Source organism: Eleutherodactylus coqui, chromosome 12 (genome assembly GCF_035609145.1).
Source record: "Eleutherodactylus coqui strain aEleCoq1 chromosome 12, aEleCoq1.hap1, whole genome shotgun sequence".
NCBI classification, from domain to species: domain Eukaryota; kingdom Metazoa; phylum Chordata; class Amphibia; order Anura; family Eleutherodactylidae; genus Eleutherodactylus; species Eleutherodactylus coqui.
In genome coordinates this window covers 57,991,160-58,135,338 of record NC_089848.1, presented here as the reverse complement: position 1 = coordinate 58,135,338, position 144,179 = coordinate 57,991,160, and the positions used below count along the sequence as shown (strand labels likewise).

The 144,179-nt window shown below is 45.2% G+C and overlaps 2 protein-coding genes across 2 annotated transcripts in view; one reads left to right on the top strand and one right to left on the bottom strand.

Moving 5' to 3' along the window:
* Positions 1 to 9,079, top strand: part of RFTN1 (raftlin, lipid raft linker 1) — a 327,454-nt gene extending 318,375 nt beyond the window's left edge. The window contains exon 10 of the mRNA XM_066585331.1: positions 1,129 to 9,079. Within this exon, the coding sequence (XP_066441428.1) occupies positions 1,129 to 1,581 (453 nt within the window). The 3' untranslated portion in view covers positions 1,582 to 9,079. The remainder of the gene's footprint in view (positions 1 to 1,128) is intronic.
* Positions 9,080 to 42,303: 33,224 nt separating this feature from the next.
* Positions 42,304 to 130,024, bottom strand: OXNAD1 (oxidoreductase NAD binding domain containing 1). Its single transcript, XM_066584816.1, has 9 exons — positions 129,932 to 130,024; positions 125,774 to 125,849; positions 121,018 to 121,170; positions 120,610 to 120,676; positions 110,907 to 111,013; positions 95,362 to 95,503; positions 83,642 to 83,884; positions 46,603 to 46,711; positions 42,304 to 42,686 (listed from the first exon to the last, which is right to left on the bottom strand). Exons 3-9 carry the CDS (start codon positions 121,137 to 121,139, stop codon positions 42,532 to 42,534), a joined length of 945 nt encoding a protein of 314 aa, XP_066440913.1. The 5' UTR covers positions 121,140 to 121,170; positions 125,774 to 125,849; positions 129,932 to 130,024; the 3' UTR covers positions 42,304 to 42,531.
* Positions 130,025 to 144,179: the final 14,155 nt, after the last annotated feature.

The window sequence follows — 144,179 nt, the reverse complement described above, 5'->3', positions numbered from 1 at the left end:
CTGCTCCTCCAGGCTTCCTGTGCAGAACATTAAACTATGACAAAAGCCTTGGAATACCAGCTGCACGGACCTACACTTTCTAGTTTGCTTCTTATCATCTTGGTGTTATTTACATTAGTCAGTGTCAGTGTTAAGTAGGAGATGAACTACTATCTAGTTTTAATAGGCTTATTCTTCTTCCTCCAAGGGTTGGTGAGATGATCACTTCCCATTAGCTTCACTCTTTGATCTTTGGCTCGTATCAGGCTTCCATCATCAATACAGCAAATTAGAGTTATCTTCAAGGCGTCATATTGTTAATTTAATTGTAAAGCCAGCTTTTAGTAAGGCTGTTGGCGCAGTGAGATCAGATGCATTTATAGTGTGACCATATACAGGCATCCTTATATAGGGAAGATGATGCCGTGCACTGATTTCTGTTATTAGTAAGGGTGCCCGTACCCCTTCAGTAGAGTTTGACAAACCGCTAATTCTACTGACTCCCCCATACTAATGAGCGCTCGGTTCTGTGTGGGTTTTCCATGAGCAGAGGAGACGAAGAGTGGCTTTATACGGGCCGATAGTCACCCTAGTAGTTGCCCAAAAGACTGATTACGGGCAACTGACATATTGTGTACACATGGGAACCAATAAGCAAGGGAGGAAGTTGTTGGAGTCATTTGGCTTTTAGTTCACCTAAAAACCAATCATCCCTTGTAAACAGGCAGTCGTTCATCTATAAACGACTGCCTGTTTACTCTGAATGGAGGCGGGTGGTGGGAAGAGATCTCCAGTGATCTGCGACTCAGTGAGCGATCATCGTTGAGACACTGATGGGTACTTAAGCGCCTGACAGTTATCCGGTGTAAAGCCACCCTAAGACACTACCGGACTGTACTAGTGGTGACTTGTCTCCCTGGAGAATAAAGGAATCGGGTGTTGAAATATACCCAATTGTTTCCCCCAACATTGACTGTCATGAGGCCCCATATACATACAATAGTGTGCGGTCAAGCTGAAATCAGTCGGCTCAGACAACTTAGCCCTAATATGTAACGGGGGCACTAAGTCCACCGATTTAAATTTAGTTCTAACATAATACAATGTATTTGAGCTATTTGATATTAATGTTTTACTTGCCTATTTCAGTTTCACTTGAGGTTTTCCAAAGATGAAAGACACAGCAAGTACTCGAAGAAAGGGAAAGGAAAAGTAAATTCCAAAGACAAGGAGACTGACCGAAACAAGAAAAACGAAGAGCAGACAAAAACTGATGATGCGGTAGATATACACGGGAACCACCAAACAGATGGCAATATCTTACTTAAGAGCGATGGTCTTAAGGAGGATGTAATAGTAGCCCAACAGAAAAATGAGGAAGTTGAAGAGTCCCCATTATTGCTTAATGCAAACTCTTCTTCGCTAGTGGAAGAGCCAAGCGAAAGCATAAAGGATGAAGAATCGGGAATCGAAGGAACTAAGGGCATGGAAGTAAAGCCAGCCGATGATGGGGTTGATGCAAAGCAAGCTGAGAACGATGCTGGCGAAGGTGATGTAGAAACCCCACTGATGGCAAATCTCCAGGTTGAGGGCACAAAATAGGACCAGTGGCCTGATATAGGACTTCTAACGCACTTTGACACTGATGATGTACATCCAGAATATTATGCTTCAGTTCTTTTTCTACTATTACATCCAGGAGATTCAATGAGCCTGTGATATCCGATAGTGAGAGAGAATCTTGGTGGCCGTAAGCAAACATCTTAGGCGCTTTCTACAACCCACCTTACAGTCAAATGTCTTTTTACCAAATGGTTAAAATGATGAAAAGTTAGAACAAAACGGTTCGAGGTAGTAAGGCATACACCTAAATTAGGTGACGTTACCGGGAGGGATAGGGTGTCCTTATACACCTTTATTCATTGAGTGACATTTACGCTGTGAGATACAATTGTAACTTTACGGATGACTCCGAGATCGGAGCCGGGAGTTCTTACCCCGCCACCAGAAGGGGGCAGCAAAGCAATATGGAGAGGTCTAAAGTCAAGAAACAAAAAGTGTAATGTTTCCCACTTCACCACATTCTAGATATATTTATATAGATATATAAAGGCTTAAATTATCTGCACAGGTAACTTGAGAACTGTTTTGTATGCAGTGTTTTGCATATAGTTGCACTTCCTATTATTTTGATATAGTTTTGTTTACCGTTTTTGTACAAAGAGATATTCTGTATTGAAAAGATTTAGCTATCAGATATACTGAAACCGGTAATTATTGCTACTTGCAGCCTTACAGCGCATTCTGTTTATTCTTCGTGGGCGGACTTTCTTATAATTAAAGCTTCAAATGACAATTCTTCAAACAGACAAAAAAAAAAATAGCCTTTTATTATCAGCCTCAATTATTGCTTCATCCAAACCGGTGACGGGAAATTCAAAAATGAGAACTTCAGACTAATGTGATCTCCTAAAATGTCACATTTTATGGAGCCTGTAAGTAGGTCTTAGCTATAAGGTTAGGACTACACTGTGACTTCAGCAACAACACAGTTCGCACCCAACTTCGAAGAGTCTGTGACCCACGGATTGCAAAAAATTGCAACGCGACTCGACTGCAGGGCTACACCGCAATCTTTGGCCGTGCAACTTGTGTCGCAGCTGAGGTCGCCGTGTAGCCGTAATCTAAGGACTCATTCACACAGGCATATGCGATTTTGGTTTGTGAAAAGTACACCGCGCTCACTGCGTATGTATGTACACAGGGGTGTAGCTGAAGGGTCATGGGCCCGGGTGCAAAAGTTTATCTTGGGCCCACCCAACTTCTCTTAACTCCTTAACGCAAAGGTGTAACTTGAAGCTCCTGGGCCCAATGCAAGATCTGTTACAGGGCCCCCAACTATAATGCTTTATTCACAGTACTGGGCTCCCTATATGGAGCCCGCGTACAACCGCATCACCTATAGTTACACCAGTGTATGTACTTGTTGCATGTTTTTTGCACATCCATATTCACTGCGTTTTCATGCGCACGCAAAAACAACCCCACAAGGCGGCCCAATTGACGTCCCTTTTTTCCCCACTGTCCCCTGGCAGTAACTACATATGCAGCTGTGTATTTGCTGCATTTTTACGCCATTCCATAGACTTCAATGGTTGCTTTTGTTCCGTTAAAATAGGACATGCTGCATTTTTGTTTCATTTTGTAGACGAACGATCAGTCCACATTACAATAAAAATGCTCATCTGACTACACCAATGCGAATCAATGTGTCGTGTGCTGCCCGTATTACATCCAGAAAATATGCCCCTGTGAATGGACTCCATGCAAACGGATGCTGGGTTTTACCCCTAATGCAGGATCTGAGGGGTGATGCAAGGCATGGGGGTTCACAGAGCTCCAAAGCGAGAAGTCCTAGGTCATGCTCCACCGCCTCAGTGCGCAAATCTCAGTATATCACGTCTGACATCCTCCTTATAAATGACAAGAAAATGCTGTTTAAGGTCTTTTAGTAAATCGCCGTGTAAACGGAGCACAAATACACAGAACTGTAATATATTCCATCCAGAATATTTTTTTTTGTTACTTGGAAGTCATCCGAAGTCATGGAAGTTATATCGCTCTATTAATAGTGAAGAAATGCCGCCTGGGGGCAATAAATCTGCACCATATATATCTCCACTATATATATATGCACATAGATGCACACCCTGGTGTGTACATACCTTCAGGACGGAGCGCAGACACATTGCCACAAAACCGTGTAGACGGAGTACATCAGCCCCGCACTGCCCGGCCCGGGCGTCTCATCAGCCATCGCTTCATCATCTTGGTACATTTAATTAGAGAATCAGGAGCTCAATATTTGTAACAGAATGTGCTTTAAAACTACATTTTGGATTGATGGAAGGCGAAGGGGAGCGATGCGAGACGCTGCGGGTATCATTCTCCTAGTGGTGCAAATACCAGAATCACAGACTGAGGCCGGACTCGCCCGACCGTTCGCATGCAGGCATGCAGCAAGGACACAATGACACGCGTACTTGCTGCATGTCGCCGATCCCCATGCATTATCTTGGCGTGTATGCGCACTTGATACGGTCCAAGATACAGCATGCTGCAATTTTTTTTTGTTTGTGCGAATAATATGTACCGGTGTGAGTGGCCCGATAAAAATCAATGGAGTATTGGTATCGTATGTCGCTGTCAGTGAGGGACAAAACTGGAAACACTTCAATTAGCCTCTGCTTATGCATCTGTTTAATGGACACGTTCACTGCAACGGCGCCTGCGCGATGGTAAAGTAGGGCTGCCTTACAAACAAAAACGGATCCGATAAATACGGATTATAACGGGTGTCTAACTGACGCCAATGGAAATTGAGCCTGCGTTCACACTAGCGTTTTGCCTTCGTTGAGCCATTCCGTCGTTCTGTTCGTGTTTTGAGCGTAGAAACATAATTAAAACTGAAAAAAAAGGATCCGTTTTTTTCCGTATTGATTTCAATAGATTTTAAAAAAATTGGAACGCTTTCAGTTCGCTTCCGTTACATTTTATATTCATTTTTTTTAATTGAACAAATAGTGCGGCGGCCTGGGTTATACGTTCTGTTAAAAAACAGACACCAAATGGAACGAAGGCGAACTGAAAGCTTTCCGTTTTTTGTTTTTTTAAAACCCATTGAAATCAAAGGGGAAAAAAAGTGATCAATTTGTACTTAATTCTGTTTCACTGCTCAGAAAACGGAACAGAAAGACGGAATTATGGCTAAAAGGCCAACAGCAAGTGTGAACCCACCCGCAGGCTTCAGTTTTCATCTGTCAGGCTGGCTTCACACGGGGGGATTTGCATGCATAAAGCATGATTCAATGGGTTCATTCTCATCGCTCTTTTTTGCGCATGAAAAAAACAACCTCGCAGCACGCTCTATTTTTATGCACGTTTGCGCACCAAACATCCCCAAAGAAATCTATAGGAAGTGAGCAAGTGCGCAATAATACCAGCGCAGTTCTGTGGAAAAAAGAACACATCATTAGGCTACATAGCCTTTAAAACCACAGCGGGGGGTGTTCCATCCGGTGCCAATGTGAAGTGGGCCTGCAAGGACAAAAGGTATACTAATATGTGCCAAAACATGCGCAAAAGCGCATCGTTCACAGTGCAAATGCCCAGCGCTTACACAAGCGCCTTTGATCCATCACTAAAGCCTAAAACAACCCTAATCTAAACCTACCCCAAGGCCGGGGGCAGACCAGCTTAGTTTAGTTCTGTGTTTTAGGGACTCTGTAATGGAACTAATATATCTATTCACATGGCTGTTATTTGAAAACGCTGCATACTCCATCTTTTGCGCCAGTGCCTCCGCATTGGTATTATTGTCTATCAGTATAAGAACAATGCGGAGGCAAAACTGATGTCTGTAACACGTTGGTGATACAGATCCGTATGACAGGCGTGTTTTAATACAATTAAAATGGATGTAACTTTTTTTGTTTTTTTCCCCAATGATTTCAATGAATTAAAAAAAAAAAAAAAAAAAGCAAACAGAAAGCGGTCAGTTTGTTTCTGTTTTTTTTTTTCAACCAATTGAAATCAGTGGCATAAAAAACAAAACCGTTAATTTCCGTTTTCATTCAGTTTCTCTGCTCCAAAATTGGAAGAGACAGAATTATGACGGGAAAGGTATAAACGCGGGTGTGAACCCGGCCTAAGGAGTCGCAAAATGTAACAGATTCATTATCTGACTGTGCCAAGAGGTGACGCAACGCAAAACATGTATAGAAAGAGGCGCCAAATCGGTCAGCCAGCGTGGATCATTCTTTGCACTTTCTGCCTCAATATTAATAAATCTGCCCGTTGCATTAACAAGCAAGTTCACAAGAATTCCGCTTCATACTTCTGTTTCGCTTCTGCTCCTCTGGTCTCCCGTTTCTTAAAGGGGATGTCCCATTATTACTTCTCACATTCACTGTACAGTTCATAAGACATTAAAGGGGTACGGTCCCCACCGAACCGCAAAATACTCGGATACACTTAAATCACTGCACAAGTCGATCAATGGGAAAGCGATAGGCAGAAGTATGTATTCATCTTTGCACTCACCTTCTATATAGACCGGCACATATATGCGCTGCTTGGTTTTTGTTTAACCATAGTTGTTATCAAGAAAGAATAAATAGTTTATCTATAAAACACAAGTTCCATAAGTTACTAGCAGGTTTGTGATTATTTTTGTGTCACGTGATTTTTGGCATTCACAGCTATTTCCGAGTTACATAGGTCTTCAAATATAGTAACTAAATTCGAGCAGCCTTAACTTCTAATAACGTAAGAGGGTGACGTAGTGTCTACAGCTCATAGTAGTGCCAAGTAAAATACATATATAGCAGTGGTTGGAACTGAAAACATAGGCAGAAAAGTTCCCTAAAACATCGTTTGAAATCGGAAGCCTTTATGAGAACACTCGATAAATACTAAATTCTCCATATGGCCCAACGCATTTCACAGTTTGCTGTTTTGTCTTTGGAATACTCCTTCCTTGGAAAGATTTTAGGTTTTTTTAGAAAAACTCTTGCTCATTGCCATCCTAAACCCTGATCACACTGGGTCAGAAATGAATCACTTGCCTAAGTTAATTTGGTTAAAGAATTTTTCTCATGCTTAATACATTTTCCCACCATTTGCCAAAGTGTGTAAATTGATTTTTTTTATTATTGGTACCACTTATACATCAGCAATAGTGGGTATCTGTAAATCATCACATTTACTATCATCCCTACGAACTAGACGGCTGTAATCCCCTACGACCTAGACGGCTGTAATCCCCTACGACCTAGACGGCTGTAATCCCCTACGACCTAGACGGCTGTAATCCCCTACGACCTAGACGGCTGTAATCCCCTACGACCTAGACGGCTGTAATCCCCTACGACCTAGACGGCTGTAATCCCCTACGACCTAGACGGCTGTAATCCCCTACGACCTAGACGGCTGTAATCCCCTACGACCTAGACGGCTGTAATCCCCTACGACCTAGACGGCTGTAATCCCCTACGACCTAGACGGCTGTAATCCCCTACGACCTAGACGGCTGTAATCCCCTACGACCTAGACGGCTGTAATCCCCTACGACCTAGACGGCTGTAATCCCCTACGACCTAGACGGCTGTAATCCCCTACGACCTAGACGGCTGTAATCCCCTACGACCTAGACGGCTGTAATCCCCTACGACCTAGACGGCTGTAATCCCCTACGACCTAGACGGCTGTAATCCCCTACGACCTAGACGGCTGTAATCCCCTACGACCTAGACGGCTGTAATCCCCTACGACCTAGACGGCTGTAATCCCCTACGACCTAGACGGCTGTAATCCCCTACGACCTAGACGGCTGTAATCCCCTACGACCTAGACGGCTGTAATCCCCTACGACCTAGACGGCTGTAATCCCCTACGACCTAGACGGCTGTAATCCCCTACGACCTAGACGGCTGTAATCCCCTACGACCTAGACGGCTGTAATCCCCTACGACCTAGACGGCTGTAATCCCCTACGACCTAGACGGCTGTAATCCCCTACGACCTAGACGGCTGTAATCCCCTACGACCTAGACGGCTGTAATCCCCTACGACCTAGACGGCTGTAATCCCCTACGACCTAGACGGCTGTAATCCCCTACGACCTAGACGGCTGTAATCCCCTACGACCTAGACGGCTGTAATCCCCTACGACCTAGACGGCTGTAATCCCCTACGACCTAGACGGCTGTAATCCCCTACGACCTAGACGGCTGTAATCCCCTACGACCTAGACGGCTGTAATCCCCTACGACCTAGACGGCTGTAATCCCCTACGACCTAGACGGCTGTAATCCCCTACGACCTAGACCGCTGTTATCTCCTACGACCTAGACCGCTGTTATCTCCTACGAACTAGACCGCTGTAATCCAAGTGTACCGTATGATACTGGCTGCTAATCAACTTTCCTAAACCAAACGTATACAATAGCAGGCACCAGATCTGTAGGACGCTGTGCCGGTGCTCAAATCCAAGGGCGTACCTACCACAGCAGTAGGCCATGCAGTTGCTATGGGACCCATGGAGAGAGGGGGCCAAGTGATGTTTGGTTCCTCCCCCTTCTCAACTAGAATTAGTGCAGGACTCCCCTCTCCAAAGGAACTAAATTGCTCAAAGACAAGGGATTGGGAAATGTGTTAAGAGCCATTAAAAGAAAGTAGATAGGGAACAAATCGCCAGACCCTTCTGTCGTTGCCGCCACAATCCAGCATCTTAATAAGGAATCCAATTTCATCTATAGAGCTCCCTCTCTTCTATGTACTCCACTGCTCAGATCTCTATTATTTGATGCTCAGAACTGGCCGTAAACTTAGTCTTGATTTTATTTGTCATATTATGTTAAGAAAAGTTGCAAAAAGAAAACCTGTCCCAGCTTTATCTGCATAGCAGTGCTGTGAGAATCGGGAGCATCCCCTACCTATTGCTTTTAGACATGTACAGCCTTGTCTTAGATTGTATTGCAACATCTCATCTTGTCCCCATGTCCATAAGGGGGTGTATACTGTAAATACTGCGTGTCGATTGCTCCACAGTGACAGTGTGTTCCATAAAAAGAGGCAAAAACAGTTGATCTACAAACTGGCATGCAGAAAAGACGTTAATTGGCTAAAAAAAACAATTAAAAACCTTCAACAATCTAGCCTATGAGCTCTTCTGATGGGATGGACTATTACACCATTCAGACATTCGGTGGTTCTCAGGTCTGCTGCAGTGCCATTATATTGCCATACTGTACCAGATGGTAAGTGAATCTGTAATGTATATAACTCTGTACTGTATTGATCAAGGTAAATGCTGGGATGTTTCCTCCCGGTGGGCTACAGTATATTATGTACCATGCTATATTGTGACCAGTTTATTTCTGAATGTATTACCGTTTTGTTGTGTTTTAGAGTTAAACATGCTTGAAGCAAATTAAAATATATATATAAATATTGTCCTGCAAGCAATGGCCACTGGTTGGTTAGATTTGCTGGCTCACTGCATTTTTTATGTTGATCAATAAACTTGTTCTTCACGTGTTTACGTGGCTGTTATTTCCTTTATGCTATCGTTTTCTAGTACTTTGTGTTTTCATGAACCGTGGCTCTACATTGTAGTAGGAGTACAAAACTGTCTCACCAATGCATATACAGACACACATAACACTGTTAGCTATGTGTAAATGCATGATTAGAATTGTGGGGTGATTAGATGAACAGTCTTGCGACCTGAGGCCCTAAAAGTGGTTCCCCTCTTGGCCTATAAAAAGGTTCTCAGAGGCTCCTTGTGTGTAGTGACCTCTTCTTCCACTTGTATAGATCTTGTTGACCACTAGATGCCTCTACGATGCAAAGAAGAGATTTTGCCCAGTTAATAGAGTCTGAGAGGGGCGCATTATTGGGATGCGAGAAGCTGGATGGTTGTATCAACTAAATGTCCGCCCCCTGGGCCATATGACCAGTCTGTTAGGAGGTGTTGGGACCAGTGGATGGGTGAGGGCATGCACACAAGGCAAGCGGGCTCAGGACACTCTCACACGAACAAGCACAAACCACTCCAACTGTTTCATTGTCCACCATCCAGAGACAGGTGGCAGCACCGTTGCACGTCTGCCAAAACCATTTCCAGGCATTTGTCTGAAGGACATTTGGTCTCATAGCACCGATTACAAGTTCTGCCTTTGACACACCATCGCCTTTGTTTGCAGTGGTGTCCTGAAGGATGTATTGCTACGGAGTGGAATCGGTCCCTGGAGAACTAGGGGTGAGTGCCTCAATCCTGTCTTTTGCTGTGAAGCAGCACACTGCCCCCACTGCTGGTGTGATGGTCTGGGGGGGCATCACATACGACAGTCAGTCCCCCCTAGTAGTGATACGAGGTACAATGACAGCTCAGCGATATGTTCAGGACATCCTGCAGCCACGTGTGTTCCTCTCATGGCGGCTTCCAAGAGGCATTTTCCAGCAGGATAATGAATAATGTTCAGCCACACACACAAGGGTGTCATAAGAATGTCCCCACAACATTACCACACTTCTGTGGCCTGTCTGGTTGCGGGATTTATCACCAATCGAACATGTATATAACCATGTTGGATCCAGACTTCTACAGCCTACAATTTTGCACAATCTAGAGGTTCAGTTACAGCAAATGTGCACCGATATGCAGCAGGATGCCATACAGAACCTATATACCTCCATGCCTGTCCGTATCACATCTTGCATCAAAGCTAAAGGCTGCCCAACAGGGTACTAGAGCCTCCATGCCCACCCCTATCACATCTTGCATCCAAGTTAGAGGCGGTACAAGAGGGTACTGGGCCTCCATACCCACCTGCATCACATCTTGCATCCAAGCTACAGGGGGCCCAACAGGGTACTAGAGCCTCCATGCCTGCCTGTATCCCATCTCGTATCCAAGCTAGAGGTGGTACAATCGTGTACTAGAGCCTCAATGCCCACCAATATCACATCTTGTAGCCAAGCTAGAGGTGGTACAACAGGGTACTAGAGCCTCCATGCCCACAGATATCAGATCTTGTAGCCAAGCTAGAGGCAGTACAGTCGTGTACTAGAGCCTCCATGCCCACAGATATCACATTTTGTAGCCAACTTAGAGGCGGTACAACAGGGTACCAGAGCCTCCATGCCCACCCCCTATTACATCTTGCATCCAAGCTAGAGGTGGTACAACAGGGTACTAGAGCCTCCATGTCCATCTATATCACATCTTGTATCCAAGCTACAGGCGGCCCAACAGGGTACTAGAGCCCCCATGCCTGCCTGTATCACATCTTGTATCCAAACTAGAGCTGGTACAACAGGGTACTAGAGCCTCCATGCCACCTGTATCACATCTTGTATCCAAGCTAGAGGCGGTACAACAGGGTACTAGGGCCTCCATGCCCGCCCGTATCACATCTTGTATCCAAGCTAGAGGCAGCCCAATGGTACTAGAATTTTTATTTTCTTCTGATATTGTAATGATGTTTATCAACATTACAATCACACATATAATGTTTAATTCGATTCGCACAACTCCCTCTAGGGGAGGGATTTTTCTTCTGACATTGAGTGTATATCCGGTGGTTTGGGGATAAGATGAGCCCTATGCTCTTCACTTTTCCTTCTGGAAGGACTGCTGCAAAAGGCACTCTAAACGCCCCTTTCTGCCCATTCCCAGGAGCCTGTACACTACATGCAGTTCTTTAATGGCTTAGTTTCTACAATGATATCAGCCACAATTTAAAGGAACGCTGCTAGTAGCATATTATACAGTAAAGACTGGTATACAGTTTGGGGAGAAAATATTCCTTATAACCTGTAATGTATATATAATGTAGCGCATGAGTCCAGTGGGCAGTCCTCCCATACCGTGATTGACCGCTATCTCTATGTGCAATAAAGGCTCTCAATCACTAATAAGGCTGCCCACTGGACTTACATACCCCGAGGGAGCAGGAATGTGTTATTTACTGTGAAGCACCATTAATTTCATAGGAAGATATGCAATAAATGGTTATCCTGAATTTTTCCCCCAAACGATATACTGTGTATCACACTGCTCAGCTCTTCTTACTTTATCACATGCTTGCAGAAAAAACAGCCTGACAGGTTCACTTTAATGATGTAGCTGTCAAATCCTGCAGGACTATGTTTAATCCGTACTGACCCCGAATCACCTTAAATAACATAGATAAGATTATTAGAACTTTTCAGCTCAACATTTCTTGCACAAATATTTTGGTCTATCTTACAAAATGTTAATAGTCAAACTCAGAAAATGACGGTTTTTTAAAACCCTCTCTGAGAGCAGCACAAGGTAGTGCCAGGCACATTGATTATACTGCTGTGTGCATAAGTTAAGTAGTTAGCAGAAACTTGCACTTTATTAGTAGTAACCAGTCACAGAGGACTACAGGAAGTAGTCCTATATATTCATGAGCTGCCAATGGCCTCACCCAACCCACCCTCCAGCCACTGGTTAACAGTGTTACTATGCATAGGGAGAGCTGTCAATTAGTGGCCAGAGGGTGAGGTGGGTGAAGCATGAATGCTGAAGACTAGTTCCGGTGGTCCTCTATGTCTAGCCGTTACTGATAAAATGCAAGTTTCTCCCAAACTACTGCAGAAATATCACTGCTATCAGCAAGCCTGTCACTACCTGGTTCTACTTTCAGAGAGGACTGCAAAAAGACAAATTCCCTTTAGCAACATCCTGAATTCTTGCAGTTTACACACTGGCCACAGAGCCTCACAATAAGCTGATACTGTAGAGATAATTTCTCAGCTGTCAGGCCCCTTTTGCACGGCCAAGAAAATCGTGCAAGATTTGTGCGTTACGAGAAGCACATATCTCACATGAATATGAACCTCTTTCTTTTGAATGGGGTCAAATACATGAGTGATTTTTGTCCCGCATCGCGGTGTGGGAAACAACTCGTAGCATGTCTTATCTTTGGGTATTCCCTCGGAACGCCTCACCCATTGCTTTCAATGGGGCCGGAAAACACTGGCCGATCCTCCGGCACAACTATACTGAAGTGATGGGAGGCATTTTTGACACAAACACCTCACATCCGCGGGTACATCGCACGTTCCCATATGCGATATCGGCCCAAAAATTAGCCTCATTATCACAGGTAGGTGTGCAATGAAAGGTAACAGATCTAATGTAAATCTGAAGTAGTTAACACAGAATCAAAGCACTGACCATGTCTGACGGAAGCAGCTCACCTCCTCCCCTCCTTGCACAGGTCACAGAGCATGCCCACAACACTCTACCATAGCAGGGAATAGAAAGTTTTCTCATGTTTCTTATGAGCTGCTGTTCACAGCTCAAAGTAGGAGCTGAGACAAGTTGGCTGCCCCAATAATCATTAAAGGAGATGTCCCGCGCCGAAACGGTTTTTTTTTTTTTTAAACCCCCCCCCCGTTCGGCGCGAGACAACCCCGATGCAGGGGTTAAAAAAACCACCCGCACAGCGCTTACCTGAATCCCGGCGGTCCGGCGTCTTCATACTCACCTGCTGAAGATGGCCGCCGGGATCCTCCGTCTTCATGGACCGCAGGGCTTCTGTGCGGTCCATTGCCGATTCCAGCCTCCTGATTGGCTGGAATCGGCACGTGACGGGGCGGAGCTACACGGAGCTACACGGAGCCCCATAGAGAAGAGGAGAAGACCCGGACTGCGCAAGCGCGGCTAATTTGGCCATCGGAGGGCGAAAATTAGTCGGCACCATGGAGACGAGGACGCCAGCAACGGAGCAGGTGAGTATAAAACTTTTTATAACTTCTGTATGGCTCATAATTAATGCACAATGTACATTACAAAGTGCATTATTATGGCCATGCAGAAGTGTATAGACCCACTTGCTGCCTTGGGACATCTCCTTTAAGAAAAATGTACTAAAAACATATATTCCATCCTAAAATAGGAAACCTATTACCAAAAAAAGTTTAATATCTGTCTTCAATTAATTAAAAATAACACAGCCACATTGTGTCCTTTGATCCTTAAAAGTATCTATTTAACAAAATCACAGCACCAGACCAACTATAGTACATAAATCCAGTGCCATAACCACGCTCATAACAAACACAGCACCAGAACCAAGCTCAGTACATAAAACCAGTGCTGCAACCAAGCTTATAAAGTAAATACAATACCAGAATCAAGCTAATAAATACTGCGCCAGGAGCTATATTTCTTCTCTATATGGCCAGTTTCAGACAAGGATATTAAGGACACTTTTTCCAGATGTGTCGCAGCCTGACCACTAGTCTACTGACCCAAACTCACAGAATGACATGGTTCTATCATGGGGCACCATAGCGAATCTCAAATTTGTTTCCTGCTCATCATGCCTGAGAAAAAAATATATACAGCATATATACTGTATACACAGGTGGTATAGACGCAGTAGTTCACCTCTAGTATACCTCTAAATGATACAGCTATAATGTACGCAAAACACTGGCTCTATACAGTGCAGTGATAGTGATTACAGTGCAAGTATCTGTTTAGAGTTGTCCGTATTCTGTTTTTTTCTTCCTCGGTCCAGACCGCCACTGAGATTTCTTCCAGACTTGACTCACTTCTGCACAATTTACCCATCCTGCTCCACCCCTAATGATCTTCTCGATGCTCCCCTATAGCAATAATTTCCCCGCTATGGTCGCACTAAATAATAGCAGGACCACAGCAGGGGCACTAAGTCACAGTGCTACCCCATTAAGTAATGGTGCCCCTGACCTAGCCACACTAAGTAATAGTGCCCCTGACCTGGCCCCTGCTAAGTAATAGTGCCCCTGACCTGGCCCCTGCTAAGTAATAGTAACCATGACCTGGCCTCTACTAAGTAACTGTGCCCATGACCTGGCACCACCAAGTAATAGTGCCCCTGACCTGGCCCCACTACGTAATCGTGCCCCTGACCTGGTCCCACTACGTAATTGTGCCCCTGTCCTGGCCCTACTAAGTAATAGTGCCCCTGACCTGGCCCCACTAAGTAATAGTGCCCCTGACCTGGCCCAACTTAGTAATAGTTCCCCTGCTGTGGCCCCACTAATAGGACCACCACTAATAGTGCTGTGGCTCAACTTAGTAATAAGACCCCCCCCCCCCCCCCCCCGTGTCCCCAATTAGTAATAGGACCTACCTCTGTGGCCATAATTAGTGACTCTAATGGCTATAAGAAGCAATAGTAACTCCTCTGTGTCCATAATGAGCAATAGAATCTCTCTGTGACCCCAATGGGTACCAAGATCCCCTATGTGGCCCGAATGAATAGGTGCCCCACTTTGTCATCCCCAATAAACAATAGGACATTCCCCTTTGCAATTGAGCAAGTTGGGGTGTGCGAGACCGCGCATGACATCAGGTCCCCCACGTGTGTAACTAATGCACGGATTCTTGGCAATAGCAGCGGTGCCAGGCTGCCGTAAACATTTGCTCTGGATCGGGCCCATGAGGCTCATGCCCCCCCGCCCAGCCCGCCCCCAGCTCGTAAGCCAACTTCATAGCTCCCTGTTTCTGTTTCTCCCTGATTAATTTGAGTGGTGTCCTATAAAAGCCACATCGCTGCCAGCCTCCTGGATTGAGCTTTGTGCTCCAAATGACTGTCTGCCATCTCCATTATACATGACATTTCTACAAAAGCGCAGAGTGTTTACAAAAAAGGCAAAAGCCAATTAGAAATAAACATTACCTGAGGAACGGCTCTGCAGACAATGCACAATAAATGGGGCTCGGCGATTGGGTTTGAACTCTTTGTAACCTCAGCTTCACAAAAAGCACAAAAGATCTGCTGAATGAAAAAAATATTCAGTTCCAGTTTGCCATTCACCTTGAGCTGAAAATCCTGTTTAAACAGCAGCCCCTATGAGCTGGTAATGATCTCGCAGAATTAAACTTGCAGCTCTGTTGGGCACATTTCCAATCTCTGTACTAAATACAAGTACTAAATCCCCCGGGGGGGAATATCTTGTGGAATCCCAGCAGATTGGAATGTTTTGGGTGACAACATTCACATTTCCAGAGTTCTTGCTGCCACTTCGTCCCTCTAGAAACTAGTTATTTTCTTTGCTTTGGACTAAATACAAGACTTCATTACTGCTTACTTCAAGAGTGAAGATACCGAGCCGAAATCACCCTGACCAGCCATAAAATATACTTTTTTATTGTCCACCTATTTCTTTCATATAAATTCCAAATTTCTACACGATTTAAAGGGGTTGTCCCGCGCCGAAACGTTTTTTTTTTTTTTTCAATAGCCCCCCCGTTCGGCGCGAGACAAACCCGATGCAGGGGTTAAAAAAGAAAACCGGATAGTGCTTACCTGAATCCCCGCGCTCCGGTGACTTCTTACTTACCTTGTGAAGATGGCCGCCGGGATCTTCACCCTCGGTGGACCGCAGGTCTTCTGTGCGGTCCATTGCCGATTCCAGCCTCCTGATTGGCTGGAATCGGCACGTGACGGGGCAGAGCTACGAGGAGCCGCTCTCCGGCACGAGTGGCCCCATTCAGAAAAGAAGAAGACCCGGACTGCGCAAGCGCGGCTAATCCGGCGATTAGACGCTGAAAATTAGACGGCACCATGGAGACGAGGACGCTAGCAACGGAACAGGTAAGTGAATAACTTCTGTATGGCTCATAATTAATGCACGATGTACATTACAAAGTGCATTAATATGGCCATACAGAAGTGTATAACCCCAACTTTGTTTCGCGGGACAACCCCTTTAATGAAAAAAATATATACTTTTTTTTTTTTTTCAAAAAAAATTAAAGTTCTATTCCCCTGCACAGACAATAGGTAGAAAGAAGAAAAAAAGTGTTTATGTCAGACTAATCCCTCGGTTTGATGCCATCCGTCACAATGAGTCCGAGGTTTAACCCTTTAATGATGCGGCCCTTTTTCCCCCATTTTTATTCTTTCCTCCCCCCTTTTAAAAAATCGTAACTCTTTTATTTTTCCATCGACGTCGCTGTATGAGGGCTTGTTTTTTGCAGGACGAGTTGTATTTTTCAGTGGTGCTACTTAACTCTTTCCAATCCAATTTGTATCCTGGTTTTCCTAGGGGGCTTACCCTTTTTCTGCCGTTATACAACAGTGCTATCTACTGTCTAAAGCCAGTACTGCATGAGGTGACATGTTGGATAGGCTCCGACAGCAGAGAGGCTGGCAATATACAGTAAGAGAACCCTGACTGACATCTTCCAACATGGGAGCTGTACAGCCTTAAATCATAATGTCTTTAGACGTCAGACAGTGGATTGGAGAGGGTTAATGTACCATATAATGTACTGAAAAACTTTTAAAATTCTAAGTGGAGTAAAATGAGGAAAAAAAACCAAAACATATTCCACCATCTTTCGGTGCGTCTTGTTTCTACAGCGCCCAAACTGCAACAAAAATGACATGATAACATATCTATGGGTCAGTACGATTACTACCATACCAAACTTATAGTTGTTTTTTTTTTTTGCTGTACTACATTTATTTTTTCGGGGATACAGGGTATATACTGAAAAGGGTAACTCTAACTTTTGACAGTAAAGAACCCCCACTGGGCATGCATACATCACAATACATTGACCCTATGAATCTATCAACTACATTTTTCTATCACATTATTTAATAACCAGCTATAATTATCCTTACATTAAGGTTCATAGGGAGTGAGGGGGGGGGGGGGGCATAATTGAGCAGTAGGCATTAAAACCAGAAATATGCAGGTGAATTCTGCATAACAAGAAGGTTTCATAGGAATACTGAACATTTCCTGCATTGGGAAGATAATAGGAGATAATGACTGAAGCACACAGAGCTCCTTGGGTAGATTGCTATAATAAACTGCTCTCTCTAAGCACTTAACATAGAGTTTTAATTTGTGACTAGAAGACGTGTCTGTAGCAATGGTGCGCCCGCTAAACATCCTGACAGCAAGAGGCTATAGTAGGCTGACACCGGCCCAAGGATGATTAGATGGTTACACCACTGGGTCAATGACTGGGCCAATCACCAATATATCCACTTGAGCTGCGGTGTGCTCTGATTTTACAATGGGCTGGTCAGAATGATAAAAGGCTGCAGTGCATGTTATAGCTTTGGATTAACCACAGTCAGCAATGGATTCAACAACTCTGTGAAATGTTTGTTCTGTTCTCCTTTGCAACACATGGACTGAGGGCGCATCCTTTACAAATGTCCTGTATAGTAGCAGAGACCGTGCACAGTCACATGTTTGTTTTTGTTTTGCCCATATGTTATACAGTCTTAGGGCTCTTCCCCACGAGCGGATATACGGCAACGGCATTTTTCCGCAACCGCAGACAGCGTTTTCTCCTCCATTCACACAACTGTGAGCATCGTTTTAGCGGAAAAAATACGTTGCACCCCGGAAAACCCTCGCTCTGCCAAAATCCTCGGGATGCCTTCCAGTGCCTATATAAAGGCACCTGTAAGCTTTTCGCAGCGTTGGACACTACAAAAATGCCTCCCCCTCCCTTCTCTTTCCCTGCTCCCATAGGAGTCTATAGAACCTGCCCACGTATATTGGCCAAAGCATAGTTCTAGAACTATCTTTTGGCTGAGTGTATATACGCTGGCCGCGCATATGTTCTATTTTTCACGCTGACAGTGTATTTACATGCCGTATATTCACCCGTGTGAACGCTTTTATTGGAAACGAATGCTTCACATGGGCACCGTATATGCACCCGGGCATGAAAGCGCGGCATATATGTGCTCATGGGAATAAAGGCCTAGGCTGGTTTAACAGAAGCGGTTTATCTCGGCTATTTAGCTGTGCTAAAACGTTGGCCAAAAAACGCGATCATCTGATGCGCTGGATTTCAATGCATTTGTTCAGATGGGCGATGTTTAGCCATGTAAAATCAGCCATCCGGAAAAGATAGCACATATGATGTCGATTCTGGCGGCCGAATTTTGACGTGACCGGCAAAGATAGGTCTTGCCCTATCTTTTGGCCGCAATCAGCTGGCAGCTCCCATAGAAGCTTATGAAAGCTGCCGGCAAAAGAGAGGGAGTTTAGCAGTGGCTAGTGAGTTGAAGGAGCCAGTTGAAGAATTTCTCCCCGGCTGACGGAATACGGGGTGCAGTATGTATACCGTGTGAATGGGTGAGAAAACGCGAGATTCAGCCATGACATGGTTGCTGTCATACGTGCGTTCTTCGGCAGCGTTGCAGACGGATGAAAAACGCATTGCCTGTGTGAAAGGATAGAATTTCTTACCCGAAAATTCCTTTTTTCTAAGTCATCATGACGGCAGTACCTGGAGGTTACACCTTGACCTCGTAGGGACAGGAAGCAAGAGACTTGAAAAGGCTCCTCCTGCCTCCCATTCTCCAGTGTGTTCCAAATTACTTACATGGACATGTCGCGGTTTATCAGGAAAATTTTTTATTTGCTCCGAGAAAAAAAAAGACATAGTTAGTCCCGTTAAACACAAGAATAGAGGGGTGCATTACCCGAACATTAACAGAAATATTATGCCATAATATCGCATGAAAATTATCTATAGACGTCTCTAGATATATATCTATATAATATATATTATATATACACACATACATACATACACATATATGTATTCACGCCTATATGCGTGTTTTGTTTTTTTTTGGGAGGGAATAACGTGCCGTCATGATGACTCGGAAAAAAAGGAATTTTGGGTAAGAAATTCTATCCTTTTCCCCGACATCATTATGACGGCAGTACCTGGAGCCATACCAAATTACTTTAGGGGGGGGGGGGCTATTGCCTGTAAGACCTTCCTTACGAACGACAGGTCCGAGGAGAGGTCGGTGTTTAGTCTATAGTGTTTTGTGAATGTGTGCAGGCTGGACCACGTGGCCGCCCTGCATATCTGGTCTGGCGTAGCCATGGCCCTTTCCGGCCAAGAGCACGATACTGCTCTCGTCGAATGGGCCTTTCGTCCTTCCGGAGTCGCCCTGCTGCTGGAAGAGTAGGTCTGCTAGATTGCTGTTTTTATCCAGCGGCTAATGGACGTCTTAGAAGCCGCTCTTCCTCTGCCCGGCCCCTGAAATTGAATAAAGAGATGGTCAGTTTTTCTAAAGAGGGGTTGTTCGGTCTAGATAACAGAGGATGGTTCTTTTTACGTCCAGGCTATGGTATTCTCTCTCTTTATCGTTTTTGGGGTTCTGACAGAAGGATGGAAGGATAATCTCTGACTGCTTATGGAATTTTGAAGCTACCTTGGGTAAGAAGAAGGGGTCCATTTTCAATATAATTCTGTCATCCAGGACTATTAGATATGGTGTCCTGCATCGCCTTTACGAGTTCGTCGAGGTCACTTGATGAAAATCAATACTTCTTATTTTCATCTTTAGCGTCAGGGGGATGCTCAAATAGCTCGCCTTCCGAGAGCTCTCCCAGTGACTGCTCTGAGTCTGAGCTTGTTAAAGGCACATAACTGGGCCTTTTGGCGGTTCTTTTTTCCTGCTGGGCTGGGGGGAGGCTAGAGATGGAAGCTCAGACCTCTTCTCTGACAAGGAACCTTATGTCCTCCATGAACTCTGACTGTTTCTCCTTGAGGATTTTTGCCGTGCATTCTGGGCATAACGATTTTTTGTATGCCTCTTCTAGTTTTTTAAAACACAGGGAGCACTTCCCGTGCCTTTTCTTGGGATCCTGCTTTGTTTTGGCAGATTCCCTGTCCTGCAATGATACATGCATAGGGCGTATAAACACGCTATAGGCCAAGGAAGATCCTGGGGCTAACTGGGGGATGTGCATGATGACACCGATGTGCTGCACCACCTCGCTGTTGAAAGGAACTGAAAAAAGGTAGAGGTTTGACACCCAATGGGAGCATGTGGGTAGTCCATGTGAAATGACTTGTTGAGTTCCTGATGGCCTATGAGATAGCTAAGCCAGGGGCCTGTCTATAGAGGTAGCAGTGAGCAGGGGTTTTATTGTATCTTGACGCCACCAGAAAGTCCTGGTGGAGCCAAGATTGACGGGGGTGACTCCCCCTGTACCTGATTGGCTGCACAGCTGGCTGGACTGAGGATCCTGGCAGCCCACAAAGGAAGGCTTTTTTGGAGCCCAGCAGCATACAGTGACCCCCCTGCTGCAGCCACGCCACCCCAGCTCTTCCCCGGCGGCGTGAAACAAGTGCTTCCCTCCCCCCTCCATCCCCCCATGTAATTTTCAAGTTGCCGGCGGCAGCAGACCCAAGGCGGCCCACCCCTCCCCCCGAGGTCAAATGGAAAACGAACCCTCCCCCTAAGCCTGCAGGGCTGGCAAAAAGCAGTGGAGACACTGCTAGGACCTTCAAGGTTTGACCCTATCGGGAGCTAGAGGTGTGACAGGGGCCTTCCTCCTGTCAAACCCCTAACTTCTGGTGGCGTCAAGATACAAGAATACTATGAGCAGTAGGCTGGAGAAAGTTTGTTCAGCTGGAAAATGGTGGTGAATCAGAGGCGGATCAGCTTGCCCACTGAAGAAATGACAGGGGGATCGGAGATGTGGCATGGGTCATCAGAAGAAACTGTGCATAGGATTGTCTGCTGTATGTGAGCGAGTCTCTAGGGGTGAAGCGGTATGGCTATTTCAGTGAACGGGGCCTTGAAGAATTGTCACAGGGAGCTAACAGGGCAACAACTGCTTATTAGTCTTAGGCTATGGAAGTCTGGTCGTGAAAGAAGGTGACTTGTAGTGTTCTGTATAGGATGCAGTTGAAGCAGAATTGGCTGTATTGAGTGTATTTGAATCCAAGGTGGGGTTAGCTCTGTGGAAGTCTGTTGGGGTGTTGGAAAGGAACATCAGCGTAGTTGGAAGCAGAGAGGGGTGAATGGTCCTGGGCTACTATCTGGGAGATATTGTAACTGTGTCTACTACAGGGATGGACAAGCTAGTAGTTGGAAGCCTGGTTGCCTTCTGGCCTGAAGTATAGCCTGGTTAGTTAGTCCTGAAAGATAACAGATGGAGCTGGACTGTTAGTAGGAGGGGTGGCACAGTATTGGTTCTCGAGAACACGGCCTAAGATACAGAGGCTACACTCCTTGATTTAATTGAAAAGGGGACTCCAAATGGATGTTTATGGGGTGGTCTGGCTAGTTCAGTCTTGAGGTGTAACAAACTGAATGGAGACAATAACAAAAAGGGTGATGTAGAAGGGGTTCTTGAGAGTAGGCTTGAGTCAATAAGGGCCATTCATTGATTACATAATGGTAAGTATATTTTACAGAAAGCCTTGTAAAGTGACAGTCCTGGAAAGAGACTCCTGTGGACTGAACATAAAGTGTTGCATTGTTATATTCTGCTCAGTTGGTGAATAAACTCACCATTTAATAGCCAGATAACAGCCCTACATAATGAAAGTGATTACAGTGCATTTCATTCTCTTTCCGGGCCCAGACTACCATAAAGACTTCCAGCCACAACTCTGCACAGTCTTTGTAGACACATACTCTTTCCCCATCCTGCTGATACCACCTCTTCCCAGGGTCTCCTTATAATAACAGTGTCCCTTTTTGCACCCACAAAGTAATAGTTTGCAACCCCAACACAGTTATAATTCTCATTTGTGCCCTCAAAAAATAATGCCCACTTTGTGCCCCTGAAAACTAATAACCCAAAATAAGTGTCTACTCTATGCCCCTACAAACCAATAGTAGCCTCTGTGTCTGTGTAAACTAATGGCGGCCCCACTATACCCCCCAAATTTTAATAACAGACACTGTGTACTCCAACATTTTAATGTTCCCTTAGTGCCCCCACATTCTAATAATGGCCCCGCCAGGCCACAATATTCTACTAATGGTCCCTCTGTGCCCCCAAATTCTAAAAGTGTCCCCTTCTGTACTCCTGCATTGTAGCACTTCCATGCCTCAACTTCCTATTAGTGTCCCACTCTGTACCCCCATATAATCCACATTCTAATAGTAGTACCCCTGACTTCACCAGATAACACAAACTGAACTTTGTTTCCTCCTCACTCTGGCTAAAGACACATAGCTTGCCTCAGTGTAATTAATGTTGGTTGGCTCCTCAGCTGTCTCCTGCCTCTGTACAGTAAGCGATGTGGAGACGAGTCAAGCTACGATATACATTGAGGCACACTATGTCTGTTGTCAGTCAGTGTGAGAGGGAAAGAAAGTTACATCTCTGTTGTCAGATCAGGGGGGGGGGGGGGGGGAGAACACAACTATGACTCTTACTGTGGTGTTCCAGGCCTTTGAGCCCCCTCAGGTGTAAGGACCCATTTGCAATTGAAACCATTGTGAGCCCTACATCTACACTACTGATAACCATTAAGAGTTTATGCCGCGTATGAGTACTCTAACCATCAAGATTGTCATACTACTGTAAGTGAAGGTTTACGTTAAGATAAACTGAACTGATTGTGTTACTCTTCTCATTCACTTCACTAGAAAAAAAATCCATGTTCCATGCAAAAAATTCATGCGTACGTTGCCTACAATTCCATAGGCCTATCACAGGATTGGAATTTTCCGTGCAAGTTCAGCAAATCTGAAATTCCCTGTAGCTCTGCAGGTTTCAGGCACAGGATATGCCATAAGTGCTCAATAGGTCTGAGTCCCACCTCTAGACCATAATCTAGCTGGAGAATGGAGATCCTGTGACCTCATTTGTCAATTGAGGCTGGTCACTTTCATCATAGAAGTCAATAAGGAGGTGGCCATACTTGTGTGTGGTCTTCTCCACTAAAGTCTATGGGAGATACAGAAAGAGCCGAGTAAGCATCCACAGCCAACTCTCCATTGACTTTTTTCCCCATTCTACAGATTGCTGAAAATTCACATTTGTGAATATGCCATAATAATTTATACAAGAAAAACCGCAATAAAGGGATTTTACTGAGTCCTTTATTGTGAACTCATCCATAAAGGGGTTTTGTCATTTAAAGAAAAAATATCTAAACTTACCTATTCCTTCCCGGTCTGTCTCCTTATCACATCTTCTACTGATTGAGCTTCTCCCGTGCCCCAGGTCAGCTCACTGCAGGCTGGGCCCAGCTTGTTATGAAGGCTGCTTAGCACAAACTCCTTCCTGCTGGGTCAGTGAAGGTCACATCCCTGTGCTGTAGCTTCCCTGCCTAGGAAGGAATTGTAATCTATTTCAGAGAGTACACAGTCCTCCTGCTGGCCTGTGAGCTGTGACGTAATGTACATTGGCAGACTGCAACACTTCACTCTAGGTTTTAAGTACATGTTATATCCATGTTGTACACACACATGTATATAATTATGTCTATATATCTTGAATTATCAATATGGCATGGTTGTCAACTTAATTTGGGACATAAAAGCCTCACCCAAAGACTGATGTGACCTCCCCAAAATGTCCCTATCCTGGGACAATTTGCAACTATAGTTGGAAAACAATAGAAATAGAGCTTCCCATTTGTGTTAATTCATACCTATCTCATTAAGGTCTAGAATAATTACTGCTCAGTGCTTCCCTATGGTTATTATATTTTCTTCTCCACTCTAACTTGATGAAGGGTTAGTCAAACCCCAACCATGCCTATTTACTGCAAATTAATAATTTCATTGGAAGCTGCAAAAGGACATAATAGGCCAAACTAATCAGTTCCCCATTTGGGGTTGCCATAGGAAACGACCATTGTTGAGAAATTAAATGACCTCTATTAATTCTCAGAAGATAATAAACTCTGGTAATTTCTGCAGATTTCATGACACTGACAACTATGACCTAATCAGCAATCAGAAGCCTAATTCAAATGAACAAATCAGCAGCTCTAACGGCATCAAAAAAGTCAAAGTAGTCAAATTAAGCCCTACTGTTTCCCTGTAAATTAATGAATATGACAAATTATTCTCCTCATGCCTGTTGACGCCTAGTTGGTATTTAATTGGCAGACATGTAAAATTTGGCTTCAAGTCAATAAGAACTAAATGGCAAGTACATTCTCTATGAATAGTGACAGCTATGAACAAAGTTCCCTGCAAAAAAGTCAGTGCCCAAATTACTTTTCCTAGAAATTTCTCATTTCCCTTTATGTGTGTTGTAATGAGATCATTACTAGAACAATATGCACATTTTATGAGACCGTTTCTGTCATGCACCAACTGCTGACGAATCTTCATGGTATGTGTTTACCTGCTTTAAAGTGTAGCTCAGCACTAAATACTACTCTCTTCTCCTACCTGGCCCATGTTCAGCCGGGTCATTTATCAAGATTTAATATCATGTCTTCTTAATGATCATGATTGTTATGTGTTATTCACATTAGACTTCAGGTTTCTGTTTTGCTGCCTTATTACTTTCAAAATCACTTGCTGTTAATTGTTGCAAGGACGGTTTTAGACAGAAGGTAGCCCTGTGCAAAAGTGGGGCCTGAAATGCTAACATAATAATGAATGTTATGTACAGAGCCCTAATAATGAACTATAGTATCTAGGCAAATAGTACTAAAGAGCATCCAGATCTGACACAGTGAACATAGTCTACATCCGTGATGGTCTAAGGCAGAGGGTTAATGTCAGTATGCCTACTGTTCTATGGCAGTAAAGGTTTTAGTCTTAGCATCTCTGGTGATCTAGGGCAGTGAAAGGATTAATAACTATTAAAAACAAGACAGCGCTCTAGGAAGTTGGTTGAAAAGACCAGAGAAAAAGGACTGCCATTATTCCTGGTGGTCTAGGGCAATGAAGGGGCTAACTTCAGAATTTCTGGTGGTCTAGGGAAGTGTAATGGTTAATGTCAATATTTATGGTGGTCTAGTACACTAAGGGTGTCTGTTTGTTCCAGCATCCATGGTGGTCTTGGGCAGTGAAGGGGTTAATACCGATATCCATGTTGGTCTAGTACAATGAGGGGGTTTATTCCAGTATCCATAGTGGTCTACTGTGCTGCATGTACTGTAATAAACCTGTACTACATGTACAGTAACGCTCTCTGCTTGCATTATATACTATACAGATTTGTACCTGTACTACATATTTGGTAAGTATGTGTACTGCTATGTACATGAAATACATGTCTAATACACGTTCTTGTACTATATGTATTGTACTATTCTCTGCCTGGTTTACATGTACAGTATTATATTTTTCATGTAGTACATGTAGCAGCAGTGGAAACCCCCAAGATGTGCCCGTATTTTGAAAACTACAACCTTCGTCCGTTTTCACACAACTGAAAAAATCGTTCAAGATTTGTTAGTTGCCGGGGCGCTCAAAGAACCAATCACAGCCATCGTGTCGTGGAGGCGGGATTCATCAATTGGCTAATTTTTGCGTGGATCCGCATACAGAAGTGACATGTCCCTTATGGTGTTGCTAATCTTGATTGCTAAACAAATCTGTTAGTCCAAAAAATTTTTGTGGAAATCACGGGAAAAATTCAATTTTTTTCATACTCCCATTCCTCAAATAATTTTTTTTGTCAATATGGAAATACGGAGCTACAGCTCTTATGTTTCCACGAGGAGCTCTTCTCCTTCTTATGCCATGTTTCCTCCCCCTCCTCACCTGCTGTCATCCATAGCAAAATGTTTGGTGGCTTTACAGCTGTTCCTTGGAGCAGGCCTGTGCTTGAGTGTTGTCTTCACCTGGCAGAATTTCCTCTTGAAAAAAGTCGACATTGCTTTTAAAACAAGTAGCACAACTCCTGTCTCACTTGGTGCAATTCTTCATTTAGAAGACTCTGTGGGCCTTTTTTTGTTTTCAGTGACACCCCCGTGCTACTATTGACTCCTGCACCACTGTACACTATTTTGACCAATTTTTGGGAGGAGCACAGTGTTCTCCAGATGTGTGGCTGTATTCCCATGCATTGTGGGGGGGGGGGGGAGTGGCTTTAGCTGCACTGGGGACCTTCTGGAGGGCAAATTAGTGAACCCTCTTTTTTTTCCCCATTGACCTTTATGAGATTTGGAATTGACCGTCCAGATGATTTTTGTGAAATCGACTTGATAACGGCACAAATTGATCTTCCACTAATCTCTCATCACTAGTCACTTCTTTCTGCGGCTCCAGATTAAGGCCTCATGTCCACGGGGAAAATAAGAATTAAAATCCGCAGCGTTTTTCCCGCACGCGGATCCGCGCCCCATAGGAATGCATTGACCACTCGCGGGTAGATAAATACCCGCGGATGGTATTTAAAAGTGAATTAAAAAATTTCTGGAGCAAGAAAAAAAATGGACATGCTCCATTTAGGTGCGGATCATGCGTGCCGGAGCTCATAGAGCACATAGCTCAATTGATCTCCCGCATGAAAAATAAAAGACAATTACAGTGCATACGGAGCCCAAATTCGCGTTACAAATCTGCAGCGGATCTGATGTTCCCCGTGGACATGAGGCCTTAAACACATTGGCTATTCCACGTGCAGATTCTACAGATTGATAAATCCATGTGTGGGTTTGTGTCAAAATCTGCAGCGGAAACGCAACAGATTTCGCCCTTGATTTTTCAGTTAAATTGTGTGCTGAAAATTTCACAGCGAAATCCACCATGTGAACATGGCCCAAGGGTACCTTCTAGAGTTGAGCGAACGTATTCTTCCAAGCTTGCTGCTCGTTCGAGTATAAGCATACTGGATGGTGAATGCTGTGTTCGACCCCGCCCTAGTTTTTGGCCCCTCCCCGCTGTGACGTGTCAGTTTTTGCCCCTCATTTGTTGGGTTTGTTGAGAGAGAGAACACACGAACCCCCCTCCCCCCCCCAACCAAAGAAAAAAAAAAAAAGCTCGGCACCCGACGTCCCACATACAAAAATGCTCGAATCTCCCATTGTAGTCATTGGGGTTCGTTACTCGAGTAGAGCTCTCGCATTTTACGAAAAGCTCGACTTGAATAACGAGGACCCGAGCATTTGGGTGCTCGCTCATCTCTAGTACCTTCACATGGGGTGTATTTACAAGAGTTTGCACAGTGGAAAAACAGCAGACAATACACACCAAATCCACAGCATCCACATCCCCCCCAAATAGTGTGGATTTTCAGGCAGATTCTGGTGCAGATTTGCCGCTAGTTTTAACATTTACATTTCAAGGGTTGAGACCCCTTTGTAAAAAACAGCAGCAAAAATATACATCCTGAATCAGCAGCATATTTAAAATACATGTTATGCGTTTTTCTCCGCAGCATTTACATCATGGGTCCAGGCACTCTTAGGATCCATAAAGGGTACATTCACACTTTGCTTTTGCTGCAAATTTTTGAACAGCTGCAGAAAATCTGCTGCAAATGCGCTATGTCACTCCTAAATCTGCAGGGATCCATAACAAAATAAACATGAAATCTGCAACAAATCGTGGATTGTTGTACATCTGCATAAATTTCACAGCAAATGCAACGTTTGTGCCATGTGCTTAGCGGTGCACTGCTGGAGTAGTTAGTGGGTTGTGGCAACTGCAGCATCACACTGCGGCAGACAGGAGGAGCTGAGGACACAGACAGGAACCAGAGTGCTGCTGGGAAATGTAGTTTCCAAGCAGTCACATGGTACTGTCAAACAGAGTGGCAAAAACCAGGAAAAAGTGAGGCGAGAGGCTTAACCCCTTTAAACAATGTACTTTATATGGATCATTGCGGATGTGGCAATACCAAATTTGTGGCGAGTTGTTTGGTGTGCTTTTTTTTTTTCACATATTGAGGGGGAAAAGGTGGGGTTTTGACTTATATACACATATATATATATATATATATATATACACACACATACACATATATACACACACACACACTTTTTTCATTTTTTTACTTTTCATTTTTGCCCCATTAAGGGACTTGAATTTCACTGCATTTGATTGTTCCTATAATACACCGCAAAACTTCAGTATTGCAGTGTATTATAGGCTCCTATAAGGCTCATCCATAGATACCCAAAGGCCATCTTCAAGCTTGCGGGTGCCATAGCAACCCATCAGGTCCTCAAGATCACATTTGGGGGGTTTTAGTGGGTGTCAGAAGGAGCCCTGTCCCTCTGTCAGCCTTTTACATGCGATGATCGCATTGACCGCAGCATGTTACGTGTTAAATAACTGAGATCAAGTCCCCGCTGTTGGAGGTGTTGCCCAGCTATCATTAGACAGCAGAGCCCTTGCTTCCCCTAGCACAAGAGACCAGTGACAGCCTTCCAATGCAGCACCATGCTTGGGTGAGATGTGCTGTAATAACACTAGAAATGGTCATCCAGGGTATGCTTTTTCTTTCACTTCTGTGGCACACTTCATTTTGTGCACTGTGGGGGGGGGGGGGGCATTACTACTAATGTGGGAACTCTGGGGGAGACTTACAATTATTTGTGGGGGTACTATTGAGCAATACTGTTGTTCTTGAGAACAGTCTAGTTGACACAGCTACTCTTGCAGCATCACAACCCTTTCCAATCCACTGTCTGACGTCTGAAGACATTCTGATTGAAGCCTGTACAGCTTTGATGTCGGAAGACGTCCGGCAGGGTACTTTTACTGTATATTACTGGTCCCTCTGTTGTCGGGGGCCTCTCCAGCATGTCCCATACCGCAGTACTGGCTCTAGCCAGCAGATGGCGCCATTGTATAATGGCAAAAAGAGAAAGCCCCCTAGGTAACCCTGAATACAAAATTGGATTGCAAAGGGTTAATGTTGGAGAAATTCTGCTTGGCACAATTATTTTTGGAAATACTGCTTGGCCGCTATTACTATTAGAGACACTACTTTCCAAAATTTACAGCATTTTTTGAGGCACTTAGTGGGCTTAATTTCTGTTATAGATAGTATCACCTTGGCAAAAGTTATTTTTGGGGGCCACTGTCTGTGGCGCTATTTACTACATAAGTAGTTTTAAGGTCACTTCTAATTACTGTAGGGGGCATTATGTGTGACAGTGTTTACTGTATCATCACTATCTGTGTGGTACTATTATCTTCCGAAGGAATATCTGTATAGCTCTGATATTTATGCAGTATAGTATTTGGGGGCAAAAGGCCACAAAGCAATCCCTGTATTAGGGGTAGTTTGTGTTGAGAAAATAGGGAGGATGTTGAAAAGTAAACTCTGCAGACACAAGTCATGTCTGGAAGAACCATCACCGTGGTCTGGGCCGTATGGAGAAGATGATGAAAGAGAACAAATCCAATTAGAGAAAACATCACCTGTGAGTCATTAGCTTTAACTGTATTGTATTTTGTCTGCATCTGATCATTGCTGTATTCTCCTGTATTTTCTGCAGTGCTAAATTGAATTTAACAGGAATTATCCAGCCAAGGAAAGTGTGCTGCTGAACCAGTTTATCTACATGTAGGTCTATCATGTAAAACTTGTCTTGGGTGTGAGAAGGGGGAATTTGGTACATATGTGTCTTAAAAGGGGTTGTCCCGCGCCGAAACGGGTTTTTTTTTTTTTTCAATAGCCCCCCCCGTTCGGCGCGAGACAAACCCGATGCATGTGTTGAAAAAAAAAACAGATAGTACTTACCCGAATCCCCGCGCTCCGGTGACTTCTTACTTACCTTGCGAAGATGGCCGCCGGGATCTTCACCCTCGGTGGACCGCAGGTCTTCTGTGCGGTCCATTGCCGATTCCAGCCTCCTGATTGGCTGGAATCGGCACACGTGACGGGGCGGAGCTACGAGGAGCAGCTCTCCAGCACGAGCAGCCCCATTCAACACGGAGAAGACCGGACTGCGCAAGCGCGTCTAATCGGGCGATTAGACGCTGAAAATTAGACGGCACCATGGAGACGGGGACGCTAGCAACGGAACAGGTAAGTGAATAACTTCTGTATGGCTCATAATTAATGCACGATGTACATTACAAAGTGCATTAATATGGCCATACAGAAGTGTATACCCCAACTTTGTTTCACGGGACAACCCCTTTAAGCACCTGATCTGTTAAAACCCTAGTAATGACCCTGGAGAGAAGAACTACTAATTTATTTTATGCCTCATGCTGTATTTACTTTATTACATGCTTTGAAATGGGATAATTTATTCAAACATTTGTTAAAAAAAAAACTTAAAAAATAAGATGTTATAAGTTGAGTTAATTCTGGACAATTTGTTTTTTAGAATGAAAGGGGAATTGAAAATAGAGATGTGACCGTATTGTAGGATGTTACAAGAAAGTGTCAAGCTGAAATTTTGAAGAATACTTGAATAACATTTAATGTCTTGATACTGTGAAAAAAAATCATATGCAGTGGGAAACTTCCATTAGCATTATTTTTGGCACTGCAGGAAATGGAAAGATAACAAGTGCCATATGTTCTTTTCGAACTTCTGTAATCACAGTGACCTTTCGAAGATAACTACAGAACATTTCAGTAGGTATTTTCCTAGCATACAGAGGAGATTGTTTTTGTTCCTCTATGGGGTTTTCTGTATTCAATAGAGTTGCTACCCCATAGTGCAACAAAGAATGGAAAATGGACCTGAAAGTACCTGAGGTGTTTTTTTGCGTATTTCGTTAGTAAGCATGTGACCTTTTTCCATCATCAAAAATAGCATGGCACCATAGTAATAATGAGTGCATAACAAGCATTGAACAGCCCCAGGAGTCTGAGCCCATGTTGGTGAAAATAGTTATGTAGTTACACTGTTAAGTTAAGAAACCCATTAGTTCAACCTATTGTCATGCAGTGTTCTCTCTCCCACTCATTTAAATTGGACTGAACTTGCAGCATCATTCCAAGCAAATGCTCAGATCTGTGCCAGCTTCAATGCACAGCAGCACCTGATCATCAGACGGGCCAGGCAATAGCCCCTTCACTGATCTGATATTGATGATCTATCCAGAGAGTAGTTATAGTCCTAGAAAATCCTTTTAAAGTGGCACTAGGCTTCCAGATAAATATTCAGTATAAGCTGGTACATGTGTAGATGAGGGTCGGGAGGGGTAAAGTGAAACCCCTTCCGGTATTGGTGTATCTTGACGCCACCGGAATTAGGGGTTGGAGGCGAGATACACTGCATGTATAAAAAAATGTGTTGCATTCTTAGGCCTTAGTCAGACGGGCGTTTTTAGCCGCGATTTGCGCATGCGTCTGGCGATTTTATAAAACCATTGCTTTGCAATGGTATCGGACACATGAGCGCTGTTTATGCGCTCGTCCGATAAATTATAGAACAAAAAAAATCGCATATCGCACCTATCTGCGATTCCTGTTCTCTTCTGTATATGCGCTCAATGGGGCCGGCGGCAGCAGCGCCGACCCCATTGAGAACATATAGAAGACAAATCATTCTTCTCTGCCACAGCTCTAACAGCTGTGGCAGAGAAGAACGATGTTTGCCCATTGAATTCAATGGAGCGGCAATACAGCCGCTCCATTGAAAGCAATGGGCTGCCGGCGTGCGCGGGGTGAATTGTCGGGAAGGGGTTAAATATATAAGCCCTTCCCTGCAATTCATCCTAAAATGTGTTAAAATAAAAAAAAAATTGTATACTCACCTTTCCGCTGCAGCCGGAGTCCAGCCGCGGCCGCTGTCAGTTCTCCTGAACTGCTTCTCGGCACTATTCAGCCGGCGGGGCTTTAAAATCCCTGCCTGCTGTATGATCTGCCTCTGATTGGTCACAGCCCTGACCAATCAGAGGCCGGTTTCACTCACACACCCATTCATGAATGGGTGAGTGACTGCTGCCTCTCAGCGCTGAGCCAATCAGGGGCAGGTCTGACTCACATCCATTCATGAATGGGTGTGAGTGAGGCATGCCTCTGATTGGCTCAGCACTGAGCCAATCAGGGGGCAGGTCTGACTCACACCCCCTTCACACCCACTGGAGGACGGCCTTGCGGAGCTCCGGCTGCTGGGAGAAGGTGAGTATACAATTTTTTTTAATTTTAACACATTTTAGGATGAATTGCAGGGAAGGGCTTATATATTTAAGCCCTTCCCGACAATTCATCCCGGGCTCGCCCGCAGCGCATTGCTTTAAATGGAGCCGGCTCTATTGCCGTCTCCATTGAATGCAATGCGCTGGACAGCTCCGGCCCGTTTCTAATGAAACGCGGCTAGGAGCAGATTTTCGGGCGATTTGCGGGTGACTTGCACGCACTGGTCACGCGATTTGCGAATGCGCATCCGTCATGCGATCCGCAAATCGCGCGAAAAAACACCCGTCTGACTAAGGCCTTAAAGAGGTTTCCCACTAAAAGACTTGATTCCCTATCACAATCCAACTGCTAAAACCCCCAGAGATCTCAACAACGCTGTACCCCGAATGCCCCATGTAAATTGAACAGCATCGCGTTTGTTTCTATGGGATGGAAGGAGACAGTCAAGCACATCAATCCCCTTCCATCTAATGGACGTGAATGGGGTGGTGGTCATGCACGTCACTGCTGCTCCATTCACACGGGGCTTTCTGAGTCCCACCAGTCAGGCCCCAAGTTATCCAAAGAATTCCACACTAGTGGGGGAGCTATAATGTTATAGTGCATGCTAGGTCCAGGATCCGGACTTCAACCAATCTAGCAATGTAAACCATAAAGAATTCCAGGAAGCAGCACAGCGGGAAAGCCTCAGACAGTCTTCTTAAAGCTTAAAAGCGCATTCTTAATTATTTCCACAGGTTAAAAGCAAGCGACGTTTCGACCGTCACAGCAGTCTTTGTCAAGCTATTTGCCACTAAGACAGTGACCCACATATATAACAGAGCCCAGACCAATCACAAGACAGCAAACCAACACACTTCCACCTTATTACCCTGCAATTGGTCCGTTGTGAAAGGCACCAGGTGTGAAGCAGTCAAGCGTTCAGGATCCAACCTGCAGCCAGACGTCATCACTGGGGCTCCAGCAACCTGTATGACGCAGGTACCTGCTACAGTTCTCGCAATGACAGCCAGAAAACTCGTGCATGCGCACAAGGGCAATGCAGGCTACTGGCGTATCAGATGATCATTCAGAACCTAAACAATGGTTGTGCCAAATTTCATGTTTGTACGACAGCGGGAAGTTAGAGAATTAGATTAAGTACATTGCATAGGGGTGCCAATTATTTTACATTAAGCATTGAATAATCGAGTTGTGACCCCTTTATTTACCTTTCCTATTTAGAACCTAAAAAATGGTTGTGCTGAATTTCATGTTTGTACGACACCGGAAAGTTACATTATATAAAGCTGCACTTACTTTTACACTTAGCATTGAATAATCGAGTTGCGTCCCATTTATTTTTTCCTATTTAGGGCATAAAGAATGGTTGTGCTAAATTTCATGCTTATACAACACCAGGAAGTTACATTACATAAGAGTGCCAAAACCTTTGCACTTAGCATTGAATAATCAAGTTGTGACCCCTTTACTTTTCCTATTTGGTCATACCAAATTTCATGTTTGTACAACACTGAGAAGTTAGAGAATTAAATTAGGTACATTACACAGGGTAGCAAAAACGTTTACACTTAGAAAAAGTAAATGGGGCACAACTCGATTATTCAATGCTATTTAGGACCTAAAGAATGCTTGTGCCGAATTTCATATTTGTACGACATCGGGAAGTTACAGAATTAGCGTAGAGTCAGTCAGTCATATAGTAGCTATGACTTCATGCAAACAGCGAATATAAATACTAATACCAATTAATAGAAAAGATAAATAATTTATAAGTCACTAATAAGTATATATAATAAAAAGGTCCCATAAACAATACGTAACAGTCGGACAGCTTTCCTAAATGCATTTCTATACCTATACATATACTGTAGCCTCTAATGTTCTATTACAGATGATGGATTTTTGAGTTTCTGACATTCATAAAGAGAAAACAAGTTATTTAGTATGCTGAATGGCTTCAGGCTCCATGGTGCTGACCTTCAGAGAGCTGCTCTTTTTATCCGTTATATATTGGAGATGTCCTGTGAGAAGTTACTCAGATTCATTTAGTGTGCAAATTGATACAGGCAACTGAATGACTCAAATGTACAGTTCTGCATTGCTTTCTGCAAGATAGATTCACCATGGAGAGGTCAAGTGCATGATAGACAGGCTATAAGAGTCTCTAGTCTTCGCTCTCCAACAAAATGTAGTTTGCATTTGCCATTTGGTTATTAATGTCTTCTGAGAAAATGATAAAAGTGATGTACTCTATACATGTAGAGATTTTACTATTATCTTTTGTCGCAGGATTCCACATACTTCTAGGGCCTAGCTACCTGTCTTGGGTTGGTGATTAGGCAGGAAGGTTTATACACAGTGAGAAGTTGTCATGTCTGATTTTCTTCCCCCCCGTTATTCCATGCACTGATATAACAGTAATTTAAAGCGACCCTCCAAACCAGGACCATCAAAGAAGGCCGCACTTCTCTTACTACCTGATGCAAACTATGTATAGTATGCATCAATGGCTTGAGACACTACACATGCTGCTTTGATTGGTCAGTGTTGCCCACACGAGCAGTGCGGCCCAATCAAAGCAGAATGTAGTGTTGTAGACTACTGATGCATACTAATATATATTGTGTGCATCAGCTAGTCAAAGAAGCGGTGCGGCCATCTAGGTTCATCCACGACTGGAGGGTTGCTTTAACGTCTGATATTAGTTTACAGTGTTTCCGCAAAAATAAGACACTGTCTTATATAAATTTTTGCCCCGAAAGAGGCACAGTGTCTTATTTTCCAGGGCTGACTTATACTCACCTAGCTGGCGGCATTCCGGTGCCTCGCTCTGGTCTACGGCGGCGCTGCGCTAGGATGCTCTGTCCTCCGCGCTGACAGCATTCTCTTCCTGGTAACTAATAGGGCTTTGAATACCCCACCTCCAGCAGGCGAGTGCTGCGATTGGATCATGAGCGTCGCTGGCTCAGCCAATCGGAGCCAGAGCTCGATGAACCAAGCACAGCCATTCAGTGGTGTCATTCACCGAATGGCTGCGAATGATCAAGCGCCGGCTCTGATTGGCTGAGCCAGCAATGCTCGTGATCCCATTACAGTACTTGCCTGCTGGAGGTGGGATATTCAAAGCCACATTACGTACAGTCCGAGGGACCGGAATACTGCTGGCTAGGTAAGTATTGTTGCTTTTTTTTAAATCTAGTGTAACTAGGGCTTATTTTTTGAGGAGGGATTATATTTTAAGGTCTTCCTATCGGGGAAACACGGTATTTGACAATCAATTAATATGAATGAGTACCTGGAATTGACACTGGACCAACAAAAATGGTTAAAGAAAACCTCCTACTGGTCCTCTGACTCCCACAATATCATTGTAGCACAGTAGCTGAAAGCAGATGATTTGAAGTAGCACATTTCATTGTTTAAAGCCAGAGGTCTCCACCATATTCAGTACTCAAGGTCAATGTGTCTGTACTACGATACATTGCAGTCCGTATTACAAGCAGACAGTAACTCCTAGCATGGAGTCAGGCTGGATATCTGATACTTTTTCTCATTACACGTATGGTTTTGTAATGTCATAGCCCTTAAATGACATTATACATTATGTGGGTTGATTGGTCTGCATTGGACTTTCCTGTTTTGTGGCTGAGACACAGAGATGTTATTTGTCAGGATAGATGGTGTCAAATATTTTTCCCCCAATGCCACTTAAAAAAAAACAAAAAAAAAACTAGAATCATACAAGAAGAAGAGCTCATACAGTAGTGTTTTAGCAAAATAGAGCTTCTTCAGCTGGTTCTATTTGTGTGTTACTGGAGAAAGAGAAGATCCAAGGCACATTTAAAGGGGATGTCCCACTTCTAGTTGCTTTGTGCCGTGGCTCAGGTTGGTATGGCAGGCCGAGTCCTATTGAAATGGATGGAAGTCAGCCTGCAGTACCAAAGTGGGCCACTGTGCAATATACAGAGCTATCTGTAGTAAAAAGAAGACAACCTCTATAAATGTACAGTATTTGGTTAGTCTGGTCTGTAGTTGTAGGGGCCAATTTTTGTTGCATTAGTTTGTCTTCCAGCCAGATAACAACATAAGTGCTAAACTATTCTCCTGCACATACTGTTTCACATGCATGAGCACTAAAAGAGGGAGGATAGAAAATTGGTTGCCTCCTGGTCCAAACTTTATATAATTTTTCCCCCCGTTTTGGAATACAATGACCCAGTACATAAAGGAATGGTAAGATAAAATAAAAGTTACTAGTATTTCATGTTTTTTTAAAAGTCTTTTTTAAATTCAGTTCAGCATTTATTGCGAACGTTACAGTTTATACAGATTCAATCATGATGTCTTGGTCCACTGCACAAGCTCCAACGTCTGTGCAATAGACCAAAACACCATGATTGAATCTGGCTCAACTGGAAATTTCACAATGATAGCACAGTCAAATTAAATGGCAGAAGCCAAGACTCCCTTCTAGATGCTTATCATCTGCTATCTACGAGCACCAACCTTTAATGGAAAATAGAGAGCCTGCTTAGCAAGAGGTTTGCTTTGATGTCCTCAGAGATCTGGTAAACACCGATACGTATGGCTACCTTACCTGAAGCAATATCCTACTGCGGTCAACCTTTAGGTTAACGGATTTTTTTATTATTACTGAAAAGAAAAAAAAAAAACAATGTAAACAAACAACAACTTTGAATGTGTTACATTGTCACAATGTATTATTATGGGCACAAATACAATTTTGTTACTTCAGTGTGGCAGAACATGTTTTCAGATTGCCAATTTAAAACAGGGGATAAGCTTTCCTTTTAAGTTGGGCAAGAGAATGTTTACAACTTTTCCATTCCATCCTGTGGAGTGGGCTGCTGTTTTTAAGAGAATACAACATCAAAGAAAGCATGACAAACAATCCTCTTGAACACAGTGCCACAAAGAAAATGGAAGTGAAGTATTGCTCACTTGAAATAATATCTAGTGCTTGACGGATCGCATGATAATTGAGAAATAAACAATTTCTCAGCCAGAGGAAGAGGATGGGTTGCCAATAAAGTAGGCAGTAGAGAATCAATACTAAGAAAAAAAACACCACCACCTCTTGGACAGCAATCACGAAGTTTGATACACTGTACTGAGCCAAATTAAAAAATAGTAATAAAAATAACAAATTGTGTTCTACTAAAACTCAATAGCGTAAAGTAAGTCCAGAGATCTCACTATGAGACAACCAGATACAGAGGACATAAATATGAACTTGCTTTTCATTCACGTTCATTATTGGGGCGCCTTCACGTGGGGCGTGGGTTTTCCGCAGCAAACGTATAAAATCCACAGTGGATGTCAAGAATAGACAGGCCGAGGATTTAGAATCCACAGCGGGAATGTTCCGCAGCATGTAAAGGAATTTTAGAAATCTTTACAGGCCTTACTCTGTAAATGCTGTGGGATTTCCGCTGCGATGCCAGCGGCAGCAATTCCACAGCATTTCCGCCGTGTGTGTAGACGGCCTTATCATTTTGAGAAGGGAGCTACGGTGGTCACGGTAAAGCATAGAAGCTACATATAGCTGAGGCGGCTGATTAGTGTGGAATGTTCCAATGTTAGTGGCGGTTTCAATAGGTGTTCCCTTGTAAGAAGCCTTTCAATAGACTTCAGCTCAAGACTTGCAATAAAAAGCAATAATGACTGAAAAAAGAAAGAAAGAATGTTAAGCTCTGTCCACCAGGAGGTAAAGTTTTAGACCAATAGAACAGATTTTAGGTGGTCGAAAGTCTAGTTTGGTCAGCAGAGAAGTACAAATGATCAGTACCCTTACTTACGCATATCTGAAGAATTCTTCTTCTTTCACTACACATTAGGTAATTACTTCAAGCGAAGGGAGAAGATGTGGCACTCGGGACAGATGCTGTGCGTTCCACCATTACTTAGCTACAGACACTACAGGTCTCGGCAGAATCTCACAGATCACGTTGAAGACCAACAGTAATGACAATGCACTATCGCTTGTTCCATTCTGCATTCTGCAAGCCAACCGTTCTCAGCCCTGGTGCATGAATTATTAGGCGAGTATATGGTTCTGTTTTTTATTTTAACTATTTCATGTTGCAAGGGGCAAAGGGGTATTTTTAAGGTTTAAAAAAAAAACAAAAATATATTTATAAATATTGTATTATTAGGCAAGTATTTTTTTTTACTGTTTTGTGTAACAGAGGGGCTTAAAGTTTTTTAAAAAATTAATTAAAAAAAATATTTATAAATATTGCATAAAAAGCTAATATTTCCTGCAACTTTCCCAAAGGAAGTTAGAGGTTTTTACTATCTGTGGCCATCTACTTCCCAATTTCCCCTGGACAGGACCTTACCTCCTGATTGAAAGCCTGAAGGTGAACGCTCATGCTGCCCTTGAATAAGCTGCAGGCATCGTACTTCCACCATAAAAACCTGCCTTCACAGTTCATCCTACTAGGCTATAGGTGCTACCTTGTTCTCTCCCTTCTTCAGCCCTGTGCATTACCACCTTTACCTATTCCCATTTGCCTTGACCTGCTACATTTTTCCTACACAACTCCCTTTCTGTTAAAATTCGGAGGGTACAGAGAGAGGTGGCCGGGCAGTCCTCTTGACAATGAGCTGTACACTGTGGAATCAGAAAAGGAGAGAGATCTCTGTGGCGCTACATTTGGGACAAGAAAGCAAAAAAATAAAAAAATAAAAAAAAGCGATGAGCTGCTCCATTTCCCTTATTAGCAGCAATGAATGTCGATTAATGAGCTGGGTATACAATACCCCTTAAAGGGGTTGTCCCGCGCCGAAACGCTTTTTTTTTTTTTTTTTCCAATAGCCCCCCCCGTTCGGCGCGAGACAAACCCGATGCAGGGGTTTAAAAAAAAACAAACCGGATAGTACTTACCTGAATCCCCGCGCTACGGTGACTTCTTACTTATCTTGCGAAGATGGCCGCCGGGATCTTCACCCTCGGTGGACCGCAGGTCTTCTGTGCGGTCCATTGCCGATTCCAGCCTCCTGATTGGCTGGAATCGGCACGTGACGGGGCGGAGCTATGAGGAGCCGCTCTCCGGCACGAGCGGCCCCATTCAGAAAAGAAGAAGACCGGACTGCGCAAGCGCGTCTAATCCGGCGATTAGACGCTGAAAATTAGACGGCAACATGGGGACGAGGACGCTAGCAACGGAACAGGTAAGTGAATAACTTCTGTATGGCTCATAATTAATGCACAATGTACATTACAAAGTGCATTAATATGGCCATACAGAAGTGTATACCCCAACTTTGTTTCGCGGGACAACCCCTTTAATGTTTGTCTATTACTTGTATTTCCCTATACTATAAGCACAGACTTGGAGGGCGCTAGAGAAGAATCCACACAGAGTTAACCTTCCACCAATAAGTTTTATGGTTTTTTATTTCCTTTTGAATAAAGTACAAGAAGATCGTGTAGACGTCTCTGCAGATGGATTGGTTTCTAGCTTTGTTTGGTATTCATAACCCTCTTCTTTATCCTCCATCTCCCCGTTCTTTCAACAAAAGCCATATCTTGATTAAAAGCCTTTTCAGTGATTGATGTGTTTTTGGAGTATATGATCACTGGAGGACCTACAGGTCTTCGTGCAGCTCTTCTAAATTGTCTCCATAGAATATGCCGTTTAACCTCTTAATAGCCACACTCAGAAGAGTTGTTCTTCATGGCTAAACTTCTAGATTCTTTTTCCCCTCCTCTCTTACTGTTTATAAGTCACACGGATACTAATGATGAATGGTCGTGTTTCTGGAGTTGGAAACGTTTGTGTAAACAGATTATCTTTAAAAGTATTTGGGGCCGGATTTTCTTCCCAAGGTTTTTTTTTTTTGTACTCAAGATCAAATGCCGTCATTTCATTTATCTTCATGCCCATTCATTTTATGTACTTAACAGCATTCTCCTAAACATTTAAAGCAAATACAATTTGACCAATTCATACAAGATTCCTATAGTTCTAGTCGTAGCTAAATATCCCTCGCACATCACACACACCAATGGACTAGTTCAAGTAATAAAGTGGCACTACAGGGCTACGTAAATACAGTACTGCCCTTATAAAAGCAAAGGAAGGGGTTTAAACTTTCCGATTTTGAAGTTCTTCTTTTCATCATCTGAGGGCACAGACATTGCATATCCCATACAAGTAGTTATTACTCTTTTACCTGACAGGCTTAGGCTACATTCTACCTGCATCATGGTTTTTGTTTATGATGAAAACCAAGACGTAATATCAAATCTGTTGCACACCAGTTACCACCGGCATACGATGATAGCCCCGGATAGCTTAGATGAGAAAACAGCACAGCCTACATGAACAGAACCCTATGTGATTATTGTGAATTAGGTGATGTAGGCCCAGAGTAAAGCGGACCATATGGAATCCTGTACAGCATAAATAAACTGAGTTTTGCACAGCTGACCCATTACATGAATGAGTTGGAATAGTTTTGTTGCAGCCTTTTCTTTAGTGGGAAGATTAAATATGAGGCCCAAAAATGGTAAGAAGGGCTACCTAAGGGTATAATATTTGGCCTGACTTCCGTTTTTTTACAGGAGCTTCTTGAAAGGCCCATTATGATCTATTTTTTGTTCCATTTTGGGTCAGGAACGCTATGTTTTCTCCTTAGGGAGAGCACCTAGAAGGGAAATGAGTGAGGAGGCTTATAAGGCCATTCATGCTCCTCTGGGTAATATGCAAATAAGGGAGACAGAACAATACCTCTGCAATGACACCTATTGGAAGGCAGCATTCCTGCAAGTCAATGTTAGACTCTTCATACAAGCCTTGTAATAATGTCTCGGAATCGAAAGCAAATTCAATTCCCAGTCATTGATACAAGGATTGTATAAGGAGTCCAACACTGTCTTGAGGGAATGCTGCCTCCCAATAGGTGGCGCTGCAGAGGTATTGTTTTATCTCCCTTATTTTCTTCCATTGTCTTATGTATGTCTTATTCCGACTATCAAAAAGCAATATAAACTGGATAAAAAAAAAGAATGGAAGTGTGAACAGAAAATTTGCAAATTGTTTGTTTTCCCTACTACAGCTTACTAAATTTCAAGTTTGTAGTATGTCTGCCACTTGATTTTAGCAGTGTAAGCTAATTGTATTAGAAGATGTGGAACAGGTGCCTGAAGAGAACTGTACCTTTAGTTTTGCATCAGATGCTCCAATGCCTAAATACCCAGGGTGCTAAGGATGATGCAAGGACAACAGCGCATGTGCGCGATGTCATTTGTGATGCGACGGCCGCAAGAGTCACAACACATGCTGCACTGATCTCTTAGTGCAGTGTTTTTCAGACGCACGGCAGATAGAGATGCCAATCGGATCTTGGGGGCCATGTTTATAGTAAAGAAGTGGGGGTGTAGATAGCCCAGACTATTGCAGGAGATGAACTGCCCAACAGGAGGTTTAGGCTGCCTGTTCACGGGCGTTGCGGTATCCCGTGGTGGATCTCCGCCGCCTAGGAGCAGGAGCCTGCAGACTGACCTCCACGATCAGCCTATCTGACAGATAGGCTGACCATGGAGAATCGCAGCAATTCGCAGCATGCTGCAAATTGCTGTCCGCAAGCGGAGCATCACTATACTTCTCCGCTCGTGGACAGGGGGGCTGCGCTTTCCATATCACCGTGTGGAACGCAATTCAAAAACGCCCATGGACAGGAAGGCTTAGTTGGCATTTGTGCACCATGCAGGAAGTGCAGCAACCCAGATATTTCAGCATTGCTACATTTGATAACTGTACATTTTTGTATTTATTTATTTTTTATCTTCATGCACCTATTCTACATCTTGTAATAAAATTATTTGACACTGACCAGCTTCATTTAAAAAAATAAACGCATCAATTTCTTGCTGCCCATTTGGTTGCGAGGCCTGATCTCCAGTGAATGAGGACACGACACACATTTCAGTTCACAAATGTACAATTTCTATTTAAATAAAAAATAATTGAGCGAAATGTACATAAAATATCATCCATCTTCTTCTCTTCATCCCTACCTGTAGTGGACTACCGTTAAAACAACGCAGCGGCAGACATCTCCTAAAGTTACTCTTTCTAAAATACTCTTCCAACCATTGAGTGTCGTCTCTGGCAGCAGGCTGGTCACTGCCGATCAGGATCACAGTCTTCTCTACCACCACTTCTCATAATAAATCTGTTCTCTAGGCACATGGAGGTCTTCGAGATGTTTGCACATGGACTCGATCATAGGAGGCGGTCCACATATGTAACACAGATGATTCCTAGAGACATCATTTGCTAGATGACTTTCAGAGATTCTTCCCACTATAATGAAAAAAAAACAAAAACACACAAAAACACAGAAGGTTATTACACCTTTGAGGTTTAAGTAATTTGAGCAATGCATTTGGCATTTCCTTACAGAGAGAATATACCATTTACAGTCCAATGGCATATCCGACAGAATATTGAAAGCGGCTGATTGCGGCTATTGCCTGCGGTTGTCAGCTGTAATAAACAGCTGACGCCCGCGCTGTATGAAGAGAGGTCGCCCCACGATTTCTCTTCATATATACCCTGACGCTGCCTGACGTAAATATACGTCATAGCGGGAAGGGGTTAAAGACTGTCAAAGGATATCATGCTTGGAGTCCAAACAAACATCCAGTGAACATATTCCCTTTCGCATCCCTATCCTGGATTCCCAATATATGGGGCCTACTCTTTCCAGATATGAAATCTTAAAAAGTCCAATAACTTATGGTCATAGGTGAATTCTCTTGCAGTTTGTATGCATTTGCATCCAGACTGTGATCTTATCAAGGACCAATAGTCTTTATGTCACACACAAGAAGGCCTAACATTGAAAAGATCAGAACCTAGAGTACCTGCTCAGTCAAAGTTTAATGCTGCAACTGCACACCTCAAATATGCAGTTCTTTTCCCCATCAGTTTATCACCATTTCCAAGCTAGCTGGTCTATGATAAAATGATACATCCGATAGTCCTAATCCTCCCCTTCCTCAAAGGGAAGGTCAGAAGTTCATCTGAGGTCTCTGATGTATTTTATCTCAAGAACACCTGATGCAACTAATGAGGCCCTTTGATTTGTTACATCAGATGTGCTTAAGAGAACACCTGATTTGGAAATGTGTGCTCCTGGGGGGGGGGGGGGGGGGATTCCCTTCAGAAGGGGTTAAATAATTATGAGACTATAGTGGTCATTAAAAGTAGCATTTTGTGTTGAATTTCGAGAAATCACTTGTTATATTGGCTGTAATAGGCCATTTAAATTGTTCTTGTTTAGTATGAGCTGAAAGCTTGCAAATTAGACAAATAACCCTTTTTGCAAAGGGGGTTGAATAATTTTAATAGCAACTGTGATATAGTCTCCATTCTTCAGCCTGTGTCCGATACTCATGCTGTATGAGGGGAAGAGGGAGCAGCGGAGAGGCAGCTGATGGGATCAGAGCCCTTACATTAAACCAAGAGCTCACCCATTGCTATTGTAGAACTAGCTGCAGGCTATCAAGACATGCTGGAAAGCCACAGATTTGAGACTAGCAGATAGCAAAGATTATTAGAAATAGTTTCAAACTATTTGAAATATTTCACAATTAAATTTTTCGTTCATCAGGAAAAAAAAAAGAAAAAAGAAAAAAAACAAAACACTGTAGTCATCACCATATTAATCAATGCAAAAAAAATTAAGTTGTGTTCTCCAGCTTTGAAATCATTATTGTTTCCACATCCCTGCTGGGGCGCTCTCTGCTTGCAATCACAAAAACACGTCTATTGCTATTTTTTACAGTGTGTTGAGCCTAAATGGCAGCTCTTAGTGGTTAGTGAAATGTTTTACTTGCAGGAACGGCATTACCATCCTTTTTTTTTTTTTTTTTATAAGGTACGAGCAACGAATGTAACCCAATTACGGTTGGCGAGAGGCTGCAAATGAATGTATTTCTCAGAATATAAATCTAAATGACAAACTTCCCTTGTATAGTCTATTAAGTTCACAGTTTAGTATGCACATTACACAGGCTGCAGCTGGCACAAGCCCAGACACATGTTGCCTTGAAACTCCAGTTTATGCACTGGCATGTAGTGGCTGAAGGTGCGAAATGCCTTGACCTGCATAACGCTATCAAATATTTACACGTTGTTTAATGTATGAGGTCATCCGAGTACAGAAATGTTTTAGGAAAGGCACAACTTCTTCGGGTCAGACTAAAATTGGTGGCTGGGGCTAATTACTGTTGGTCTGGCATAACACACATTCTGTAGGACAGTGTCCATGTCACGCGGGATGTCTAGAATTGGTGTCGCACTTCTACATTTCAGAACACAGCATTCAATATAAGCATAGTGTTCTGGGTACTTTGTGACAGGAAACTGATTATTTCAGGTTTCCGTCACAATACAGGAGCGGGCTGTCAGTGCGACAGCCAGATCCTGCCGACAGTATGTGCAAGAGCGCGTGGCACCATCAATCACAACACTTACATTAACGAGCTGCAGGCACAAGGACCAGCCTGCTAGGACATTAATGTATGCGGACTGGTCAGGAAGGGGTTGAACAAAGCATTCATGGTTACATTCGACAATGTCAGAACCCAATGATTAATTTTATGTTTGCATAAATGATAGTTTACATTATCAATAAGCAGTGCAGTAGTTTTGGAGAAACTTGCATTTTATTAGTAGCATCCAGACACGGAACTAGTCAAACTACTAACGACCACTTGTCCGTTAGACTGTATGTATGTATGTATGTATGTATGTATGTATGTATGTAATTCTTATGCCACGCCCTTTGGCATCATAGCTGGTCCTAACACACTGAGAATACAACTAAAGCTGTTATTATGTCAGACACAACTCAGCGGTCCTGGCGGGAGACACCGACCTCCCGCCACCACAGATCAGCAGTCCTGACGGGAGACACCGACCTCCCGCCACCACAGATCAGCAGTCCTGACGGGAGACACCGACCTCCCGCCACCACAGATCAGCAGTCCTGACGGGAGACACCGACCTCCCGCCACCACAGATCAGCAGTCCTGACGGGAGACACCGACCTCCCGCCACCACAGATCAGCAGTCCTGACGGGAGACACCGACCTCCCGCCACCACAGATCAGCAGTCCTGACGGGAGACACCGACCTCCCGCCACCACAGATCAGCAGTCCTGACGGGAGACACCGACCTCCCGCCACCACAGATCAGCAGTCCTGACGGGAGACACCGACCTCCCGCCACCACAGATCAGCAGTCCTGACGGGAGACACCGACCTCCGCCACCACAGATCAGCAGTCCTGACAGGTGACACCCGTCTCCCGCCACCACAAATCAGCAGTCCTGACAGGTGACACCAATCTCCTGCCACCACCACAAATCAGCAGTCCTGACAGGTGACACCGATCTGCTGCCGCCACCACAGATCAGCAGTCCTGACAGGTGACACCGATCTGCTGCCGCCACCACAGATCAGCAGTCCTGACAGGTGACACCGATCTGCTGCTGCCACCACAGATCAGCAGTCCTGACAGTTGACACCGTTTTCCTGCCGCCATCACAGATCAGCAGTCCTGACAGGAGACACCGACCTCCCGCCATCACAGATCAGCAGTCCTGACAGGAGACACCGACCTCCCGCCACCACAGATCAGCAGTCCTAACAGGAGACACCGACCTCCCGCCACCACAGATCAGCAGTCCTGACAGGTGACACCGATCTCCTGCCGCCACCACAGATCAGCAGTCCTGACAAGATACACTGATCTACCACCACCACAGAGATCTGGAGTGTCCAACTTTTTCTATGACAAATTGAATATATACACACACACACACACACACACACACACACACACACACACACACACACACATATTATATATATACACACACACACACACATACACATATATATATATATATACATATACAAACACACACACACACACACACACACACATTCATACATACAGTCGTCTTCACTTAATTACATATTTAAAACTTTTCGGTTTATTAAAGGGATTCTACGTGAATTTCATAAAAGTCTTCTGCAGGATCTTTACTGAGCTGCAAACTAAAAATAACCACAATTAGTCCAACATAAACCAAAGTATCTACTATTTCTCAACATTTCATAACTTACATGACCCCTGCATTCCTGAATTCTGTGTTCCAACAATGCATGATGGATATTTGAACTACGTCCAGCCATAAAGACTTACCAGTGATAAACTGCTGAAGATCTGGACACACTGGTGAAATCTGTTGCGTGACATGAAAGCTGCATCTTATTTTTCCAGGAAAGCTGTGCATCAAATTAAGAATGTTTTCCTACAATAAAGAGATACAGTAAATCATTACTTAAGAAATGGCCCAAAGTATACAGTGCCTACCACCCACTGAGAGGCAGATTTGGGTTATACCCTTACAGGCATGTAATGGGAGTCAAATCTGGAAAAGTACAGCTAAGAGCACATTAACATCCTCAAGCTAGAGATGTCTAATAAGCTGGAGCTCAGATGGCATGTTGCTGGAGCTGATGCCCTGTGGTAGACATGTACTATACCTGACCTGGTCAGCCGACTATCGATCACTTAAAGGTGTTGTCCCACTTCCAGCTGTTTAGCTGCAGGAAACCAACTGCTCCATACATTTTGCAGTGGCCAGAGTTGGTACTGCAGGCTGAGTCTCTATTTAAATAGGACTCAGTCTGCAGTACCAACCCAGACCACTATGCAATGTATGGAGCATTGTGCTTCCTACAACAAAACAGCTAAAAGTGGGTGAACCTCTTTAAAAGGTCACTGTTATGTGTGCTGCTGGGTTCTGTAGTTCTAAGCTACCTAGAAGCACAACCCTCACAGGGTTAATTGATTGAGCTGGCTGGGTGTGGTACTTCCTGCTAGCCAATCCCCTGGGTCTGTGCTCACATATAAACCCAGCTCCTGGTCAGTCTGAAGCTGGTCTCGTACTGTTTGGATGCATCTGTGACATGTGTCCCGTTCTCTGTGTCTGTTGAAGGTTGCTGTGTGACCTGCTATCCGTGTTCTGTTGCAGCTTGCTGTGTGATCTGTGCCTTGCGGTTCATGTCCGTTTGTACATTTATTTTGTGTCAGTTTGGTCTGCTCCATTTGTTTGCTATGTCTGCGCTAAGTTGGCCTCTAGGGCCCTCTAGTAGAGGTGTCTTGCTAGTGTAGGGACTGCAAAATATGAGGGGCCTTGCCGGGGCTTTCAGCTTAAGTTCGTTGGCCAAGGTACGAACGAACACCTCGCATTTATATTCAGCTTATCATCTGCTATTAGTGTTTGCATTGATGCTGCTGTATGCTGTGTATTCTGGCTCTGTGTGTCCTGTTGTCCAGTCCCTGTCATGTGACATGTGAATGCGTCTTGTTCTGGTGCGTGGCTCCTATGATCAGCTAGGGGCGAGATCCGAAGATCGCTGGGCTGCCCTTGTTGGGGCAATGTCCCCGCTTAGGTAGGGCCAGGTCAACCTCCCTATAGCCAGGGCCAGCTGCTTGAAACCTGTGTGACCCGTGTGCGTACCCAGTCCTCTTTGGTCGCGATTGTGTGGACCCCGTGCTTACCTTGCCCACACGATCGTAACAGTCACTATACAATCAAAAACCTTTGGGAGGAATTGCTTGGACCACAATTGGAGAAAGTTCCGAAGGCAAAGAGATAGCTGCTGTCGTTTATCTTTCTAGCGACAAAGCAAATAACTGCTTGTGCCTGGAAACAGTCTACCCTTGAATTACTATGTGGTCAGTGAAAGGCTAACATTTTTGTCATGGGAAACCATTGCGAAAATTATCAGAAAATTTGGGACTTCCGGACGCTGTATGCTTTCACCCCAGGCAGATCCAACACCCCTAATCATTCAACCTAAACACTGCTTTTACAGTCGGAGGCGGTGATCATCCTTGTACGGAACGCTTACAGGTTATTTTGTAACTGCACAATTTCTTGGGGGCATTATACTTCTAATGTAGTGAAAAAAAAAAGTTTGGGGACGGAGGGAGGGGATAGGAAAAAAATAAAATAAATGCAGCATTTTTTGTTTTGTTTTCATGGTGTTCACCATGAATGGCATGCTGACTCTGTACTGCAGATATGGTTGATTTATAAAAAATATATTTTTGCATTACTTTAGGGCTCATTCACACGGACATATTAAGCACACGTATTTCCCATGTGCAACACATGGAGAATGGAGGCAATGAAAGGCTTTCATTCCTCTATTCCCACCAGCATTTGAACTGCAAGGGGACACTGCGTGTGATACACAGGAGAAATAAATTGCAGCATGCTCTATTTCTCATTGTATCTGTTTTGTAATTAACGGATGTCCATTCGCATGCATTGTGAAGGGGCAGCATTTTAATATGCAGCAAGCGGGGAATTTAGAAGAGAAGAAAAAAAAAAATTAAAAAAAACCACACTGCGCACGTCCATGACATCAGAAGCCCAGGCATGCAGAGTGTCGATCGTAGCCCGTATGAGATTTCTGCCTGCCAAAGCGAATGGGCTGTGATGCTACAGCACTGCGAGATACAGCATTGTACGCATACACCCGTGTGAGCGAACCCTTACTATGACAATTTTATTTTTTCACTGACTTGATATAGATGAGGATTTTTTATTTTACTTTTATTTTTTAGTGCCACCAGTGAACGTGAACAGCCATTCTCCTGGTAGAATGCATGGTAATACTTCTGCGTTTCAGTGTATTATACCAGTCAGTGTAAAACGGACAGAAAGTTTGTTATATTAGACCTTGCCTCAAGCCATCGGCACCCTACGATAGTGATGTACAAGAAGGTGGTACGATGGGTGACAGAAGGAGCCTCCCCCCTTTATTTAAGCACTTAAACATCAGGGTCCAGAGTCATCACTGGACCAGGCCCCTGAAAAAGAGTATCAGCTGTACGTTCCAGTTGACAAGCCCAGCAGATGGCACTCTGCCATGCAAGTACTTCCCAACAGCCCCATTCACATACAGCAGATGTTAAAGATCACTGCATGCTGTCAATTGGGAACCTTTATTCTTTACTTCCAGCAGATAATAATCATCCTCCTCTTTATTTGTATAGCGCCAATTATTCCGCAGCGCTTTTAACGTACAGGGGAGCGCAAACCGTACAAAGGTTACAAATGGGGGACGGGGGTGATACATAAGATACAGGACAGGTGAAACGGCATATGGCAAGTACAGGAGGTACGGGGGTGAGATAGTTGGTATGCTTCTTTGAAGAGGCGAGTCTTTAGGGCGCGTCTGAAATGCCATGCATCAGGGATTGTCCGGATATCTTGGGGTAGAGCGTTCCATTGGGTCGGTGCTGCTCTGGTGAAGATCTGGAGGTGAGCATGTGAGGTCCGTATTAGAGGGGTGTTTAGTCTAGATGTGTTAGCAGATCTGAGTATGCAGGATGGGAGGTAAATGTACAAGAGGGAAGCAATGTACAATGGCGTGGCACCATGGAGAGTATTGTGCGTCAGGGTGAGGAGTTTAAATTGAGTTCTATACTGTATGGGCAGCCAGTGCAGCAACTGGTATAGTGCAGAGGCATCTGAGAAGCGGCTGGATAGGAAGAGGAGTATAGCTGCCACATTTAGTATGGTTTGTAGAGGGGAGAGTCTGGTGCGGGGACGGCCTATGAGCAGCGAGTTGCAGTAGTCGAGTCTGGAATGGATGAGGGCATCACAGAAGGGGAAATCAAGAATTAAAAACAATCACAGAGAAATGGCCGTTACTTACTGACTGAGGAGTGCATATAGATGCATCCTCCTCTCACCATGCAGGTAGCGGACTACCAAATGGAGGAGCCAATAACACCTGTGCAAGACACCGATAAAACAATGGAATGGATGAGGGCAACAACGATTGTCTTTAGCTTGTCTGTGCTCAGGAATGGCTGGATTTTAGCAATACTGTAGGCGGCATGTCTGGGCCAGAGATTGGATGTGGGGGGTGAAAGAGTTCAGAGTCCAGTGTGACCCCAAGGCAGTGGGCATGCTGTCTGGGGGTTATGGTGGTGCCAGATACTGATATAGATATGTTGGTGGGAGAGATTGACTGGTTGAGGGTGGAAAAAAAGGGAAGATCCGTTTTAGAAAGGTTAAGTTTGAGAAAAAGGGAGGACATGGTGTTTGAGATAGCGGCCAGACAGTCGGTTAGGTTTTGGAGGAAAGGTGAAGAGATGTCAAGGGAGGTGTAGAGCTGGGTGTCATCAGTGCAGAGATGGTATTGGAGGCCGAATCTGCGTCTGGTTTGTCCGATAGGGGCTGTGTAGATAGAGAACAGAGGGGGGCTAAGGACTGAGCCTTAGGGGCACCTGACAGCAAGAGGAAGTGGAGAGGAGGTAGAGCCAGCGAAGGAGATGCTGAAAGAGCGGTCAGAGAGATAGGAGGAGAATCAGCAAAGAGCAGTGTTCCTTAGGTCAATGGAGTGAAACATAGCGGGGAGGTGATTTTGGTCGACAGTGTCGAATGCAGTGGAGAGATTGAGGAAGATTAGTAGGGAGTAGTCGCCCCTCAACTTGGCCATCATCTGGTTGCTTGATACTTTTGTGAGGGCGGTTTCTGCTGAATGTATGGGCAGAAGCCAGACCAGAGGGGGTCGAGGAGAGAATTATCAGAGAGAAAGCGTGTTAGGTGGGAATAGACCAGTCATTCGAGAAGTTTGGAGATGAAGGGGAGGTTAGAGATGGGTCGGTAGTTGGCAGTGTCAGTCAGGTCAAAGGTCGATTTCTTTAGTAGAGGGAATATGATGTAGTGTTTAAATGAGAGGGGGAAGATGCCAGAGGTCAGGGAGAGGTTGAAGATGGTGGTGAGGTGGGTAATGACAGCTGCTGAGAGGGACCGAAGGAGGTGAGAGGGGAGGGTCACTAGTACAGTTGGTAAGGCAGGCAGAGGAGAGCAGTCTGGAGACGTCTTCCTCTGTTGGTTCTAACATGGATAGTGAATAGTTGCTGCGGTGCTGTAGAGACTGTCCTGTAACGGTTATGGAACAGGCACAAACTGTAGGTGTGGGACTTGTTACAGCACAATTAACAGAGCTCCATTTTCCAACAAGTCACACAACTAGGTGTCCATCACATGACCAAGACTGCAGTGGGAGTAAACAGTGAAGGTTCCTACCGAATAGCAGCAAGCAGAGATCTTGAAAATGGTAACAAAAGAAAACAAATGGATACAGAAAATAAATTTGAAAATTGTATAGCTTTTCATTATACAAAGAATACCTTTCATTTAGTGAAATGGTAACACCACTATTTTCCTAAAATATTAATTTACTTTGGTAGATCACACAAAACAATTTCTCAATTGGGATTATTTTTTTTTTTAAAGTGTCTAGATACTGCTGTTACATACTTGTTCGGGCGCCCCCTGGTTTTCTACCTATTCCATTCTAAAACATCCACCTAATGTGTCCAGTGCCACTGAGAAGAAGAAGCTGGCTGTAGTGAGACAATGCTTATTGGTTGGCCTGCACAATAGCAGGAACCCCTCTGCTACCTGTGCACAAGAGGATGCGGGCGGTGGGACCGAGCCACTGGGCACATTAGGTGGACGTTCTGAAAATGTAATAAAAATAGATTATATATTAATAAATACTATAGGGTGCGCTAATAAGTTTGTAACAAAAGTATCCAAAACAAGCTCTCGCTCATGGCCTGAAGGTTGCGAGTTCAATCTTTACAAGGTTCAGGTAGCCGTCTCAAGGTCGACCATCCTTCTAGGATGGTTGGGGAAGGGGGGGGGGTTTAATAAATTACTGTGGAATACATTGGTGCCATACAAATAGCAAGATTTATTCTATTTTTTATTAGTGGTTCTTTTAATCCCCAATATAATTCTCCAATCATTCAAAAAACAAAATTGCATGACAAGTCAGTAAACAGAAAATCCCTTTAAGAAAGAACACATGGCACAGAGAAGGAAAAAGGAAAGCTTCCGCACACAAGAGCACAGCTGGAATGTAGGAAAAGTGTTTATATTGACCAAAAAAAAAAAATTTATTTTCTATTTGCAAAGCGCCACCATCTTCTACAGTAGGAACACGCGCATTTACGTGTTTGTTTTTGCTGATGACTAGCGTGCCAAATGTAATGTGGTCTGCAAAAAAACATGGCTAAATTTAAGCACACTGCACTTAATTTACCTTTCTGAATACTATTTCTAAAGGGAACATTTGCATTTTGAAAGCATTAATGCTGTTGATTTCCTCCCATGTGCAGCTGTGAAGGTGGCAGAGGCGAAGCCATTTCCACTCAAATTGAATGTAGGCAACAAATGAGCTGCAGCAAACAGTTCGTAGGCTTTTGTTCACACCATTTATTCCAGGCATTGCCTCTCCCTACCCCACTGGGCAGTACTTACACTCACAATGAAGCAGGCAGCCAGGCTGAGCCTTAGTCGATAATAAGCACTGGCAGGCCATTGTTTACCGACTCAAATGCAGTGTTCTAAATATAGGAAATAAATGGCTAAATTGGAAATGTTATTTCAATGGGATTTCACATTTTACTTCAGATATCGAGTTATTCGTCTAAAATCTTCAACACCACAATACGAAAACTACGGGGCAAAAATAGTTGGTTACTTTAAGCGTGTTCAATAATAAAAAGGTCATCAAACAATGCGATTGATAGCTAAATTAAATATGGACTGCGTCTTTAAGTTTTAGGTCGAAGAATATTCTTTTTTTCCATTTAGTACCTGATGAGCCGAAATGACAAGACCAACCAATTTACTTTGCTTCAACATATTCGGACTCTGATCATCACCGTCGAAAAGGTATCTATATCTAGCACAGTTCAGTCCATTTGATTAGCCATGGTTAGAGATGAGCGAGCACCAAAATGCTCGGGTCCTGGTTATTCGAGTCGAGCTTCTCGTAAAATTCGAGAGCTCTATTCGAGTAACGAACCCCATTGACTTCGATGGGAGACTCAAGCATTTTTTTGTATGGGACCCACCGGTTGCCGAGCTTTTTTTCTCTCTCCTGTGTTCCTGTTCTCTCTCTGTCTCGCTCTCTCTTTCCGCCTCTGTGTCTCACTCGCTCTCTTTCCGCCTCTGTGTCTCGCTCTCTCTCTCTCCCTCCCTGTGTATCTCGCTCTCTCTCTCTCCCTCCCTGTGTATCTCGCTCACTCTCTCTCCCTCCCTGTGTATCTCGCTCGCTCCCTCTCCCCCTCCCTGTGTATCTCGCTCGCTCCCTCTCCCCCTCCCTGTCTCGCTCGCTCCCTCTCCCCCTCCCTGTCTCGCTCGCTCCCTCTCCCCCTCTGTGTCGCTCGCTCCCTCTCCCCCTCTGTGTCGCTCGCTCCCTCTCCCCCTCTGTGTCGCTCGCTCCCTCTCCCCCTCTGTGTCGCTCGCTCCCTCTCCCCCTCTGTGTCGCTCGCTCCCTCTCCCCCTCTGTGTCGCTCGCTCCCTCTCCCCCTCTGTGTCGCTCGCTCCCTCTCCCCCTCTGTGTCGCTCGCTCCCTCTCCCCCTCTGTGTCGCTCGCTCCCTCTCCCCCTCTGTGTCTCTCTCTCTCTCCCCCTCTGGAAAAAAAAAAAAAAAAAAGGGCCTGAGCAACTTTGAAAAAGAGCCAAATTCTGATGACTACGTCAGTGCATCTCCAAAAAAGGGCAGATTTTGTGGATTGTGCCCATGGCAAATGCCCACCAAAATTAGTCAATGGAGGGACAACTGGTGAACCAAAGGGGTCATGGCTGTCCAAAGATCATTGGTGGGGTACAAAGGCTAGTCCAACTGATGTGATCCCACAGAAGTGCTTCTGTAGCTCAAATAACTGAAAAAAAGGTAATGCTGGCTCTGATAAAATGGTGCATTTCAGGTTTGTCACATATGGGGCTACATAGCCACAGACCGGTCAGATTTCCTATGCCGACTCACCGAGAGCGCCTACAAATGAGCAGTAAAACTGGAAGATGTAGCAATAGTGGCCTGCTTAGACCTCCTGTACTCCCACCTATAAGTTGTTTGCAGGAGCCACGTTGCTTTACAACTAGCACAGCTTCATACATTGTGCAGTGGCCCAGAACAGTACTGTATGGTCAGTCCTATTCACATGTATGGGACCTAGTTGCAGTGCTGCTCACAGCTGCTACACTTTAATGAGATTTGCAGTACTGTTCACCGGTACCAAACACGCTGTGCTCGTTCCTATGCATCGTGGCTCCTGCAAACAGCTGAGCGTGGTAGGGTCCAGTGAATTGGATCCCCACAGATTTGATATTGATGGTCTATCCTAAGGATAGGTCATCACTAGAACTGTTCCAGAATATCCCTTTACTACTTCCTACTTCGCTTACTAATTTATAGATCATATTCCTGCACACAGGCAGGCAAGCAATCTAAATCTCATCTTCTCAGATATTCCTCAAATTCGGATTTGCTAACAGATTGAGTACTTAGAATATTTTGCCTTTCTTGTGCTTTGGCTTTGTACTGTACATCACAGAGGTTTATTCATGCATTGTGCAGAGCTCTAAAGAACTGCTGTCTGTTAGTTTTTTGTTGCTTAGCGTTGGCAAAAGTTCATTTTTTTTCTTTTTTATAAACAACGAAGAGAAAGGCATTCATAATTACTCTGTGATCTCTAAGGTTACACATCATGGTGTGCCAATTTGCATGCCAAAGAAACAAACGTACAGCAGTATTTTAATTTGAATGTCAGGAAAATCAGATTTAAAGATAGGACTTCCTACAAACACATACAAATTATGCAGGTTAGAACGAAGCAACGCAGCTCAGCGGTAGCCGTGTTGCACCACTTGTCAATGCCGGTGTCTTCTTCTGCGGCACGGCTCCATTCAAGCAGCCATATTTTCCTAAACTCTTGGCCCTCGATAGTCTGGTAGACCCCAGAAAGGTTGCAGTTCTGGAAAATAGGTGGCACCACTAGTGGATATAAACAGGGGATTGTTTCTGTGCAAGAACAGTAAGTGGGCTTTTTGGTGTCCAACACCTACTTTGCTGAGGAGGCGATATCCATCACAGAGCTGTTCCTTCTTTGGTCTACAGTCTGTATCTTCCTAATGTGCCAATTAATTACTTTGGCAGATAGTAATCCATCAGGAACTATGAGATTCTGGTGATTAATTATATAATCATACAAAAATATTAATTATTTAATGCCTTTTAAGAGGTGGCGATGGGTCTTATTACTGCACTGGGTACACGTGTGGTATGTCCACCCGGTGCGGCAGGTTTAACCCTTTCCAATCCAATTTTGGATTCAGGGTTTCCTAAAAGGCTCTCTTTTTGTACAACGATATATCTGCTGGCTAAAGACAGTGTGTGTGCGCCAGAGAGGCTTCAACAGTGGAGTGGCCGGCGACTGACGATAAAAATACCCTGTTGGACGTCTTCTGACATGGGAGCTTTACAAGCTTCAATCAGAATGTAGAAAGACATCAGACAGTGGATTGGAAAGGGTTAAAGGGTTCCTGAAGGTTTCAGGTTTGCTTGTGTAAAGCTTTTTTGCACTTACATTGCTTCGGAATATGACCCAGCCGGTATTAAAGCACTAGATCACAGTTCCTGCTGTGGGAGGGTAGCGGAGTGGAAAGGCAGAGCAGTGGAAATAGCTGAGGCTGGGTTGCAGTGGGGCATGTGTCGTTCAACTGTAGTTGTGATGACGAGGAGGAGAGAAGCTACGGGTTCGCTTCAAAAATGGCGCTCCGGCACATTTATCTGTGACTGCTACAGCAAATACTCTGCACCACCAGGTCGCTTGTGCAATATTGGGAGCAACATAAGTATTGAGTGGAGTGAACGTGCGGAATGTTCTGATCTCTCTGATCACTCTAGCGAGAAGTGGAAGACGAGGTTAGCGGAGTTTGCTGACTCAACCCCTCCTGCAACCCCTGTTAAGAAATGCTCATGAAATAACTACAGCTGTAATTGCCTCCTCTGATGGGACTTTCAATAAGTTATCTCATTACTTAATTGAGATGGGTAAGCATGGCCCTGTTTCAATTACTTAATCTGCCTTTGTGAATACTATCCTGCAGGCCATTTCAGCACAAGCTAGTGGTGCGGATATTCCAATGATGCACAAAATGAACATACTTTATATGTTTTTCTAGCTGTGACTAATAGCAATACTGTTTTGGCTTCCCTCCCTGCTGAGGTTGGTAGCCTGAAAGAGGATGTTTGATTCATTAGACACGATTTGCAGAAAGGCACTAGATAGAAATGTCTAAAAAGGAGAAACACACATATTAATGAAATAGAGGGAAAAGAAATTTCCCTATGCAGGATCCGATTAGTAAATGTGGGCCGTCTATCCGTATTGTGCAATATAAAAGCAGATGATCTGAAAAATAGATTCAGAGAAATAATCTGCTGCACATGGGGGTTTCAGAAAAGGTGGAAAGGTTATATATGAGGGATGGCTGAAATCAATAAATGGGGGAGATATTTTATCATTTTATCTTTTTTTAAAAAATTTGCTGTGTAAAGGGCCCGCAGAGATCCCGCTAAATCACCTTCATCTAGCGCGATGCCGAAAACAGTTTTGATTCAACTCCTACATTATAAAGATCGGGACACTACCTTAACCCCTTAATGACATGGCCTATTTTGGGCTTAAGGACGCAACGATTTTTGGCGGATTTTCATCTCCATTTTTCAAAAGCTATACATTTTTTATTTTTCCATCGACGCGGCCGTATAAGGGCTTGTTTTTTGCGTGGCGAACCGTAGTTTTTATCGGAGCTATTTTTTGGGTACATAGACTAGATTGTAAAACTTTTAATTTTTTTATGATAACGGAGAGAAAACGCATCAATTCCGCCATAGATTTTGGGTCTTTTTTTTACAGCGTTAATCACGCGGCATAAATGGCACGATACATTTTTTCTCATATTTTGGTTTTTTTTTCCACTTTTCCGCAATAAAACCCCTTTTTTGGGGGGAAAGTATTCTTTTTTTCTATATTCAAAGTCCTATAACTTTTTTACTTTTCCATGGGCAGAGCTCTGTGAGGGCTTACTTTTTGCGAGATGAGCTGTAGTATTTTTTATTGGTACCATTTTTAGGTACATACGGCTTTTTTGATCACTTTTATTGTGTTTTTTGGGAGGCAAAATGAAAAAAATAAGCATTTTGCCTCAGTTTTTTAGGGTCTTTTTATGGTTTTTGTTGTGCAGGATAAAAAGTGTGTTCAATTTATTGTATGCGTTGTTACGGATATGGCGACACCAAATATGTGGGATTTTAATTCTGTAAAAAAAAAAAATTATGCCAAATATGGGGGGAAAAAAAAGGTGTTTTTTTTTTTTTTGTTTTTTTTTACTTTTTACATTTTTATCTTATTTTTACACCTTATGTCCCTGTGGGGGACTTGCACCATAGCACCTATGATCGCTGATAAGGCATTACAGGTAGAGATGAGCGAGTATACTCGCTAAGGCTAACTACTCGAGTGAGTAGTGCCTTAGTCGAGTATCTGCCCGCTCGTCTCTAAAGATTCGGCAGCCGGCGGCGGGCGGGGAGGAACGGAGGAGAGATCCCTCTCTCCCCCCCGGTACCCCCTGCTCACTCCCGCAACTCATCTGTCACCCGCGCCGGCAGCCGAATCTTTAGAGACGAGCGGGTAGGTACTCGGCTAAGGCACTACTCGCTTGAGTAGTTAGCCTTAGCGAGTATACTCGCTAATCTCTAATTACAGGACTTCTGTCCTGCAATGCCTTATCGCTTGTATTAGCGATCACAGACACTGGCAATACAGGACGCCTGTATCTGGCGTCTTGTTGCCATGGCAACACGTCTGGCTCTCTGCGATTACATCGTGAAAGAGTCTGATGACGTCACAGAGGGAGCCTCTGTGCGCCCTTTACATGCCTCGATCTACATAGATCGCGGCAGGGAAGGGGTTAACAGCAAGGGTCGCTACTCCGATGCACCCCCGCTGTTGCAGTGGGAAGCCGGCTATCCGTGACAGCCGGCTCCAGCTGCCAGATAGCGCAGAATCTCTTAAGATCTCACGCTACCCCCAGGACGTAAATGTATGTCCTGTTGCGTTAAGTATTCCTCTGCCAGGACGTACATTTACGTCCTGTGGCGGGAAGGGGTTAAAAGGAGCAAGAGAAGGAGATATCTACGGACAGTCATTGTATAACTTTCTTTTCAGATTTGGTGTACAAAAAAAGAAGAAAAAAAAATAGATGTAGTTTTATGATGCTAAGAGAAGGTTACAGGGTTTGCAGCTGCCCTGTGCTATTTTGTATCTGGCACGGCTCAGAGTTCTGATGCAGGGGGAGATTTTTTTTTTGTTTTAGGGACGCTGCCTCCTGGATTGATAAACATGAACAACATTTGTATAAAACACTAATAAGTACCTTTTTTGCTGGTGTACTATTGGTGGAGTATTCTACTGCTTGAAATTAAGTTCTTTGCTGGATACGCGGGAGATTCCTGAGTGGGGCTCCCTAAGGCGCATTTACACGGCGCGATGATCGGTCAATATTCGCTCAAACGACAGTTTGAGTGACAGTTTTAAGCAATCATCTTTGCATAATTCTAAGTAGCTAATTAGCTACTTAAGTGTTATGCAGGCAGAGCGGGATACCACCGCCCTGGCTCCGAGAACAAAGCAGCTGTTTTGTATATGCAAAAAGCTACTTTGCTCTCGCGGTGTCCCACTGAGCTGCTAGATCCAAGAAACAGCAGGAGCACGGACAGCTCCTTTGTTCTCGGAGCTTTTAACTGGCATCCCGCTGGGAAGTCCCAGCGAGATATCAGCTGAAAGAATGCCATCAGTGCCACCGGCTGAGAAAATCAGCGTGCAGCACTGATAAGAATCATCATTCATTTCTAGCTGGCTAGAAATGAGCGATGAACGAACAGAGCACGATGGGAGCGCATTCAGACAACCATTATTGCTCAAAAGATTGCTTTTGAGCGATAATGGTTGTGTCCAAATTGGCCATTAGTCTGTAGTTATCTTACTGTGATATTGACCATTATCTATCTGCACACCTAGGTGATTAATGTGAATGGGGTTGGGTGTGACATTCTTTTTTGTTTTTTTCCCCCGCTCTTCTCTCTCTTCCTCATACACGTCTATCAGACAATGCAACCAGCATCTCCAAATTACATGAATATGTGACATAACAATGAATACCATTTACCATGGCTCAAGAGGGTACTATAACGGTGTGGAATATGCAGGGTATGTGAGGATAAAACTAAAAGACGTGTTGTTTTTTCATCTATTTAGCATTTTCAACCAGCAATTGTTTATTAAAGGAGTTTCTTACAACAGATATTGTTCACTGGCACCACCATTCCTTATAGGCACATTTTTTTCATTCTGTGTACTCGAGCTATTTGCATGGAGTCAGCGTACGGATTTATTAAAAAAATCCCTTTCAGATGTGAGTCATCCTTTATACGGTCAAAAACAAGATTTAATTTACCTTAGATGTAGTACTGCTCAGAAGAAGAATTTTTACAGTGTCAATATTTATCCCCATGTATTGCAGTGACTGTATTAGGGGGTGATGGAATTTATAGCTATATCTTCTGCTGTTCCAACACTGATGGTGAGCAACCTTAATAATTGCTTGGAACCCCAGTTTGGATAGATTTAAAGGGGTTGTCTCGCGCCAGCAAGTGGGGTTATACACTTCTGTATGGCCAAATTAATGCACTTTGTAATATACATCGTGCATTAAATATGAGCCATACAGAAGTTATTCACTTACCTGCTCCGTTGCTAGCGTCCACGTCGCCATGGATCCGTCTAATTCCGCTGTCTCCTTGCTTTTTTAGACGCGCTTGCGCTGTGCGGTCTTCTCCCCTTCTGCTCGGTCCAGGCACGAGCGGCGTTCTGGCCCCGCCCCTTCTACGCGTCATCGCGTAGCTCCACTCCGTTACGTGTGCCGATTCCAACCAATCAGGAGGCTGGATTCGGCAATGGAACGCACAGAGCCCATGGTGCACCATGGGAGAAGACCCGCGGTGCACCATGGGAGAAAACCGCAGTGCATCCCTGGGAAAGGACCGGCGGCCATCTTAGGGAGAAGATTTTTTAAAGTCCTTATTTCGTCGGATCGGTAAGTAGCAAGCGGTTTAAAAACCGCTTTACTTTGCTATTTTATGCCAGGGGGGGGTGACAGGGGGAATGGGGTAAGGTAAAATTTTGAGGTTTGCCGCGAGACAACCCCTTTAACCCTTTCCAATGCAATTTTGGAGTCAGTGTTTCCTAAAAGGCTCTCTCTTTTTGCTGTTATAGAAAGGCGCCATCTGCTGGCTAAAGCCAGTGTGTGTGCGCCAGAGAGGCTCTGGCAGTGGGGTGGCTGACAATAGTCGGTAAGAATACCCTGTCGGATGTCTTCTTACATTGGAGCTGTACAATCTTCAATCAGAATGTAGGAAGACATCAGACAGTGGATTGGAAAGGGCTAATAAAGGCTCTATAGTGGCTTCTCCTTTCCCCAACTGGTTTCGCACAGTTATTATTACAACTAGGGTTAAGTGATCTGTGGAGGTTGAGAAACCCAGACGTTTGACAATACTCTTGCTGTTCTAGTTCACATTTTTCTAGAATAGATCTCCCGATAGCTGCTCCACCTGCGCTTTCTCATGTTCACAGAATGGAATATCTGCCGCAAACTGTGTCTGATCATTCTCTACTTCATTTGTTGTTGACAACAGCATAGCAGGGGATTTGGTTTAGATGCAGTTTGGAAAGTCCTGGTTAAATTTGCTTGACGGCAATACTAGAATGCAAAAGGCTTTATTGGAATTCTTTCAGTTTAATATTGGTTCTTCTTCAAAGTTGCATGCTATAGGTGGTGTGAGGTACTGAGGGGAGTAGTGGTGGACCGGTACTATGCATAAAGGGACTGGAGGAAGGTCATGTCTCGCTCTTAGACATAAGAAACCAGGAGCGTAATGTGGTCTCCAGCAAGCAGTTGCTGGAGAGCTGTTCTTTAAAAATATCCGGGCCTGGTTTTTTTTGGAATGGATGGCAAACTGAGGGCTGAAATCCTGGCACGTCTGGGAGTCATCATACAGGTGCGTGCAGGCCGGGTACATGCCTGGAGGTACTCAGAAAGCCTACCACCGCGGTCCCAGATGCATGATTTGATCCACCTTGTCTCCAAGTGGCTTCAGCCTAGCTGTATTGGCTGGTGACCCTGAAAGCCCGGCAGACGTTCCTGCCATGCCGGAACTTGAGGTGTCCCGTGAAAATTTTAGGTCTGCTCAGCTGAATGACCCCACGTTGAGCAGGGCCCGTGAGGCCGTAACACAAGTGAACGGGGTATCCCAAACTCCAGGTGGGAGTGAAGTATACCCGTGTATGGCTGTGAATAATGACATGTTGTACCGAGTGGATAAGGTGTGCGGGGAAGAACTGGAACAGCTAGTGGTACCCCAACCCTATCACCGGATAGTCCTCGACCTGGCACATAAACATGTGCTTGGAGGTCACCTGGGGGCGAAAAAAAAACCACGGACGAGTGTTGCAACGATTCTATTTGCCCGGGGTACATGAGGAGGTTAAACAGTATTGCGCCTCATGCCCTATATGTCAATAAATGGCCCCTAAACCTCATTTCAGGAGCCCATTGGCGCCCTTGCCCGTTATCGAGGTACCCTTTGATCGGATTGCCATGGATTTAGTCGGACCAGTCGTGTAGTCCACTAGGGGACATCAGTATATACTGGACATACTAGACTATGCCAGACGGTACCCGGAGGCAATTCCCCTGAGAACCACCTCCTCCAAACTCATTGCTCGAGAGCTGTTCCAGATGTTCTCCCGCACCAGTATTCCCAAAGAGATCCTTACCGATCAAGGAACTCCGTTTATGTCAAAAATAATGAGAGAAATGTGCAAACTCCTAAAGATTAAACAACTGCGTACCTCAGTATATCATCCGCAAACTGACGGCCTGGTCGAGAGGTTTAACAAAACGTTGAAGAATATGTTAAAAAGGGTAGTCAGCCAAAATGGGAAGGATTGGGATCGTTTGTTGCCAGCCTTGATGTTCGCAATACGTGAGGTCCCCCAATCCTCCACAGGTTTTTCTCCATTTGAACTACTGTATGCTAGACACCCACGCGGTCTCCTCGACCTCGCCAAAGAAACTTGGGAAAGTGAACACACCCCCTACCGAAGTGTGGTAGAACATATTTCAGTAATGCAGGATAGGATAGCAAATGTCATGCCCATTTTAAAGGAACACTTGGAACAGGCACAGGTGGCACAGAGACGAGTCTATAACAGGTCGGCCAAAGTCAGAACCTTTTGCCCGGGAGATAGGGTGTTAGTGTCGACCGTAGAGAGCAAGTTCTTAGCCAAATGGCAGGGGCCCTATGAGGTGCTGCAGCGCATAGGAGAAGTCAATTATAAAGTGTACCAACCTGGCAGGAGGAGGCCGGAGGAAGTGTACCATGTGAATTTGCTCAAACCCTGGAAAGAACAAGAGTCTCTGGCAGCGGTAAATGCGCCGAGCAGCCAGGTTTTTGTGAAGGCCATGGACAAAGCTCCTGAAGTAGCTATCTCAGGGTCCCTATCTAAGGTACAGAAACAGAAGGCAAAGGAGTTGGTACTTCGAAACACGGAGGTTTTGCAACGACTTCAGGAAGTTGAATGAAGTCTCTAAGTTTGACTCCTACCCAATGCCACGAGTGGATGAGCTAATAAAAAGGCTAGGACATGCTCGATTCTTCTCTACCTTAGACCTGACTAAAGGGTATTGGCAGGTACCACTTACCGACGAGGCCAAAGAAAAGACTGCCTTTTCTACTCCTGAGGGACTCTTCCAGTATGTCTGCCTAACTTTTGGGCTACATGGAGCACCAGCTACGTTCCAAAGAATGATGGATATCATCCTGAGACCGCACCATCGGTATGCCTCCGCCTATCTGGAAGACATCATTATATTTAGCACTGACTGGGAGAGTCACTTAGCCAAAGTACAGGTGGTAGTTAATTCACTCAGGGATGCAGGGTTAACGGCAAACCCCAAGAAGTGTACGTTGGGAGTGGAAGAAGCACGTTATTTGGGTTACATAATAGGACGAGGAGTTATCAAGCCCCAAATTAATAAGGTAGAAGCCATCCAAAACTGGCCCCAACCATTAACCAAGAAACAGGTGAGGGCGTTTCTAGGGAATGTACGCTACTACCGCAGGTTCATCCCTAACTTCGTCACCATAGCAGCGCCCTTGACAGAGCTAACAAAGGAAGAAGTTCCACCATGATTAAGTGGAGTGACGAGGCCGAGCAGGCATTTCGGAAGTTAAAGACAGCCCTATGTAGAGAGGGCCGGTCCTAATAACCCCCGACTTCAGCAAAACATTCATAGTACAGACAGATGCGTCTGATGTAGGGGTGGGGGCTGTACTTTCCCAAGCTGTTAGAGGCGAGGAGCACCCAGTCACCTATCTCAGTAGAAAACGTACCCCCGCAGAGAGAAATTATAGCATTGTGGAATGAGAGTGTCTGGCGATAAAGTGGGTTTTAGAGTCCCTACGGTACTATCTGTTGGGACTACATTTCAGATTGGTGACAGACCACTCCCCGCTCACCTGGATGAGTCAAGCCAAAGAGCGAAACGTTTGGGTGACGAGGTGGTTCCTGTCGTTACAAAACTTTTAATTTAATGTAGAGCACAGGGCGGGTAGGCTTCAAGGAAATGCCGATGTGTTGTCCCGAACCCACTGCTTGATCAGTAAAAGTGTTTGCCCCTACAGGTTCGAGCAGAGGGGGAGGGTATGTGAGGTACTGAGGGGAGTAGTGGTGGACGGTCGCTACGTCACACCTAGGTACCGCTACTATGCATAAGGGGACTGGAGGAAGGTCATGTCTCGCTCTTAGACACAAAAAACCAGGAGCATAATGTGGTCTCCAGCAAGCAGTTGCTGGAGAGCTGTTCTTTAAAAATATCCGGGCCTGGGTTTTTTTTGGATGGATGGCAGGTTGGTAGTGGGGCTGTCCATTCCACCTCCTCCACTCCAGGGTGTGGGCCAAGCTCAATCAGCAGAGGTGTTGAGGCTGAGCCAGTGCTAGTGTGCACATAAATAGCAGGTGCACGGACACAGGGAGTCAGATGGCTGCTGGACCCTGGCAGCCTGTGTGACCGGCTGGAGTTAGAAGCCCTGTTGTATGCTGCACCTGCTAAGTGCGACCTGATGAGGCCGGGACAGCCTGATAGCTGGATTTTGGGACTATTTGTTTGCCTGAAGCAAAAATTGGACTGTTTATGTTGCTGTTATAAAAAAATAAAACGCAGGCCACGCCTGCTTTTAGACTGCATCCGCTGGTGTTCCGTCTCTGACTATCGCTAAACCCGCACACTACCAAGCTATTCTCCCACAGTGGTAATTATATACAGAAGATTGGTTTACACAAGTCTAATTCACAAAATGGTATTATGGGCCTTCAGCAACAAGTTTTAAAAGCAGAGCAGGCATATATACATTCGCCCACTAATCAGGCGGAAATTAAAAAGGAAAGCGGTACAGTCACGCCTTGCGGATCATGTGAGAGGCATTGCAAAAAGTAGACCTCTCTTTATGAAGCACAAGATCTTTGAGGATAGGGAAGTGGAGGTCGTTTTTTGACCTCTAATTAGGGCACAAGGATCATCATCTCATTAAGAAGGCCTGATAATTCTTTGGTTATAGGGGAAGATAACATTTTGGAGACATTTTTTCTCAATTTAAAAAAATCTGTATACCTCCAAGCCAAGTATGGATGATGAAGACCTTTATGAATATTTAGATTGGGCACAACTACCAATTTTGTCTGATGATCAAAGGGCAATGTTAGAGGCTGCTGCGACATTGAACAAATTAAAAGGATGCAGTAGCAACACTTCCTAATGAAAGAGCGCCTAGGTTTGATAGCATTTAAAAAATTAATTTGGAAGGATATGAAGATATGCTTCTATCACATTTATTGACAGTTTTTACTTAATTAAATCACTCCACCATCAATGCGTTATGCTATAATTCCTCTATTGGGAAGGGATTTGTCCCTTTTCGATTCTTATAGTCCAATAGCTTTAGTGACCACCAATATGAAAATTTTGGCAAAAACACTTGAACAAATTGTTGGTTAGAACTCATTTGACACATGATGATCAGTCCGGCTTTATGCCAAACAAGTCAACCGCTATAAACTTAAGGCTGACCATCGAGTCAGTGGGGGCTGGGCTACTTTCTCACTCAATGCTGTCAAAGCTTTTGACAGTGTTGAGTAGAATTATTTATGGGCTGTTCTTCATAGGATGAGCTTTGGTGAGTTTTTTGGCATGGGTGAAACTTTATTTAGGCCCAGGGCTAAGAGTCAGAGTAAATGGTTGTATTTTTGGACAGATGGTGTTAGATGCCCCCTGTTCCCTCTTCTCTTTGCCTTGGCAATTGAGCCCCTGGCTTATTTGATAAGGCAATTGTAGCATGGAGAAATTGAGGAATGTGTCCTATGATATAAGGATGATCTGTTCTTGTATACAAGGGATGTGAGTAAATCTATTGTCTCTTATGTCTATTTTTGATATATTTGGTAAGATGTCCGATCTTACACTCTTAATTTGGGAAAATCTGTAATTCTTCCCTTAGATCTCTCACCTGTGGTTTTTATATTGGCACATACACAATTACAAATGGTGAGGGTATTCAAATATGTGGGAGTTACGGTATCTCCTAAGCCCCGAGAGTTTTTTCTGTCAATTTGCTTCCATTGATATGAAAGTTTAGAGACAAGGTCAAGGTTAGGAATAGTCTCCCATTTAAAAAAAAAAACTGTTAGGGAAAATCTTATTAAAAGGTTTTTAAATGCCACAACTCCTTTGTTTTTAAAATGACAGGTCGTAGCGCCCCTATCATGGTAAGTGAGAGAGGGATGAAAAAGAAATTAAATAATGGAATTTAAGCAGATTTTGCAATCAGGATTTACTATATACACCCATTTGAAAGAACCTTTAATTTCCAAAGTTGTTTTTTTTTAGGTTGGATGGGTTTTCACCATGGGAGGAAGAGAGGTCTAATCTTTCTGGAACCGGTACATTCTTGAGCTCTTTTCTATCTCTTTGAACAATTTAGAGAGCTTTACGATGATCCACATAGCTATTTTTTCCAGTTCCTTCAACTATAAACATGTGCTTTCTGCCCCAGCCTGGTCAGTATCTGTGCTTTTTGGTTCAGGACTAGAGATGAGCGAACGTACTCGGTAAGGCCGATTTCGCAATCGAGCACCGGGATTTTTGAGTACTTGACTACTCGGGTGAAAAGTACTCGGGGGCACTGTGGGTGAGCGGGGGGTTGCAGAGGGGAGTGGGGGAAAGAGATATGGACAGATGCTTTCCTATTGTGTATGACAATTCCCAATTAAGGTTAAAGGGGTTGTCTCAAGGCCACAGTGATTTTTTTTTATTGCCCAGTCCCCCTTCTTAAGCATACATTACTATGCAGCAGTGTAAACGGCTTTTAAAGCAGGTTTCTACTCACAGTTATGGTGTTTCAGCAACTTATAAAACTTTTTCCAAAGATGGCCGCCGGTTCTTTTCCCAAGGATGCACTGCGGTTTTCTCCCATGGTGCACCACGGGTCTTCTCCCATGGTGCACCATGGGCTCTGTGCGTTCCATTGCCGATTCCAGCCTCCTGATTGGCTGGAATCGGCACAGGTGGCAGGGCAGAGCTACGCGATGACGCGTAGAAGGGGGCAGAGCCAGAACGTCGCTCGTGCCCGGACGAACCAGAAGACGACCCTTCTGCGCAAGCGCGTCTAAAAAAGCAAGCAGACAGCGAAATTAGACGGAGCCATGGAGACGTGGACGCTAGCAACGGAGCAGGTAAGTGTATAACTTCTGTATGGCTCATATTTAATGCACGATGTATATTACAAAGTGCATTAATATGGCCATACAGAAGTATAACCCCACTTGCTTTCGCGAGACAACCCCTTTAAAGAAAGCTGGGGAAAAGACTTGGGCCAAATTTGCGATGACAAATATTCAACAATGTTGTGTTTAACTCCAATGACCTCTCCATTTGAAACTCAATGGGTATTGCAATTAAATAAGCTTTGTCAAAAAAAAAAAAAATCAAGCACCTAGAAGGAATTGTACTCACATGATCGAGAAGTTTAGTTACAACAAATGTGGATGGATGTGCTACAGGGTACCATACAGAACTTGTATGCCTCCATGCCGACCCACCTGCATCACATCTTTTATCCAAGTTAGAGGCGGCCCAACAGGGTACTAAAGACTCCAAGCCCAACTGTATCACATCTTGTATCCAAGCTAGAGGCGGGCCAACAGGGTACTAGAGCCTCCATGCCCATCCGCATCACATCTTGTATCCAAGCTAGAGGCGGTACAAGAAGGTACTAGAGCCTTGCTTCAAGTGTTCAGTTTTCCGCAGTCAATTCTCCTTTTGCTCTGATGTTGTAATCACTTACTTATATCAACATTACAATCACACAGATGTTTCATTTTACTGAGGCCAGCTTCACATGGGCGCTAAAATCGTGCAAGATTTGTGCATTGCGAGACGCACAAATATGAACCCTGTTTTTTTTTAATGGTGTCATATACATGAGCGACGTTTCCCTGCATGGCACTGCGATGCTATGCAGGAAACCAATCTCGGCATGTTCTATCATGCTGTGCGCTCTCACATCGCAGCGCCCATTGTTTTTAATGGGACCGGTGACAGCATCGCACCATGTGCAAAGTGCATACACTGCAATGCGAGATCTCCCATTGAAAACAATGTGAGAAACTCCACAAACCCTTTGCCCCGGATGCCTAAGCAATAGGTCTCATAAGCTATTGTGAGAAAGCCCCAGTTAGTTGTGTATTCCGATTCGGACTCCTGCTCAATTCAGGACAATTTGGATGTCTATACACACTGACCTCCGCTCGGTTTATTGGACTTTGTCATTGCTCGCTGCCTAACCTGATTTTCTGCCTGGACCTCGTTATTGCTACACTTGCGGTGACTTAACCCACCTTAGCTGGAGAAACCAAGAGAAGATCTAGTAACAAAACTCCCTGGGAAGGAATAGGCAAGTATCAAGTTTTTTTTTATTCTAATGACAGAACCCCTTTAAACTCCTGTTCACATAATTAGGAAACGCTGCTTGACCCAGTGCGGCACCAGCAGCCACATTACTGAGACTGTATGTAAAGGGTTGGGGACCCCGCAGCAATGCAGGTATCCTATCATTTGGAGGGTTTAAGTGTAAAAACCGGGTCTCAGAGGTGTTGCCACCTCATATAGCCCACAGCCAAACCCATGTGTGGCAAGGTGGGTCCACACATATCCGGAAACCAAAAAATTGAATGTCAGTTGAGAATTGATCGCCATTCCAAGAATCCTGAAAGAAAGTACCAATATTCTATGCCACTAGCTTCCATACAATTAGACCTGTCTGCAGGTTACTACCACCAAATTATAAGAACTCAAACCCAAGTCAAATTACAAATGATTAGTTTACATTTTTCTCATAAAAAGTACATCTTCCAATTAAGGAGGAGTAACATTTCCCTAAACATGCTATCTCTGGCGTAAACCTTGCCATGATAGATCCTTTCCATCTGGGAGGATGGCTCTGATCTGATCTACACATACAGCTCCGGCATGGAGCCTTAATAGGGCCTTGTACATGGAGCCTTAATAGGGCCTTGTACATGGAGCCTTAATAGGGCCTTGTACATGGAGCCTTAATAGGGCCTTGTACATGGAGCCTTAATAGGGCCTTGTACATGGAGCCTTAATAGGGCCTTGTACATGGAGCCTTGACTTCATATAGAGTGATTTGTATCCACTAACATGGTTCTGTTTGAATAGCCAAAAAAACAATATTGAAACTGAACTATTTACTTTAATACAGCAAATTGAGTCCAAACAGTACAAACTGCGAACTCTTGTGCGATTTGGTTTCCATTCACGTCGGTCTTTTTTGGAGGACAGTTACCACTAGAAGGTAGAAACAAAAAAAAAAAAAAACAAAGGCAGATCAGAGTTCAAAGTTTACACTTTTGGGCTCCTTTTGCTTCATTAAAGGGAATGGTTCAATTTGAATACTGTTTGGGGGTTCTTCGAATGGAATGCTCTACCAGTAAAGCCCACTGGAGAGTAGAGATGAGCGAGCACCAAAATGCTCGGGTGCTCGTTACTCGGGACGAAATTTTCGCGATGCTTGAGGGTTCGTTTCGAGTAACGAACCCCATTGAAGTCAATGGGCGACCCGAGCATTTTTGTATATCGCCGATGCTCGCTAAGGTTTCCATTTGTGAAAATCTGGGCAATTCAAGAAAGTGATGGGAACGACACAGCAACGGATAGGGCAGGCGAGGGGCTACATGTTGGGCTGCATCTCAAGTTCCCAGGTCCCACTATTAAGCCACAATAGCGGCAAGTGTGGGCCCCCCCCCCCCTCCCAACAACTTTTACTTCTGAAAAGTCCTCATTAGCAATGCATACCTTAGCTAAGCACCACACTACCTCCAACAAAGCACAATCACTGCCTGCATGACACTCCGCTGCCACTTCTCCTGGGTTACATGCTGCCCAACCCCCCCCCCCCCCCCCCGCACGACCCAGTGTCCACAGCGCACACCAAACTGTCCCTGCCCAGCCTTCAGCTGCACTCATGCCACACGCTGGCCTCATAGCCACACCACCCTCATGTCTATTTATAAGTGCGTCTGCCATGAGGAGGAACCGCAGGCACACACTGCAGAGGGTTGGCGCGGCTAGGCAGCGACCCTCTTTAAAAGGGGCGGGGCGATAGCCCACAATGCTGTACAGAAGCAATGAGAAATATAATTCTGTGCCACCGCCATCAGGAGCTGCACACGTGGGCATAGCAATGGGGAACCTATGTGCCACACACTATTCATTCTGTCAAGGTGTCTGCATGCCCCAGTCAGACCGCGGTTTTTTATAAATAGTCACAGGCAGGTACAACTCCGCAATGGGAATTCCGTGTGCACCCACAGCATGGGTGGCTCCCTGGAACCCACCGGCTGTACATAAATGTATCCCATTGCATTGCCCATCACAGCTGAGGTAACGTCCGATTAAATGCAGGTGGGCTTCGGCCCACACTGCATGCCCCAGTCAGACTAGGGTTCTTTAGAAGTGGACACATGCAGTTACAACTCCGTGTGGACCGACAGCATGGGTGGCTCCCTGGAACCCACCGGCTGTACATAAATGTATCCCATTGCAGTGCCCATCACAGCTGATGTAACGTCAGCTTTAATGCAGGTGGGCAAAAAATTAATTGGATTACACTGTAGGCGAGGGCCCCAAAAAACTGGTGTACCAACAGTACTAATGTACGTCAGAAAAATTGCCCATGCCCAAAACCAAGAGGGCAGGTGAAACCCATTAATCGCTTTGGTTAATGTGGCTTAATTGGTAACTAGGCCTGGAGGCAGCCCAGTTAAAATATAAATTGGTTCAGGTGAAAGTTTCAACGCTTTAATGAGCATTGAAACGTATAAAAATTGTTTACAAAAATTATTTGAGTGAGCCTTGTGGGCCTAAGAAAAATTGTCCGTTCGGCGTGATTACGTGAGGTTTCAGGAGGAGGAGCAGGAGGAGGAGGAGGAGGAATATTATACACAGATTGATGAAGCTAAAAGGTCCACGTTTTTGATGGTGATAGAGAACGATGCTTCCATCCGCGGGTGCAGCCTACGTATTGTTTAGGTATCGCTGCTGTCCGCTGGTGGAGAAGAGAAGTCTGGGGAAATCCAGGCTTTGTTCATCTTGATGAGTGTAAGCCTGTCGGCACTGTCGGTTGACAGGCGGGTACGCTTATCTGTGATGATTCCCCCAGCCGCACTAAACACCCTCTCTGACAAGACGCTAGCCGCAGGACAAGCAAGCACCTCCAGGGCATACAGCGCGAGTTCAGGCCACGTGTCCAGCTTCGACACCCAGTAGTTGTAGGGGGCAGAGGCGTCACCGAGGACGGTCATGCGATCGGCTACGTACTCCCTCACCATCCTTTTACAGTGCTTCCGCAGACTCAGCCTTGACTGGGGAGCCGTGACACAGTCTTGCTGGGGAGCCAGAAAGCTGTCAAAAGCCTTAGAGAGTGTTCCCCTGCCTGCTACCTGACCCTCGGAACTGCGCCTTCGGCCACTAGCGCTGTCGGATGGGAATTTTACCATCAGTTTGTCCGCCAGGGTCCTGTGGTATAGCATCACTCTCGAACCCCTTTCCTCTTCGGGTATGAGAGTGGAAAGGTTCTCCACTCTCATACCGGCGCTGATGTAACAGAGACAGCAGATCCAGGAAACAATTTTGCGCAAGCCTGCTGTAACGCTTAGCTGCGTATTAATTAGGACTACTACCCCCAGCAGATAGATACTGTAGGCAGCGTATAATATTATGTATACTGTTTCCCTCTGGCGGGATGACGGCGCTGATGTAACAGAGACAGCAGATCCAGGAAACAATTTTGCGCAAGCCTGCTGTAACGCTTAGCTGTGTATTAATTAGGACTACTACCCCCAGCAGACACGCAGTAAACTGAAGACGGTCACAGGCAGCCCAAATATAGTATTTTTCCCCAATTTTTTGGAAAAAACCCACTGCCTATATAGCCTGAATATCTCTTTCCTTGCCTCACCAGTACTGGCCCTATACTCTGTACAATGACTGCAGACTGAGGACGCAATGCTCTGCACGGCCGATATACAAAAAAAAAAGTGCAACACTGCTAAAAGCAGCCTCAACAGTACTGCACACGGTCAGATGTGGCCCTAAGAAGGACCGTTGGGGTTCTTGAAGCCTAAAATCACTCCTAACGCTCTCCCTATAGCAGCTCCAGCATCAGCAGCACTTTCCCTGATCTCTGTCAGAATGCATCTGTGGGGAAGGCGTGGCCTAGCGAGCAGAGAGAGCAGACACACGGAGCCTCTGCTCCTGCAATCCGAAGCAGTTGAACGGATTTACCGACCCGTCTAACCTCCGGATACCCTGCTCAATACAAGCGATAGCTACTCTGCGAGCTGGGGATTAAAAAGAGACCTTCCGGACCCCCCCGGGAGAAGTTATCCGCCGAGGCCTAGCTCTCGGCCTGAAGCCGGGGACTAGATTTCCGCGACCGGACCAGAAGCGCGCGGCGCAACCGGGCCGGACCGGCCCCAATTAAGCAGCGCACCCGAGGAGACCATCCGGGAAGGCACTCCAACCCAGACCCGACGGGAGGGGGTAGGTGCGGGCCGCCGGGGGAGGCGGAACAGCGGCACTGAAGAGGTTATGAAGCGGGAGCAGGCAGATAGAAGCCGGCGTCACTAAAGCTGCAGCTGCAAAGCACCCGCCCGGCGCAGCACACCATGGCCGGCTGTCCCTCATACACGGCAAGTACTGCATTACATTAAAGCACGGCCCTGCGGCCCCCCCGAACCCCCGCCGCCGCGGTCCTCCCGCCATTCCCCGCTATTACCGGGGGCCGACCCTCCCTCACCTACATCAGAGAGGAGCGCGCCCGCCCATCCCCCCAACCAGACAAGAAGAGGGAGAGCGGTGCCATTTAACCCCTGGCTTCCTGGATGCAGGCATAGACCTGAAGGGAGGGGGACACAGTTACAGCCAGCCTGCACAGGGGAACCAGCAACCCCTCATCAAGTCAACCCGGGCTCCACTCAGGGAGTGACTGTATATACCTGCAAAAGCGTTCCACAAACCGCACTAATAAAGCGCAGTTAAAGGGACGGTGTGCACGTGACCCCACAAGCGTAGAACCACCTTACTCAGAGGACTTCTGGCCACCAGCTGTCCACTCCGGGCATACCGGACAACCTCCCTCCCCTCCCAAACTTTGAAGGCCAGTCCCTCACTCGCTCAGCAAGACAGCTACTTTACAGGCCGTGCCTGAATTTTTTGCGGAACTCTGTGAACAGAGTGCCATAGTCAGTTACCGGTCGCTAACCTCTTTGAGGGTCAACAAGACCAACACAACCCCCGTCAAGAAAGCCGGAGCAATAAAAACACACAGCTGCTCCCCGGCTTCTCTGGAGAGAGCGCCCCCGAGAGCTGAATAAACAACCCGCTCAGCTCCCACAAGAAAAACCCGTCCTTTCCCAACTCCCTTATCACTGGAGCCAGGACGAACAAAACCTCCCGCAGAGCGCCCCTTCACCCCTGCTAAGCATTTACCACAAGACGTCTAGGCTTCCCACCATCATCAGCAAACAAAGTTCCAAACTGCAAACAGCTTCTTCCCAAACAGCGGCGAAAGGCCCGCGTAAATAATGGCCGCCTAGTGGGAACGCATCGGGGAAGCGGGCTCCATCGTATTACTCAAGAACACCTTATAAGCCAAACTCATAGCAGTATGGGGAAAAACAACAGAGACAGGAGTAGCGACACATCAGGAACTCCTCGTCCAACCAAAAGTCAAACCGACATGCAAAGATTTCTGAAGGAAAGAACTTCAAGATCACCTCACCCGACTAGCAAAAAAGCGTTGAACCTCCCAGTACCAACATCCCTCAACACAGAGAGAAGAGGAGGCCTCTTCGGATGGTGAGGAAAACGAACAACTCTCACGAAGCTTCATGAGGGACCTTATTACAAGTGCTTTAAGACCCATTATGTCTGACCTCTCAGACATTAAAGAAGACTTAAAGTCGATGGGAAGAAGGGTAGAGGTCCTAGAGACTTCCACAGCAAGCATATCTACACACTCTTCAGAACTGGCGCAGGTAGTAACAGAACAACACCACTACCTAAATCAGGCCCTTACTATGCAAGAAGACCTGGAAAATCGAAACAAGCGAAATAATATAAGAATAAAAGGTCTGCCTGAATCATGGGCCGTAGAAGCACTTCCAAAGGTTGCCATGGAAATATTTGCATTACTCCTCGGCCATGAGAGAGCCTCACGAATTTCAATTGAGAGGATCCATAGGTCCTTGAGACCCCCACCAGCCGGAACGGACCTGCCTAGAGACACAATCTGCAAGCTCCTGACCTTCCCTGATGCGCAAGCAATCTTGGAAGCGTCAAGAAATACCAAAGACTTGCTCTACGAGGGGGCAACAATACACTTCTACCAAGACCTAGCACCAACTACTTTGGCTAAACGCCGTATGCTGAGGCCTTTACTCGAAGCACTAAGGGCAAGAGACATTAAATACTCGTGGTTGTTCCCCTTCGGTCTAGGAATTAACCTCAGAGGACGTAGAGTTAACATCCGCACGCCAGACGACCTCCAGAGAAGTTGGCAGATTCTAGAAATAGAACCAATTGAAGTACCAAACTGGCTGCCTCTACCGGACCTCCCGTCCTTCCCCATGCTGGTCCACCCGTGAACGGACCTCCCTACGGGGAACTCCAAATCCCCGAGGGCCAAGAAAAAGAAAAGTAAGGACGGCACACCCCACGAAGACACATGAGGAAGAGGACTTATCCGTCCCTCCGGGTGAAAAGTCTAAACGACCTCGGATCCACAGAGGACTACCACCCATAATACCTGAAGTTCGGTTACTTTACGGTTTGACACATGTTGATTCAAACTATGGAGACATTCTATCGTTTAATCTCTTTTCTTAACACTCTCCACCCCCCCTGCTACTCTCTTTAACGCGATGGAGCCGGCTCTATACCCGAGCAGGCCCCACCCGTGATTGTTACTAACAAATATCTCACTACACTGCTACTGGAGCGACACAAAGAATCGCCTAAGATTCCGCTGCATTAACCCCTGGTTTCAATACTGAGACCCCCGAGATCCCTCGGGGACTCACTTGGTACATATACGGTACCCTAACACATCTCCCCCCTTATCTTACCTACCTAACATCCTTCGCCACTTACCTCCCCCTTTACCCTCAACCTATACGCACCAGCATCTGGAAACCGAGGACTGGTCTTGGCGCTGTAGTGCTCTCACTTTCTCTGTTCTCTCGATTTTTCAGCAGGCGAAACTTACACGCGAATATTCTGCAGAAATATGGCGTCGGTGCGCTTTGCATCCTTCAACGTCCGGGGTCTGAACTCTCCAGGTAAGAGACACAACATAGCTCACCTCTTAAAAAAAAAATAAACCTAAGATTCTCCTACTACAGGAGACACATTTTAAAAAAGACAGACACTTCCCGCTCCCGGGGCTGGGCCTCCAGCAACATTTTCACAATAACCACCCAAGCTCGGCATCCAAAGGGGTAGCCATTCTCCTGCATAAATCAATCCCCTTCAAGTTAGACACCAAATACACAGATGATGAGGGAAGGGTCATAGTCATCAAAGGCACAATAGAAAATACTAAAATAACCATCGCAAACCTATACGCACCCAATACGGAGCAAGTACCCTGGCTGATCAAACAGCTGGGGATCATTAAACAATTTGCGGAAGGACATATAATACTAGGAGGGGACCTAAATGTCACCTTAAATCCACTACTAGACTCCTCAACAGGGCGCTCGCAGACCCCCCAGTCTAAACTCAAAAAGCTACATCGGTCACTACAAGACCTGGGAGTTCTAGACACTTGGAGATACCTTCATCCAGCGGACAAGGATTTCTCCCACTTCTCAACAATATACTCCACCTACCAGAGGTTAGATTACCTCTTTGTCTCCGCCAGCCTGGTACCTCACCTGAAAAAAGCACACATTGGCTCGGTCACGGTTTCTGACCATGCCCCGGTATATATTGATGTTCATATACAACAGGTGACCCCGGGGGAGTGGAGATGGAGATTGAACGACTCACTTCTAGCCCCAATAGAGGAAAAAAACCAAGCTAGGAGACTCGATTGAAGAATACTTTAAGAATAACATGGAAGGAAGTGTCGCGGTCCCGACGGTGTGGGAGGCCCATAAGGCCTATGTAAGAGGCTTGCTTATAGCGCTGGGCACAAGGGTTAAGCGACAAAAACAAAAAGAAATAGACAATCTGTTAACACAGATCGCAAAGTTAGAAGGCGTCGCAAAGCTCTCCCAGTCTAAAAGCAAACTTGAAGAATTAACCTCTTTGAGATACCAGCTCCGCTCGCACCTAACTGAAAAATTCAACAAAAAACACATGTACCTTAAGCAGGCCTTCTACGCCCACGGGAACCGAGGGAGTAAAATAACAACAGCAATGCTGAAGAAAACTAAAACTCGTAACGCAATCCTCTCAATAAAAACAAGAAAGGGAGCCAAAGTATCCACCACCAGCGACATAGCAAAAGAATTTACCCAATACTACTCCCAGTTGTACAATCTGGAGGAATCAGAGCCCCTTTCCTCTAGCCAGAGCTCCCCGGAAAGGATAGACGCATTCCTGAGGTCCCTGGAACTACAAAATCTCAGTGAGACAGATGCTAGCACACTCTTGTCCCCGATCACGAGCAGGGAAGTAGAGGAAGTCATTGACTCCATCCCGCAAGGGAAAAGCCCAGGCCCCGATGGCCTATCTTTAAATTACTACAAAATTTTCAAATCGCAACTGGTGCCCCGGCTAACAGAGACCTTTAATGCCCTGTTAAACGGGGCGCACCTAACCAGACAGGCGCAAGAGGCGCATATCACTCTTATCCAGAAAGAGGGCAAAGACCCCGAACAATGTAGTAGCTTCAGGCCAATATCGCTCATCAACCTAGACGTCAAGATCTGGGCCAAATTACTGGCCAGAAGAATAGGGGAGTTCATCCCAAATCTGATAGACCCAGAACAAACTGGCTTCGTGAAGGGCAGGGAGGGTAAAGAAAATTGCCTAAGACTGCTCCATGCCACCAATTACGCCTGTAGCCGGAAAATACCAATGGCCTTCGTCAGCACAGACGCAGAGAAGGCCTTTGATAGAGTGAGCTGGACCTTCATGGAAAGAGTACTATTACGTTTTAAATTTCCCCCAACATTTATTTCGGCCATTCTATCCCTATACGCGGCACCACACGCCAGACTAAAAATTAACGAAACACTATCTCCCACGTTCGAGATTCGGAACGGGACACGTCAGGGATGCCCGCTGTCCCCTACGCTCTTTATCCTCACGATGGAACCCCTTTTGCAGTGGGTTAGACAGGACCCAAATATAGAAGGCCTACGTATAAACTCGAGCACACTGCACGCGGCTGCATTTGCAGACGATGTGATGTTTGTGGTCACCAAACCAGAGAGGAGCATACCCAGACTAACTTCGTTACTGCGTGACTATGGCTCTTTGTCAAACTTCAAAGTGAATTTTGCCAAATCCATAATCTTAAACATCTCAATCCCGGAATCACAGTGCCCCCCGCTGAGATCCAGCTCACTCTTTAAATGGTCGGAATCAGAAGTAGATTACCTGGGGGTCAAACTGACCAAGAGAACAAGAGACCTTTACTCCCGCAACTTCCAGCCCCTAATTGGCCAACTCAAAAGCTTATTGAGAGACTGCGACCTTCCCTTCCCTCTCGTGGTTCGGGAGAAAGAATATATTAAAAACGTACATCCTTCCGGTGGCGCTCTACAAAATGCGGATGATCCCATTACACCTCCCGATCTCGTTCTTCAAAACTCTGCGTTCTTTATGCACGAACTTCGTCTGGAAACAAAAAAATCCAGACTAGCATATAATCTGCTGACTAGGAGGAGAACGGAAGGAGGCATAGACTTACTGAACTTCCAAGACTACTACCACTCCGTACAGATCAATTACTGGTTGGAGTTAACACACCCTACCAGGGATCCCTTGCTGCAGGAAATAGCGTCTGCCTCTTATGGGGAGCCCTTAGTGGAGGACCTGTGGTTTCCCAAGAAGTCCCAGTATAGGGCAAAAAACTTTGACCCGCTCATAAGGGGACCCTGTGAAACATGGGACAAATTCAAAGGCGAGCTAGCTCCAGATCCTTCTCCCTTAACACCAATCAGAAGTCTGGGCAGACTTCTTGGAAAGGAACCTGACGCCGGCTCAATAAGCATTTGGAAGCAATTTAAAGGAGTCAGAATCAAGGACATTCAGCTGCTGGCTCATAAACCCATCGAGGACATCATTTCATTGCTAACACCAAATATCAAACTCTCCTTCCTCCAGGCGTCACATATTAAAAAAATAACAATCGAGTTTCTAGCTAAATTCAGATCAATTAGACCAAAAACTGTCTTTGAAAAAACAACAGAAGTGAATGGAGCAAAACAAAAAATCTCTTATATACGCAAGAACTACATAGCCCCACCCCGAATATCTAAACCCAGCTTCATAAGCTCCTGGGAAAAAGAACTAAAGATTTCCCTCTCTACAAAAGAAGCCCAACTCATTCTGAAAACAGCCTACGGCCTATCCCCTTGTGTCCTTATGCAGGAGAGCCACTATAAGCTTCTAACTAGGTGGTACAAAACTCCCCAGTGGTTAAAAGACTACAATTTAGCACCCAATAATACATGTTGGAGATGCAACAGCGAAGTTGGATCTTACCTCCACATTTGGTGGGAGTGCCCAAAAATAGTACCCTTCTGGGGAGGTGTGGAAAGCGACCTGAGAACACTTTCCCCTAACTTCAAAATCACTCCGGACATGATCTTCCTGTGGAGACCCTCTTCAAACTTCCACCCCTACAAACACAAACTGTTGGCCCACCTGCTAGACGCTGCAAAAGCATTAATCCCGCTCCACTGGTTGCAGCAATCCCCCCCCTCCTTAAATCAATGGAGAGACAAGGTAGATTTAATTTGTGACTTAGAGGAGCTAACAAGCTGGTCTAGGAACACACAGGAGGACTTCATTCTCACATGGCACCCCTGGAGGGAGCTGAGAAGAGGTAACCAGCAGCCCTAAACCTCTTCGGGGCAACAGGCCTGAGAGGGGGCACAGCCCTGGGAGTGGCAGGCCAAAAAGCACTCATCGACATCTCTTGAGATATGGGGAGCGCATCGGACCTCGGACGCTGCAAGCCGGACGCAAGAGGGAAGTTGCACTGACGTAGAGGACCCCCGGACCCGTGGTAAGAGAGAGAGTGACAGCTAGCGATATCCTAGTGGAGACTCAGCGCTAATATCCTGCTACCCGGCGACCCCCCCCCCCGCCCTCCCCATCCTCACCCTCTTCCCTCCCCTACCGCCCCCCACCCCCTCCCAATTAACATTCATACTACGATATCACCCGTCCTGTCAAGGTTTTTCTGGAGAGTAAAGGACCTAAGTTTGGGCTAAGCCCTGTTTCTCCTTGGAGACCCCCTCCCCTTCATCCACCAATATCTCGGCCATGGAGGAAGAGGAAGAACTTTTAGTACATAAACTAAGAGCCTTTTAGTTTGTATTGACGCACAAGAATACGCAAATTGTATGCTTAATTACGTCTTTTCTTTCCTATGTTAATATAACTCATTATTCGCGTATTTTTCAATTACCTGTACAATGATTAAAAACCAAAAATCCAATAAACCTGATTAAAAAAAAAAAAGAATGCATCTGTGGCGAGCCGCTGGAGGGGCCGATTTATATACTCGGGTGACACCTGATCTCGCCAGCCACTCACTGCAGGCGGGTGGTATAGGGCTTGAACGTCACAGGGGGAAGTTGTAATGCCTTCCCTGTCTTTCAATTGGCCAGAAAAGCGCGCTAACGTTTCAGAGATGAAAGTGAAAGTAACTCGAACATCGCGTGGTACTCGCCTCTAGTAACGAGCATCTCGAACACGCTAATACTCGAACGAGTATCAAGCTCGGACGAGTACGTTCGCTCATCTCTACTGGAGAGCTTTAACGCAGCGTGAAGCTATCCCAAGTCGCATTAATTCAGACTCTGCATCTCATCTGACTAGGTGGGTGATCTGTGAAAGTAATTTAGGTAGATCCATCATGTCCAAACTAGATATTCACAATTGCAGGCGTATGCCAAATATGAATTATGTGAATTAGAGATGAAACCTTCGTTGCCCACTACAAACTGCATACACTATCACTCATTGTTATTTACCAAGCTGTACCAATTGGCATATTCTATAGAAAACCCATCCAGCCTTCTGTTTCCATTCTCTGTATAATAAGCGGTTTCTGGTGCTTCGCTTGCAAGCATCTATCAAGCAGCGTCTTTCCAGTATCTACCCTCTGTCAGTTTATACTTTGATTATATGATATGAAACATTTGTCAAGCAGATCAAATAAAAAGAGAAGATATAAATCTGTAATATTCAGTACTGAACAACATATACAACAGAGAACCAACCTGTGCCAGTACTCCTAATTAATAATCCGTGGGCTACCAGCCTGGAAGCAAATACTGCAAAAAGTCACGGGAAAATGTCATCTTTCTGTTATAAAAGCAAAGATAAGAAAGAAAAGACCCAATACTAATATACGGGATTGTTCTGCTTTATCAGGGACTATCAATGACAGGTTTTAAGAGGCCTTATTTAAGAGAACATAATCTAACTAAAGTGTACAGTACTATGCAAGGCTGATGATATGTATGGCCCCCGCAGAGCCCTGATCTCAACACCATTGGGTCTGTCTGGGATTACATGAAGAGAGAGAAGGATTTGAGCAAGCTACATCCACAGAAGATCTGTGCTTAGTTTTCTAAGATCTTTCGAACAACCTCCCTGCCAAGTGTCTTCAAAAACTGTGTGCAAGTGTACCTAGAAGAATTGATGCTGCTTAGAAGGCAAAAAGCGGTCACACCCGATATTGATTCGATTTAGATTTCTCTTTTGTTTATTCACTTTACATTTTGTTAACTGTCAAAAATAAAACACTTCTAGTTTTAAAAACATTCTTACTTTACAGAATATTTTTTTTAACCCTTTCCAATCCAATTTGTATCCTGGTTTTCCTAGGGGGCTTACTATTTTTCTGTCGTTATACAACGGCGCTATCTCCTGGCTAAAGCCAGTACTGCGCGAGGTGACACGTTGGATAGGCTCCGACAGCAGAGAGGCTGGCAATATACAGCAAGAGAACCTTCCAACATCGAAGCTGTACAGGCTTGAATACCCAGCCTCCAGCAAGTGATTGCTCTGATTGGTTGAGGAACGCCACCTGAGTCGATCAGAGTCGGCTCTCGATGAACCAATCACAGCCATTCATTAAATTACCTCATTGAATGGCTGTGATTGGTGCATTGAGCGCCGGCTTTGATTGGCTGAGGCGGCACTCCTGAACCAACCATAGCAATCGCTTTTTGGAGGCGGGGTATTCAAGGCCCTTCATCAGCAAGAGCTGCTCTAACAGGTAGTGTAGCTAGCGCTTGCGTTTAGCGCTGTACAGAGTTTAGTGCAGTGCTGAAAAGGCAGCACCAAATGCTGTACAGAAAAGCCTGTGTGAGGGAGGCCTCACTCTGCACTTTATATCTATGCAAACTCAATTACTAACTAGGTGAAAGGTTCAGGCAGCTTTATTTCTACACCTCCTACAAATGCGAGCCGCTGCAATAAATTTGCACATGTACTTATTTTTCACCCCTACTATTCCATTTGGATTCTAAGCTCTTATAGATGGGTACCTTGCTCTCCTTTTGTCTCATTTTTCACTTGTCATTTCACTTTTGTGCTTTCTTTCCAATAGTAAAGCAGATGCGGAAAATAATGTTGTTACATAAATTATTATGATTACTAATATTAATAAAGGCTATGGACACCTTTGGGTCCCGCATCCAGCGGACCAAATGTGATTTGTTCAGAACTAAGCTTGGATGATCATTCGACAAAGACTGTTGGAATGAGTAGAAGAACGGATCGAGCAGTTAGACATGTATTTTAATACATATCAGAGAAAGGAGAAAAATGGTGCAAATGAACTCTTGGCCACTAGTGACGTAACATACATTGCCCTGGCCGGAAGTACAAGGCCACGAATGTATGCTATCTCAGCGGAAGCAGCACCAGCGTTCGGCACGGTCACGTGACCTGTGGGAATTTAGGAACCAGGAAAACATCGGCAAGGAGAAAACCTGTTACGGGAACTGACTGGTGAGGAATAGGTTAAAAAAAAACTTACTGTGACAAAACCCCTTTAAAGGAGATGTCCCGAGGCAGCAAGTGGGGTTATACACTTCTGTATGGCCATAATAATGCACTTTGTAATATACATTGTGCATTAATTATGAGCCATACAGAAGTTATAAAAAGTTTTTTACTTACCTGCTCCGTTGCTAGCGTCCTGGTCTCCATGGTGCCGACTAATTTTTGGCCTCCGATGGCCAAATTAGCCGCGCTTGCGCAGTCCGGGTCTTCTGCTGTTCTCTATGGGGCTCCGTGTAGCTCCGTGTAGCTCCGCCCCGTCACGTGCCGATTCCAGCCAATCAGGAGGCTGGAATCGGCAGTGGACCGCACAGAAGAGCTGCGGTCCACGAAGATAGAGGATCCCGGCGGCCATCTTCAGCGGTAAGTATTGAAGTCACCGGACCGCCGGGATTCAGGTAAGCGCTGTGCGGGTGGTTTTTTTAACCCCTGCATCGGGGTTGTCTCGCGCCGAACGGGGGGGGGGTTTAAAAAAAAAAAAAAACGTTTCGGCGCGGGACATCTCCTTTAAGACTGCATTCACGCAACAATATTGGTTACGTTGTGCCTTTCCGTTCCGGGGTTCCATCTGGGCAAAAGCACTGACTTTAGTCAGTCAACTTTGGTCACTATTTGACATGTTTTCCATTTGTTTCATTAGTTTAGGAGGACGAAACGGTGCCGTTTACTACATTATTGGGTGCTTTAAAAATGACCCAAACAAGCAAAAACCATGCTTCGAAGAGTATTCAGATGGAACCACAGGGCAGAAGGGCAGCGCAGTCAATAACACCGGGTCAGTACAGCCCTAGACACCAATCTATGACATAGCATCCAACTTTTACACAATAGGGCTCATTCACAGGAACGTATTTTCACACCGTATTACGTGGTGAATTGGGTAAATGAAAACACATTGATTTTCATTGACCCGATCACACTAGCCTTTTTTATTTATTGCATATAATAAACGTATTTAAAAAAAAAAAAACGTAGCATGATCCATTTTACCGCATATTCTGCACGATAGAGCCCATTGTTCTCTATAGGGGGTAATAACCGCAGCACATATATTGCATCGCTGCTAAAAGACAGAGCAGGACATTAAAAAAAAAAAAAAAACTAGGTCACATGACGAGATATATGGTTATGCACAGTGCACATCCGCTGCCCTACACAGCGCTAAACCCTGCGTAATACACGTAGCGTTTACGCATTCGGCCGTGCGAATGAGCCCTTATTGTCATTACACTTAGTCACTGTACATTTCTTGAAGCTTTTACGGCTTTTTATTTTCCCCTTTCAATCGACCACAAAATGCGCTAGGAAGTTTATCAATAGAAATTACCTTGAACAGTAACTCGCTGGTGTTCTTGGCACAATAATAGAGTTTTACACTCCCCATTCGGAAGCCTTTGCCCGTTGTCTCCAGGGCATTGTGAAGGTCAGCAACATGTAAGAGTATTGAAAACAAGGGATTGATTCCTACTCCACCAGCTATTAAGACCAGATCCACAGGAGAGTCAGAGGCTTGAGGATCAAAGAAAAACTCTCCCCCCACGCGTAGAGCGACTTCAGAGCCGAGAGCGCACTGCGAAACAGAAGAAAACCCACAAGAATGAGAATAAGTAAAAAATATTAGGAACACAACGACATAACGCAACGCCATAAAATACTATAAAAAGTGAAAATTTGCATATTTTTGTATGCACACACCACAACATAAAAGGGCAAAGCGTGCCCAACGTGATTTACACAGATCAATAAAGGCCATCAATAAAATCCCCAATTGGGTATTCAACAAATGCACAAATAATAAACCCTTTAAGAGGCGAAGAGAAATAAAAGTGGCATATGCAGTTGACAGAATTCTATACAAGGAGTAACAATTATTTTTTGGTCCCCCCACCCCACCGATCGCCGCTTCTGATGTGAAATACAAGATAAATTCCAGGGATACACAATCTGTACCCTGTTATAGGAAAAACTGGCATGGCAGCAGTAAACACTTGGCAAAGCAGATTGGCATGGCCACGCCGGTTCCATGCTATTCTGAGCTTTGCTTCTGTGTGGTTGGCCGGCTCCACCACACAACAAGGATGTTTATTAATATGCATTACAGAATATCTTGTGGAAGGAGCCAAATATCACATAAAAGAGAGACTTTCATCTACTAGAAAATATATAAAAAATCTCGGCACAAAAAGACACCAAGGTGAGAATTGTAGCATTCATGGAATATATATAGACCAGCTACAATATGTAGGATTGTGTTAAATGGCTAGCACAATGGGATACAGAAGCAGGTATATGGTATATATGGTATAAGGTTCTCATAGCGAAATTAAAACAGAAATTAAAACTTTTCAGTTTTTTCCCCACCGCCTTCTGTTTTTTTCTTCTTTAAACCCACCAGGTTTACTATGTGGGATAAATAATGCAATATTTTAACTTAGTTTGTAGCTTAACTGACATAGTAATAATCAGATTTTACCAGGAGACATTGGAAGGTATTTTGTTTTGAACTTTATTATATTTTTGTTGTTTTTTTTTTAATATTAAAAGTCCCTCAAGGGAACTTAAACATGAGATGTCCTCATAACTGGTATAATACACTGCAATACCTCAGTTTTTCAGTGTATCATGCCTGTAACATTAACCCCCAGTAGTGCCAGAAGTAGAAATGGTTAATAATTAGAGATGAGCGAGCGTACTCGGAAAAAAAAGCACTACTCGCTCGAGTAATTTGCTTTATCCGAGTATCGCTGTGCTCGTCCCTGAAGATTCGGGTGCCGCTGTGGCTGACAGGTGAGTCGCAGCGGGGAGCAGGGGAGAGCGGGTGGGAGAGAGGGAGAGAAAGATCTCCCCTCCGTTCCTCCCCGCAACTCCCCGCTCCGTGCCGGCACCCGAATCTTCAGGGACGAGCACAGCGATACTCGGATAAAGCAAATTACTCGAGCGAGTAGTGCTTTTCCGAGTACGCTCGCTCATCCCTATTAATAATGCTTACTATTTGTGTTCTTCAGAATTGTTTATATTTTGTCCATTGGTACTAATAACGAAGAATGCACCGTATTTTTTGCACTATAAGACTTTTTCCCCCCAAAATGGCATGGAAAAGTCACTGTGTCTTATAGAGCGAACGTGCCGAGAGTCAAACCCGTCTGACAGCTTTGTGATAGGGGTTGCATGTCCTTCTCACACAGCTGCCGTCCGGGCCCGCTCCACAGCTGGAGAGGAGAGCTGCCCGTATATTACTGCTGACTGGTGGAGCATAGTAACATAGTATGTAAGGCTGAATGAAGACAATGTCCATCTAGTCCAGTCTGTCTATCCTCCTGTGTTGATCCAGAGGAAGGCAAAAAACCCGAAGGCCAGAAGCCAATTAGCCCTCTTGGGGAAAAAATTCCTTCCCGACTCCCTAATGGCAATCAGACTGTTCCCTGGATCAACCCTAATAGTTCCTACCTGTCTATATACCAGGATTGACACTTAACCTAATATTTATATCCTGTAATATCCTTCTTCTCCAGAAAGACATCAAGTCCCCTTTTAAACTCCTCTATGGATTTTGCCATCACCACTTCCTCCGGTAGAGAGTTCCACAGTCTAACTGCTCTTACAGTAAAGAATCCCCTTCTATGTTGGTGATGAAACCTGCTTTCCTCTAATCGTAGCGGATGTCCTCTTGTTACCGTCGTGGTCCTTGGTGTAAACAGATCGCGGGAGAGATCCATGTGTTGTCCCCTCATGTACTTATACATGGTTATTTGGTCGCCTCTTAACCTTTTTTCAAGAGTAAATAATCCCAATTTGGATAGCCTCTCTGGGTATTCCAGTCCCGTCATTCCATGTATTAGTTTGGTTGCCCTTCTTTGAACCCCCTCAAGCACTGTGACATCTTTCCTGAGCACCGGTGACCAGAATTGTACGCAGTATTCCATGTGAGGCCTGACAAGTGCCTTATATAATGGAAGGATGATGTTCTCGTCCTTCGCCCCTATACCTCTTTTAATGCACCCCAAGACTTTATTTGCCTTTGCAGCAGCTGACTGGCATTGGTTACTCCAGTTTAGTCTATTATCCACTAATACCCCCAGATCCTTTTCCACCTCACTTTTCCCTAGTAGTACCCCATTAAGTGAATATTGGTGACATCCGTTTCTCCTGCCCATGTGCATAGTCTTACATTTTTCAACATTGAACTTCATTTGCCATTTTTCTGCCCAAGCCCCCAGCTTGTCCAGGTCCGTTTGTAGCCGCACATTGTCCTCCGTTGCATTAATTATATTGTATAATTTTGTGTCATCTGCAAATATTGATATTTTGCTGTGCAGCCCCTCTATCAGGTCATTGATGAATATGTTGAACAGAGTGGGGCCTAATACTGAACCCTGTGGCACCCCGCTAGCGACTGTGGTCCAATCAGAGTACGAACCATTTATTACCACCCTCTGCTTTCGATCATTGAGCCAATTTTTTACCCATTTACACACGTTTTCGCCCAGTCCGAGCTGCCTCATTTTGTATATTAGCCTATTATGTGGCACGGTGTCAAAGGCTTTAGAGAAGTCCAGATATACGAGATCAATAGATTCTCCCTGGTCCAGCTTAGAGCTTACTTCATCGTAGAAACTGATCAGATTTGTCTGACATAAGCGACCCTTCATGAATCCATGCTGGTGAGGAGTTATTCCCTTAATCTCCTTGAGGTACTCATCAATGGCGTCTCTCAGAATCCCCTCGAAGATTTTTCCTGTTACTGAAGTGAGACTTACTGGCCTGTAGTTTCCAGGCTCACTTTTGCTCCCTTTTTTGTAAATTGGAACCACGTTGGCAATGCGCCAATCCAATGGTACTACACCGGTCTTGATAGTGTCTAGAAATATTAGGTATAGCGGCCTAGCTATCTCGTCACTTAGTTCCCTTAGTATCCTTGGGTGTAATCCATCTGGGCCCGGCGATTTATCAATTTTAGTTTTCTTTAGACGCTTCCGCACCTCCTCCTGCGTTAGGTATGAGATGTTTTGTGAGGGGTTCGTTTTATTCCCCTGCATCTCGTGTGGCATTTCCTTTTCTTTTGTGAATACACTTGAGAAGAAACTGTTTAGTAGATTTGCTTTCCCTTCGTCATCATCATCAATGATTTCTCCTGCATTGTTTTTTAAAGGACCATCGCTCTCCCTGCAAATCCTTTTGCTGTTAATGTAGTCGAAAAATAGCTTCGGGTTGTTTTTGCTCTCTTTGGCGATCAGTCTTTCCGCCTCCTCCTTGGCAATTTTGATCGTATCTTTGCATATTTTGTTTTTTTCCCCTGTATGATTTTAGCGCTTCTTCGCTGCCTTGTTGCTTTAGTAGTTTGAACGCTTTCTTTTTTTCGTTTATTGCCCCTGTTACCGTCGTGTCGAGCCACATTGGTTTCCTTTTAGTTGAGTTTCTTTTATTTTTAAAGGGAATGAACTGCTCACATGAGGCGATTAGGATCCTTTTGAACTTTTCCCATTTGTCCTCCGTACTGATATTTTTGAGGATGTTGTCCCAATTAATGTTACCGATAGTAGTTCTAAGCTCATCAAATTTTGCTTTACTAAAGTTTAGTTTCTTTGTCACTCCCTGATAAGGCTTCCTATTGATTGATAGCTGGAAGTTGATTATATTGTGGTCACTATTCCCCAAGTGCCCCTCAACCTGCACCCCCTTTATTCGGTCCGGTTTGTTAGTTAGCACTAGGTCCAGAATGGCCCTCCCTCTTGTTGGTTCCTGCACAAGTTGGTTCAGGTAATTATCTTTAATTACTCTCAAGAATTTATCACCCCTATGAGATTTGCAGGTTTCCTTCTCCCATGTTATATCTGGATAATTAAAGTCCCCCATGATAATTACTTCGTTTCGCTTTGCCACCTCTTCTATCTGCCTTAATAGTAAGTTATCAGTTTCTTCTGTTGCTTTTGGTGGTCTATAGAAGACCCCTATCAGGATTTTGTTATTTTTTCCTCCCTGCATTTCTACCCACAGAGATTCCACCTGTTCGTCTACTACCCCTATATCCTCCCGTAGCCTCGGCTTCAAGTTCGATTTGACGTACAGACATACCCCTCCCCCTTTCTGGTTCCTTCGGTCTCTTCTGAAAAGATTGTACCCCTGCAAATTCGCCGCCCAATCGCACTTATTATCAAGCCATGTTTCCGTAATTCCGACTATATCATAGTTTTCATCAGTCATTCTCGCTTCAAGCTCACCCACTTTACCAATCAGACTTCTTGCATTCGTGGTCATACAATTTAGATCATTTTTTTTGTTTTTTAAATTTGTTTTGTTGCTATTCGTACTTATGGCTGATCTATCAGTTCTAACTGTACTAACCCCACCCCCTGCTCGACCCCCATTCCCTTTGCTTGGACCCGGATCGCTAGTTACACTGGCTACCCCACTATTTCTCATTTTACCCTCCCCCCCAGTCCCTAGTTTAAAACACTCCTCCAGCCTTCTAGCCATCTTATCCCCCAGCACAGCTGCACCCTCCCCATTAAGATGCAGCCCGTCCCTACGGTAGAGCCTGTAGCCGACAGCAAAGTCAGCCCAGTTCTCCAGGAACCCAAATCCCTCCTTCTTACACCAACTCCGGAGCCACTTGTTTACCTCCCTAAGATCCTGCTGCCTTTCTAGTGTGGCTTTAGGTACAGGTAGTATTTCCGAGAAAACTACCCTGGAGGTCCTCGCCCTGAGCTTGGACCCTAAGTCCCTGAAATCATTTTTGAGGGCCCTCCATTGACCTCTAACTTGTTCATTGGTGCCAACGTGCACCATGACCGCTGGATCCTCACCAGCCCCTCCCAGTAATCTGTCAATCCGATCAGCGATGTGTCGAACTCGAGCGCCAGGAAGACAACACACCGTTCGACGATCCCGGTCTTTATGGCAGATTGCCCTCTCTGTCCCCCTAATAATTGAGTCCCCCACCACTAGAACCTGTCTAGGCTTCCCTGCTCTCCCCGTCCCCGTCTCACTGGAGCAGTTATCCCCCTGGCGTTCAGAGGGCATGTCGTGCTGCAGCGGTGCTGGCTCTGTAATGGCATTCCCCTCATCTGCCAACGTTGCAGACATGTTGGGTTGTGCCAGTTCAGGACCAGCCTCCCTGGATCTATTCCCTCTATCTGACACCCAGCTGACTGCCTGCTCCCCCTGCACTTCCGTACTACCATCCGCCCCCGCCTCTATCCCAGCGAGTGTCTGCTCAGTGAGCACCAAACTCCTTTCCATGATGTCAATGGCTCTCAGTGTTGCCAGTTGCCCATTTAGATCCAGAATTTGGGCTTCTAAATGTGCGACGTGCACGCATCTTGCGCAACAGTATGCACCCTCGATCGGCTGATCAAGGACCGCATACATTGCACAAGTAGCACACTGGATGACATTGCCAGACATGGAGCTCATCCTAATGGGGATCTACAATTTACTTGTGGAAGTAGTGAAGATAGACTTGTTCACACTCCGCTCACACGCTGCTGCAACCCCTTGCCCGCCGCTGCTGCAACCCCTCGCCCGCCGCTGCTGCAACCCCTCGCCCGCCGCCGCTGCAACCGCTCACACGCCGCTGCAACCGCTCCCACGCCGCTGCCTCTGTGCAACCACTCACACGCCGCTGCCTCTGTGCAACCACTCACACGCCGCTGCCTCTGTGCAACCACTCACACGCCGCTGCCTCTGTGCAACCACTCACACGCTGCTGCAACTGCTCATACGCTTCTGCTCTCGCACAAACGCTTACCCGCTCGCTGACACTTACGCGCTACCGGTCACAAATTATTATTTTTTTTTTTTTTTAAACCCCCCTCACAAACACTTAGACCCCCAGACACACACACACACAGAAGGCACAATTAACCAGGTACACAGAAGACACACACTTAGCTCACAAACACACACAGAAGATACTTATCAGCTCCTCCACTTCGCCGCTCCTCCTGGTGACGTCACCCGCTGTCCTGGCGGCCGCTCACTCTGCCTCCTGTCTCAGCTGCTCCGTACTGGTGCCCTCCGCTGCTGCCGGTCTCTCCTTGCTGCCCCGGCACCTGCTTCGGCTCCAGTAACGGCTGCTCCGCTCCTTGCTGCACCCGCACATGCTTCAGCTCCGGTAACGGCTGCTCCGCTTCTTGCTGCCCCCGCACCTGCTTCGGCTCCAGTAACGGCTGCTCCGCTGTCCCCTTCAGCCCCCCGCTCGTGCCTCCGTCTCGCGCCGCTGCTCCTGGCGTCTGGTGAGCAGCAGCAGTTCCTGACGGTGCTCACCAATCAGCGGTACGTACGGGAGGCTCTCCACCCCTGCTATTGAGCGGACCCAGCCGACAGCTGTGTGATAAGGACATGCGAGCGTTATCACACATCTGGCGGCCAGGTCCAAAATTTCAGCACCCTCATTCTAATCCAGAGGACTGGTAACCTATGTGCCTAGACATTTGCTATCGATTGTCTAACTTATGTTCTCTAACATAAGCTGGGGTGTTCACTTTTGGGAACCCTCATGACTGTCTGCATTATACAGTTCCAATTGCAATCAATGATCTGCCCATGTAATGCATGGACATACTGGGGTCTTTACTATACGAGATCTTAATTTCTAGGCGGTACTACTGCTCTTTAATCCTCTTGCAATACCTCCTTCACTCCCTGGTCAGGGCGAGTTCAAAATATATGTTTTCCCATTTTCCTCCTCTAAAACCTAGGTGTGTCTTATCAGGTGCAGCTTATAGCGCAAAAAACAAAGCAGTATATTTTAACTATTTTATGTACATGTAGTGTTACGTACCTTATTTGTATTGGAATGGGGCGGTAGATTAAGTGATTTATTTATTAGTGTTTGTTTATTCTTTTATTGTTTATGCAAAATTTTAATAAAAAATATTTGCTTGGAAAAAAAAAATTAAGTTAAAAGCAATTTAATTGTAAAAAAAAAAAAAAACACAGTGTTTCGTGAACTCCACTTTTTCTTTTTCCACTTTTCTGACGGTCACCGCACATGCGTAGTGGAGTTTTAAAAAAACAAACAAAAAAAAAAAAACCTCCTGCTTTCCTGCGGAATCCGTGGCTCAGACTGCTTCTATTGACTTCAGTGGAAGCCGTCCATGCAGGAACCACACTGCAATAGAGCATGCTGCGATTTGTTTTCCAAACCAAAAGGTCCGCAAAACAAATCCGCATGCTTTAATTCATATGCGGACGCCCGCCCATGCTTCCCCTTTGGCGGCTTGATTTGCGGATCTTCTCCAAATCATATCTGCCCGTGGCTTATACTAAATATTACATACCCAACCACTGGCAAGTTTTAACATAAAAAGTTGTTCATATTATTCAACAGACAGTAGCTGAAAATAATAATTTTTACGAAAGGGTTAAATTTAGGAAAAACATGTCCAATAGAAAACGTCTAGATATTGAAGCACTACACTTGGCCTGAAAACTCATGAGGGGCTTGACCCTTATGTTTACCGCTGGACCTTACTGACCTTTGTATGTGTGAGCACCGAACAGTACACAAAAGAATGCAGAGGCCTCCGGTACAGGGGGGGGAAAAAACATTTCCTGCGATAGTACAGAACAAACCTACAGCGGATATGTTCACCAACTACTACTACTACTACAATCTAACACTGGAGGTAAATATCGTGGAGGTTGCTAACATTTGCGCTGGCTTTGCTTTCTGTTTTGTAATAGGAAGAGAAAAACGTAAAGTCGGATCTGTCCTATGACAGAACCGAACAGCCCCGAGCGGATCGGACAGATCAGTGTCACATTCATGGTATCATCATTATAAAATGGTCTATATGTAGAGATGAGCGAGCATACTCGCTAAGGGCAATTACTCGAGCGAGCATTGTCCTTAGCGAGTGCCTGCCCGCTCGGAAGATAAGATTCGGGTGCCGGTGGCAGGCGGGGAGCGTCGGGGGAGAGCGAGGGGGAACGGAGGGGAGATCTCTCTCTCCCACTCCCCCCCCCCCCCCCCCTTCCCCGCTCACTCCTACAACTCACCGCTCACCCGCGCAGGCACCCGAATCCTTTCTTCCGAGCGGGCAAGCACTTGCTAAGGACAATGCTCGCTCGAGTAATTGCCCTTAGCGAGTATGCTCGTTCATCTCTATCTATATGCCAAATTAAAAAGCAGCCACAGCGATCCATTTCAGGACGCAGTTCAATATAACCCCATCATAGAGCGGAGGAACATGTAGGACATTCCAAGCCAGAAGAATACCTTCATAGCACCCAAGTGATACATATTACATCTGACGATGATGAATTATGCACCTGCCCTCTATAAGTGTGTTCAAGTGCAAGTGTAAAGCTGAAGTGTTTGTAATCTATTCATTTAATCTATATATATATAAAATTGAATGTATGTCTGTCTGTCTGTCCTTTATGCGCTACTACACCATTCACCCGATCGCCATGAAACTTTGGGAAGTTGTTGAGTACACTCCTGGGAAGATTATAGGCATAGTACATTTATGCTATGATAAATGGCGCGTGTGTGAGCGTCGTCGACAGTTATGCCCCCCCCCCCCCACGTAGATCGTTCGATTTCCATCATTGCCACTAATTCTCTCACTTCCCGATGTCATGGAAACTTGAAATTTAGCACGAGCAATGATTATGTCATAAATAGGAAACGTTAATTGGTCCCAACTCGATTATTCAATTCTAAGCACCAAACAATTAGTGTCCAAATTTTATGTACGGAATCTAATTCTCTCACTTCCCGATGTAATTTGGCACGGGCATTGATTATGTCATAAATAGGAAAAGCTAATGGGTCCCAACTCGATTACTCAATTCTAAATGCAAAAGAATTAGTGTCAAAATTTTACGTATGGAATCTAATTCTCTCACTTCCTGATGTCATATATATATATATATATATATATATATATATATATATATATATATATATATATATATATATATATATGAATGACTGTCTGTCTGTTCTTTATGCATTACTACACCATTCATCCAATTGCCATGAGACTTTGAGAGGTTGCTGAGTACACTCCTGGGAAGGTTACTGGCACAGTACAACTATCCTACGATAGGTGGCGTGCGTGTGAGCGTCGTCGACAGTTATGCCCCCCAGACAAAGATCGTTTGATTTCCATCTCAAGCACGAAAGCAAAAGGCATTACGAGCAACGGGATGCGTGTTCAACCAGAAAATGATGCACCGCCGAACGTTTCGCAAGACAATTGCTGGATATTGAGAATGCTGAGTTAAAATGAAAGCTGTGCTGTGATTGGTTGCTATATATTATACTGCTGAGATAACATTAAAGCTGCGCTGTGATTGGTTGTTATATATTATACCACTGAGGTAACTTGAAAGCTGCACTGTGATTGGTTGTTATCTAGATATATAAAAACGAACGTATGTATGTATGTCTGTCTTCGCAGCAACGCGCGATGGGTAAGCTAGTATTATATAATCTATTACACACACTAAGAAATGATGAGAAGTAGAAGTTTTTTTTCTATTCTTCATCGTTAGAAGCTTTTCAGTTCTACTTCTTTTAAGGCTACCCTGGTATTGCACTTTACTACCCTGGTATTGCACTACTGGTGATTGCACTTTACCTGCATGGTAGTTTATGTTTCCAAGGAAGCCAAAAGTAGTCCTTCTATCTCATCTATGGACTCAGGGTGTTGGATCCCTACTAGAGATGAGCAAGTATACTCGCTAATGCTAACTACTCGAGCGAGTAGTGCCTTAGCCGAGTATCCTCCCGCTCGTCTCTAAAGACTCGGGGGGCGGCGGGAGGCGGGGAGGAACGGAGTGGATATCTCTCTCTCCCTCTCTCCCCCCCGCAACTCACCTGTCACCCGTTCAGGCAGACGAATCTTTACAGACGAGCAGGAGGATACTCGGCTAAGGCACTAATTGCTCGAGTAGTTAGCCTTAGCGAGTATACTCGCTCATCTCTAACCCCTACCTCATGCTTTAAACTGCAGCGCTGAGTGCTCAGATGAGGTTCTACACAGTAACCAAAGTTCACCAACAAGTCAGTACTAGTTGAGATGAGTTTCCTTGCAGTGTGGAGAAAAGCACTATATAAAACTTCACACGACTAACCCACCAATGAGAAAAAGACGACTAGCAGGTAATTATCTCACAGATAATGAGCTTCAATAAGGGAGGAGACTGAAGGGACACTTCAGACAGCAATTTCCCATTAAAGTGACCCTGACTACCCGATGCACACATTAGTGGGTTTCAGTAGACTAAGACGCTAGATGCAGCTCTGACTGGCGAGTGCTGCTTATATAGGCAGCACTGGCAATCGAAGTAGAGAATAGTGCCTTGCACATTGTGCATTAGTATGCGTCATCAGTTTATCAGGTAGTCAGAATAAGTGCGGCCATCTTTGTTGGCCAGGATTGGAGAATATCCCCATTACCCTAATCAAGCAGGACAGAGGATATAATATTACTCGTGGTTAACCTAAGACTTGTCAACAGACTACAAATGCCGTTTACAACAGCTGGCAGTCTGTCAATGAAGTATAGAGTGTTATAAAGCCGTCTGTACAGTGAAACTGCATGTAAAATTTAAAGAAGTTCACCAATAAAACATTCTAAGACCATATAGAATGTATACTAGTAATTATTAGGAAATTACAGTATCAGTGTTTCTGGTGATGCAATGCGCTACGCAGTACTGCTACATGCACATCACACACACAGCACTGCTACATACATTGTTCATCCCATACAACAGGGATCAGAAGCAGCACAGCACTGGAGATGAAAGACCTGTGATAACGTCAGTCATGCTCATCCCGAGTGAATGATTTACATGATCTGCCTCTAATCACAGGACAGTGATGTCATCAAAGGTCCTTCGCTGCCAGTGAGTTAAATGCTCCGCCCCTTATCACGTCAGTGACGTCATCACAGGTCCTGAATCCTTGTGCAGATTACAGACAACTACAAATCCGCTGCAGCCTCAGTTGCTATAGAATACTAAGAAACTCCTAACCGGTCAGCAGCAGTTAGTGCGCATTCTGGTTAGTGATGTACTAGGCTTTACCTGTGTATGAATCCAGTGAGCAGGAGGATGTAGGTTGTATTTCACAGCAAGCTCCAGGGCGCCTTCTCTTTCTAGAAGTCCAGGACTTGAACAAATGGAAAAGCCTCCGACTTTAGGTACCCCAGGAATAAAGAAATCCACCCTGAAAAAAAAAAATATATATATAAATATATATACACACACACACACACACACACACACACACACTAAGATAGAAAAATAATTCAGGAATACACAAGGTTCCCACTTAAAAAACTTCAGGCATGCTCTAAAAACGCACCTCTTCAGGGAGGCATACAATATCTCCTAAACCAAACCCCTCTGTACTCCGCCTGATAACATGCTTCCTGTCCTACTGACTGCAATCCTTGCTAGCCGCAACCAACCGCCCCCTGCAGTCACACCGATTCAGCCACTATATAACGGTTTTCTGGGATTAACTATTGATGACCTTCCCTTATGATAGACGTGACGTCACATGAGCGGTGTCTCTGCTGAGGCCTGTGACGTCACGTTCATACTCCGCCGATCAGCAACTATTGATAACTTATCCTAAGGGCGGGTCATCAGTGGTTAAGCCCAGAAACCCGTTTTATGATCCCAATAAATTCTAGATCTGACCTTTTTACACTGTTATATTTAAGTTTCTAATATACAGGTCCCTCTATTTATCTGGAATGATTGGAATTTCAGGAGTTATTTTTCTTGCTACTTTGTTTAACAGCAGCCTAAAACAGTATAAGGGCTATTTCAGACGACCATATATCGGCTCGGTTTTCACGCTGAGCCGATATACGGTGTCCAAGGGGCAAGGGGGTGGAGCTAAGTACTGCCGCTTAGCTCCGCCTCCATCCTGCCCCTCCTATTACAAATAGTGGCAAGGTGCGGGAGCTCAGTTCCTGCTCCTGGCTCTTCCATCCTCATCCCCCTGCAGACAAGGACACCGCATATTGGCTCAGAGTGAAAACGGAGCCTATATACGGTCTTCTAAATAAGCCCTAAAACATACTTGGTGTAGACTTACGTTTGCTTCAAATTTGCTGCATTCCATTCAAAATATCAGCTGCTCCTGACTTGCTAATTAAAAGGCCACTCTTGTGAATTTTTAATTGATTCAATACGCAGCTATCCTCCCAGTATACGCAAGTGGGCTAGTGTTACCTTAGGTAGTTATTCCTTTCTGTCTGAAACCCCCGGCCTCTTTTTTTTTTTTTTCTTTAGTCCCAGAAAACCCTTTTAGGATAAAACCCCAGCATGCAAGGGCCAAAGAACTTTACCTCTGCCATGCAAGGAACGCTATAATTATATGGCCTGTAAAGTAATAGCTGACAAATACTTACAAACTAGTAAATGAAGAGGAAGCAGAAGTCCTAGTTGCTCCACAGTGGTGATGCAGGAGCAATGCAATGAGTAACCTACAGCTAATCCTGCATGTAACACACGTGGTATCAGTTGTGTACAGTATTTCTAGGTGTATTTTATATGAATCCAGCCTTATAAAAGCGTAATGCCATCATCAATATCTTAATATAAAGATATTTACCCAATTTAAAAGGGAATCTGTTATCACCTCTAAACTACATTATAGGCTCAAAAAGTGAGGAAACTGGGGAGTCCAGGAAGCTGCGTTTCATACTAAGCGGGCACCACTATGGGGATGACGACAGGTTCCCTTTAAAGAAAAGAGAGATATGGAGAAGCGCACACTTGCCCCACAGTTCGCCCACAGAGGATCAGCCCCATTCATCCACCGCAGGAAAAAAGAAATTGGGCATCAGCTTATGTTCACCGCTAGCTTATTGTGGAAGGAAATACATCCAGTGGTTCTTAACCTTGTTGGAGGTACTGAACCCCACAAGTGTCATACATGCATTCACCTTCGGAATTGGGAAAATACAATGTGATTTTTTTTCCAAATTCAAAAACACAGGTATATTCCGTATTTTATTAGAGAACAAAGGGCAACTAAACTAATACACGGAATGACGGGACTGGAATACCCAGAGAGGCATCACAATTGGGATTATTTACTCTGGAAAAAAGATGGCTAAGGGGCGACCAAATAACTATGTATAAATACATGAGGGGACGATACAAGGATCTCTCCCATGATCTGTTTATACTCAGGACTGCGACGGTAACGAGAGGGCATCCGCTACGTCTAGAAGAAAGCAGGTTTCATCACCAACATAGAAAAGGGTTCTTTACTGTAAGAGCAGTTAGACTGTGGAACTCTCTGCCTGAGGAAGTGGTGATGGCAAAATCCATAGAGGAGTTTAAAAGGGGACTTGATATCTTTCTGGATCGGAAGGATATTACAGGATATAAATCTTAGGTTAACTGTTAATCCGGGTATACAGGCAGGTAGGAACTATTAGGGGTTGATCCAGGGAACAGTCTGATTGCCATTAGGGAGTCGGGAAGGAATTTTCCCCCAAAAGGGCTAATTGGCTTCTGCTCTTGGGGTTTTTTGCCTTCCTCTGGATCAACAACACAGGAGGCTAAGCAGGCTGAACTGGATGGACATTGTCTTCATTCAGACTTACGTACTATGTTACTATGTTAAAATGAACGGTGCATCAGTTGCACACAGTGAACTTAATGAATATTTACTGCAAGTCAATGCGACTTTTGCCATTGCCTTGCATACACAAGTTCAGAAATGCTCGTCTTCACCTTGGCAAGGGCCACTCTCATATCATTTTCGCAACAAAGTCTGTTCCTTTTCTTCGTTTTTAGGTCTACCATTCTCGAAAAAGAATGCTCGCAAAGATACATTGTAACAAACAGTACGAGTATTGACCTCTGCCGAACCCCTGGGGTTCGATTTAACCCCGGTTAGGAACCACTGGTTTAGAATCAACGCCCCAGCCTTTTTTTGTGTGTTGAGCCAAAACATGGCTGGGTGTATATCCTTCCACAATAAACTTGTGATAACATGCTGATGTCCCATTGATTTTTTCTATATTACCCAAGTAACTTCTTGCAAATAGAGCAGAAATGTAGTGGAAAAAGAAAAGCCCCCACAGCAGGGGCACCGGGGGCGTGACTAACACACATTCACATGGAGCAACTACCGTTCAGAGAGCAGCTCAGAAAAGTTGATGAAGTGTTCTAATATGACAGTCGTTCATTTGCTTGTACGCAAAGCGATGATCTTTCCTTAGTCGTTCGCGGGGAGCGATCGCCATTCAAATATGTTTGCAAATCGCTCGCATGCGAACTTTCATCAGATGACTTTTTAATCAACCAGTAACTATTTTCTTGGAAAGCTGAAACTAAATGACCCGAGACGTCTTGCTGGGCGCCCTTGCGATGGCCAGGTTTACACTCAACTATTATTTGAATTCACTCTTTTGAGTGATTATTCAGCTATTAGTCGTCAAGGTACCCTAAAGGCTACATTCACATGGGAAGCGCTATATCAGGCCAAGATCGCACTTGCCAAACTGCGCTTTTCATGCCGTTGTTTGGCATTTTTTATTCAAATACTCCTCGCATCACTTTTGTGAAATTGTGATCCTAAGGCGCGTTTATCACGCACATCAGAGCTTCCCATGGGAAACTTTGCATCCCACGACAAGCGAGCACCATGCAATGTCTTTTAAGGTCCCATTTAAAACAATGGGGGAAGGTGTTCCAGGAGAATGACCCAATCATAGAACATGCTGCAAGTAAAAGGAAAAAAAATATCTCGCCTATGTGAATAAGTCCATTCAAAAGAATGGCGTTCATATTTGTGCGCCCCGCAACGAGATTCTCGCCAATGTGAATAAGCCCTACTAGGAAACCCCATTGATACGTAAGCATTGCATGTATTTTGCTGACAATACCTGCAGGGCAGTAATAGGGAATCCCAATATCACTCGTTCTATAGCAGCCATCTGCAACCCATAGCTTTCCAGGCTGGGAGCTGTAGTTCTGCAATAGGTTGCGGACCACTGCTATACAAAGCCATTAAGCCAATTCTGACAGTCTGTATGGCCTTATCACATAATGAATACAGTCATGTTTGGCTCCGAAGTCTTATTTTTACAGATAGGATTAACTTTTACAGCAGTCATTATATTCTTCTCGCCGCCGGACTAAAATTAAGCGGTTTCTTTTATTTTTTCCCCCCCATTTTATTTTTACATAAATGAAAGCCATGTGGCTCGAACACAGATTAACGAGCGAGAACCCAGTGACGTAAGGAAGCCAGACTTCTCAGACAGCATGACTCTGGGAGGAAAAAAAATCCTCAATGTTGTTTTTGTAACAAGAACAACGATTCTTCAATTTTACTACATTTCTTTTCCTTAGCCTTGAGCAGGAGGTGACCGTACAACACGCAGTAAGCGCTGGGACTACTTCTACAGGAGGTCATTGTGTTTCAGAATTAATTAACCCTTTCCAATCCACTGTCTGACATCTTCCTACATTCTGCTTGAAGCTTGTACAGCTCCAATGTAAGAAGACGTCCGACAGGGTATTCTTACCGTCTACTGCCAGCCACTCCGCTGTTGGAGCCTCTCTGGCGCACACACACTGGCTTTAGCCAGCAGATGGCACTGTTGTATAACAGCAAAAAGAGAAAGCCTTTTAAGAAACCCTGAATCCAAAATTGGATTGGAAAGGGTTAAACGTACAAACGCTCATGATATTACAACACACATCGGGATCCATCCGTTTCCAAAGTTAGGGAGCGTTCTCACAGCATTCGTGTACACGATATGTCACTCCATTAGGGGATTCTGCGATAGCTGCTGAAAACAGGGCTGTAACAGAATCATCGAACGGAAACAAAAGGATGTCTGTTTTACAAGGTTCCTGTTATATCGAGAGTATAGAATAGCGCAGTCATCTACGTCATTCTGGACTCCAAATATAAACGGAAAGAAACGGGAACCTTGTAAAATGGACACTAAATAGGTGCCCGCTTCACAATTGAAGTTAAAGGCCCCGTTTCTTTCTTTACATCCAGGGATTCCGTCACAGCGCTGTTTTCTGCAGCTGTAAAGCAATCCCCGAGTGCAGTCACGTATCGTGTACAACAATGCTATATGAACGCTCCCTTACCGAAAGAAAAATGTAAAATATACTCTCTTTCTCTTACACGATACACTGCTAAATAAATGTCATTTTTTGGGATAATTGTGGTAAAGGATAACCCATAAGTAACATTTACTTTTTGTATTAGCAGTAAACGTCGCGGACTATTTGTGAAATGCTAAACAGACCCATCTCTAATCTCCCCTTATCTCCAAACTACTAGAACGCCTGGTTTACTCCCGCCTTGTAAGTAATCTATCAGAGAACTCTCTCCTCGACCCCCTACAGTCTGGCTTCCGACCTCAACACTCGACAGAGACTGCCCTTACAAGAGTATCCAATGACCTACTGACAGCCAAATCGGGGGGCGATTACTCCCTACTGATCCTCATCGGCCTCTCTGCAGCATTTGACACTGTTGACCACAAACTCCTCCTCAGTATGCTTCGCTCCATCGGCCTAAAGGACACAGCTCTCTCCTGGTTCTCCTCCTACCTATCTGACCGCTCTTTCAGTGTCTCCTTTGCTGGCTCTACCTCCCCTCCTCTTCCCCTTGCTGTTGGGGTTCCCCAAGGCTCGGTCCTCGGCCCCCTCCTTTTCTCTATCCACAAGCCCCTATTGGACAAACCATCAGGAGATTTGGCCTCCAATACCACCTGTATGCTGACGACACCCAGCTATACACCTCTTCCCGTGACATCTCTGCACCTTTACTCCAAAACATCACCGACTGTCTGTCCGCTGTCTCTAACACCATGTCCTCTCTCTACCTAAAAGTAAACCTCTCTAAAACTGACCTACTGGTGTTTCCGCCCTCCACTAACCGACCTCCTCCTGACATCTCCATCTCAGTGTGTGGCACCACCATAACTCCTAGACTACATGCCCGCTGCCTTGGGGTTATATTCGACTCTGATCTCTCATTTACCCCCTACATCCAATCTCTGACCCGAACATGTCAGCTGCACCTCAAGAACATCGCAAGAATCCGCTCTTTTCACACTGTAGACATGCTAAAAACGCTTATTATAGCCCTCATCCACTCCCGGCTCGATTATTGCAACTCGTTGCTGATCGGCCTCCCCTGCTCCAGACTCTACCCTCTCCAGTCCATCCTGAATGTGGCAGCTAGGCTCATCTTCCTGTCCAGCCGCTACTCGGACGCCTCTGTCCTGTGCCGGTCACTGCACTGGCTGCCCGTTAAATACAGAATTCAATTTAAGCTTGCTACCTTCATCCACAAAGCCCTCCACAGTGCAGCGCCACCCTATATTGCCTCCCTCATCTCAATCCATCACCCAGCCCGGGCTCTCCGCTCTGCTAACGAAACCAGACTGAGTGCCCCTTTAATTCGAACTTCTCATTCCCGCCTCAAAGACTTCTCCAGAGCAGCACCGGTCCTCTGGAACGCACTACCAAAGGCTACCCGAGCAATCCAGGACTCGCAGAACTTCAGGCGTGCTCTAAAAACACACCTCTTCAGGGAGGCATACCGCATTCCCTAAACAAACCTCTCTGTACTCCGCCTGATAACATGCTCCCTGACCTACTGACTGCAATCCCTGCTAGCCATCATAAACCGCTCCTGCAGTCATACCGTTTCTACCGTCACACGGCCAGATGTCTGACCATTGTCTATGTGTATATCACCCCTCACTCTCCACCTCGCCATACCGTGCACATCTCCAGCCCTTTACCTTCCGTATCACCCCATTACTTGTAGTATGTAAGCTCGTTGGAGCAGGACCCTCACCCCTACTGTTTCCATCAACTGATTACCATGTAACCGTGGTTCTGTAATTTTTGTATTTTTTGTCTTTCTGTATTCCCCGTCTATGTAAGCGCTGCGGAATATGTTGGCGCTATACAAATAAAGATTACTATTATTATTATTAAACAGGTTATCAACGCTTAAGTCAAGAGCTCCCTCTTGTGGAGAAGAATAGTTTAACATCTTTAAAAAAAAAACACACACACTTTTTCATTATACAGCAAAAACTGTCTAAGGCTGGTTTTGCTTTTCTGCTCTGTTTTAGGACGGCAACAAACAGCGCTGCAAGGACTCCATTGATTATAATGGGGTTCGTTCAGTTTCTGCTCATCTGCGCAGCTCTCAACTGGAAGGGAAAGCACTGTATGCAGAGCTTTTTCTTCCGGTGTTTTGTGCCGAATCTATGATGGAACCTCCAACCAGACGTTTTACGCAGATGTGAAACCACCTTAAATTACGCAATTATCCAAGGCCCTGGATTCAAAGGAGAAATCCACATCAATTAGGTATTTCATTGAGTTTGTTGGGAATCTAAACCGTAACACACGGACAGCAGATTGTTTCCATGCAAAGATTTGAAATGTGCATTGCGGAAAAAATAAAAAATAAAAAAAATATATACAATTGACATGCCAATTCTGCGCAAAGAATCCACGAAGAAAACGCCACTGACGGATCAGCCCCATTCAGATGAGGCCTTAAGCTGGTGCCATGTGTGGTGTACAATCATTGGCTTCTATGGAAGCTGCAGGAGCCATCCATGTGAAAAAACGGCAGAAAAATGGAGCATGCTGCGGGTGTTTTCCAGCATGAGCAATCCACACACCGGGGGAAAATGACATCTGCAGGTATTGAATTACATTGCATGGATGGGTTAGGGTACGTTCATCTTTAGAGGATTTTGGTGCACACCAAAATCTGCACCACTTGCTGCAGACTGACGCGGCTTTTGATGCGGATCCGCAGCAGATTTCACGCTTTCAGTTCAAGAGGTGAAGTCTGCTGTGCATCCACCTTAAAATGGCGCAGACTTCTATACGCGAAGGTACCTTCATAAGGGCACACACTGATTTCAGAGGGTCCCCTTAGCTATTATGTGTATGATCTAGATTAGCTTGCAGACCCAGCAGAGGACTAAGCCCGAGTATACTTGTGCCTTGCATGTGTTAAATACACTTTTGTAGTATGATTGTTGTGAGGGCAAATCAAGTGGGTGCCAGCTAATGCCATACTCACATCTCAGGGACTGGCATCTAGGGGGGGGGGAAAAAAAAAAAAAAAAAAAAAAAAAAAAAAAAAAATCGCTTCGGCAAATCTAAAAGGTAGCTCAATTGTTTTTATTTTTTAGGAGGCTTCGGAGGGGGACGGTTACATTGACATAGGTTGTTTCCTTTGTGATATGCATACTATTATCGGAAGGCCTTTTTTATGGTCAAGAACCAGACAGACAATTTTTAACTTTTGGCATTCCGAAATGTACAACTTTTGTATTTTTAAACAGCAGAATTAGTTGCGCCATTTTGCAGGACATGTTTTCCCTTTGCCCTTCCTTTTGTATTGGCACATCATTGTTCACATAATTGTAAGGGGCAAGAACAGAGCAGGATTGCCAGCCCTTTGTAGTCACTTGAGTGCTGACAGCTCTAAAAATCTTTTGAGCAGCTTTTGAGTGATAATCGTTGTGTTCTTTACTGCTCAAACGTTGAGCGATCACCTTGCGCTCTGAGCAGGGGATGCAGAAGACAAGCGGGGCCGCTGGTCTTCTGCATCCAGCTGTTCCCTGCTCGGAGCGCCTGGCTGTTATACAGCAGAGCGCCCAGAGCGGGGGATAAAGATCACAGCTGGACCGCTCTGTTCTTCATACCCCGCCTGTCTTCAGGGAGCGGGATACAGCGGAAACAATAGTTTCAGCTGTGAATCCCCGATTACTGATCGCTGTTCTTTCAGCATGCTGAAAGATCAGCAATGGCTTAGCGAAAACTGCACGATGTCAGTGCAGTTAGACAACGATTAGCGCTCAAAAGACGGCTTTGAGTGAAAATCATTGTGTCTAAAAGGGTCTTAAGTGATGGCCGATACACATTTTTACTGACATTGCTAATGGGCTTTAACCTGCACATACTTTTTTTTAAGGCAGTGGCTTGGCTGACCACTGACAGCCAGGCTCCTGCTCTAGCTGCCAGAATGTGAGGTTTTCCCTTTCCAGGCAGTTTAACCCCTTACATTCCACAATCAATAGCAACAGTAGCATGTAAGCAGATGACAGAGGGAGGGGGCTCTGTCACCTATAAGCACCCTGCAATGCGATTGCAAAGTACCAATGGGTTCCCATGGGAGATGGAAGCCTGACAAAGTCCTCCGCAGTCTAATGCACTGCTGTCATACACTTAGTAAAATGCACTACGTAAGTAATGCAGTGTACTATCCTAGCAAACAATTGCATCCTCAGGCCGGCTTCACATGGCCGTGACGGGCTCCGCCACGGAATTCCGCGGCGGAGCCCGTCATGGCGCCCCCCCCCCACCCCCCCCCCCCCCAGAGACCCCAAAATACCTCCGGATCCGGCGTCCCACGTCCCGAATGACGCTTCGGCGCGCATGAGCAATAGAGCGCGCAACGCGCTGCAGCGTCATGTGGCGCGCCGGCTGTGTCATATGATGCGGCTGGCGGTAGGCGGGGAAGCGGTTTCACGCTATCTTCCGCTGTGCTACAGCGGAAGATAGCGTGACGGACGGCTTCCATTGACTGCAATGGAAGCTGTCCGGGCATACACCCACGGCAAATAGAGCATGCCGCGGGTGAGGACGGGCCATTTTACGTTGCGGAATTCCGCGGTGCTATTCCGCACCGTGAGCATTGTGCTATTAGGTTCAAATAGGAGCCCTTAAGCCGCATTTAGGGACAAAAAAAATAGAAAGTGTATAAAAAACAAGTTAAATAGAGCTTAATTTAAAGGAGGATGGGGGTGGGAAATCACATATTTTTCCCCAACAAAAAAACAGTTAAAAATGGATTAAAAACCAAAACACCTAGTAGGTGTTTACAGTAGAGATGAGCGAACATACTCGTTTCGAGTAATTACTCGATCGAGCATCGCTATTTTCGAGTACCTGGCTACTCGGGTGCAAAGATTCGAAGGGCGCCGGGGAGCGGGGGATGGCGTGGTGGAGCGGGGGGTAGCAGTGGGGAACGGGGGGAGCTCTCTCTCTCTAACTCTCCCCCCCCCCATCTCCATGGCTCCGTCTAACTACAGCGTCTAATCGCCCGATTAGACGCGCTTGCGCAGAAGGGTCTTTTCCCTTCGGGTCTATCCGGCAGCAGCGGCGTTCTGGCTCCGCCCCATTCTACGCGTCATTGCGTAGCTCCGCCCCATCATGTGTGCCGATTCCAGCCTCCTGATTGGCTGGAATTGGCACACGTGACGGGGCGGAGCTACGCGATGACGCATAGAAGGGGGCCGAGCCAGAACGCCACTCGTGCCAGACCGAGCCGAAGGCAGAAGACCCTTCTGCGCAAGCGCGTCTAATCGGGCGATTAGACGCTGAAGTTAGTCGGAGCCATGGAGACGGGGACGCCAGCGCAGGGAAGGTAAGTGAATAACTTCTGTATGGCTCATATTTAATGCACGATGTATATTACAAAGTGCATTAATATGGCCATACAGAAGTACTTAACCCCACTTGCTTTCGCGAGACAACCCCTTTAACCCCACTTGCTTTCGTGAGACAACCCCTTTAAGGTGATGTACTTTATTTCTTTTAACCCTTTCCAATCCACTGTCAGACAATTTGATTTAAGGCTGTACAGCTCCGATGTTGGAAGACGTCTGTCGGGGTTCTCTTACTGTATATTGCTAGCCTCTCTGGTGTCGGAGCCTATCACCTCATGCAGTACTGGCTTTAGCCAGCAGATAGCGCCGTTGTATAACGGCAGAGAAAGAGTAAGCCCCCCTAGGAAAACCAGGATACAAATTGGATTGGAAAGAGTTAATATCAAATCCTTTAACCATATGCCCCAAACATGCTGCGGCCATAGCTTTAGCAACGGTTATCTAACGCTGTATTTTTAGGCTGTGGTTCTATATTTGGTATGTTATTTCATGAGACGATAAGGTGGAAGACAACACATCCAGACACTTCCCCTTATGTAAAGTTCTGCTCAGTAATTACCAACTCTGAGAAGGCTTACACACAATTGAACTGCGTTTTGTTTTTATAGCAAAGTGTTCCTACTTGACGAGGCTAAAGAGCAGAACAAAACTTTTAAAAAAACACAACATACTAAATATACACCGGGGCACTCTTAAAAGAAACTAAAGCATGCATTAAGTGTAACAAGAAAGAGAAACCTCATGAACGGCTGCACAAAGGGATCATCGTCTCAAATCAGTAATCAGATTCTGGGTCTCGCTATACATCAATCTCATTTCAGTGCTTGAGGACTGAAGCTTTCCATACAGTCTAGACTTTTTTTTTTCTTTTTTTTTAGCAGGACCATCTATTGTATATGGAGGCCTTTCAACTCTCCCTTGAAGAGAAAGAAGGATGGGGCAGTTGGATTTTGACATGCCTGATCCTTTTATTCTTGGAGAGATAAGCCTTGGGGTGTCTGGCAATACCTAACCTCTAGAGATGAGCGAGTATACTCACTAAGGCACATTACTCAAGCGAGTAGTGCCTTAGCCGAGTATCTCCCCGCTCATCTCTAAAGATTCGGGGACCGACGCGGGTAACAGGTGAGTTGCGGCGGGGAGCGGGAGGGAGAGAGAGATCTCCCCTCCGTTCCTCCCCGTTCTCCCCAAATCTTTAGAGACGAACGAGGAGATACTCGGCTAAGGCACTACTCGCTCGAGTAATGTGCCTTAGTGAGTATACTCGGCTCATCTCTACTAACCTCCCTTTCCCCATTTACAACATCTGCGATCGGTTTAGCAGAACATGCATATATATTGCTGGTGAAAAGTAACTAATGCTTAGAGCAATCTTAAGGGCTCTTCTTACAGACTTCTTTGTGTGCGATTTTGCGTGGGCAATATGCACAGAATAGAAGTCATTGATTTATTTTTTCGTGCGTGTAAAAAAAGTTAATCGGGTCTCCATGGAAGTCTATGGGAGGTGCGCAAATGCAATATCACTGGAAAAAGAACACATCTGGGACTCATTAGGCTAAACAGCCACTTAAATCAGAGAGCGTTTATCTGCTGCGTGCAAATGAACATGCTGCACAGAAAGTACAGAAAAATACGCGATACGCACGCACAATAAGCCTCGTATGTAGTACAAATATGTCGTGCTGAGGCTTGCGCAAAGCCGCCTACACCTGTGTGAAGGAGTCCTACGGTACATTTCTAGGAATAGGCAGACAGGCTGCGTCCTCCTACCGAGCTGGTGAATGAAGACGATCTTCCGCATCTGCTTTGCAGGATAGGTATACCCAAAGTTTCAAAAAGTCAATCGATAAAAACTAAATGTTATAGAGAATGTTAATTTGAAGCAAGCGTTGATCATCACTGGTGAAAATACCCTCTTTCTATAAGTGATGTATGGATGCGTCAGGTATCCTGGACAAACAATCCAACAGAAACGCAAATATATACGATCAGCTCTAGTACAGAAAAAAGTTAATAGCAACTATACTCTTCAAATCTGACATGCCATTTTCTGTTATTTCAAGTAGAGATGCGCCACCTAGTGGTTGTTTTGATTGTCAGACTGCGGATAAGGTGCAGATTATCGTTAACAAGACGGTTAAGAACTAGAGATGAGCGAGTATACTGGCTAAGGCACATTACTCGAGCGAGTAGTGCCTTAGCCGAGTATCTCCCCGCTCGTCTCTAAAGATTCGGGGGCCGGCGGGGGAGAGTGGGGAGGAATGGAGGGGAGATCTCTCTCTCCCTCTCCCCCCAGCTCCCTGCCGCAACTAACCTGTCACCCGCGCCGACAGCCGAATCTTTAGAGACGAGTGGGCAGGAACTCACATAAGGCACTACTCGCTCGAGTAATGTGCCTTAGCCAGTATACTCGCTCATCTCTATTAAGAACATATAGTATATGGCCTCTTAACATTAGATTATGTATAGTCTAATGTAGCTTTTGCTGTGATTTTCAGGCTGAAAAAGTTTGTTTCAATTGAAAACCTCAGTTTCCATATTTGTCAACAGGACTCAAAATTTGAAAACGACGTCTTTCAGGGCTTAGTGGTTATTTTGTTTTAGCATGTGTCAAGATAAACTGAGCATGTAAAGAGAATTAATGTTGAGGTTTCTCCCGTCCCTTAAACACTTCCCCATAACACCTGCTAAAATACATTCTATGATCATTTCACAATATTTCCCCCAACTTCTTTTACGTTCTATGTTCACTCAAGAAACCTGTGGGATTGTAATGACCACAATGACCTTAGAATAATGTATCATCACTTTATATAAAGCACACGCATTATTTTTTAAAATGAACAGAATTGGCGATTCTATGAATTTTTGCAAATGCTTCAGTCTTTTCCGTAGGTTTTGTGTTTCGTCATTAAAGGGGTTGTCCCGCGCCGAAACGGGTTTTTTGTTTTTTCTTAACCCCCCCCCCCCCGTTCGGCGCGAGACAACCCCGATGCAGGGGTTAAAAAAAACAACCCGCACAGCGCTTACCTGAATCCCGGCGGTCCGGCGTCTTCATACTTACCTGCTGAAGATGGCCGCCGGGATCCTCTGTCTCCGTGGACCGCAGGGCTTCTGTGCGGTCCATTGCCGATTCCAGCCTCCTGATTGGCTGGAATCGGCACGTGACGGGGCGGAGCTACACGGAGCCGGCATTCTACACGAGCGGCCCCATAGAAGACTGCAGAAGACCCGGACTGCGCAAGCGCGGCTAATTTGGCTATCGGAGGGCGAAAATTAGTCGGCTCCATGGGAACGAGGACGCCAGCAACGGAGCAGGTAAGTATAAAACTTTTTATAACTTCTGTATGGCTCATAATTAATGCACAATGTACATTACAAAGTGCATTATTATGGCCATACAGAAGTGTATAGACCCACTTGCTGCCGCGGGACAACCCCTTTAAGAAAAAAAAAAAAAACACTCCTCTTCAGCTATGCAGCAAGGTGAATACAAAACTGAGAAATCCATCTCAACCTCGCTGCTTAACAGCGATCAACAGTAGAGGGCGCTGCATGCAGATGTGTCCGCACCCATTCGCTGTAAAACCGATGCAGACACAAATGTTCTGCATGAAGAAGACTCTATACACTTCATTTTCTCTATCGCTAAGCCCCGTGTCCCACCAACCATGTGGTTTACGGTGCTTCCTGCTCATATATGTCACCCCCGGGGCACTGTGAAGGGGAGAAGCAGTCTCTAGCATAGAACGGATTCCCTTCACAGCATCCAAGAATGACGACAACATATGACTGAGGAGGAGGACAGTAAAGCACACAGGGTGGAGGTGGTGAGGTGGGACATAGGGGGCACGGCGTGGTTGAAAAGGGAGAAAAAGTATATAGATGAGTCTTCTTCATACACTGTTCTACAGAGCATTACACTTGTGTAGAGAACAGGGGCAGGCACATCTAGATGGAGCGCCCTCTGCTGTTATGCAGCTAGATGAAGACTGAAAAATGTACAGAATAGGCTTAGAAAACACACTACAAAAATGCTTAAAATCTCCTATTCTGTACATTAAAAAAAAAAAGTTCGGGTTCTCTTTAAAGAAAGGCTTTTATCAGACATCCAATAGTTTGTCATTCTTCTCAGCTTAAAAAAAAAAAAAGAATTGCAAGACATTAACTTTCAAATCATCACTAAAGAATTAACCCTGTGCAACCCCAATAACTCACCCAGTAACTGCAACCTCACATCAAGCGAAATCAGATTATCAAAAATTTCTGCTATCTTCTGTCTACCTTTGTCCAATGCCTAATTCATCTGGTCATCTCCAAGTGATATAAATCCAATTGGCGTCACCAACTCCTCACTTACTACATAACTGTGAAACTCTTAAAATTACATTCTTTTCACCAAAGAGGCAGAATAGTATAATTGCTGTAAGAACATAAAATTAGTTTCCTTCTGTCTATCATTTGCATAAGGGCTTATCCAGACGACCGTATATCGGCCCGGTTTTCACGCCCAGCCAATATACGGCGTCTCTCTGCAGGGGGAGGAGGCTGGAAGAGGCGGGAGCAGTGCTCTGAGCTCCCGCCCCCTCTCCGCCCCTCTGCACAATTTGCAATGAGAGGATACGGAAAGGGTAAGGCTAAGTTCCAGGAATTAGCTCCACCCCTGTCCCACCTCCCCTCATTACAAATAGTGCAGAGGGGCGGAGAGGGGGTGGAGAGGAGGCATAGAGTGGGCAGGAGCTCAGTGCACTGCTCCCAACTCTTCCAGCCACCTCCCCCAGCAGAGAGACGCCGTATATCGGCCAGCGTGAAGATGCGGCCAATATACGGCTGTCTGGATAAGCCCTAACACAAACATTCTGATGTATTCCCCCCACCCCCCAAAACAAAATCTCCCAATTCACCAACTAAATGTTTACATTCTTGATTTGACACACGCATAAGACTTTTCTAAATCATCCATGAAAAGTTTATAGATTTGAGCCAAGTCCCCCCCCCAGTGTTGCTGGCTCTTGCTATCATACCTTACTATTCTGGTGAGGGACGGCCCATTGCTCAGGATCCTGTATTATACGTGCATCTAACCTAGTGGAGAAAAAGCAGGCTACACATTCTATGTGTACAGTAACTTACCATTGCCCTGCTTTAAAAGTAAATTCACTACTTTCCACAGCAAGGCGCACCCTCTTCACACTTGAAGATTCATTGGTCATCCCACAAACTTTTGCTGGAGAAATAATCTGTAAGGGAATAAAGCAACAAGCACATTAGTTCCTTGTATAACATACTAAAACTGCTTCTTGTTATAAAATGTTCCCCTTAAGACAGGCCAAGCGACTTCTAGTACAAACGTGGATTTGAGAGGTCTTAAGTTAATGATAAGTGCTCTATAGCACAATATAACATATGCTTTGGGGACTCCTGTGGATAATCCCCCTCAGACATGAGATTGGCTATTTAAAACAGGTCAAACGTCTTATGGAGCAGGCTTGGGAGCCGAGCCCGCTATATTCAAGGTGGGTGCTGGCTGTCTTTAACAACTGACACTTGGACCTTTCCAATCACGGTTCCTGCAGCCAATCACAGCTGTTAACCATTTAGATGTAATTTGGTTTGAAAGGCTTCACAAAGGGAAAGAGCTCCCTTTGTCACCCAAACGGCTCATCTGCAAGGAGAGCGTTAGCTGCGGTTAGTACGACCCCTGTGACTTCCCGGTTTGTTTGCTTATTAAGCCATATCCGTGGCAGGGCTTAATAGGACACCTTGCAAAGGATTGCCTTTCAAAACTCTTTTTTATTACAGTTTATCATAATTAAAAACAAAACATAGCAACTCACATTACGATACAAGGGGAAAAAAATTGCATAGTTAAATCACATTAACATCTTTGACACATGTACATGTTGAGTAATTGCATCGCAATGGCTTACAATTTTATATATATATATATATATATTATATATATTATATATATATAACACATTAGCTTTAATTGTCAACACAGAACAAAATAAAACAAATAAACAAACATTGGACATTTAGGCCTCATGTCCACTTGTAAATTAAAATTTAAAATCTGCAGCGTTTTTCCTGCACGCGGATCCGCGCCCCATAGGGATGCATTAGACACCCGCAGGTAGTTAAATACCTGCGGATTAGCGGCTTCCGCCGTTTTGGCTGTTAGTTGCTGCTTTGGTTTTTGATACAACTAAGTAATCGTTTGCTTATTGCATTAACTGTTGTGTTTTACTTTATTTTATATATATTTTTTTATTTATTTATTTATTATTATTTTCTTTTCATTCTTTTTGCTGTTTTCTCTTTTCTCTGGTCGTTCTCTTCTTCCACTGGTCTCTTCCCTCTTTTTGTGTGTTCTGCCTACCCACCACCCCACCCCCCTTCCTCGTGTTTTTTTTTTTTTTTTTTTTCTCTCTTTCTTTCCTCCCCCTTTCTGCCCCCCTCTTCCATTTTTGGCTCTCCCTTCTTACTCTCCCCGAAACCTCTGGTGGCACATACTGTGCTAAGGATGTCACCCAACAAGGCTAAACTAATCTTCTGCACCCATAATGTGCGGGGTCTAAATGTGGCACAAAAGAGGAGCCAGGTTCTATACCAAATGCACAAATTAAAAGCTCATGTTTTATTTCTCCAGGAGACACACTTCCGAGCAGGTCACGTTCCGACCATAAGGGATAGGCATTATGCGGCATGGTTTCACAGTACAAACCCGACAACTAAATCCAGAGGAGTGTCGATCGCCATTCACCGAACAGTACCTCATGAGGTCTTGGGTACAGTGATCGACCCGGAGGGACGCTTTGTCTTCGTAAAGGTCAGAATGTGGGGCAAACTTTTCACCCTTGCGGCGTGGTACCTCCCCAATCAGAGCCCTGCACAGATGGGTAGAGTTTTGCTCGGTAAGCTGGCGGACTTCGCAGAGGGGGTGGTAGTACTAGGGGGCGATTTCAATTTCCCTTTGGACCCTGAAAAGGATAGTACGTCGAGGCGGGCGACAGTCTCAGCCACACAGCTACGTAGGTTCCACAAGGCTCTCAGACAGTTACAACTGGTGGACATCTGGAGGGTGATTCACCCAGCAGACCGGGACTATTCTTACTTCTCCCCCGCCCACCACACACATAGCCGTATTGACCTGATCCTTACTAGCCACCATGCCCTAATGTGGGACCCGATTGCCTCCATTGGGTCAGCAATATGGTCGGACCACGCCCCTGTCCTCCTCACATTATCTGTCCCAGGGGCCCCGGAGAGGTCCTGGAGACTGAACGATAATCTCCTGAAGGACTCTGTGTGTTGTGATGACCTGCGCAGCACCATAGACAATTTCCTCAAAGACCATGCTGCGGACTCCACACCCAGACCAATCCAGTGGGAGGCCCTAAAGTGCGTCCTGAGAGGGGTCCTTATAAAACACGGGGCGCGCCTTAAACGCGAGAGGGCCGCCAAGGTGGTCTCCCTGCTGGCCAAGATCGAGTCCCTAGAGACGACATTCCGCCGTTCGAACACAGCAGCCATTCAAAACGAGCTGTTAAATGCCAGAGAAGAGTTGAGGCATATCCTTGACCAGAAATACCTGCGATTTCGTGACTGTTTGAAACGGTACTCGTACGAACATGCCAACAAATGTGGACGTTCCCTGGCGCGATATCTTCGCGGCAGGTCGAATCACACATACATCCCCCACATCCTAGACAGTACAGGCCACAAGAAACACGACCCCAAAGAGATTACAGAGGCATTCCGGGATTACTATCACGGGCTCTACAATATAAGAGGTCACTTGGCGGATATGGCCCATAACAACCGGGAAAATAAGATCGACGAATACATCGTCGAGACGGCCCTACCAAGCATATTAGAAGAGGACAGGGAAGCTTTAGAGACAGACTTTACCGCGGAGGAGATTAGTGAAGCCATAAAGACCTCGCCATCGGGGAAGGCCCCTGGGCCGGATGGGTTTACCTCTCGTTTTTTTAAGCAGTTTCGGGAAATCTTAACTCCTATTCTGAGAGATACATTCAACCAAATTTCTCCGTCGACCCCATTCCCTGCACAATCACTCACAGCCCATATTACCGTGCTTCCCAAACCGGGCAAAGATCCGGGGCTATGCCCCAGTTACCGCCCTATCTCGCTCATTAATCTAGACATTAAGTTGTTTTCCAAAATTCTGGCGAATAGGCTGACTCCAATCTTGCCAGCCCATATACATAACGATCAAGTGGGTTTCATAAAAGGTCGGGAAGCAAGAGACAACACCAATAAGACTCTCCTGCTGATTAGTCAGGCCAAACAACTATCACAGCCGTTTTGCCTCCTCTCGGTGGACGCGGAGAAGGCCTTCGACCGCGTTAGTTGGGACTTCTTACGTTCCTCACTGACGGGGTTGGGGTTGGGGCCTAAGTTCCTGAACAGGGTGTTCGCATTGTACCGGAACCCGTCGGCAAAGATTCGTGTGAATGGCCTCCTGTCCGATCCCGTTCCTATTAGGAACGGAACGAGACAGGGATGCCCGCTGTCCCCCCTTCTCTACGCCATCGTTATGGAGCACTTGGCTGTGGCACTGCGAGACAACCCCAACATACACGGCTTGCAGGTTGGGACCCAGACTTGTAAGACGGCTCTGCACGCAGATGACCTCTTATTGTTTGTCTCTCAGCCACGCGTCTCATTCCCGGCGATCCTTCAGGAGTTTTCTAAATTTGGGCGTTTAAGTAATTTTAAAGTAAATTTCCACAAATCTGAAGCCATGAATGTATCCCTCCCGGCTACTGAGGTAGCCCATCTAGCTGACCAATTCGAATTCAAATGGCGAGCAACCTCCATCAAGTATTTAGGGGCACATATTGCGGCAGATATCTCTTCCTTATACCACCTTAACTATGTTCCCTTATTGGAGAAAGTGACACGTGAGCTGGATGGCTATGCTGCCAAGCAATTGAGTTGGTTCGGACGAGTTAACGTCTTGAAGATGGACGTGGCCCCCAAATTTTTATACCTCTTCCAGGCTCTGCCAATTAAACTCCCGGCACAGTTTTTCAAACTGGTTCAACGTGTGTTTCGCAGATTTGTGTGGGGGGGCCGGAATAGTCGTATCAGCTATCGGACCATGTCTCGCCCAAAGGCGAGGGGGGGAGTGGGCTTACCCGACCTTAAAATTTACTACTCAGCCGCAGTTCTTACTAGATTACTGGACTGGCATTACCACGCCGGTGCGAAACAATGGGTGGACCTAGAAAAAGCGATGGTATGGCCACACATACACCTGCTGCCATGGATCTCCTCAGAGGACAGGCCCATGGCTCTTCCTCATACACCCCTGACCATGAACTGCCTTGACGTATGGGATAGACTGACAGCAAGAGGAGATGTTGTGATCCGTAGAGGAGCAATGACCCCCCTGTTCCACAATCCCGCATTCCCCCCAGGGCAGGACAAGCAGAGCTTCCTTTGCTGGAGAGAGGAAGAGGACACACGGTGCTGTCAGATAATGGGACCAGCGGGCCTCCCATCATTTAATGATCTACAGGCGTCCCGACCTGACACAAAATTACGATGGTTGGAATACCTCCAGTTGTCCTCCTTCTGGAGGACTCGGATGGGGTCGTGTCGCCTCCGGGATCCCATGGAACCCATTGAAAAATTGTTTCTACAAACCACCCCCCCCCCACCCGTGCTCTCTCAAGGATCCACGGCATTATACTAGGGAAGCTCACCCAGGGTCTTCCCCAATACACCAAGGGGTGGGAGAGGGACCTGTCACTGGAGCTGCAGGGCTCTGATTGGGAGAGAGCATTCACGTTTGCTCACAAACTACCCCTGGCCTGTGTGGCGCAAGAGAAAAACTTCAAGCTACTCTCCAGGTGGTATAGATGCCCAGATCTGCTCCATCGCATATTCCCATCAGTGCCAGACACTTGCTGGAGATGCGGGTTCGCGCGTGGAACCATGCTGCACATCTGGTGGGAGTGCCCGCCCATCCAGTCCTTTTGGAGGACCGTTTTTGAACTGTTTGAGGGGGTGTCCCACAGCACGGTGGAGGTCACCCCACAACTGGCGCTGCTCTCTGTTATTCCTGGTCCCTTTGCTACGATCAAGAAGGGTCTCCTACGTCATTTCCTCACTGCAGCCAGGGCCGTTATTCCACGCCATTGGCGAAGCGGCATCACCCCCTCGATTCTGGAATTTATACAAGAGCTGAATCAGCTAATGTACATGGAGGAATTGGGAGATGAGGGCTCTGGTGTCGAGAGCCCAGGCAGGCGGGCCTGGTCAATATGGAATGAATTTCGCGACTCAGCGGAGTTTCAGAATATCACAGGGTGGTGAGGAGACAAGCCTCCCCAGGGCTCCCACGAAGTCAGGCCGCAAACACGGTTCCTGGATTGACAGCTGATTGGATTAGAGCGGTCATACATTTATCCTGCATGCCACGTAAGGGCCACCTCCCTGCTTGTTTGGTTACCTACCCTTGGTAACTCCCCCCACCCCCCTTTTATTTTTATCATTATTTATTAATGTTTTTTTCTCTTTCCTCTTTCCCCCTTATCCCCCATACTATCTCCCTTCCCATCTGCTTGTATTCTAGGTCTGTACGCTCCTGTGTTTTTTCTTTTTGGTGCTTTTTCTTCCTTTTTTTTTGTGGTCTTAACTACTCAATCTGTGGTGTTTTGTCTTTGTTTTCCTTTTTTTTTTGTTTTTTCTTTTGTTTACAAGGGCTAAGCACATTGGCGGGTCCGGTTATGGAAAGACCCACGTCAAATGTATAACTACTGATGGGGCGCCAGCTAGGCACCGAGTATATGTGAGTTTCAATAGACTTTGGTATGATCGAACAGTTTTATAGCTCTTAGTTTAATGGAGCAGTCCTGCGAGACTAGCTACTTGTTATGTCTGTATTGTTTATTTTTATGTAAAGAATTTCTACAAAAGTCCTAATAAAAGCATATTAAACATAAATACCTGCGGATGTCATTTTTCCCTGCAGACGCAGGTCCCGCGTGCAGGAAAAAATCCAGACCATGCTCCCTTTGGTGCGGGTCTCCCGCCCGAACGGCTCCCGCAGGCTTCTATTGAAGCCATCCGGATCCGCGGGAGACCTAAAATCAGAATATACTCACCTGCTGCGTGCCGTGCGGGTCTTCCCTTCTTCCAGGCGGGGTCTTCTTGCTTTGGGCCGGCGGATGTGCCCGGCACGCAGCCAGCGTGCTGAGCACATCCGCCAGGCCGAAGAAAGAAGATCCGGCCGGTAAGAAGGGAAGACCCGCACGGCCCGCAGCAGGTGAGTATATTCTATTTTCAGCGCTCATGTCCGCGGGGCAGGAGGGACCCGCTGCGGATTCTCCATGGAGAATCCGTAGCGGGCCTGATTTTCCCCGTGGACATGAGGCCTTAACAGTGGATTTTAAGAGTACAGCTTTGTGTCTCTTTGTTTTTCCTTTTTATTAATTTACTATATGCTATGGCGTATTAATATATAAAAATTTCAGTTTATTGCCTGAGAATATGGTCTTTTCATCTCCTATATGATTTAATAACATTGCTTTATGTTATTTTTAATCTTCCTAATCTATCCGCTCCTGCTTGAGTGTGATACCAGGATGTGTTACTAAATGTGCGCATTCTAAGATCTCATCCGGATCGATGAATCTTTCTATGAAAACCCGCCATTTCCTAAAAAATTTTGATGCTTGGGATTCTGCCCGTTTTTCTGTCTCCAGTCTCTCCATTTGTAGAAGGTGTTTTAGTTGCTGTATGATATCTGACATTCCCGGGGGACTGGCCTGCAACCATTTTGCTAACATGCTCCTCTTGCCTATTATGAGAATAGTGTGTATCAAATTAGCGTTTTTTATATGGTTAGGGAGAGAGTGAAATCCATAAGCTTGTGGGCTCAATGGTAGAGTAATTCCTGCAAGTTCATATACCAATGATTTAATTTCTGGCCAGAGTGTTTTGATTTGGGGGCAATGCCAGATTCCATGCAGAAAATCTGTTTTTGGTTGTGAGCATCTAGGGCACGCCTGCAGTCTAGTTGGGCTCCCGGGGTGCGGGGGTATGTTGAAACCATAAATCGCTCCATGTATGATTTTAAAATAAGTTTCCCTCCATTTCTCATTGGTTATAGCCTTTCTTATAGAGATCCAACCATCTACCAGTTTTTGAGATAGTTCTGGGTTTTGTAGTTCCCGTTCCCATTTTTTAAACAAAGGTGTACTATCTGTTTCGGCCCACCCCTCCCTGAATCGGTAGTATTGATCAGATATCGAATGCCTTTGCGATGATCCTTGCAGGAGCATGTCAGTTGGATTTGGGCCAGAATTGTGCTTTTGTTGCCCAGTCTCCAAGAAAGAAAGAAAAATTATAAAAAGGCAATTTCCAGCTTCATGATGCAGTACAAATCCCTTTGCTTCTGTTTACATCACTACAGGGGGCTATTTAACCCCTTTGTGACATATGACTATGTATGTCCTATCTGCACATGCCACATGCAGTTAGCATGTATACAACCATCCAGTGAATGTGCTTTATATAGAGCGGGCTCAGAAGCAGAACCTGCTCCAAAAACAGCGGGTGCAGATTGTCCAGCAAGAGCGGGGTTCAGAGAGAACTCCGATAGCAACACTTAAAGGGTTTAATAGCCGCTATCAGTTCTGACGGCTGCATTTAAAATGTCCCAACTGGGATCGTAAACCGTGTTAAGATCGCGGAATGCTGTCTGGGTGTCATGGCAGCATGGGGAGTTCTGAAAGTTTGACTATTAAAGATGTGCATATAGCACGTCTTTAACCCTTTCCAATCCAATTTTGGATTCAGGGTTTTCTAAAAGGCTTTCCCTTTTTGCTGTTATACAACGGTGCCATCTGCTGGCTAAAGCCAGTGTGTGTGCGCCAGAGAGACTCCGGCAGCTGGGTGGCTGGCAATAGATGGTAAGAATACCCTGTCGGACATCTTCTGACATTGTAGCTGCACAAGTTTTAATCAAAATGTAGGAAGACTTCAGACAGTAGATAGGAAAGGGTTAATAGGAAGTCTGTTAAAATATAGTATAATGCAATACCGTAGTATTACATTACACTGTAACTGATTCATCGATCACATGTTCAAGTCACCTATGGTGACTAAACAGAAAAAGTAAAATAAAAAAGATGATTTTTTTTTGTAATAATAAAAATAAATTGCTTTTTTTAAGTTAGAAAAAAATTCTTTTACCAGCCGTTGAATCAGAAACAAAACTAAACATTTGTATCGCTGTCTTAAAAATATCAAATTATTAATCCTAAATGATTAACTGTGTCAGAAAAAAAAGGCAATGGTAGGATTCAATCAAGATAAAAATGTAATTTTAAAAGCCGTATGCTCCCCAAAACGGTATACCAATACAAAACCTACAGGTCGCCCCGCCAAGAACGAGCCCTATCGACGGAAGAATAAAGTCAGGTGGGTCAAAAGGTGGTAACTATATAGATTTAGTATTGCTGTACTCATACTGACCCACAGAATAGAGGTAGCATGTCACTTTTACTGCACCACGGATGCCATAACAACCCCCCCCCCCCCCATTTTTTAAATTAAATCATCTAATAAATTACATGATACATTAAATGGTGCCATTGAAAAACACAACTTAATCTGCAAAAAAGAAAAAAAAAAACCTCATGTGGATGTGTCACCTGAAAAAAAAAAAAAAATCTAAAAGTTATGATATTTTTAATTTTTGTTTTGTCGAGGATACCAGAAGTGCAGAACGTGACCTTGATGCAGACTCACCAATGACCCATGGTCATGAAAGGGTTAAGCAAAGTGACTAATTTCCTGTTGTATAATAATTTTATTTAATGCTGTCAGAGTATTCCATCATTTACATCCACCATATTAAAACAAGTCCAATTTCAGTCACTAAAGACATTAAAGGGCAGGCCTAGATTTACAGCGACCACCTAAATAAGTCCCATTATGGTCCTAGTTCAAGAACACCTCATAGTTTGTTTTTTTTAACTCTTATACTATATATTTTTTTCAGATTTTCTCTGAAACAATCCCCTGTGTCTTGATTTGTTTTGCAAAAATTCTCCCCATATAATAACAGTGTGACAGATCCTAGAGTAATTAGGTATAATCAGCATAAACGCGTAGCCACAATACATGTGGGAAGGCCGTGTGCGTGCGTTTGGATCCTATGGCTTAGCGAAAGTCTTTCATGTGTCAGCACATGGGACATACCTATTGATCCAAAGACATCATCGTACGAGTGAACACACTCACAGTCCTACGACATCTCAATCACATGTCACAATTAGATACAATCTATACAATAGAAAGTTCCACCTTTGACAAGTTAAATGTATCCACTACCATTTGTATGGAGGTTTCATGTATACGGACACGGCACTTCATAGATCGCCTGCACACGGGCGGATTCGATTGCGATTTTCCGCTGATGGAGGTGAAAACGCATTGAAGTCAATGGAAGCCGTCTGTCCCGCGGCCAATCCGCAATCATCGCAGAAAGGTCGCAGGATCCGCTTCATCGCCTAGTGACGTTGCAGCCTTTTCTGTACTGTGCATGTGCGCTGGCACATTCGCAGAACAGAATAGAAGACGCCAGACAAGTGCACAGGGATCGCTGGCCAGGCAGAGGGGTTAAATTCCGCATGCGGAATCCGATCCGCCCGTGTCAAGGCGGCCATATACGGATCCAAAAACAATTCACTTTGGCTCCTAACTTTTTGTGCTCAGGAGCCATATTTAGATGGTACAAAAAAATAAATACTGAACAGGAATCAGAAACTCCGTCTATAACACGGTCACTTACCTCTTGTCTGAAGGTGTTCGCTGTTCTCTCCAAATGATCCGTTTTTCTTTTCGACGTCATTTCCCGTCTAGGTCAAATAAATCCACATGTTTGGGTTAGAATATACATGGCTGTGCCTAGTCCACTAATAGCTGCTGATGGCATGGCTTGGCAATCCCAATAAAAGTTTTTTTTAAAATGTGACTTCTGAGTTAGTAATCAGTACATCAGAGCGGACAGCCCTGTGCTGGCTGTGCCGGCTGAATAACACGGTGCCATGAGACTTACGGAATGCCTTTTTTTCTACAACTGCAGCAACAAAGATCTAGTGTTTGAGAGTTTGATGAGCAACTCTTTCCTAAAACAACAGAACTGCCATCACATCACTTTTTAGATAGTTTTAATAGTCCCTGCAGACAGATCACCCACCTATTCAGGGTACAAGCACACAAAGCTGGGGCCCTGGACAGTAATGAGGCCGAATGACTAGTGAAAATTCCAGTAGTCCCTCTGAGCACTTGACAGGAGGCAGAAACAGCAGCAAGAGCCATGGCTGGGGGCAAAACCCTCTGACCTCTCAGGCTGGATGGGAGGAAAACAAAGCAAGGAGACAATTACATCATCTTTAGAAAACATATCTGGCGGTCACATAAATAAAAAATAAATAAATACAGTTAGAAAAAAAAAAAAAAAATTTATAAAAAACACAAGGCGTTCCGACTGTTTTTAAAAATAAAACTCCCTGCTTCTGCGCATTTAAAGGGGCAGCAAATATTCTTACAGGGATTTTTTTTACATTACACTTAAACCCTGTTTTTATTAAAAATATTTAAAACCAAATAGTGTAATATTTTAATGCGATTGTCCACCAGAAAAAAGTGAAATCTTGAAATGTTACAGGCACCACACTAGAGGAGTCACAATTAGCTGATATTTCATGTTTTCTAAGTCACTTTCCAGCTTTGCGGTAAATACAGGCACAGGATGAGATGAATGATCCAATTAGAAGGCAGGCGAGTTAAAGCCTACCTATCTTATCAGATGACCTTCTGGAATAAGCTGCCGTGTGCATGTGTGGGTACATGTGCAGTAACACTAGATCTGGCCAACACAGGACTTGTATTCTGCTTCACCCCACCCTTATTTCCCCTTCTGCAGGGTATATATATATAATTTTCCATCCTCTCAGAATTGGTGGGAGGAGTCTTAGCCATTTTACTGTGTACTATACACTGTGCATAAAGTACTGCAGATTCTGTTCTCCATCTGTAAGGCTACATTCACACGGGCGAGAATCTCGTGCAATTTTTGTGCATTGTGAGACGCACAAACTTGAACTCCATTCTTTTGAATGGACTTCTTCACAGCGATGATAAAAATCTCAGCATGTTCTATCTTTTGGCCTTCCCTCGAAACGCCTCGCCCAATGGGTTCATTGGAACCTTAACCCCTTAGCGACCAGCCCATGGTGTTTTTACATCCTGGCCTGCTGGGCTTTAATTCCAGAGGACGTAAAAACATGCATCCTCTAGAGATTAAAACCCTGCAGGTTCTGGACGTGACAGCTCCTTGCTGTCGGTTAATGGAGGTAGCCGACATCCTGGAGCTGTCATCCTGGCCCGCGGGCCCCTGCCCAGTCATGCTGTGATTTTTTTTCATGCGAGTAATACACACACGAAAAAACTGCAGGTGTGAGTGATCCAATAAAAATCAATGGGCTATTGGCATTGAGTGACGGACGCTACACACAATGACAATATGCCTACATGAGAGCGGCCTTACTGAAGGCCCCAAAAAATAAAATGGAACAGCGACCCTAGATACAAAAAAACCCCAAAAACCTGTATGCAGTTCCCCTGACTACTGGAGGAGGGCACTGTACTCCATTTCCAGGAGACTGTAACAACCTATATTTCTCTCTCAATTGACTCCCATACATTTCAGTAGCCATAAAGCGTACCCGCCCTGTTGTACTGACTACACAGAAATAAAATAAAATGGCTGTAACCAATTACAAACCCTTATTCCTCTTCTACGGCCACAATCTAAAAGGGGTTGTCTAAGATCTTAACCCCTTAAGGACCCGGTTGTTTTGTACCTAAAGAACCAGACACTTTTTAGGGATTTTACCCATGTGGCGGTTTTACTGCCCTATTTATTTTCCTTTAGCTATCAAAATTATTCTTGCTGCATTTTTTTTCCCGTGACATATAGGGCGATTTTTTAAAGATCTTTTTCACGGATTTTTTTTTCCTGTTTCTTAGTTTTATTGGGGGTAAAAAGCTAAAAAAAATGTTTTTTAACCCCTTCCCGCTCCAGGACGTAAGTTTACGTCCTGGGAGCGGGATACTTCCCGCAACAGGGCGTAAACTTACGTCCTGGGGATAGTGCGAGACACATATGATCCCGCGGGAGCCAGCTGTCAGTCACAGCCAGCCTCCCGCTGCAACAGTCAGTCACCCCCCCCCCCCCCCCCCCCCGCTGTTAACACCTTCCCTGCTGCGATCTGAGTAGATCGCAGCATGGGAAGGGTTCACAGAGGGGAGCGCGCTCCCTCTGTCTTTGGCCGGCTCTCCCGATGTTATCACGAGAGCCCGGCCTGTCGCCATGGCAACAGGATGCAAGACACTGACACTGATTTCTGTAAAGGCGATAAGGCATGGCAGGGCATTAGCCCTACCATGCCTTATCACAGCGCTCATCAGGGCTGTGGTCAAAGTCCACCAGAGGGACACAAATGTTGTAAAAAAAAAAAAAAAAGATTTAAAAAATTAATTAAAGAAAAATGTAAGTTAAAAAAAAAACCCTTTTTTATGCTTTTTCTCAGATTAGCATAAGAAAAAAGGTAAAAAAAAACCCCAAAAAACCCATATTTGGTATTGTTGCGTCCATAACGACGCGTACAATAAGTTGCACATGCTTTTGACTGTGCACGGAAAAAAGCGTAAAAAAAAAAAAACACTAAAAAAAACTGAGGCTAAATGCTAATTTTTAGTATTTTGCCTCACTAAAAACGCAATAAAAGTGATCAAAAAAGTCATATGTACCCCAAAATGGTGCCAATAAAAACTGCAGCTCGTCTCGCAAAAAATAAGCCCTCACAGAGCTCTGTACATCAAAAAATAAAAATGTTACAGGACTTTGAATGCAGCGATTTGGGGAAAAAAAAAGATTTCCAAAAAAAGGGTTTTTATTGCAGAAAAGTGGAAAAACCTAAAAAAAGTAAGAATTTTGGTATCATTGTAACCGTATCGACCCGCAGAAAAAAATGCATTGTGTCATTTATGCTGCATGATTAATGCTGTAAAAAAAAAAAAAAAAAAAAAAATCTATGGCAGAATTGATGTGTTTTCTCTCCCTGCTATCATTAAAAAAAAACAATTTATAAAAGTTTTACAATATAGTCAATGTACCCAAAAATGACGCAGAGAAAACCTACAGTTCGCCACGCAAAAAAACAAGCCTTCATACGGCCGCGTCGACTTTTGATAAATGGAGAAGAAAATCCGCCAAAAATCATTGCATCCTTAAGCCCAAAATAGGCCAGGTCATTAAGGGGTTAAACACTTCTACATTTATTTTTTTTTATTAGTATATTTACGTTAAAGTAAGGGAGCGGGTTCCTCTGTTTATTTTGGACGTTTTGATATATAGTATGTATGGTTTTGGTTTACAGGGTGCATACGGTGTCGGTTTTGGTTGGCGTCGGTTTGGGGTTATTTTCTTTCTTTTGTATGTATTGTTGTTTTATTCTGTAATTTTGTTTTACTGATGTATGTAATTATATTTTTTACTATCTGTGTCCCCCATGACGTCATATAAGACCTCTAGGGGATATTCACATGGTTTTTTTTTAATTTTTTTTATTTGCTATCTCCTGTAGTGACATTAGTCACTGGCAGAGCTGATCAGGGTCTTCTGGGACCCTGTAGCTCTGCTATAGCTGGGAACATCCCATAGTGAAAGCTACATTTCCGCTTTTACTTCCTAGTACACAGTGCTCATTGAGCGCTGTGTATCGGGGAAGGAGAAGACAGAAAGGGTTAAAAACCCCTCCTGACTTCTCCTCCTCCGGGTTATCATCTGCGACTAACAGCTGACAACCCATCCTGCTTCTGATTGATTGCAGAGCAGGGGGCTTAAATCCCCGCCGTAAATTTACATACAGCTGGGCTTGAAGCCCGGGACCAGGCGCCGTACATTTACAGTGCTTGGTCCTAAATTGGTAAAAATGCTTGTTTCACAGCAGGGAATGTGCAAACATAGTTGTGTTGTTTCAATCAGAACCTGTTAGGCTAGTTCCACATGAGCGATCACGATTTTGCCGGGAGAAAAACGATTTTTGGGAGTCAGCAATGCTTATTTTTTCAGAATAATCTCGCATCGCATCACTGCTGCCCATTAAAAAGGGGGCAATTTTTTTTCTCACAAAAGTCAATAGGACCTTCTAATGCTAAAATCGCAATGCAGGTTTGTTGCATTGTGAAGCGATAAAAAGGAGGCTCCATATAGAAACATGGGAGATACAAAAAGAAAAAAAAAGAAAACACATCGCAGAAGGATAGAGCAGCCGTGATTTTTTGGTTCTCTCAACATCACATCAGTAAAAACATCGCAGAAGGAAGGAAACCATTGGTTTCAGAATCTGACTTTTTACTGACTCTTGCATCAGTCAAAAATTGCGCGATTTTCTCACCTGTGTGAAACTACCCTTAAACGGGTATTCCAGGACTTTTACTATTGATGAACTATCCTCAAGGTAGGTGATCAATAGTTGATCAACTGGGGTCCATCACCTGGGATACCAGCCGATCGACCAGCCCACCGTCAATGCAGCAGGCTGGACATTGTTATCAGCGGTCGGGGCCGGAAGTGTAAAGATGGCTTCACTCCAGACAGAATTTAAAGTGCCTATACTAACAAATCATCACGCAGGTCATAGGTAACACAACCGAAGCTAATACAAATATACAAAATAAACTGCATGTGCATTTAGAGGGGGCAATACCTTTAAGGGCTGCACAAGACCCCAATAATAAGTCACTGACACAAAGCAATGTGAGGTTTTCTTCTAGACTTCTGTGCAGACCGAAGTAAATCATAAACAGCAGCTAAAGTTTGGGAATAACCCTATTCTAAGAACACGACAAGCGCAGCCCATCGGAAGAAGAATGTGAAAACAAACCTTTAGTCCAGTCCCGCGGGGTCACAAAGCAGTCATGTTCACCGATCCGTGCAGAAGACCACCCACTTTAGGATTCCTGAAATTGAAATTAACAGATCGGTTCAATAAAACTAAAATTTGATTATCTGGGAATACAAAAAAAGCTGAAATAACCCGGCCGTAGCTCACACCTGAAATACCGCATGAGGGCTGAGAACGTGGCACTGCCACAACAAATTTCCATACATGGCAGCATATGGTGCTCTTATGAGTATGGCCGCCTGCAGACGGCTGGGTCAGATTCCACTGTGAGAATTCTCGCAGCGGGACCCGACCCGCGCCCCTGCAGTGACCAGTGCGGCTCTCACCTACTCCCGCGGCTCCAGCTTTGTGATGTTCCGGCTGCCGCCCAGCCGATGCATGCGCAGAGCGGAGCCGGCGCGTCGGTAGTGATATTTCTGTGCGGGGCTCTGCGAGACCCACACAGGAATAGAACATGCCGCGTTTCGTTTTCCGTGCGCGTTTTCACGCGGACAAATCGCGGCCATTTGCATAGGATTGTGTTTTGGAAAGCAATCCTATACAGGCGGGCACGGGCGGAAATTCTGCGGGAAATCCCGCCCATATGCAGGGGGCCTCAAATATGTCCATGTACACATATAGTGAAATATGCCAACTCATAGGGCCCCGCTGTCGAAAAATGATTATATTCTATAAATAATATCCATAGACATACACACACATACATACACATTATATATATATATACATACACACACACATATACACACACCCCAAAGGAAACGTTATTACATACATATATTTATTTTTAATCATAGTATATGACTAATGAAATAGTATACTCCACTACTGTTCCATACTGCAAAATACAGAATAAATACCCCAAACACACCCTGCATATAGCACAGGGACACTCCTGGCATACACTGGGTCAGCGGGGTCCTGTGATTAGCACATTAATTAAATGGGTTAAGACAGATACCTGGAGTAGAAAAGTCACACATTTTGGAGCAGGAAGCGGTCCGGGCAAGACTTCCTTTAACCCTTTCCAATCCATTTTGTATCCTGGTTTTCCTAGGGGGCTTACTCTTTTTCTGTTAAAGAATGGCGCTATCTGCTGGCTAAAGCCAGTACTGCATGAGGTGACACGTTGGATAGGCTCCGACGGCAGAGAGGCTAGTAATATACAGTAAGAGAACCCCGACAGACACCAGAGCTGTACAGCCTTAAATCATAATGTCGTCAGACATTGGATTGGAAAGGGTTTAGGCATACCTGCACTACCAATATCGCAGACCCCTATGATGCTCAAAATTCAGGTCAGGAGACTTGTTGTCGGGCAGGGACACCCGTCTGTATCACAGATGCATAAATGCGTCTGAAATACGCTCATCTGTTGCCATCTTATAGTATTGGAGAAGTGATCAGTGAAGCCAATTGTTTTCCCATGTGCACAATAGCATTTTTTTTTTTTGCAGGTACAACGCCGGTTTTGTACGTAGGAGTCTCCGGTCGGAGGTTCTGCCTAAGATCCCGCTCAAAATACAAGAAAACAAAGCGCTGCCTACGGCCCTTTTCTTCGGCCGAAAACCCGGGCAGAAAGCAGAATTTCTGCAGTAAACCCACATCCCACTACTACAAACGGGAATCGGCATCAGAGTCTACATGGTGCTTTTTTTTTCGTGTACAGGGGATCTCCGATCCACATGTGGGGAAAAAAACTAAATTTAAAAGTGCCATCACCTTTGAAGCGCTGTCCGATGCCGCTGCAGTTTCCGCTCGGTCCCTGGCACTGTTTTTCTTCATCTCTTCTGACCAGGGATTTAAAAAAAAAAATCACCGCCTCCTGGATGCACTGGCTGTGATTGGCTGACGCTTAGCCAATCACAGCTAGCGCTTGATGAATGGCTATGATTGGCTCATCGAGCGCTGACTGTGATTGGTTAAGGGTCAGCCAATCACAGCCAGCGCTTCCAGGAGGCGGTGATTTTTTTAAATCCCTGGTCAGAAGAGATGAAGAAAAACAGTGCCAGGGACCGAGCGGAAACTGCAGCGGCATCGGACAGCGCTTCTAAGGTGATGTATGTGCATTTTTTCCTGCAGCTGGGGCTTAGATTAGGGTTTGACAATAGGATTTCCTACTGTTAAAGTTGCATCGCACAGCTCCAAAAATCACGTTTGCATGTGATGCAACAGAGAGGAAGGCTCCATAGGGAAACATGGGCTACAAAACCTCACGAGTCGCGGGCATATCACCAGATATGCAAGATTTTTGTCGGGTTGTCGCATGCTACAAAACATCACAAATGTGAAGGAACCCACAGGAAAGCATGGGCTTCGCATTCATGCAATTTGTAGCATTGTAGCCATTGTGACTTTGTTGCCCGTGTGAAGGAGGCCTAATGTAGAGGTTTTTAAAACGTACAGTATGCTTTAATGTCATGTTTTTAAGCTTACTAGCAATTTGGAAATTATAGTACTAGCGTTTCTGGTGGCGCACATGGTACATCCATTATGATCCCCACACATTCATCCTGATTCCAACATATCACACACAGCTGTGGTACATCCATGCAGATTTCCAGACATCCCCAGCTCAGCAGACTCCTGAATGCATATATCTATATTACTCCCCAAATGCACACTATTCGCAACCTGATTGGTTGTTTATGATTACTCATTCCCGGTGATTGGTTATTTGTGTTGGCGCAGAAATTTGCGGCTTTTCTTCTGTAATTGTAGCCACGGATCTGCTGGTGGATTTCGCCTGGTCAGTGTACAAAATCTTTGGGACGCACTTCTGCTTGGATCTGCAAGAAGTGATGTGACATCTATCCTACAAGCGTGGAGAAAATTCCGCACGTAGATCGTGCCCTTCAAAACGACTAAATCCCCGTGCGGATCCACAGCAGAATAGTCACAGACGTCTGCCGTAGTTTAGCTGTAGCATTCGCCTTGTGAACGCGCTCCATACAACACGGATTCACATCTATGATGGATCCTCCGGTCGGGGGTTGGTGGAGATCCGGCACAAAATACCGGAAGCAGCAGAGCTTGTGCTTCCAGTAAAATGCCGGGCAGCCGAGCGGAAACCTAACGGACGCCATGAGAGCTTGTTCAGTGTGTGCAAAAACGCTCCCCGCATTGGCGCATCAAGGAGGGTGGATGAGGTACATGTGTTCACATTTCTGTCGGTACGCAGGGTCAGTTCGTGTCCGTGACACCCCCTGCACAAATACGGTCGTGTGAAGAGCCCCTTATAGACAATGGCGTCCGTTCGGCTCCGTCATAATCCCCGTTCGGCCAGGGGATTCCTCTTTCCTCCTCCCCTAATAGAGCAGGAAAAGTGAACGCCCAACGCAGATGTGAAGCCACGGGTGGGTCGGAATGTGCATGCGGGAGCCCGCAGCGGGGTCTGACCCGGCCGAGGACCGTGCGCACCTGTCTGGGCCTTCCGTTTTCTCTACTGTGGGTGTGCAGTGGAGTTTTGGTTTTTTTTAAAGCTCCCACTTTCCCGTGGAATCCGCAGGTCGTCTGCAATTCAATTAGTCGGGCCGCGGATCGGACGGCTTCCATTGACTTCAATGGAAGCCGTCCGTGGGGGATCCGCACTGAGCTGGAGCATGCTGCGATTTGTTCTCCAGACCAACGGGTCCACAAATCAAATCCACATGCTTAAATTCACGCTTCCCTGCGGGCGGCTTGATTTGCGGATCTTCCGCACGGGTGACCAAAACGGTCCTGAGGACATTGGGCCTGAGTCTGCCTTCACAAATGGAACAGGACCCCCGTCATCGCAGGAAAGGGGAATCCCCTGACCAAACAAATGGCAGCAGACAGCGCCGAGCGGACATCGCTGACTATAAGGGGGTCCGCCCGGTTTGCGCTCAGCTGCCTGGAATTAGACTGGAAGATAAAGCGCAGCATTATGGCCTTGGGTACTGTGTGCCGGGTCTGTGATGGAGGCTCCAGCGAGGACATGATGGGATTACCCCAGTGCCGGCATATAACACTATACATCTATATAGGACCGCTCTGCCCCACAATACATTATAGACGCCTGTGTCCCGGGAGGGCACATGCCAATTATAGACGTATTATAACCGTGAAGCACAGAGGACGGGCTGGGACTCCCTCAGTCACGTGGCTCAGCCTCACCTGCTGACTACTTGCCGGTTCCTGGTTCAGAACGGAGGCGCCGCGAGATGACACTGGCCACTTCCGGGCTCAGTATTGGTTTCGAGGACCTTTGGTGACGTAATGTTCACGTGACTGTTGTGTGTGTGTGTGTGTGTGTGTGTGTGTGTGTGTGTGTGTGTGTGTGTGTGTGTGTGTGTGTGTGTGTGTGTGTGTGTGTGTGTGTGTGTGTGTGTGTGTGTGTGTGTGTGTGTGTGTGTGTGTGTCTGTGTGTGTCTGTGTGTGTCTGTGTGTGTGTGTCTGTGTGTGTCTGTGTGTGTCTGTGTCTGTGTCTGTGTCTGTGTCTGTGTCTGTGTCTGTGTCTGTGTGTGTCTGTGTGATAATTAGGCGCCAAGCTGCGCTGCTGGTGTGTGGGGCGCTAGCTCTGCAGTGTGCGCCCCCTAGCTGTTAGCGCCGCCTCACCAGTGCCGTGTACTACATGACGGGGGAGCTGCACACATACATGTAACATGTGGATATCGCAGAACTCGACACTCATATATATCTCCTGTATTTTCTTAACCCTTCCAAGCCCAGAGGTTTTTTTATGTGTGTTTTTTTTTGTACTTGTCCACACGCCTGTTCAGCGTTCAAAAAAGTTGCGCTGAGGCGCGTGCAAAAACACGTACACTCGTGTGAAGCAGGGCTTAGTGACGGAACATGGACAACACACAGTCCCATTAAAATTGCGCTGTTCGCACGGGCATTTTTCGGTCTGTGTAAAAAAAAAACCAAAAAAATTACAGCATGGTCTAGTCAGGTTCAGATTTACGGACTAAAATCGCCTGTGGGGGCTAAAACAGGAGTGTATTCGCAAATCTGTTCACCGTTTTAGAGCGTATTTGCGAATGAAGCGGTTGATTTTTTCTGACTATTTAAAACTCCGTGTTATGGCGCACCAGTTTGGAAAAAAAGCAGGACGACAAGTAGGCACTGCCGTATCTTTTCTCGTGCAGAGTATTAACACGGGGAATCGCGCTAGTAAAAACGAAACTATCGAAATCAAGGGTTTCATTGCGTCCCGAAAATCACGGCTGCAAAATGGGACAAAATCGCGGTTATCTGTTTAAGCCCTGGAAGTCTACAGCAGTATAAAAAAACACGGATGTCACATGCGTGGGCGTAAAAGTTTTTCCATTTTTACGAGTGAAGAACAAATTGACAGGAACAGGGCCTTTATACATATTTTTTTTGCGTTCGTGAAAAATTATTTCCACACGGACATAGAAAGTGCGCAAACAGTGAAATCGCATGTGAGACATAATGAGCTCGCGGCTGCACAATTATTTTGCGCAGTGAACGACTGTATTTATTGTTTGTGCCTATGCAAATACGGAGCGTATTTGCGCAGGCTTGGCTGGCTCACACACACGTGGGAATTGCCCCGCTCTGATTTAAATGGCTAATTTGCCTAACGAGGTGCCGTCGATCGCGGGTATGCACTGCGTTTAGCGCATACCCGTGTGGGCAGATAGACGTGTGTGCGCACCTCCCATAGACCTCTATGAAGGTCGTTGGTGCGTACGATGCAGAAGGATAGGCCAGGTCCTATTTTATTGCGAGCGGAAAAACAACGGGCGCAAAAAAAATGGTGAGACTGAACCTATTAGAATCATTTGGGCAAGAAAAGAGCCCGTCTGGAACTCATTAAACTAAGTGGCTAATTCACTGGCTGAGAGCATCACTGAGGACGCAAAACATACAGTGAAATATGCAGAAAGGCACAGAAAAACAACGAACAGTCTACAAAATTGTGTCGCATATGCGTGTAAATACGCTTTTGTTCGTGTAAATCTGGCTTTAATTTGACATAGGGCTTATTCAGATGACCGTATATCGGCCGGATATACGGCGTCCCTCTCTGCAGGGGGAGGAAGCTGGAAGAGTCGGGAGCAGGGCACCGAGCTCCCGCCTCCTCTCCGCCCCTCTGCACTATTTGCAATGAGAGGAGGTGGGGCGGAGATAAGTTTCACGACTTAGCTCCGCCCACTCCCATTGCAAATAGTCACTATGGGATTTTCATTCATTAATACTATGCACGAACAAACACAGGACATGCCCTATCTTTTTCACATGTCGTTTTTTTGTCATTTTTGCATTTGAAATTAAAGTTCGGCCGCGCGCACATTTTTTCCTTTCCGTGGAATAGAATGGCATGCAGGGTAACTCCCTCCCCTTTTTTTAAGTTACAATAGATTTCTATGGCAGCTATCTGCATAACACAGACAAAGATAGGGCAAGGCCTATCTTTTCTCGCACGCACATTTTGCTCGTGAGAAACACGCTTGTGAGAATGAATCCATTCTAATCAATGGCTTTGCTTCGTCACGTATTACGGGTGTGAATTTCACGTGTGCCAAAACCTCCGCAAACATGTTCCTCTGTTTAAACCCTCAATGTGATGAATACTTTGTCAGCATCTAACTGACCCAAAATGACAAAAAAACAGTCATGTTATTACCTTGTTTCCTCAAAAATAAGCTCTAGCCTAATTTTCGGGGAGGCTTGAAATATAAGCTTTGACTTGGACTCGCTGTGGTATTTCACCTGTTTGCATGTGAGCTCTGGGTGGGGTTATATGTACTATCTGTTGTATGTTTGGTGTGAACAGCGACGTGTTTGATATGTCTGTGCTGGTTGCCGGACATGTTCCGTATGTCCAGTCCTGTTCTGTGTTTGGTGTGTCAGTACAGCAGTGTTTCCCAACTCCGGTCCTCAAGGCACCCCAACAGGTCATGTTTTCAGGATATCCTATAGTAAGAAGACCTGAGGCATTCACAAGAATTACATCACCTGTGTAGTACTGAGGAAATCCTGAAAACATGGCCTGTTGGGGTCCCTGAGGACTGGAGTTGGGAAACACTGCAGTACAGTGTCATGTCCTGTGTGTTTAGTGCATCTCTCCAGCTCTCTTATCGGGGATAGCCAGGTCACTAGAAGAAGACAGTGGGGCAATCTTTATCGAGGCGATGACTCCGCTTTTAGGCAGGGGTGCCCCTCTTTCCCTAATCAATTAGGGACGATTGTCCATTCAGTTTCCTGGAGATGTGCAATTGGTCAGTGCAAGTACTGTATGTGTTTGTTTGCAGTTTTAAATGGACACGTTTGCATCCCACCTGTGGAGTGGCGCTTTAGTCCGCCCAATGGATATAACAGGGAGGGACCCAGACCGAGCCTGCTAGGTAAGTATAAAAAGACCTTGTGTTTTGGGAAAACACGGTATAAGGGCTACTTCAGATTTTGCAGCAAATATTATGACGTGCGAGAAAAGATAGGACAGGACTAGAGATGAGCGAACATACTCGCTAAGGGCAATTACTCGAGCGAGTATTGCCCTTAGCGAGTACGGGTGCCAGCGGGTAGCAGAGGGGGAGAGCGGCGGGAATGGAGGGGAGATCTCTCTCTATCGCTCCCTCCTGCTCACTCCCGCAACTCACCGCTCACCCCCGCCGGCACCCGAATCTTTTTTTCCGAGCGGGCAGGTACTCGCTAAGGGCAATACTCACTCGAGTAATTGCCCTTAGCGAGTATGCTCGCTCATCTCTAGGCAGGACCTATCTTCCTGCTTTTGGAAACCGCTGATTTAAATTTGTTTTCACTATCGGGATTCTTGTCTGTTAATACTACGGCCGAGAAAAGCTAGGACCTGCCATATCTTTCCCCCACATTGTGAATACTACGTATGGTGAAGATCGGGCAGGACCTATCTTTACACGTTTTGTTTCAAACTCCTGCACTATGGTGCGAAGTTTGAACAGCTGACGAACGGGGGAAAAAAATTCCCTCATTCATGCGCCACTACACTCGCCGGTACGTAGCAAAGTTGCGGCGAGCATATTTGCGCATGCAGCTGCCTGTTTTCGCCCTCAGTTTTAAATTACGTCAATTAGACCACCCTATTTTTTTATCACACATGAAAAACGTATTGCACTCAGAAGACATCCGCATGTTAAAAATGCAAAAACTGATGTAAAATGTACATTCATAGCAGCGAAATTGATCAGTTTTTCACTGACCAAAATTGCACTTCCCTGTATGATAACTTTCACTGAGGCAGAATAGAAGTTTATTTCCATTCTGTGTGAGGCCAGAATGGAGGAAGCTGAGCGATTTCCTTCTGCTTGGCCTGGGATCAACCTACCAAGGATATGCCAAGGATATGCCAGTGCTACCAGTAAGTACTGAGTGAGAGAGAAGGACCGCTGCTAGAGAGAAAAAGGCACCAGAAGTGTGAGTGTTGACCGGTAGAAAGTTGGAGAGAGAATCGCCGAAGCGGGATCACACAGATAACTAGGACTGTGGATCGTTCGGATTACATCGAGAATCTTCCATGTCGCACCACTTTATTCTGTTGTATCTGTGCCAGAATGCTGATGTTATTTGAAGTTATCAAATTACAGTAAACAGACATTACCGACCGGTCCCGGTTTTTCAGAACATTTTCTTTGTGTGTGGACTACTTTATTATTCTACTATCAAGGTTCACCGCAGAGGGCGGAATGGTGGCGTCACGAGTGACAAGAAGATTACAGGTAACCTCTGGTTACTTTTCCCTGTGACCTCTCCCAGCAGTAACTTGGTCGAGCTCCGAGCTACCCTCACGGGAGGAGATGGTAGAGCCCTGTAACAAAGTCTTTATCTACCCCATGATCTTTTCGGCTGTGGGCCCGTTCCTCAGACGCTGCAATTGCATATTCCCCCCTTTGGGTATTTAGAAAACCCCGGGAAGGAACCTGGGGACATACACCAAAACGTAATGTAAATGACCCCTAACAGGTGTAGAGGAGAAGTTGACTGAATTCATAATTTGACCACATTTACAGATGAGCGAGTATACTCGCTAAGGCTAACTACTCGAGCGAGTAGTGCCTTAGCCGAGAATCCTCCCGCTCGTCTCTAAAGATTCGGGGGGCCGGTGTGGGGCGGGGAGGAATGGAGGGCAGATCTCTCTCTCTCTCTCTCCCCCCCGCACCCCCCTGCTCACCGCCGCAACTCACCTGTCACCCGCGCCGGCCCCCGAATCTTTAGGGCTCATGTCCACGGGGAAAATATGATTTAGGATCCGCAGCGGATTACCTGCACGCGGATCCGCACCCCATAGGGATGCATTGACCACCCGTGGGTACATAAATACCCGCGGATCGTCAATAAAAGGGATTTTAAAAAAAATGGAGCATGAAAAAATCTGGACCATGCTCCATTTTCGTGCGGGTCTCCCGCGGGGACGGCTCCCGCGGGCTTCTATTGAAGCCTATGGAAGCCGTCCGGATCCGCGGGAGACCTAAAATAGGAATTTAAAGAATTTACTCACCCGCAGCGGGCCGGGAAGCTCTTCTCTTCCTCACGGCCGCATCTCCCTTGCTTCGGCTCGGCGGATGTGCCCGGCGCATGCGCGCGGCACGTCGACGACGTGCCGGCGACGTGCCGCCGGCGTGAGGAATTCATCTGCCGGCCGAAAAAGAAGATCCGGCCGTGAGGAAGAGCAGAGCTTCGCCGCCCGCTACGGATAGGTAAATTCTTATTTATTCGTATTTTCAGCGCTCATGTCCGCGGGGCAGGAGGGACCCGCTGCAGATTCTACATGTAGAATCCGTAGCGGGCCCGATTTTCCCCGTGGACATGAGGCCTTAGAGACGAGCGGGAGGATACTCAGCTAAGGCACTACTCGCTCGAGTAGTTAGCCTTAGGGAGTATACTCGCTCATCTCTAACCACATTGCAAATTTTTTGAATGAGCACAAGTGCTTTTTCAAAGTTCATCTATTAGAGTGCCCTCAGATGATCGAATGCACAATTGTGCACGCTTCAGCACAACATGGACTTCTGTGGGGCCTTTGGTGCTCAAATAAACAAGAAAAGAGAGCGGGTCCTATTTTTTTATTTCCTCACACACGAAATGCGTGCACAAAATACAGGAATGCAGACGATCTCAGTGAAATCGATGAGTTCTATTCTCTGCATATGGCGCAGGCAAATTTGGAGCACACAAATGCGGCCATCTGAAGGAGCCCTTATGACGTGTTCTCTCTGCTTAACAATCGACTACTACCTGAGGGCTTATTCACACGAGTGATATTCTCGTGCGAGTTTTGTGCGATGCAATGCGTACAACGCTCGCAAGAATATGAAATCCATTCTTTTGGATTCATTCAGTACGTTCTATCTTTCGGCGTTCCTGTGGAACACTTTGCCCATTGTTTTCAATGGGACCTTAAAAAGACATCGTATGCTGCGCGATGTTTCTCATTGAAGTCAATGGGAAACACTTGCGATCCTATCATGCGTGTGATGCGATATTTAATCAAAACGTGAAAATTGTACATTGGCAAGCATGATTTCTTGTCCAAATATTGCTCTCGCCCGTGTGAATGTAGCCTTACTGAAACAATAATTTCAAATAGACTCGATCTCCAGAGCATGATGTCAGAGGGGCCTAAGGCCTCAGTCAGACAAGCGTGTTATCTTGCGCGCCTATGCACGCTAAAAAATGTGATGTGCGCATGTGCAAAATGCGCGTGACCGAAGCTCCATGCTTTTTTTTACACGTGCGCAAAATAGTGCATTCACGCAATGTACTTATGCGCAGCTCACATCTCTACAGAGTGCGGTTATATTTTTAACGCGCAGCACAGAACTTACAGGTGTGCATTCTAGGCACGCATGTCCTATCTTTTGCTGGTGCGAGTATTTTGCGCCTCTAAAATCGGACATGCGAACACTTCATAGGAAACCAGTGGTTCTAATAGGCACGCAAAATATCTAGCTCGTCTGACCGAGGCCTAACAGATGAAAGGAAAAACAATCCAATGAATTTGTACCTGTTTACTTTCAAATATGGGAGCCTAAAGGTGCCTATCCACTAGCGTTTTTTTAACGTTGCGATATCGCTGCGTTTTTTTTAATGCAAATGCCAATAGGACTTTCTAATGTTAAAAACGCATCGCACAAAAATAGCAAAGCACAAACTTGTGATTTTTGTGCGATGCGTTTTTTTTTTTTTTTTTTTTAAATCAAGTTTTATTTGGATTTTCATTATATTTTTCAAACATACATTGCAAAAAGGCAAGGCAATAACTGCTTATTTCTTAAACAAAATATATGCAAACACTGTATTTGCGAAGAGAGGGAGAAAAAGATATGAGCTGAGAATATAGGATTAACTTCGCCTAAAAAAAAAAAAAGGTAAAGAGACAAACTGAACTTAACTGCAAGGTTGCAGTATTCTTAAAGTAAGGAATAGGTAGGATGATTGGGGGGGGGGGGGACATTGAAATGAGACGGGATATAAGACAGGACAAGGTGGGGGGGGAAGGATGGGACATGTGGGTAGCGGTGTGATCTACCCCTTTTCCTGTGGTTGCTCTTCTCCTCTCTGTCTAGGTCTTGTAGCTCCGACAGCCTCGTATACTCCACCTCCGTATCAACGCCCGGGGTCCCCTCCGTCCCGACAGATGCGCCTCTCGATTAAGGGGAGACAGTACAGGTTTCCACGATCCACCGCCCTGCACCAATGGGTCTTAATGTCCCCTCCTTGCCTCCCTCCACGGGTACCATGTGAGAATGAAGTCCTTATGTGTGCCTTTTGCCCAGCTTGTTAGCTCTTCAAGATTACATATCAAGTCCATCTTTTCTCTCCATTGCGTAAGAGAGGGTGGTTTTTGTTGTAGCCAGTTTAAGGGGATCAGGGCCTTAGCTGCATCTATCGCAAAGGCTATCAATTTGTTTCTGCATGGGTGAAAATTTGTGGAAGGTTTCCAGAGGAAGATCATTTCTGGTGTAATTACCAGGTTGGGGGAAAGGACTCTCAAGTCTCCCTCCACCTCCCTCCAGAAGTGAGAAATCAGCCCGCATTCCCACCAGATGTGCAGGTAGGAGCCCACTGCCGCGTCACACCTCCAGCATCTGTCGTGGGCAGACAGTTTGTACGCTTTCAGCCATTGGGGGGTTTTGTACCACCTAACCAGCAGTTTAAAGTGACTTTCTTGCATCAGGACACACATGGACATGCCGTAGGCCAGTTTTAGTATTAGTTTAGAATCCTCTGGAGATAGAGTTATTTTTAGTTCTTTTTCCCATGATAACAGGAAGGCTGGTTTTGCGTATAACGGTGGTGCTATAAAATTTCTCCTAGTATAGGAGATTTTCCTAGTGTTGGCTCTATCTTTCTCTAAAGCAGTTTCGAAGCTTGTCCTTGGTCTGGTGGAACTATATTTAGTTAGGAATTTCCCAATTACTTCTCTCATGTGTGCCAACTGCAGGAATGAGGGGTTACTATTAGGGGCCAATGTTTTGATAATATCCTCGGGTGTCCTGTGCGCCAGGGCCTGAACGTCCCCTATTTTGGTACCCTGGAGTTGCGTCCAGACACTCAGAGATCCCGGGTCTGGTGGGATCTCCAAAAGTCTGTTCAGGCTGCGAATAGGAATCAGTGGAGATGGTGTAGGGGCCAGTTTGTCTTTAAGTTTGTCCCAGATCTCGCATGGGCCTCTGAGGAGAGCGCTAAATCCCCTCGCTCTGTAGAGGTTTCTTTTAGGGAACCAGAGGTCCTCCACTAGGTAATTCCCATGTGAAGCCCTAGCCAGCTCTTGTAGCAATGGGTCCCTCGCCGGTTGTGTTAAGTCTGCCCAGTAACTGAGTTGAATGGCTTGGTAGTATTCCCGGATACATGGCAGATCCATCCCCCCCTCCGCCCTCCTTTTGGTCATTAAGTTGTATGCCAACCTAGGTCTCTTTTGTTTCCACACAAATCCCGTACATATCACTCTGATAGCTTTGAAGAAGGAGAGCGGGAGATGTATTGGGATCATGCGTAGTTTATATATTATTATGGGGAGGACGTAGGATTTCAGAATGTTCTTGCGACCAAACCATGAAAGGGTAGGTAAGTCATACGTTTGTAGCATAGCTTTAATTTGGGCTAATAGTGGGTGGAAGTTGTGTGCATACAGTTCTTCAGTTCTTTTTGTGAGTTTTATTCCTAAGTAGTCTGTCACCGTCTCGGACCAGGCGAAGGGAGATTTCGCTCTCAAGGGGCCACATTTCTTTTCTGGAATTGAGATATTGAGTATTGTGGACTTGGTGAAGTTGATTTTAAAATTTGACAACTTGCCAAAGTCACTTAAGATAGAAACCAGTCTGGGCAGGCTCTTTTCTGGCTTAGTGATAACAAACATAATGTCGTCCGCAAATGCCGCGGCCGACAAGGTATGTGAAGAAAGCTTTAGGCCCTCCATGACCGTGTCCTGTCTTACCCACTGCAACAGGGGTTCTAGTGAGAGAATAAATAGTATGGGGGACAAGGGGCAACCCTGGCGGGTCCCGTTCTTGATCTCAAACGCTGGTGACAGTGCTTCATTTATTTTGAGTCTGGCATGGGGATTTGAGTAAAGGGTGAATATTGCCGAAATAAAAGGTCGTGGGAGGTTAAAGCGCAGCAGGGCTCTCTCCATGAAAGTCCAGTCTACCCTGTCAAAAGCCTTCTCCGCATCAGTGCTTACGAAGGCTACAGGGATTTTGCTGGAGTGAGCGTATTTGATGGCGTGGAGAAGTCTCAGGCAATTACCCTTTCCCTCTCTTCCCCGAACAAACCCTGCCTGTTCCGAATTAATCAATGTGGGGATGAATTCTCCTAGTCTTTTAGCTAATAGCTTGGCCCAAATCTTTCTGTCTAGATTGATAAGTGAAATCGGTCTATAGCTACTACACTGCGTCGGGTCTTTACCTTCCTTCAGAATGAGGGTTATGTGTGCCTCTTGGGCTTGCCTGGGAAGATCCGCTCCTTTAAGAAGTGCGTTTAGCGTATCGGTGAGCTTAGGGACCAGTTGTGATTTGAATGCCTTGTAATAGGTAATTGTTAGACCATCCGGGCCTGGACTTTTGCCCTGTGGGAAGGAGTTAAGTACCTGTTCCACCTCTTTTTCTGTGATTGTGGACATTAGCGAGAGTGCATCCGTTTCGCTCAGCTCCGGCAATTTAAGTGAACTCAGGAAGGCGTCTATTCTGATGATTGCGTCTTTCTGGGGAATTGTGTATTCCTCCTCCTTTAGGTTGTAAAGTTTTGAATAAAAGAGTTGAAACTCCTTTGCTATGTCTACAGTGGCGGAAGCCAGAGAGCCGGATTTCGTTTTTATGGTAAGGATCGCATTCCTTTTCTTGGTCTTTTTTAGGAGATGGGTCATGAGCTTACTACCCCTATTGCCGTGGGCATAGAAGGTCTGTTTTAGGTGCATATGTTTTTTGTTGAACTTTTCTGCTAGATGGCACTTCAGCCGATGTCTAAGGGCCGTTAATTCGTCTAGATTTTTTTTGGACTGCGAGTGTTTTGTAACCTGCTCCAGTTTCGTTATTTGGGTTAACAAGCTGTCTACTTCTTTTTGATGCTGTTTTTTCGTCTTTGCACCCAAAGCTATTAAGAGGCCTCTGACAAAGGCCTTGTGTGCCTCCCATACTATTGGTAGTTCTATGTTTCCCTCCGAGTTGAATTTAAAATACTCTTCTAATAACTCGCTTATTTTAGCTTTCTCCTCTGGGGGGTCTAAGAGGGAGTCGTTTAACCGCCAACGCCATTCGCCGGGGGCGAGCTGCGGCAGATTGATGTCAATGTGAATGGGGGCATGGTCCGAGACGGTGACCGGATCAATACTCGCTTTACTTAGGTGGGTGAGTAGATTTGCAGAGATGAGAAAGTAGTCTAGTCTTTGAAATGAGTGATGTACCTGGGAGAAATGGGAGAAGTCCTTAGTGGAGGGGTGGAGGGAGCGCCATGCATCCAGGATCCCCAGTTCCTTAATGGAGCGTAATAACCGGTTTATTTTTCTCTGTGAGGTCTGGGAGCGCCCCGTCGAGGAGTCCATCAAGGGATTTAGTGCGACGTTCAGGTCCCCCCCCCAATAGGATATGCCCTATTGCGAATTGTTTTAAGATTTCTAACTGTTTGATGAGCCAGGGGACTTGCTCTGAATTCGGAGTATACAGATTAGCGATTGTCACTTTTATGTTATTAATTGAGCCTCTTAAAAAGAGGACTCTTCCCTCCCCGTCTTGAAACTCCGTTTCAAGTTTAAAGGGGATTGACTTGTGGATCGCTATGGTGACCCCCTTGGCTGCTGTAGTAGGGTGTGTGTTGTGATAGTATTGTTGGAACCCCAACCCTGACAATGGGAACTGTCTATTCTTTTTGAAATGTGTTTCTTGAAGTAATAAAATTTTGGTCTTACACTTCTTGAGGAGATGTGCAACACTGTGTCTTTTGCGAGGTGAGTTGAGGCCCCGGGCGTTGAATGACGTGAGGCGGATCGAGGCCATCTTCGTCCCGGAATTATTTGTCGGGAGCCGGACCTGTAAATCTAGGTAAATAAGAGAGAGAGAATGAGACAACGACTTTCTATTCAGTTCAGTGGAGCAGTTGTATGGTAGTGCACCGAGAGTCACCGGATTTCAGCCACTCGTCACTTCCCAGGCAGGAGTGCCTATGACTTAGCGGGGAAAGGGGGGTAGACCTAGGTATTGACACAGGGGGGGGGGGGGGAGAAAGGGTTGCAGGGGGGCGGGTATTAGAAGGATAATGTGTGCGATGCGGTTTTAACATTAGAAAACCCCATTGACATTTGCATTAAAAAAACGCAGCGATATTGAATATAAATGCTAGTGGGTGGGCACTAGAGATGAGCGAGCGTACTCACTGAGGCAAACTACTCGAGCGAGTATTGCCTTATGCGAGTACCTGCCCGCTCGTCTCTAAAGATTCGGGTGCCGGCGGGGGGCGGGGAGTGGCAGAGGAGAGCGGGAAGGAACGGGGTGAAATCTCTCTCTCCCCCGCTACGCCCTGCTCACTCCCGCAACTCACCGCTCTTCCCCGCTGGCACCCGAATCTTTTGAGACGAGCGGGCAGGTACTTGCAAAAGGCAATACTCGCTCGAGTAGTTTGCCTTAGCGAGTATACTCGCTCATCTCTAGTAGGCACCCTAAAAGATAAAGATCTTGGCACTTTTTGAATGACATTGTTTTTCGGTTTCTTACATAGTTATGGATTCATTGTTCCTCATGTAGAATTTGCACAACATTTCGAAGGATTTCCTCCCAATTAGTTTCTTCCTCTTTAACTATTCATGAATGCTAAATATGGAAAATCATTCAATACTGCGGGGGCGTTATAATCTGCCACACCCACTTCACAGCGTTTGTTAGGATATTTATATAAGGATGTGGTCCACACATTATAGTATGTTGTGTTTCCTGTCAGAACAAATAACGCACATAGAAGAATAAAATGACATGAACGGAAGTGTATCTTTTTTAAGTGTGTTTTCCAGTGCCTTAGCTGACTGTCATTTATCCATGTTATCACACATGTTATAAATGAAATATATGCATACTGTTTGAAAACCCGCCCCAGGATGGTGACTGCATACACTCTTTGTTAAAATGAATCTCGCCTCTAGAAGAAGCTGTCGTTTTGCTGTAAAACTCGTCCTGCAGTTTCATCTCAGGCCGCCGGAGTCCTCGCCGCCGGATCCGACCCGCCCGTCTGCAGACGGCCTAAGGCTGCAGGCCTATGAACAATCAGAACCTCGAACTGTTTATAGAGCGTTCCTATGAAGGGCGTATCCATCTTCAGGAACCATTTTACATGGAGATAGGATCTACAGAAAAAGTTGAGCAACTTTGTAAATACTTTGCATTACTGATAAATGTGAGTTACGGCCCGTGTTGTTACTATATTAAAGTCTGCTGGTTGTTACTGGAAACAGTCAACAAGTTTGTTCACATACTGTAAAACAGATGTAATTTCAATCCACTGCAAAATATGCATAGAGCCTTGGTAAGGCCTGATGCACACGGGCGTATAAGCAATGCAGAATCCAGGGCCGGCGTCCACCTCCGGGTTCGGCAGCAAATACTGCCCATAGACATGCTATAGGAAATCGCTTTTCCTTGTCCACTAGCGGAAATCAATTGCGATTTTTGCTCACAGAAAAGTCGTTAGCATGTTCTATTTCAACACGGATTTCATGGAGACGGACACTGCAGGCGGGCCGTGGAATCAGCATTATTGCCTAGCGATGGCGTGGCGTCATCTGTACTGCGTGTATGCCAGCGAGCCTGGCCGGCACATTCACATGACAGATCCGGAAGGGGACACAAGGGTCACCGGCCGGACACCAGATTGGATTCTGCATGCGGAATCTGACCTAGCCGTGTGGATTCTGCCTACTGCTGGTGTCTTTTCATGTAGCAGTGGGGACTTGTGCTATCTATAACTACAGCACTGACAGAAACACACTAAGGTCACTCTCACACATGCTTTTCCTGCGTCCGACAGCAGGTTTTAGCGCACCCTATAATTGTTAGGGGTGATGAGGTGCAGTAAGTGCGGCAAAACAGAGCAGACAGCGCTCGAAAATCACCGTGCTAGAAAGCATGGAGCGCATATCTGCGAAGCCCCATTGAAATTAATAGGACCGTGATACGGCGATTTTGAACGATGCAGTAATGTGTGATACTAGCCTTAGACCTTGTTCACACGGGACGGATACACTGCAGAATGTCCACTGTGGAAGATGATAAACCGTCCTGAAATCCGCAAGGCAAAGCTGCTGTTTGTTGCGGCTTTCGTGGTGTTTTTCTTGGCTAATGATACGTTTTTTGGTGCAGATTTTGGCGTGATTTTGATTTCCGTTCGTTTATGTAATGAAGCTTGTGAAGTCACATAATAGTGTTCCTTTCTCTTCCTGTTTGGGTACTTGCTATTCATGGGTGAAAACTTTACTCACTGTGTCAATAGAGGAACAATGCGGATTTACATGCAATAAAACCCGCAATGCCACCAACCCTCCCGGAAACATTTGGGGATTCGGCTCTTATATTACCTCTTATAAATTCTGCTGAGGAAACGTGCAGAAAAAAAAACACATATATGCTTTTCCACAACATTAAAATCCGCTCCGCTCTCACAGGCTATGCTAGAAAAGACTGATAGATGTGGGTCCCACCTCTGGGACTTATCTCGATACCTATCCTACTGCAATGCATGGGTTTCTTCAGTGTCTGCAATGTAGCTCAGCCTCCGGCAGAGTCTGGTAGGCTGCAGGTCTATGCATAGTTCACTGCATTACAGAAGTAGTGCAGTATATTATGCTAGTGATCGAATAATCACATCTTCAAGTACCCTTGAGGGGCTAAAAAAATTGTGCCAAAAAAGTTCAATAAAATTTAGTTAAAAAAAATTGTCA

Excerpts from the sequence above, each read along its gene's own strand:
- OXNAD1 (XM_066584816.1), bottom strand. The coding sequence starts at position 121,139 with ATGGCTCTTGCTGCTGTTTCTGCCTCCTGTCAAGTGCTCAGAGGGACT. Across the intron at positions 120,677-121,017 it reads TGTGCTTGTACCCTGAATAG|ACGGGAAATGACGTCGAAAA; the intron begins GTGGGTGATCTG and ends TATTTGACCTAG. Across the intron at positions 42,687-46,602 it reads TCTTCAGCAGTTTATCACTG|TGGGAAGAATCTCTGAAAGT; the intron begins GTAAGTCTTTAT and ends TTTTCATTATAG.